The sequence below is a fragment of the Fundulus heteroclitus genome, chromosome 8 (genome assembly GCF_011125445.2).
Source record: "Fundulus heteroclitus isolate FHET01 chromosome 8, MU-UCD_Fhet_4.1, whole genome shotgun sequence".
NCBI classification, from domain to species: Eukaryota; Metazoa; Chordata; class Actinopteri; order Cyprinodontiformes; family Fundulidae; genus Fundulus; species Fundulus heteroclitus.
The window spans coordinates 2,276,093-2,416,486 of NC_046368.1; the positions used below are offsets into that span (position 1 = coordinate 2,276,093).

The 140,394-nt window shown below is 48.5% G+C and overlaps 7 protein-coding genes across 13 annotated transcripts in view; 2 read left to right on the forward strand and 5 right to left on the reverse strand.

Moving 5' to 3' along the window:
- Positions 1–3,066: 3,066 nt before the first annotated feature.
- LOC105924174 lies at positions 3,067–10,883 on the forward strand. 2 transcript variants are annotated; one of them, XM_036139879.1, is made up of 3 exons: positions 3,067–3,428; positions 6,817–8,355; positions 8,866–10,883. In XM_036139879.1, the coding sequence occupies exons 2-3, from the start codon at positions 6,848–6,850 to the stop codon at positions 9,998–10,000; spliced, it is 2,643 nt and encodes an 880-aa protein (XP_035995772.1). In that variant the 5' UTR covers positions 3,067–3,428; positions 6,817–6,847; the 3' UTR covers positions 10,001–10,883. The 2 variants fall into 2 exon arrangements, with proteins under 2 accessions (XP_035995772.1, XP_035995773.1); XM_036139880.1 differs by having other exon boundaries at positions 3,067–3,381.
- A 9,562-nt stretch (positions 10,884–20,445) lies between these two features.
- On the forward strand, positions 20,446–32,265 carry capslb (calcyphosine-like b). Its single transcript, XM_012862205.3, has 5 exons — positions 20,446–20,598; positions 22,762–22,900; positions 27,895–28,072; positions 28,183–28,392; positions 31,983–32,265. The coding sequence occupies exons 2-5, from the start codon at positions 22,764–22,766 to the stop codon at positions 32,082–32,084; spliced, it is 627 nt and encodes a 208-aa protein (XP_012717659.3). The 5' UTR covers positions 20,446–20,598; positions 22,762–22,763; the 3' UTR covers positions 32,085–32,265.
- Positions 32,199–37,833, reverse strand: LOC105925780 (tyrosine-protein phosphatase non-receptor type 23). The gene is made up of 9 exons (XM_036140689.1): positions 37,737–37,833; positions 36,457–36,577; positions 35,673–36,389; positions 35,445–35,599; positions 34,779–34,933; positions 34,530–34,686; positions 34,361–34,460; positions 34,208–34,280; positions 32,199–34,139 (listed from the first exon to the last, which is right to left on the reverse strand). Exons 1-9 carry the CDS (start codon positions 37,831–37,833, stop codon positions 33,750–33,752), a joined length of 1,965 nt encoding a protein of 654 aa, XP_035996582.1. The 3' UTR covers positions 32,199–33,749.
- Positions 37,834–48,634: 10,801 nt separating this feature from the next.
- On the reverse strand, positions 48,635–96,434 carry myo5b (myosin VB). Of its 6 annotated transcripts, none has more exons than XM_036139868.1 (40): positions 96,299–96,434; positions 83,368–83,478; positions 82,455–82,626; positions 82,096–82,240; positions 81,849–82,005; positions 81,629–81,772; positions 81,473–81,554; positions 81,287–81,394; positions 81,106–81,215; positions 80,767–81,032; positions 80,613–80,694; positions 80,400–80,540; positions 78,247–78,369; positions 75,012–75,095; positions 74,795–74,926; positions 74,628–74,725; positions 73,852–73,938; positions 73,659–73,770; positions 71,116–71,327; positions 70,886–71,042; positions 69,928–70,167; positions 67,830–68,066; positions 67,661–67,754; positions 67,425–67,555; positions 67,005–67,127; positions 66,789–66,923; positions 66,599–66,661; positions 59,868–60,107; positions 59,673–59,767; positions 59,240–59,317; positions 58,865–59,063; positions 58,693–58,786; positions 57,925–58,065; positions 57,598–57,749; positions 57,432–57,521; positions 57,207–57,357; positions 55,900–56,194; positions 55,580–55,754; positions 52,114–52,194; positions 48,635–49,579 (listed from the first exon to the last, which is right to left on the reverse strand). In XM_036139868.1, exons 1-40 carry the CDS (start codon positions 96,326–96,328, stop codon positions 49,427–49,429), a joined length of 5,520 nt encoding a protein of 1,839 aa, XP_035995761.1. In that variant the 5' UTR covers positions 96,329–96,434; the 3' UTR covers positions 48,635–49,426. The 6 variants fall into 6 exon arrangements, with proteins under 6 accessions (XP_035995761.1, XP_035995767.1, XP_035995768.1 ...); XM_036139875.1 differs by lacking the exon at positions 96,299–96,434 and adding an exon at positions 90,713–90,836 and having other exon boundaries at positions 48,648–49,579; positions 67,005–67,124; XM_036139869.1 differs by having other exon boundaries at positions 49,427–49,579; positions 67,005–67,124; positions 96,299–96,433.
- Positions 96,435–101,401: 4,967 nt separating this feature from the next.
- On the reverse strand, positions 101,402–110,378 carry cfap53 (cilia and flagella associated protein 53). The gene is made up of 8 exons (XM_012861768.3): positions 110,212–110,378; positions 108,647–108,876; positions 108,383–108,556; positions 103,922–104,225; positions 103,632–103,850; positions 103,343–103,559; positions 103,162–103,264; positions 101,402–102,108 (listed from the first exon to the last, which is right to left on the reverse strand). Exons 1-8 carry the CDS (start codon positions 110,278–110,280, stop codon positions 101,889–101,891), a joined length of 1,536 nt encoding a protein of 511 aa, XP_012717222.2. The 5' UTR covers positions 110,281–110,378; the 3' UTR covers positions 101,402–101,888.
- Positions 110,379–112,509: 2,131 nt separating this feature from the next.
- LOC110368488 lies at positions 112,510–118,619 on the reverse strand. The gene is made up of 7 exons (XM_036139909.1): positions 118,578–118,619; positions 117,714–117,803; positions 117,358–117,491; positions 117,133–117,268; positions 115,746–115,816; positions 115,405–115,665; positions 112,510–113,087 (listed from the first exon to the last, which is right to left on the reverse strand). Exons 2-6 carry the CDS (start codon positions 117,763–117,765, stop codon positions 115,438–115,440), a joined length of 621 nt encoding a protein of 206 aa, XP_035995802.1. The 5' UTR covers positions 117,766–117,803; positions 118,578–118,619; the 3' UTR covers positions 112,510–113,087; positions 115,405–115,437.
- A 20,397-nt stretch (positions 118,620–139,016) lies between these two features.
- The window catches only part of LOC105925755, a 10,119-nt gene continuing 8,741 nt past the window's right edge, over positions 139,017–140,394 (reverse strand). Inside the window, exons 11-12 of the mRNA XM_036139902.1 lie at positions 139,560–139,630; positions 139,017–139,485 (exon numbers count right to left, since the gene is read on the reverse strand). Of these exons, the coding sequence (XP_035995795.1) occupies positions 139,270–139,485; positions 139,560–139,630 (287 nt within the window). The 3' untranslated portion in view covers positions 139,017–139,269. The remainder of the gene's footprint in view (positions 139,486–139,559; positions 139,631–140,394) is intronic.

Below are 140,394 nucleotides of genomic sequence, written 5' to 3' on the forward strand. Positions count from 1 at the left end.
ACGGCGAAGTAGGAGAAATACGAAAAGAAAAACACTTTTCTCTGCGCTGCAGGTCAGGAACAACAGAGTTAGACTTTACTGTCATCCTGCTGCACATTAACAACAAATATTTGAGTTAAATTTCACTGATGACTGGAGCAGGCTGAGCGGGGGATGCAGGCAGAAACACCTTTCCTTTATACCAGGAGATATATATATATATATATATATATATATATATATATATATATATATATATATATATAGGTTTATATATACAGCATTTTCTCTCTTTAGTGACCTTTATAACGAACATTTCCAAATCAGTAGGCCATGGTTTAAGGAGAGTCCACTCTCTGTGGGACATCAGATAAATCTGTAAAAGTCAGTTAAAATCAAATGATTTTAGAATTTCCCTTTCAAACAAGTCATCATCCATCCATCCATCCATCTATTCATCCATCCATCCATCCATCCATCCATCCATTCATCCATCCATTCTCTGACCCGCTTAATCCCTCATGGGGTCGGGGGGGGGGGGTTGCTGGTTCTATCTCCAGCGTTCACTGGGTCAGAGGCGGGGTTCACCTGGACAGGTCGCCAGTCGGTCATAGGGCAACAAGTCATCAATAAAAATGAAATTCTTATCTTGTCAGCAGAAGGTAGGACACCTAGGCCAGGGCCTCGGGTCACTGGCTGGATCCATGGCTGCCGGCGGAGCCCACGGGCTGGTCCCCACGGGCTGGTCCCCACGGGCTGGTCCCCACGGGCTGGTCCCCACGGGCTGGTCCTCCACGGGCTGGTCCCCATGGGCTGGTCCCCACGGGCTGGTCCCCACGGGCTGGTCCTCCACGGGCTGGTCCTCCACGGGCTGGTCCCCACGGGCTGGTCCCCACGGGCTGGTCCTCCACGGGCTGGTCCTCCACGGGCTGGTCCCCACGGGCTGGTCCCCACGGGCTGGTCCCCACGGGCTGGTCCCCACGGGCTGGTCCCTGCAGCTCCTAAGGGCTTCAGCGTTGAGGCTGTTCGGGGGTTCCTGGGGGCTGATCTCTCCTCTTCCCTCAGGTGGGGGGGGGCAGCTTTCCCTGTGCTGGCCCCTCCTGGGCTCCTCTTCTCTGGGGGTCCATCTGGGCATCTGGGGTTCTGGTTCCCCAGCGTCTGCCTCGGTGCTCTGGAGGTCTTTGGTTCCTCACAACCACTGCTGAGCATTTTCCCCATGGATAAACCTCACAGACACACGTTCACTCTCACCAACACCTGCAGGTGGATCCAGGTTATTACCTTCTGTCACTTTCTACATGTCGTATTAATTAATCCTGTATATTCTTCAGTGATGGTATCAAGGTGTTGGTTGTTCCTGTAATACTTTATCAGCTGGTTCTGCTGTTCTTTATATCTCTCTCTGCAGGTGTAGAAGCAGACTCAGAGGATGTTATATCACTCTCTACCTTTCCTCTCCTCTATTTTGTCACCTTGCTCCCTTTCAGATTAATGCTGACTTCGCCCCTTGATGTGATGTATTTAAAGATTTATCAACGTCTGAATAATGATGCAGCTGCAAGTGAAAAGTCTTGGTTTGTTCAATGGTTTCACTAAATAAAGAACTAATCAGGCTGCATGAATCCTGCTGATCTAAAATGTTAAACATGGATAAACGTGTAATTTAGGATGAAATAAGGATCAAACTAGGTTTTTAGCGGAGGGATAGCAGTGGAAGAGATGGAGAAGTCAGACAGGAGCTCCAGAAAGCGGTCCGACTCTCTCTGATGGGTTTAAGAGGCGTCAGAGACGAAGCAGGGAACATTTTCACATTCTGCTGGAGTTTCACACGCATGGATGCTTTTGTGTGAAAAGGCGGTGAAGTTTACGTCGGTGTCTGAAAGAGTCACATGGTCAACGTGACTCATAGGAGAGGATTTTAACATGTTCACAGCGCAGTGGCAGAAACGTTGCTACGCCTCAGCAGAACGTAGAACAAACCAGTTTCAGTCCACACAATACAGCACGTTGTCTTTAACAGCCGCTACGCACGAGAAAGAGGAGCTGAAACACAGGAATGCTGGGATGTTGAAGCCTTGAGCTGAACGTTACCTGGAGCCACACCTGGAGGCCTGACCTGTCATCCTGTCACCCAGAACTACAGCTTTAAGTTTAAAAAAAATTATAATTTTCATGTTATGCCATTAAAGCCATGATGGGAAAAATGAAGTCAGATTGAATTCTGAACATGTGCCGTGAGTGAGGAATCAAATCAAAGCAGAGATTCTCACACAGCAGGGCTGCCCTGCTCCATTAATATGGAATATTAATGCTGGTTTAAATGTGTTTGTATGACTTTAGAAGTAACCTATATTAGCGACCCATCGCTACAGCGACCCCTAGCCTCCCGGAGGTATAATCACTTTAGTAAAATCAAGCATTCCTAAAGTTTACAGATTCTTACTAAGAATATCATTCTTTAAAATCTTATTTTAATCAAATAATGTTTTCTTTAACTGAGGATTTGCATTGTGAATAGGTTGAAACACATACCAAATGTTGTTCTGAATAAGTTAAACTAATTTAAGATCATTCCATGTTCTTTAATAGGAACTTTGGTTCTTTAACTCAGATCTGCAGTGAACCAGGATTCACTGAATTAATCTGATGATGGTTATCAACTTTATTTGTCTATTGTTTCTCTCATTGTGTATATAGTTCTATCTTAGTGTCTTTTTATCTTCATTTTGCTCAGTAGTTTTAGTTAGGTTTTGATTGAAATATAGTGTTAATTCAGATAAACTGCATTATATAGTGATGTTCTCTGGATGTTCATTTATTCCTGTTAATAAATTCTTGAACTTGAAGAGAAGTTGTCACTCCTTTAATCTATGTGTGTGCAGAGTTAAAAGATCGCCAGAGCTCAACTCATTCCTTTCATCTATTGTCCTGATATCAGCTGATTGGGCTGATATTCACCAGACAATACCTAACAGACAGAGAGTTATTTACTAAACATTAAATATTAAATAGGAGGTCAGGTAAGCAGACCTCCTTCACCTGCATCTAAACTCTATTTAATACGTTTCTGTTAACGCTGCTCCAGACTAAAGGGTCTGACAGGCCTTTGGTTCCTGAGTTCTAGTCATCTGGGCTCAGTTGGGTTCTGGTTTCTCTGCAGGTCCTCCTCTGCTCCTCCCCTCTGTGTCTCTGCCTTCATGGGCCTCAGCTTTCGTCTCCCACTCCTGCCCTGATTGTTGTTCTCAGCCAGGTGCTCACACTGAGCCCGGTCCGCTTCCTGAGTTTGCTGCCTGATCACGGAAGATTTCTTTCTCCCCATTAAACGCTGAAACCCGTTCTGCTCCAAACTAAAGGCCTGACAGGTGGAGACGGATCAGGAACCACTGGCTCCACCTGTTCCAGGTGAGGATTAAAAACTCGGACTCGCCGGGTCTCTCTCTGGCGTCCAGGTAAGGTCTGCTGCAGCAGAGAGCTCATGTTTAACGGAGCGTGGACTCCATGGCTTTTATTTTACAGCTACTGTCACCTGCAGAAAATGGCCATAAACTATTCTTTCCTTTTTATTATAGGAAACAGGAAATATTAACGTTGTTAAGAATCTGTAAAGTTCAGAGTTTTTCTAATTCCTCACACATTTGGACAGATGAGGACGAAGCTGATGTTTTTTTTACAGCCTGCCAGTTAAATCAGACGCAGGGCTAAAGGTTCTGAGTCTGAACGGGTCCGAGCTGCGGATCCGGTACGTCGGGACAGAAAGTCCTGTAGCAGAGATCCGTCTGGGGAACAAAAAGGTTCCCGACCAGGTCCAGAAAGGGAGGACTAGCACGGCTGGATGTACGATTAAATCATGGAAATCACAACAGTTTCCTGCCTGATCTGAGGAAAAGTCATTTTCTTTTATTAACAGCAGAAAACCACATGAACATTTTCTCTGTGCATGTTTTCTCATGTCAGCATTCCTCATCTGAGCAAATATGCATAAAGGTAACTACAGAAAGTGGTAAAACTAGTCAAAGCTGCCTCACAGGAACCCGTTTCTCTGCTCAGAACAATCAGAACCTGTTCCATGCAACAATTCCAACATGACTAATTTCTCCTGGTGAGGAAATCTGAAGACAAAGTTAGTTTAGGTGAATTCCTGATGAAATGAAAGACATTTAAATTATATTTATCAGTGTTTTGGTTCTATGGCAGGAAACAGATGCTGTGATTTTCTTTAGAGACGTATTTGTTGCTGGAAAAACATCAGAACATGTTATAAAAGCACATTTCTTTTTAAATGTAAAGAATATCGACCAATAAATGAGGAACAGTTTGAACATTAATAAACTAAATTAATAAACTGGTTGTGAAACATTTTAGTGCAATAATTACTTAATATCAGAAGTCAAGTCCAAGGAGGAAGGAGGAGGTCCAGTTTCTGGTTTGGGTCGGTCCGTTCCAGAACCACAAACCCAGTAAGAACCGTCTGGACTGATGCTGTCTTAAAGGGACTAATACAATTATTTTGAACTTAAACAGCAAACAAGTATAAAAATAAACCATTAGCAGAAAAATCATATTAATGTGATAATCTGCGTAAAATGTTCTGCAGGTTCCGGATGATGCCGTTAAACGCCTCTGAGTCTGTTCTACGTCTGTTTAACGCTAACGTTCATGTTCTCTGATATTCTCTGTCCAGGGCTCCGTTCTTCATACGTCGCTAACTCAGTTAGCTGGATCTGATTGTTGACGGTTTGGCATGATCTTGGATTGTTTGGTTCTTAGAAACTCATCCTGGACTTGTTGTCATAGCAACATATGCGCCAGCTTAAACCTGCTCGCTCTCAGGCTTATTTCATGTAAACAAGATTAGATCACGGCTGTATAAGCGGAGGAGATAGGGAAGTCTGCCGTATCCATGTCCATTTTTATGACAGCAACCTGTTGCGGAAGGTGCAAGAATAATTTGCAGAAATTTTTCAAATTAATCGCGTATTGCGCAATAGACAGGATCCTTTAGCGCAGCGCGACAGTGTAATTGTAGAGAGATTTTTCTTGGTGGCTGTTATAAACAGACAAACACATCATTTAACAGTGGCTTTTAAAGAGGAAAAAGTGGTGTTAGAGCCATAAATAGAAAATATTTAAGTTATTTGTATGATGGTTTGCTTTTTATTTTTATCATATTCAGTAATAAGATTTGTTCAGGCCATATTATTGTGAAGTTTAGTTTTACTTTGAAAGGCTTGCTTCCTGTCGAGCCGTATATTGTATTAGAAAAAAACTATGGACGGATTATCTAGCCACGGAGCAATACAGTTTTACCGTGTAAACTGTGGATGACTTGGAAAAGGAAGAACTTCATTTTTTATAGATAAATAATTTTGTGTTAAAATTCCCAGTTTGCACATTTCCTTTACTTCCAGTGTCTAAGGAATGACACTGAAATTTGGATCTCTTGACATAACAAGTGCCTTTTTAAAATGAAGTATAATAATTAAAGGCTGCCATTTTGTAGAATATTCTTGTATTTCACTTTTACTTGTCCCCATGTTCTAGTGGGTCCTGTGGAGGCTCTGACATAAAAGAACAAAGTAAATATGAAATTATTAAAATGCTAAAATTAATACTGTAGAAAGTGATAGAAACATCTACCATGGACAGTATTTACGCAATAATTTGTCTGCTGTTTTTTGCCGGCCCTCTCTCCTGGCTTTAACAGATTTTGAGGTGTTACCTGTTGTTTTAATTATTGACTCAAATTCGGCATAACCTCCATTAAAAGCTCGTGTTCTGCTTGGGAGAAAAACTGTGGGCGTTCTTTGTTCATGCTGAACAGCCAATAGCAGCGCTGCTGATCAATGTTTCTACTATCGATACATTTCCCCTTTTAAACAAACGCATGAACGCGCAGTTGTCTCAGATAACTCAATCCAGCCATACTAATCATAAACAACAGGTGTGTTTGAAGAACCCAATTAGCCGGATCAGGATTAGCCGGATGAAATCATCTTGGATGTCTCATTTGATCTTGGATGTTTTAAGCAACGTACGAAGAACGGACCCCAGATACCATCGGCTGTTTGAGCCAATCGGGAATGAGCTTGAGGCGTCACCATGGCAACACAGTGAGTATAAAGTCAGTGGTTCTGGTTCTGATGCCTTTTCTGGCATCAGAACCAGAACCGCTGGTCAAACGGAGGCAGACGTGTTAAAGCAGAGGAACCAGCAGCTCTGCAGAGGCGACAAAAGACGCAGTTTGAAAACTTCTGATTGCATTTGAACGCACCGCCGCAGCAGCGCTGCATGTGATGCATGGATGCATGTGTGGGGCGTCAGCAGCTGCTGCTGCGCTCAGTTCTGCTCCAATCAGCAGGACCTTCTCTTTACTTCCACCCAATTCTAAAGTCTCATCACCAACGCGCCGATCAGCCGCACCTTTCACATCATGTGCTGGTTCTGCCACCAGCTGCAGCACCTAGAGGAGCTTTCCTCCTGGGTCTGAGGTTCTGCCACCCAGGCTGCAGCTGGTGGCAGAACCTCAGACCCAGGAGCTTTCCTCCTGGCTGTGGAACCGTGGACCAGACCCTGGAGCTTCTCCCGTCTCCGTGGGTCTTGTAGATCCGGAGACGGCTCTCTGCTGCGTTCCCAGAGGAACCTTTCAGAACCGTGCCGTCCTTCTACGCCCGACCCAGACCTGTGTCTGCTACTTCGGCACAAAGCCAGGATGCCAGCGATTTGAACCTGATGTTCTGAGTTCTACTTTAATAACCCTGCAGTATAGGTTCCCCACTGAGGGACAATAAAGGACGTTTCTATTCTCTTCTACTGACTGGTTGGTTGTGTCTTCCACAGCTACACGACGACATCAGCAAAGCCTGCAGACATGATCTCCAGCAGCTCTCTGGTCCAGCCTGGACCTCCTGCCGTCCACCAGCTGAGGACCAGAACCACCAGAGTGGGGACTCTGACCAAAGTGACGGTCGGAGAGAACCACGGGAACCGACCCAACAAAACCATCGTGCTTGTTGGGGAGCCAGGAGGAGGAAAAGCTGCTCTGATCGAGGCTCTGGTCAACCACAGCATGGGCGTGAAGTTTGAGGACGGCGTCTGGTTCCAGGTGGAGGAGGAGGAGAGACGGCAGGACTCAGCCGTGGTCGTCTATCAGATCTTTGGGTCCAGCAGTCAGACCGTGCCCTTCACGCTGACCGTGGTCGACACTCCTGGGTACGGAGGCAGCAGAGGCGTCCGACACGACGACGAAGTCAGCCGGAGGTTGCTGAGCATGTTTCAGCCGAAGGATGAAGCTCAGGACCTTCACGCCGTGGGTCTGGTGATGAAGGCCAGCGATGAGCGAGTCGGCGACCGGCTGCGGTACGTCTTTAACTCTGTGGTCTCTCTGTTGGGAGCACAGAGCGCCGTGGTTCTGATCACCCACTCTGACGGGATGCCTCCACACGAAGCCCTCAGCGCTCTGGAGACGGCAGACATTCAGAGTTTGAAGGACAACCGGCAGGAGACGCTTCACTTCCTGTTCAACAACCGGCAGAGGACGCCCAGGACGCCGCAGAACCTCTTTGGCCTGCAGGCGGCGTGGAGAGTAGCGCAGACTGGACTCGCTGCCTTCACAAGGTTCCTGACAGCCAGCCAGCCCAAGAACCCGAGAGCGACGTTTGAGGTGCTGGTGGAACGGGCCGGGCTGGTCGCCTGCGTCCAGAACCTGCAGGACAGAATCAGGTTCACTGAACTAAAGCAGAGAGACGTCCGTCTGATTATGGAGCAGCTGAAGAACCACGTGGAGGAACAGAGGACGGGGCAGTTCACCGCTACGGTGGCTGAAGCCTTCAAAGACACAGAACCGATCAGAACCGGGCCTGCCGGGCCGGTCTCTGAAGCAGCCGTCTGCTGTCCCGTCTGTGAGGAAAACTGCCACCATCCTGGATGCACCATGGGCCTGGACCCTCAGCAGTGCGAGGTCATGAAGGCTGGAAGCTGCACCTCCTGCACCAACAGGTGTCCTGCATCGCATCACGTCAAAGACCACCTCAGGTATGTGATCAGAACCAGAAAGGTCCAGCTGACCGAGGCAGCACTGGCCCAGCGGTACGAGCTGGATCAGGGGACGGGTCCATTCCAGCTCCGCCTGAGGGCGAGCCTCTCCAGACAGACGGAGCAGCTGTCAGCGGAGAAGGAGCTGCTGCTGGAGCGGGCCTACCAGCTCCTGGTCAGACTGGACCGCATCGGGTCGCCGCCGCTCAACACCGCATCCACCCATGTTCTGCTGGACTTCCTGATCCACAAGATGAAGGAGAGAGGAGACAAAGCCATGGTGCAGAAGCTGGAGGAGATGGACGCCAAGATGGACGCCAGAACCAGAGCAGCACTGCTGGACAGGTGGGTCCGGGTCTGGATGTGGGTTTGGGTCTGGGTCCAGGTCTGGGTCCAGGTCTGGATGTGGGTCTGGGTCTGGGTCTAGGTCCGGGTCTGGGTTTGGGTTTGGGTCCGGGTCTGGATGTGGGTTTGGGTCTGGGTCCAGGTCTGGGTCCGGGTCTGGATGTGGGTCTGGGTAGCAGCAGCAGAAGGTATTGCTGGTCGGGGTAGATTCCTTCTGTTAGTCTCTGAGGTGGAGCAGGAAATGTCCTTTTGGTCGGGTTCTGTGGTTCCTGAAGGTGGAACCGGTTTTCTTCTCTCATTCTCACCGTGTCAGAAGCTGAGATCGTCTGTAAGCAGGAAACTCTTCTTCTATGGTGTCGGGGTCAATCTATGACGCTCCACCAGCCTGATGTTATTTGGCTGAAAGGACCCTCCTGACCTTCAGCGCTCTGATCTCCACATTAATAACCGTCAGCTGTGCCAAAGTGTGAAACATCTCTAGATGCGTCCTTCACCATCTGCTCTCTGCAGGGTGAGGACCATGGCGTCAGACCATGAGGAGAGGATCTCAGACAGCTTCCTGCTCCGTCCAGGACCTCCGGCTGTCTACCAGCTGAGGACGGAGAAGGAGGCGGTCGGCACGGTAACCAGAGTCCGTTTGGGTCGGAGAGACGGCGAGAAGCCAAAGAAAAGCGTCTTATTGGTCGGTGAGACAGGAGCAGGGAAGTCCACTGTGGTGGACGTGCTGCTCAACTACAGCCTGGGGGTGAAGTTTGAAGACCAGGTCTGGTTCCAGATGACGGAGGAGGAGCCAGAAACCTCGGCTGTGATCGTCTACCAGATCCCTGACGGCGACACTCTGCCGTTCTCGCTCAGCGTCATCGACACGCCCGGCTTTGGGAGCGGCGGCGGCATCGAGCGTGACGCCGTCGTCAGGGAGAGGCTGCTGGACCTGTTCCAGTCCCAGGAGGGAGTCCAGGAGCTCCACGCCGTGGTTCTGGTGACCAAAGCCAGCGAGAACCGGCTGACCGACCGGCTGCAGTACGTCTACGACGCAGTCATGTCTCTGCTGGGGAGGAACATGGACAAGAACACCGTGGTTCTGGTCACCCACTCAGACGGAACAACGCCTGCAAACCTTCTGCAGACCCTGGAGGCCGGAAGCATGAAATGTGCCAGAGACGGTCAGAACCAGCCGGTCCACTTCCTGCTGGGCGGGAACCAAAGCTCACGCAGAGACGCAGCAGAGACAGCAGCAGCTCTCAGGCTCTCCTGGGACTTCTCCTACAAACACATGGATCTTCTGAGCCGCTTCCTCTCCAGCTCCACACCGCAGACGCTGGTCTCCACTGTGGAGGTTCTGAGCGCCCGGGTCAAGCTGGCCGCCTGCGTCCAGAACCTCCAGGAGAGAATCCAGCAGATGGAGCTGAAACGCTCCCAGATCAGTCAGACCAAGGAGGCTTTGAAGAACCAGGAAGAAGAGCTGAAGAAGAACGCCAAGTTCACAATGGAAGTGGACGAGGTCTACCTGGGCCAGCGGCCCATCAGCGGGGGGATGTGGGGGGGGGGATCTTCTACAGCGCCGCCGTGTCCTGCCGTGGCTGCAGTAGGACCTGCCACTACCCCTGCACCATGGCCTGGTCTCCTGAAACCTGCAGCGTCATGAGAAACGGCCGCTGCTCCGTCTGTCACTGCTACGTCTCAGCTCACGTCAAGCAGGAGTGGGCCTACGAGTCCAAGACACGGAGGGTGCAGAAGACCCTGGAGGACGTGAAGAGGAGACACGACAGCATCAGAGCTGAGATGTGGAGCGGGTCGAGTCTCCTGCAGCGTCTGGAGGAGGAGAGCAGGCAGGTGTCTGCGGAGAAGGATCGGCTGACGGACGAGGCGTACTACCAGGTGGTCCGACTGGAGCAGATCTCCCTGAGCGAGGACGCCCTGTCCACCGCCGTCCTCCTGGACTTCCTGACCGAGCAGGTGAGGGAGAAGAAGGACAAGAGGAAGGTCCAGAAGCTGGAGGAGGTCAGAGGCAGGATGGATGAAAAGAGAAGACCAGGCCTGCGTTACGCCGCGTCTGCTTTCAGAGCGGGTCAGAACCACAACTGACCCGCTGAGTTTGACGAAGAGGCCGAGATCCAGAACCCGGTCAGAACCCGGTCAGAACCACAACTGACCCGCTGAGTTTGATGAAGAGGCCGAGATCCAGAACCCGGTCTGAACCGGGTCAGAACTGGGTCAGAACCGGGTCAGAACCCGGTCAGAACTGGGTCAGAACCCGGTCAGAACGTCTCCTCAGACACATCTGGCTCTTTGCTCCTGAGCTTCTTAATGGACATCTGTGAGGAGAAGCTGCAGAAGCCGGTTCTGTCCGGGTCAAACCGGACCAGCGCTGTGAACTCCAGCAGAACCGGTTCTGTTGATTTTCTTAAATGCTCGGTTCCTTTTCCTGTAATTAATCTGGTGACTGTTTGCTGTGGGGAATAATATTTGATCTTTTACTGTAAAAGACGCAGTTGTCTTCCAATAAAACATGCTCATCTTCATCATCACGTTCATCTCTTTATTCTGCTGCTAAAGAGGTCCAGAACCCTGGAACCGGTCCAGGACCTCTACTTGGGTTCAGGTACATTTCATGGAGTTTGTGACGTTAGGATGAAGAGGAGGGAGCGTGAGGAAGGTGGCAGAGGAGCAGTGATGAAGAGTTGTCCACGGGTCCGCCGTACCTGGGTCCAAGTCGGTTCCGAGTCTGAGCAAAGCAGCGTTGAGCTGATTCTGGATCAGTGCTGATGCTGCAGTGAACTCGCCTCCAGCACCGCCATCAGGACATCTGCACACCACGAGTCGCTTCGTCCAATCAGCTGCAGAGTTCTGCTGAATGTCCCTCCTTCCCCCGATCGGGTTGGATGGGAGCAGAACCAGAACCAGGAGGGCCAGGTGAGCACCGACCCACGACTAGAGTGACTTCACGCTGCTCCTGATGACGACTTTGTCCCCTCAGGGTATTATTGCACAGGTTATTGTGCAGTGTGTTAAATAGAATTGCACAGTAGTTATTGCACATAGGACACAGAGGCAGCATTAGTAGAGGACAGTGATGAGGAGAATCATCAGACAGGAACAGTCTGCAGGTGTTCCTGCACCGACAGGTGGAGTTATGACCATGTGGCCATAATAATGAAATTAATCAATTGTCTAGAAAGTAATATCCTCGGAAGAAATGTTTGTTTTGTTTAGTGTGTTAGTTTTTTAGTGTGATGGACTCACTTAAATATATAACTTAAAAACTAACTAACTAAATAATATATGTTAGTTTTATTTGTCTGAATCGAAAAGCCTAGAGGCCATTAATACAGCTAGAATTGATCATTACTATGGAGAGGCTGGTATTATTATTGTTATTATCATCATTTTAATGTCAGAATAACAGACTTTCACGCCTGTTTCATTATAGATATATCCCAGTTAAGACTAGAGCGGTCCAAGCAGCCACAACTAAAAATCTCCCCTCAAACCTGTCATGGAGACAGAAGAAGATGCTTTTCTAAAGACTGGTAAAACACGTATAAATGGCTTGAACTGAGTCTGGTAAAAAGAGTTGGAGACCATGGATCTTTGCTGAGAAGTTATTTTTGTAAAAGTAATTATTAGGGCCGAGCAGCGAAGCGCTATGAAGGCCTATTGTATCTGTAGTGTTAATTATTATTAATCTGCCACCCTAAAGAGGGGGAGGGGGCGCCGGCCACTAGGAGTCATTGGCTGGTGATCCTAAATGGCAAGGGGCTGTGGGGAGGGGTGGTAGGCCCAGCCATGGATGTTGGTTCTGGAGAACCAGGGGCTGCTCCATTGAAGTTCTTGCGGGACTAGGGTGCTCCTTTCCCGGGTGGAAAAGCTCCATGATTATCCCCTGGATAAATAGAATTGGAAGTTGAGTGTGTGGGGGAGGGGCGGCCTGCCACTGGAGGTCATTGGCTGGTGATCCTAAATGGCAATAGGTCCTTATGCTATTTTCCAAGTCTATGATTGCTGCTGGTCCATTGTGACTGTGTGGGGCAGGGGTGGCCTGTCACGAGGGATGGTTGGTTAGATGATCCTAATTGGCAATGGCCTAGTGTTTAAGTTGAGACCAGAACAAAGATTCGCACATGTGCCAATCTTTGTCCTGGTCTCATCCAGCCTGTCACTAGGGGTCATTGTAAGGTGATCCTAAATGGCAATGGGTATTCATGCTATTTTCTAAGTCTAAGTGCTGCTGGTCCATTGGGAGTGTGTGTGGGGGAGGGGCGGCCTGCCACTGGAGGTCATTGGATGGTGATCCTAAATGGCAATGGGTCTTTATGCTATTTTCTAAGTGTTTAAGTACTGGTGGTCCCTTGGGGTTGTGTGTGGGGGAGGGATGGGGGGCCCAGTTATGGATGTTGGTTCTGGAGAACCAGGGGCAGTTCCATAGAAGTCCCTGCGGGCCTAGGGTGCACATTTCCTGGGTAGGAAAGGTCCATGTGGCGCCCTGGTTCTGCTTACATCCATAAGGAGCACTAGACTACCGGAGCCATAAACTGCAACACACCTTTTGCCCATTGTTATGGGAGTTTTGGGTGGAATATTAAACAATAGTAACTGAGTTCCCATCTTTACCAAATGACGAGACGGTGGTATGACGTTCCAGCACTTTTATTGAGAAACAGAGCAGAGATTCACATAGATGGAAAGTAATCGCACCCCACGGTTCCGCTGCGGTCTCTGTCTGCCCTGTCTCTGCTTGCCTCGCTTTTCGGGCTTCCCCTAATACTGCACCGTGGCCTTCCAATGAGACAAAACAAAGACAGTCTATCGTAAACAAGCAGTATCCCTCAGCAGCTGCAGCATTTGGCCTTGCAATCAGAAAACAGTGGATCTTATACACAGACATCAGGTCTCCAGGCCTCCTCTGTCCGAGAGGTGTGAGGCCATAGTGACTTCAGAATAATAATTCTTATAACATTCCTCTCTTTTTTTTTTTTTTGATGATGATGGCATCGTCAGCATCAAGTCAAAACAAGATGACCCATCACTTGAAAACGTGAACAAAGCACAGAGGAACCATTTCTGTAAACTCGTAAAGTGGGACCCAAAGGGTTCCCGTGTTGGAACTGGGTAGTGCTGGAACTTTTAATACAGATCAACATGAATGCTTCATAGAGCTTTAACACACAAGATCAAAGATTTAGCTTTTGTCCACAATTTAGGATTCATCTAATAAGGTAAGGCCTGTTTTAGGTACCTATGCGCACATTATTTTGAAATTACATTAGACTAGATAAGCTAAAACCTGTTCAGTAACCAAGGTCGAATCCGTCTACTCTTCCCCACCCTGAATACCCTCCAACTCCTTTCTTCACTCACCCCTACGATGGACAATAATCCACCACTCCAAACTTACAACACCAGGAGCAAAGGCAGGAGAGGTTCAGTGCGGGCAGGGGAACCCCAGAAAAAGCTACCCCTAGGGGGCAGTAAAAACTGGCAAGGCCCCCCTCCCAGGGAGATCTGCTCTCAGCCAATCTGAGCCTGAAAACCCTGTATTGAATCTAAGTGTTAACATTACCAGCTAATATTAAAAGGATCTTTAGAGCCAATCCGATCCTGGTTCTTCCTATATCAAATCAAAAAGGTGCATAAACCATAGATCCTTGTGTGTCTGAAGCAAACAGTATCCATTTTTTACCCTAAAACCATATTGATCAACATGATGTAACATTAAAGTGTAGATCTCATAACACAAAAAAATCAAACATGTGAGTCAGTGGAACAGAGCAGTTAAACAAACAGCAACAGAATATGAGAAGAGTTCTAAAAGTCAAAAACGCAAAGTTAAGGAAGCCTTCAGGCCATTCAGGCACAAGGCAGAAAATAATCTAATCGCGCTTAGGGTCTCTTCAGGCAACTCCTCCCGTTGAAGAATAAGGAATCAGAGTTCTCTGGCTTCTTCATTCCCAGTCCTCTTCTTGGTTCCTCCTCGCAGGCTGGACGATTGAGCTGGATGGTAATAAGTGTTCAGTTCTGGATGGGCACTGAGCATTTTATTTTGCATTTTTCTCTAATAAAACACTTTGTGAAGATGGTCTGCAGACACGAGTCCTTGTTTCCACTGGAGAACAGAAACAAGGTGTAATCAGTGTTCTTATCAAAATCCCTTTCATGTGTCATTTATTAAAACATCCTCCAAGCACTTTCACATTCAAGATATTTCTGTGCACAATTATTTAGCTTTCAGAATTCTGCAATTTAATTATTAATTAAAATAGTAATCTTTAAGTTCAAATGTATATGCAGTAAATTCATAATAATTCTTAACAGAATGCTTTTAATGTGTGTCTTAACTGTTGTTGTCTGACAGTTGAAGTTCTCTGCAACATAATTTCATCAACATATTCGTTTCATGTCATTTCCCAATTATTTTGAAAACCCAACTGAGAAAAAGAAAGCCTTTCCATGTGAAAGCCTTTTCCCACTTTCTCTCTTTTTTTATGTGAGGTGCTGTTCTGCACAGAAAAGACAAAATATTTATACCATGCTGTTACTGTTCAAGGATGCCAAGGTTCTACAACACAAAACAAAGCAGAGAGCAGGAGAGAACAGGAGTTTTTTGAAAATGTTCCAACATTGTTAAACAACCAAAGCTACTTAAGCAAATCAGAATTAGTTCCCAATTTAATCCTAAAATAAAGGAAACCTTACATTGTGTACATTGTGATAATTTATTTATTTATCTTCTTAAACTGAGGATTAAGGACTTTGATTAAGAAGTTCTTGGATGAACGCGTCTCTGCGTTCCTATTTGTCTAGGCCTCTGCAATCTGATCTATGATCTATGTATTCTGAGTGCCTGGTCAGGAAGGGTTGAGGTTCTCCGAAGCTTTCTGTTTTCAGCAACCCTGAAAACCCAGAACCCTTTACAGTCAGTGTAAGGTGTCAGATGACATGTGGGACCACCTTGTCGTCCCTCTGGTTCCACCAGCTGTGTCAAGTCCACAGCAGCTCGTCCTGGGTGCCATGCCCCAGGGGTCTCCACACCCCCCTGTGTGGAACGTCTCTCATTGTAAGGATCTCACCTTACGTCCCGTTCAAGATGTTCTTTACACAACAGGAGTTCCAATGTGGGATGTATTTGCTGCTTTGATGTTCCTCAGAGAAAACCTTCATTCATTGATATCACCTTCAAGCTGTTACCCTTTTATCATCACAGCCCCCCAACCATCCTGACCAGATCCAAAATGTCCCCATAATCTAATCTAATTAAATTAATCTTACTTATTTTCTGTATGTAAGACGATAACCATTAAATTATCCTGATCTAAAAGCCCTCAGGTTAACGGGTTAACTGGTTAAAAAGACTTTTGAGTTATTTGTGTTCTAGTTGAAAGATATTAAATCTCCATAAATATTGTAACCATTGTACCTTGATGCTTTAATCCTAAATTTACCCATGTTAGTTAGTAGGATGTGTCATTATGCTAATTTTATTGCAACATTACCCATTTTAGCCAGTAATCTTTCTTTGCGTTTTATTGATGCCTGCCAGAGTAGCAGAAATCAGCTTACACTAAGATGTTCATTAAATGAAATGCTATTTAAAAGTTCACATTACTCTACTTATATAGTGAAAACTAATTAATTCATTTATTTATTTAACTGTTGATATAATACCCACTTAATTTATTAAGTTGCTCTATGATTCCATCAAGTTACTTCTTTAAAAGTTTTCCACCTTTACATAATCTTAATGTGTTTCGTAATGTGTGTTTTGTTTTAATTGTGTACAAGAAAATCTGAAGTGAAATGCATGAAGTCGTGTCTGCAGAACTCATCTGTGTTTTTTGTCGAAGGTTGTCCGATGCCTCAGTCATAGTCCTTCAATGTCCTTTTTCAGTCCAATGTCTGAGATCAGCAGCCAAACATTCTCCTTCTCATCAAGAGTCCATGCTCCAGTCCTCACGCCTGCAAACAGAATGAATTCTGCCAGCATTTTTTGCCAAAGAAAACGCTCCATAGGTTGAAAAGAAATTACAGCAAAACAGTCACAAACATTTTAACTACAGTGTTCCCTCTAACATGACAAACATAAAAGAAACAAAAGGATAAAAAAAAATCAAACTTTGTCTCTGACAAAATAAAACTCAAAACTGGATCAGGCTGAAGTCAATGACATCATCTTTAGTCCTTGTCCCAAGGATCAGCCCCCATGGCACTGCGGCACTGTTTCTGCATTCTCTCGCATCTGAGAATGTCTAAAATGAGACTAAATCTCTATGTTAGCACAATCCTATCATATTGACCAGGTTTCTTTGCAAAGAAAAAGAAGCAGAAAGATTGGGCTGTTAATAGCAGAAAGCAACAAACATCTTTAAGACGCCACCTTTCCTGCTGGAAGATCTGGCATAACTTGGTTAAAACTAAGTATAATTTAGTGTCCAAATCTGATTATTACTCCTTACCGCACTGCTAGCACTGTCTTTTCAGAGTCTTCTGTTGGCAGAAAGGTGGCGTCTCCTTTAATCTGAAAGCAATAACTCAGAGAAAAACAAGAGTGTTAATAGCATGCAGTTAAAACCCTGATCCCCTTAGTGTCCCTTTAACGTGATGTTGTTCTGCTTTTTCTTGCTGATCCTGGGAAGGTATCTATTCTTCACCCTTCCTTTGAAACTCTGTTCAAAACACCTCTAAATGAACAAAACAAAGAAATAACCGAAAAACAAAAAAACAAAAAAGCAAAACGCTCCCAAGGAGCACAATTATGTTTTTTCCCAATATGACAAAGATTATTGACTTATTATTACAAACTTTTGATTTCTTTCTGGTCCTTTGACCATGTGTATTTACTGTAGTAATACTTTATTCATATATAACTTTTCAATCTAAATTGGTCAAGGGTGAAACTTTAAAACAATGATTTTTTTCCCTTTTAGGTTTACTGAACTTCTAGTGTTTCTCTGTAAATGATAAGAAGCTGGCTTTATTTTATTTTTCCCCTCTGACATAGTTTTCGTGCCCCCAGGCCAGAACACACAGACCCAGCCTCGCCATAAACATTCAGATGTTTAAATCATGGTCAGATTTGTTTATCATATCTATTGTCCTTCTCAGGTTATACTGTCCCTCTGAGGATCGCCTCAGCTCAGCATAACTAATAACACCAGATGATTTTGTTACTGATGTCGCATGTAACCTGGCCTTCTGATATTTTGACACTTTTCAAAATTTCTCATTAGTTGCATTCAAATCCCAAGTAAAAAGAAATAAAATAAATTAATAGAGAACCCATAGAAAAGCAATTCATAGTTAGTTCCATACAGGTTTGTTCAAAGTACAGTTTTTTCTCATCTATTTAAATCAAAAATCTTGTATATCTAAACTTCTTTCAACTGGACTGGTTTGTGATGAATCATTGTTATTATAAGCAATGAGATCTCAGTAATTTTAAATTACTTTAGAGCCAAAAAACAAGTGATAGGATCTCAGCCTAAATTTGTAAAACAGTAAACTTAACAAGCTTATGTAAAGCTTATTACCAGTTCCAATTTCTAACAAAGCTGAAATATTTCCGTTCAAGCCATGTTAATCTCTCCGTGTATCAATTTAATTTGGTCCTGATATTCAATGTTAAAAAAACAAACTTTGTTATTTAAATCTCTCTTTTACTGTACCTCTATTGTTAACATAGTCCATGCTTAAAATGTCATTTGAATTACGGAGCTGCAGTTCTCCCAAAACAAATGAACATTCTGAAAGCACGAACATTACTTTTACCCCGAATTAATTCACACAGACGAACGTTTAGTTACATAGATACATACACACGTACGATTACATACAAACGATGACATTCAGACAGACAAACACGTGCAGGCCTGCTTTTTCACCATCTTAAATAGTTCTATGTTTTTCATAATTTTTAAACGCCAACGCCGAAAGATGTTTTCAACGCGTTAAGTTCCCGCTTAGTTTAAAAGGTGGAGAGCGTGCGCTGGTTACGACCCCCCGATGCTTCATCCACACGCGGTTTTACGCTTCAGTCCCGCAAGGATACAACTCTGTGTCTCGCAGACACTTGGACGTTGTACGTCGTTATTAGCAGTTCAGAACAGTTTTATCCACAACGGAAGTGCCTAATCGGTCCCCACGTAAACGCTTCCCCGGTGCAACGCCTTTTTAGTTTCGTTTCCGTTTTCTGTTTTTATTCATTTTATTCAATTTTCGCTTTTCTTTTTTCTCTTAATTTTATTTTTATTATTTAGTAGCAGTACTGCAATAAAATAAAATAATAGTAATAATAATAACCCCTATGTGAGAAATCTGCATGTTTAATCAAATCATTTCAAATCATTTATGCATGTCATGCTTCTGGGCCCCTACTTTTTTTCAGCATGAAATCGAACGTCTCACCCTGGGGCTAGGCTTGACCCTGAGAAACTCTGCCTTTTACCCATTACACGGACTCTTCTGCATCCAGACTTTTTTTTGTTTGTTTGTTTTTATTTATTTTATCCTTTTTTTGTGTTTTTATTGTTATTTTCTACTCGTCCTTAGCACGATCGACCAACTAAAATGAAAGGCCTCACATCTGATGGTCGGCTTTTTGGTATAATGGTCGGGGTCCCCACTTATCAAAGCTGCAAACGTCTTCGCAACAGTCAAGGACTTAAGCATCCCTGCCGCTTTCATCCACAACAGAAGTGGACAGCCTCTTGCACAAAACCAAGACAAGAGGGCTTTAATAGACCAGCTGCAAACTGCTCAGCCGGTCACCCGTTCTCCAGGTGAAAATCATTCTGCCCATCCTTCTCCCAGCATGAGAGTCCGCATTTCAGCTGAAAACGTATTTTAATTAAATTTTGAATTTTAGTTTAAAAGCTGAACGCTTTAGTCCGGTCCGGTGGCCCAATGCATTTTCATTATCCAACGGCTGTATCTCCTCGCTGCATCGACCGATCTTCACCAGATTTTTTGTGAGTCGTGGGGGAGCGCTGCCTAACGCGTTCGTGTGAATCGCCCGGTGGACGGGCGGGAAAAATGCGTTACAACTTCTGCGGTGGCTGGCGACCGGCGGTGCGCGAACCCCCACGGTGGCCAATAGGCCAGAGCGGCGCTTGGCTGCGAGGGCCGATCATCACCGCTTGCAGTTTTAATTATGCCTGTTTCAGACTAAGTAAAGGCATAACTGTTTTTACACATACAGTATAACCTTGTAGTCAAAACATGACTGTTGTTCCCTGTTTTCCCTGAAATTCCTGTTACATAAATAAAGATGTCGTTTCTGTTCTTGCTTTTATTTTTATCTGTCAGCTTTTCTCCAGTATTTTTTAGTTTTCAATAAATAAATAAATTTACACCCTATTCCTACATGATTACACAATACAAAGCAATTATTGTTCTACTCAAAATGTTAGCTGTACTGTAATTGCATATTACATGCAATATTGCATATTGCATATTACATTATATGCATATTAGATCATTAGTAACATTAAAAATCATACAATAAACCAAAATATATCAATAGATGTTTTACTACAAAAGTACAATAAAATCCTGAAATGATGGCTTTTAGTTTCAGTAACCCCCCCTCACCTACTGGTCTCCTTTTAATGAGGATAAAACGCTCGTTAGATGATCCACCTGTATTTCTAGGTTCTCAGCGCAGACTGATGCACATTTCCACCACAGTGGAACATTCTCAGCGTTGGTTCCATCACAGTGAGGCGTTACTCTGATTCTGCTTCTCTGATTTATTCCATAAAGCGCAAGGTGCTGAGAAAGCTTCAGCTTTGGCTTAAATAAAACACTCAGCAGTTTAATTTCAGTGACTTTCACCACTTTGTATTTTAGTTTATTGCGTTTAGTTAAACGTTGCGCCGCAGGTGCGCACGCAGCTTCGTACCTGAGGCCGCAGGTGTGAGCTGGCAGTTCTCCAGCTGAACGTTCTCCACAGAACAAACCTGCATCAACACCTGGAGGAGGAACTGTGACCCAGATGATCCAGGGATTCACCTCCGGGCTCAGCTTCAGGGACAACAGGACCTCCTGAGATGAGCCTCACCGCTGCTAGTATCCGGGATTTCATTGGTTCCTGTGTTTCCTCACAAACATCACGTCACTGCCGCCTACAGAGCAGCCAATCAGAGCAGAGAACAGCTGCTCTCCATGGTAACGGCGGACAGTTTGGGACCGAGTCGCGTTGGAGTGAAGCTGGGAGCAGACTGGTTGGACTGGGGCGTTGGAGCGACGCAGGTGAGTCCGCGCTGCTGCCCACCTGCAACAACACCTGTATGAACACCTGTATGAACACCTGCATCAACACCTGTGCACGTGTTCACCTACCTGTCTGCTTGGATCACTGCATGTTTGTTTGGGCTGCGCGCGGCGGCTGCGCGCGGCGGCTCTGCTGCTTCCTGTTTCTACAGGAAGGTTCGGTGGGTTTCTGGTTCGGTGGGTTTCTGGTTCGGTGGGTTTCTGGTTCGGTGGGTTTCTGATTCGGTGGGTTTCCGGTTCGGTGGGTTTCTGGCCTCTCGGCGCTGATCAGACCCGCAACAAAACTTCCCAATAAAAGCGAAATAAGAATCGGTCCGAGGAGCCGGTTCTGATTAGAACTCCTGATCCAGTGAAAAACCCAAAGACGCTTGATCCGACACACAGAACCGGTTCTGTACAGCAGAGGAAAAGTTCTGTTTCAGACAGAACCTCCACATCCCGTCCTCCTGCGGGGCAGGATTTAAGCCTGGATCTTCTGGGTTCCACCGTATCCTCACTAAATGGACCAGCAGAACATCCTGAGATCCTTCATTCATTAGTTCAAAGACCTCCAGAACTCTGCAGAACCGAGGATCCAGACCCTTAAACGAAAGTCTGGATGACAGGAAGAAAAACAGGAAAAAATGTAAAACTAACAGAATAATTTTTAGATTATTTTCCTGAAAACAATAAAAGTTTCTCTAATAAAGCGAAACATCAATTCTTTGGGACCAGAATCCTGTTCACTGTGTTCTAGCTGCAGGGTTCTCCGTTTCTATGATACAGAAGCGACAGCACATGATTCAGTCATGACTCGGATCCTTTCAGTCATGACTCGGATCCTTTCAGTTCCTGAACCTTTGGGTGGGGGCCCTTTCCATCTGTGGCCAGCAGGTGGCGCTGTGCGCCTTGTTGCAGTTCTGCTCCTCTATGAACATCTGATGAAACAGGAAACATATGATTTCTGTCAGTCTGGAGGTTCGGCTAAGATCCGATGGACCGTAGAACCCAGCTGATCTCCAGCTGAAGGAGATCCTGCAGGAGATCCTGGAGGAGATCCTCCTTGATGACCTGAGGAGGTTCTGATCTGCAGGCTGAAGGACCTGATGAGGTTCTGTGGTCCACTTTATCGCTGATCACATTAATGCTTTGACCTTTTTATTATTCATGCAGTAAAAGAATAAACTTGTGAATAAAAGGAGAACTGATCTCTGTTTAATAATTCACTGAATAATATGAAACATCAGCAACATAAACCAAAGAATAATAGCAGAACTCTGTGGGTTCCTCATTAAACGGGTCAGGAAGTGGCAGATTAACCGGGTCTCCATGAGAACTGGACCTTTAACAGTAGAACTTCATCAGAACGTGTTCTCCTGCAGAACCTCCACGGGTTCTGCAGGAGAAACCATCTCTGTGGTAGAGCTGCTGGGCTTCAGGACCTCAGCCTCTGAAGATCCGACTCCAGCGTAGACCTGAAGTCCACCCGGCGGCCCGTTGGGTCAGCGACACGCCGATGTGGACCGCCCAGGAAACACCGTCCCACCTAGAAGACATGGTGTCCTGCTCTACATGGACCCAGGAGAACCTCGGAGAACCTCCATCATGGACACAGGCAGCTGTTAGAGTCGCTCCTCCGTTGGTCTGGAGTCATTCTTTAATGATGGAGCGTCTGCAGGAGAAGCTTCTCCGAGGTGGAGCAGAGCACGCCTTCAGATGATTCAGGTAAGACGGTGAAGAGCAGCAGGACAACATCTGCAGAAGAAGACAAGAACGTCACACCTGAACCGGACGGGCAGAACCTCCCTGCAGAGGTCCATGCTGGTCTGAGGAGCACCATGCAGGCGTAGATGGTGGGATGGACCGACGCCAGCGCTGACCTGCACAGTAGCGCCGGGTTCTAAAGGGTTCTGGGGTTCTTAATGGTCCAGCCTGCGGGTCGGTTCTGTCTGGTTGGAGATGTTTCTGAAGCTCTACATTAGGTTCTGTTAGAACACTGAAGCTTGCTTTAAACAGACTGTTGCCTTTCAGCAGGTAGGTCCCTGGTTCAAATCCCAGCCTGGGTTCTCTCTGCAGCAGAACCTCCTGCTGCAGTTCTGCAGCGGTGCGGGTTCCACAGGCTCTGCCGTCAGAACCGACCCTCTGCCCTGTGTCTCATGTCAGCCATGGCAGGAACGTCCAGACACGACCGGGAGATGGCCATGAAGGCCAAGCAGCGGCTGCCGGATTGCGCGGACCCCGTGGAGCGGCTGCGGCTGCAGTGCCTGACCCGCGGCTCGTCAGGGATCAAAGGTCTGGGCAGGTAAGCCCCGCCCACGTCACACCTTCACCTGTCTGCCTAAACGCACCTGCAAACAGTCAGAATGTTGCTCTGCATGCCTGAAGAGCAACCAGAACCAGAACCAGAACCAGAACCTGTCCCTCAATGCTTTCATGTTCAACTCTGGAGACGCAGGATCCAAACTGCTGCAGAGTACATGTATCAGTACTTTAGTTCCTGTAGTACTCAGAGTACATGTATCAGTACTTTAGTTCCTGTAGTACTCAGAGTACATGTATCAGTACTTTAGTTCCTGTAGTACTCAGAGTACATGTATCAGTACTTTAGTTCCTGTAGTACTCAGAGTACATGTATCAGTACTTTACTTCCTGTAGTACTCAGAGTACATGTATCAGTACTTTAGTTCCTGTAGTACTCAGAGTACATGTATCAGTACTTTAGTTCCTGTAGTACTCAGAGTACGTGTATCAGTACTTTAGTTCCAGTAGTACTCAGAGTACATGTATCAGTACTTTAGTTCCTGTAGTACTCAGAGTACATGTATCAGTACTTTAGTTCCTGCAGTACTCAGAGTACATGTATCAATACTTTAGTTCCTGTAGTACTCAGAGTACATGTATCAGTACTTTAGTTCCCGCAGTACTCAGAGTACACGTATTCGTACTTTAGTTCCTGCAGTACTCAGAGTACATGTATCTGTACTTTAGTTCCTGCAGTACTGAGAGTACATGTATCAGTACTTTAGTTCCTGCAGTACTCAGAGTACACGTATTCGTACTTTAGTTTCTGCAGTACTGATAGTACATGTATCAGTATTTTAGTTCCTGCAGTACTGAGAGTACATGTATCAGTACTTTAGTTCCAGCAGTACTCAGAGTACATGTATCAGTACTTTAGTTCCTGTAGTACTCAGAGTACATGTATCAGTACTTTAGTTCCTGCAGTACTCAGAGTACATGTATCAGTACTTTAGTTCCTGTAGTACTCAGAGTACATGTATCAGTACTTTAGTTCCTGTAGTACTGAGAGTACATGTATCAGTACTTTAGTTCCTGCAGCACTCAGAGTACATGTATCAGTACTTTAGTTCCTGCAGTACTCAGAGTACATGTATCAGTACTTTAGTTCCTGCAGCACTCAGAGTACATGTATCAGTACTTTAGTTCCTGTAGTACTCTGAGAAGCTGTGCTGACTCGGCGGCGCTGCAGGATGTTGCTGTTTTCGTCGTCTTGTTGCTGCTGGTGGTTTTCAGCCACAGATCTCAGGTCTGTAGTACTCTGAGTAATGATATGCATACCCAGTAGTACTCTGAGTAATGATATGCATACCCTGTAGTACTCTGAGTAATGATATGCATACCCTGTAGTACTCTGATTCATGATATGTGCACCCTGTAGTACTCTGAGTAATAATATGCGTACCCTGTAGTACTCTGAGTAATGATATGTGCACCCTGTAGTACTCTGAGTAATAATATGCGTACCCTGTAGTACTCTGAGTAATGATATGCATAGCCAGTAGTACTCTATGTAATGATATGTATACCCTGTAGTACTCTCAGTAATGATATGTATACCCTGTAGTACTCTGAGTAATGATATGCATACCCTGTAGTACTCTGAGTAATGATATGCGTACCCTGTAGTACTCTGAGAAGCTGTGCTGACTCGGCGGCGCTGCAGGATGTTGTTGTTTTCGTCGTCTTGTTGCTGCTGGTGGTTTTCAGCCACAGATCTCAGGTCTGTAGTACTCTGAGTAATGATATGCATACCCAGTAGTACTCTGAGTAATGATATGCATACCCTGTAGTACTCTGAGTAATGATATGCGTACCCAGTAGTACTCTGAGTAATGATATGTGCACCCTGTAGTACTCTGAGTAATAATATGCGTACCCTGTAGTACTCTGAGTAATGATATGCGTAGCCAGTAGTACTCTATGTAATGATATGCATACCCAGTAGTACTGAGCAATGATATGCATATCCAGTAGTACTCTGAGTAATGATATGCATACCTTGTAGTACTCTAAGTAATGATATGCATACCCTGTAGTACTCTGATTCATGATATGCATACCCTGTAGTACTCTGAGTAATGATATGCGTACCCAGTAGGACTCTGAGTAATGATATGCATACCTTGTAGTACTCTGAGTAATGATATGCGTACCCTGTAGTACTCTGAGAAGCTGTGCTGACTCGGCGGCGCTGCAGGATGTTGTTGTTTTCGTCGTCTTGTTGCTGCTGGTGGTTTTCAGCCTCAGATCTCAGGTCTGTAGTACTCTGAGTAATGATATGCATACCCAGTAGTACTCTGAGTAATGATATGCATACCCAGTAGTACTCTGAGTAATGATATGCATACCCTGTAGTACTCTGATTCATGATATGCATACCCTGTAGTACTCTGAGTAATGATATGTATACCCTGTAGTACTCTGAGTAATGATATGCGTACCCTGTAGTACTCTGAGTAATGATATGTGCACCCTGTAGTACTCTATGTAATGATATGCATACCCAGTAGTACTGAGCAATGATATGCATATCCAGTAGTACTCTGAGTAATGATATGCATACCCTGTAGTACTCTGATTAATGATATGCATACCCTGTAGTACTCTGAGTAATGATATGCATACCCTGTAGTACTCTGATTAATGATATGCATACCCAGTAGTACTCTGAGTAATGATATGTGCACCCTGTAGTACTCTGAGTAATAATATGCGTACCCTGTAGTACTCTGAGTAATGATATGCATACCCAGTAGTACTCTGAGTAATGATATGCGTACCCTGTAGTACTCTGAGTAATGATATGCATACCTTGTAGTACTCTGAGTAATGATATGCATACCCTGTAGTACTCTGATTCATGATATGCATACCCAGTAGTACTCTGAGTAATGATATGTGCACCCTGTAGTACTCTGAGTAATAATATGCGTACCCTGTAGTACTCTGAGTAATGATATGCATACCCAGTAGTACTCTGAGTAATGATATGCGTACCCTGTAGTACTCTGAGTAATGATATGCGTACCCTGTAGTACTCTGAGAAGCTGTGCTGACTCGGCGGCGCTTCAGGATGTTGTTGTTTTCGTCGTCTTGTTGCTGCTGGTGGTTTTCAGCCACAGATCTCAGGTCTGTAGTACTCTGAGTAATGATATGCATACCCAGAAGTACTCTGAGTAATGATATGCATACCCTATAGTACTCTGATTCATGATATGCATACCCTGTAGTACTCTGAGTAATGATATGCATACCCAGTAGTACTCTGAGTAATGATATGCATATCCAGTAGTACTCTGAGTAATGATATGCGTACCCTGTAGTACTCTGATTAATGATATGCATACCCTGTAGTACTGAGCAATGATATGCATACCCTGTAGTACTCTGATTCATGATATGCATACCCAGTAGTACTCTGAGTAATGATATGCGTACCCTGTAGTACTCTGAGAAGCTGTGCTGACTCGGCGGCGCTTCAGGATGTTGTTGTTTTCGTCGTCTTGTTGCTGCTGGTGGTTTTCAGCCACAGATCTCAGGTCTGTAGTACTCTGAGTTCCTGCGGCTGCATCAGGTCAGCAGTTTACTGCAGCGATGTGTCGGTTGCAGTTATCGTCATAGCAGCTTCTAGCTGTGAATGTGACAGCATGGCTGAGAAGAAAAAGCCACAAACAGATACGTTATGTAGGAATGCAGCAATATTTAATATACCTGATAAAAGCAGTGATGTTTAAAAAGCTCCGTGTTCCAGTCTGCATCTATCAGAAACAAAGTTCTGTTGCAGTTTGAAGGTAGAGCAGTGGGTATTGTGTGACAGTTGTGGTAAGTTAGGAAAGTCCCTGAATGTTTACCAGCTTTAGAGGAGCTATAAGTCAGATATTTACTGTAAAATCAACCTAAATCATTCTGATTTGTCACCCAGGATGTTAGAAACATTCCTTAGAAACAATCTTCTCCATCAACAACATCTTAGTCACGCTTTTCTCCTTTCAAACCTGCAGGTACGGTCCAGAATGAGTTCAGAGTGTAGTCCGTGTTTACTTCCTGGTTCCTGAGCCAATCAGATGAGAGCTCCTAGGGTTCCCAGCATAGAGCAGCATTTGGTATTTTATGTTGGCTAAAGAGCAGCAGCCTGCAGACATGGAGGCCAGGAAGAGAATTGGACCAGAACCAGAACAAAACCAGAACCAGAACAGAACATCATCATAGACCCGACTTGTGGAGGTAGAAACTAGGGTCTCCCTGTGAAAGGCTGTGTGTCTGTGCTGTTCCGATTTTTACCACTAGGTGTCATTATTACTTACTTAAGGCTTCCAATAGGAAATGCTTTAATGGTTCCGTTCAACAGGGGGCGCTGCCTGTGGTTACTGGGATCTTTAATGAGAGGAGCTCACTTCCTATATATATATATATATATATATATATATATATATATATATATATATATAAATAAATAATAAAATGTGCTGAATCTGTTGGCCATTCCGTCCTAAATCGGCCGCTCTACGTAGACCGTCATGGCTGCTGGTTCTCCAGGATCACTCAGGCATGCATCAATCAAGCAGAACTTCACTTTGGACCTGGTTCTGGTGAAGGAACGACATTCTAGTTAAGAATTTAAAAAAGATGATTTTTGCAGGATTTATGTCTCTTAGACTTAGACAACTTTATTTGTCATTTTGTACAGAACAAAATTTCATTTGCATACAGCTTGAAAGTTACAGTGAATTGCAGTAGATTACAGGATAAAGTAAATTACAGGATAAAATTTACAGTAAAAGTAATACTTTAATTTAACAGTTTTTCAGTTGATTATTCATCAGTTAATGTTTGTGAAATAGTTCTGCTTAAGGAACCAACACCGATGGAGAATGAGCATTTCCTTTAAATCCTGAGAACGCTGCTCTAGCTCTCACGCCAGAGGCCATGTTTTACCAACATGTCAGGATTGTTCTGCTGTATCGTGGTCCAAACATAGTTTTTGTTTCTCTTCAGAACCTTTAAGATCATGGACGACAACGAGAACCGTTCCCTGGACTTCAAGGAGTTCCTGAAAGGTTTGACCGACTACGGGCTGCTGATCGAGAAGGACGAGGCCAGCGCCATGTTTCAGCGCTTCGACCGAGACGGGAGTGGAACCATCGACTTTGACGAGTTCCTCATCACTCTGAGGGTGAACCGGTCCTTCCAGAACCTTCAGTCACAAACACGTTTCAACCTTTTGATGTTTTTAGTGGAAAGTTTCCTGGTTTGGTTAATCAGCTCCTTCCTCTGTCCCATCAGCCCCCGATGTCCAAGGCCAGGATGGAGGTGATCATGCAGGCGTTCAGGAAGCTGGATAAAACTGGAGATGGAGTGATCACCATAGAGGACCTGAGGGGGGTTTACAACGCCAAGTACCACCCAAAGTACCAGAACGGGGAGTGGACGGAGGAGCAGGTCTTCAGAACGTTCCTGGACAGCTTTGATTCTCCGTACGACAAAGATGGAAAGGTGTGGGAATCCGTCTGTGGGTCTTTAAACGTTCCTCTCAGTTCTGGTCAACCTGCTGATTGTTAGGAGCCTTCAGGGTGAGAAGGTTGTGCTGTGGTCCTCTCTGAAGGAGGTTCTCAATTATTACGCGGGTGTGAGCGCCTCCATCGACACATCGTCTGCTTTATAGTGATGATGGCCAATGCCTGGAAGCTGTGAGTTGGTGGTTCTGGTGGTGGTTCTGGTGGTGGTTCTGGTGGTGGTTCTGGACCATCTGCAGTATGCTGTATGCTTTGGTCGGGTAAAATCAACAGCTGATTGGACTGGAACCATGCAGCATTCTCAGTTTGGTTCTGAAACAGTAGCGCTGGTGCTGGAGGTTCTGCCTCAGTTCTGCTAAATGACTTCACACGTTGATTCATTCTGCCTTCTCACCTCTTTCAGCTGCATTAGTCAACAGATTCTCTGACACTTTCTGGGCTTCACCTCATTGTTTCTGAGAACAACCTGACTGAACCTTTCTGATGAACGAGAGGATCCGTTTCCACATCCTGCCTGGAGGTTCTCCAGACGCTGCCATCGCTTCACCATTCAAAGCTCAGGCTTTTAAAGTAGCTGTTATTAAACCTTTACTTAAGAAACCTTCTCTTGATCAAGATGAGCTAGTAAATTACAGACCTATATCTAATCTTCTTTTCTTATCTAAAATTCTTGAGAAAGTAGTTGCTAATCAACTTTGTGAACATTTACAAAGTAATGACCTACTTGAGGAGTTTCAGTCAGGCTTCAGAGCTCATCATAGCACTGAAACAGCTCTGGTGAAGGTCACTAATGATATTCTCATGGCCTCAGATAATGGACTTGTGTCTATACTTGTCCTGTTAGATCTCAGTGCTGCGTTTGATACAGTTGATCACAATATTCTCCTACAAAGACTTGAGCATACTGTAGGGATTAAGGGGAAAGCATTAGGCTGGTTTAAATCTTATCTGTCAGACAGATTCCAGTTTGTTCATGTTAATAATAAATCTTCCTCAAACTCTAGGGTCACCTGTGGAGTACCACAGGGTTCAGTCCTTGGACCAATTCTATTTACTATATATATGCTTCCCATTGGCAAAATTATCAGACAGCATGGGATTAATTTCCACTGTTATGCTGATGATACTCAGCTATATTTATCCATAAATCCTGATGAATCCAATCAGTTACTTCGACTGCAGTCATGTCTTGATGACATCAAAAGCTGGATGACTTTAAATTTCCTGCATTTAATTCTGACAAGACAGAAGTTGTAATCTTTGGGCCAGAGTCTTTAAAAAATAAACTTCTTAATCAATCACTTAATCTGGATGGCATTAACTTGGCCTCTGGTAATAAAGTTAAAAATCTTGGTGTTATTTTTGACCAAGACATGTCATTTAAATCCCATATTAAACAGGTTTCCAGAGTTTCCTATTTTCACCTCAGGAATATCGCCAAAATTAGAAACATTCTGTCCAGGAGTGATGCTGAAAAACTAGTCCATGCATTTGTTACTTCAAGGCTGGACTATTGTAATTCTTTACTATCAGGAAGTCCACAAAATGCAGTTCAAAGCCTTCAGCTGATCCAAAATGCTGCAGCAAGAGTTCTGATGAAAATCAACCAGAGGGATCATATTTCTCCTGTTTTAGCTTCACTTCATTGGCTTCCTGTTAAATCAAGAATAGAATTTAAAATTCTCCTTCTAACGTATAAAGCCCTTAATAATCAAGCTCCATCATATATCAGAGCTCTGATTACCCCGTATGTTCCTAACAGAGCACTTCGCTCTCAGACTGTAGGTCTGCTGGTGGTTCCTAGAGTCTCTAAAAGTAGAATGGGAGGCAGATCCTTTAGCTATCAGGCTCCTCTCCTGTGGAACCAACTCCCAGTTTTGGTCCATGAGGCAGACACCCCGTCTACTTTTAAGACTAATCTTAAAACTTTCCTTTGTGACAAAGCTTCTAGTCAGAGTGGCTCATGTTACCCTGAGCTACCTCTATAGTTATGCTGCTATAGGCTTAGGCTGCTGGAGGACATCAGGGTCTATTTCTCTCTCTCTGCTGAGTTCTCCTACTGCTCTCCAATCTGCATTGTTTGTTGTTATTTCAGCTTTTAACTTTTTGTTCTCTGTCATTTTTCTCTTCATAGAAGGTACACCTGGTCTGGTGTTCTGTTAGTTGTGACATCATCAGGGGAGGCAGATCATCCTCTATTACCATCTAACATAGAAAGTACTCCTGGATCAATGTGAGCTTCTGGGCTTTCTGTGTCTCTGCTCTGTCTTCTCTAACATAGAAAGTACTCCTGGGTCAATGTGAGCTTCTGAGCTTTCTGTGTCTCTGCTCTGTCTTCTCTAAGCCCCAGTGGGTCGAGGCAGATGAGCGTTTACACTGAGCCTGGTTCTGGTTCTGCTGGAGGTTCTCCTCCCTGTTAAAGGGGAGTTTTCCTCTCCACTGTCGCTTCATGCATGCTCAGTATGAGGGATTGCTGCAAAGCCATCAACAATGCAGACGACTGTCCACTGTGGCTCTACGCTCTTTCAGGAGGAGTGAATGCTGCTTGGAGAGACTTGATGCAACCTGCTGGGTTTCCTTAGAGAGGAAACTTTCTCACCAACCTGGAGGATCTGATGGAGGCTGACTTTGGAAAGAACCTTGATGATGATATGAATTGATGCTATATAAAAAAAAATTTATTGAATCTTTTGATGTGAACAAGTTTCTTGGGAGTGTTCTGGATCGGTCCAGTTAGAGATCCAGGCCTGAATCAGTGGAGGGAGCTGAAGATTAGGGTGATGGTGAGGAGGTCCTCCAGCCTCACAGAGGTGGAGCTCATCTCCAAACATCAAACATCTAAAGCCCAGAGGAGATGGCAGAGGAAGGATCTGATTGGCTGATCCGGTTTCATTCAGGAGAAAGACCAGATTCAACCAATATGATGTAAATAATATTTTTTTTAAACCTTTTGAATATTTTAAAGCTGGTAGACTTTATGTTCCAGGAAGTAATCAATAATATTTAATAAACGCTGCAGCTGCTGAGATGAAGTGTTCAGATGTTTTATATAACTGTAGGTGTTCTGATGGATGGAGCTGCCAGACCTGCACAGACCTCTGAGGTCAACATGCAACAGCTTTTAGAACCTTTTATATATTTGGATGAAGGTTCAGGTTTATAATCATCAACATTTACATTCTACTATGAGAAAAATGATGTTTTGAACCTCAGGACCAAACCATAAACGTTTCAAACACACCAGCGAATAATTAAGCTTCCTGAATTATTGACATCTGGAGGTTTGAAGTTCTGAGGTTCTCTCCTGGTGGAACGGTGGAACGTGTCCTGCTCAGTTCATGGACAGGGCGGCCTGTGCGTCTCTGCAGCAGCAGACAGGTTTCACCGCGACGTTCTGCTGACTAAGACAATGATTGCAACAGAAAGCGTGTAAACCACAGACTGAGAGTAGAAACCAGAAGCAGAGACAGAACAGCGGTGAGATGTGAGTCACGGTGAGCCTTCAGCCTCTTCCTCCTCCTCCTCTTCCTCACCGCCCCACTCTCAGACACGTTCTCTTCTGACCCACAGGTGACCAAAGAGGAGTTTGTCAACTACTACAGCGGCGTGAGCGCCTCCATCGACAGCGACGTCTACTTCATCCTGATGATGAGGAACGCCTGGAGGCTCTGACACCTTCATCGTTAATAACCATGTTCAGCTGAACGCCCGGCTGCTGTTTCTGCTCCGGAACATTCTTTCTGCTCCGGAACATTCTTTCTGCTCCGGAACATTCAATAGCAGCCGTTCTCTTTCACGTCTCACTTTATTGAGCATAAACAGGTTAAATAAAGGCCGAGTGCTCCGACCTACAGCGTGTTTTCAGCGTTTAATGCCACCAAGCAGTCGTTCTGGGCTGGATGCTCCTAAAGTGTCCGGTCCGGTCCGGTCGGGTCCGGTCCAGTTTTACAGCAGCAGCGTCTTTGGGTTTCCGTGACGACGATCACAACAAGCAGGTCACCATAGCAACGGAAAGTCCCCTGCGTGATACGTTTCAGCGCCGTGGGACAAACGAGGTTCTCCGGGTCCAGGTGGGAGCAGCTGGTGTTTCTACAGGGAGCCAGAACAGAACCAGGAGACCAACAGAACCGGGCTGAACACCAGGAACCACTCAGGCGGTTCTGGAGGCTGAACATGAACAACTCAGACTGCCGTTACATTTTTACCTGTGATCACCTGAACCCGAGCGGGCCGGACCGCTTAGGACCGGCTTCAGTTTGGACTCCTGCAGCAGAACCGGGTCCGTTTGCCTCGTAAAGACGGCCTTCTGGGTTTCAGCTGAAAGTTTGACAAGGTTCTGGTGGCAGAAGAACCTTTGCCTTGGTCTACAGGGAAAAGGTTCTGGATTTTAAAAACCTTATCTGGTCTGGTCTTTTTAGTGATTTATTTGGATTTTCCTGGTTCTGGTACCATTGGGTTCTACTAAAGGTTTTGGGTTGTCCTGCCTGCTGGGTTAGACAGGTTAGTTTGCAGGTTCTGGTTCTGAAGAGACAACCAGATGCTGTAGTGAGAAGGCCAAATGGATCTGTAGGTGGTTCTAATTAGCAGTTATTAAGTGTAACGAGTGGTTCTGGTGGTTCTAGAGACTGCTGGGAAGGTTCTGGTGACAAGTGAGGGTGTTTGGGTCGGTCTTAGAACCCTGCCTGTGTTTACATAACAGAACCCAGGGATCTTTTAGTGGTTCTGGTCGCCCTTTCTTTTCTCTGCATGAAATCCTATTAAAGGTTCTGGTCAAGAAGAGGAAAGTTCTGGTTCTGTTTGGGTGATTTTCAGCTAAAACTGAGGAAACGGGTCGACCTGACTTCCTGCTGTGGCTCTGAACCGTGTTCAGCACAACCAACAGAACCGCTCGGGTTGAGACGCATCAGCAGAACCTTCTACATCCTCCTAGATTATGGTAACAAACAAAAGAACAGCTGTTGGTCCGGCCCAGAAGGTCCGGCTCAGCGGCCAGAACCGGCCCGACTGCTACATTCAGATCTATGAAGTTCATGGAGTCCAAGCGAGCCGGCGGCGCTGGGCTCTGATTGGCTGGGGTGGAGCATGTGACCGTGTTCCGGGTAGTGTGAGCAGGGAACCGGTTGTTCTCAGGGTTTGGGTCTAAAGCGGACCGGGAACCCTGAAAGGTTCTCCAGCCGGAGCGGAGCAGCAGCTCAGAGGACAGAGAAGGTTTAAAGTTCTGAGAGAGGCTGGCGCTGGTCTGGAGAGGAAGCTGGAAAGTTCTGGAAGGTCCAGGGAGACAACCGGGCCTGGGTCGGGTCCGTCAGTGCAGTTCTCACAAGTTTGAAGGTTCTGGTTCTATTTGATCTGATAGAAGCTGGACATGGTGACGTAGGCCTCCTCCGGCTGCTTCGGCCCAAACCCGTCTCCTGGGCCGGCGTGCTGGCGCTGAGGGTTCTGGGCCTCGGCGCCGGGCGGCGGCGTGTTGGCGGGGGACGGGCCGCCGCTCCGCCGGCTGTCCTCGCCGTCCGACGAGCTCCGGCCGAGCAGCGCCGACATCTCCAGCTCCTCGGTGCTGACGCTGGTGGTGCTCCTGCAGTCGGAGCTCTGGGTGGAGTCGGACCGGCAGTCGGACCGGCAGTCGTCTGCAGAACCCGCCGGCGGTTCCGCCTCCTCAGAGTGGGAGATCTCCAGCGGGTGGACCTTCAGGAAGCTGAAGACCTCAGGGTTGAGGTTGAGCAGCAGCCCCTGGAGGAACATCAGGAGGTGGTTAGGTGCTCCTCACCAACGAGGACCTGCGGGTTCCAGGAACTCACCTTGTCGGGTTTGCAGATCTGGACCAGCGTCTGCTTGGGGTGGGGGATGCTGGGCCACATGTAGGTGAAGATCCTGAGGAGCAGAGAGGAAACCGGTGAGCACCGAGTCATGCTGCTTCACCAACTCTGGGACGGAGAGCCACCATGTCCTACTTGTGTTTCCAGAAGACCACGGCGCTGAGGAGGACCACCAGGAGGAGGAGGCTGAGCACGACCGCGCACACGCTCATCTGCCACTCAGGCGTTTCTCCTCCTGGAGAAGATAATCTGGCTAGTTCAGCTGGCTGGAGCACCTGCTGGAGGTCTGGACCCATGTTCTCACCTGACCCCATGGAGAAGGTGACCACCGGGCTCCACTCGCTCCAGGTTCCCTGCAGACCCCCCTGAGGGATGGCCCGCACTCTCACCTGGTACTCAGCGTTCTTACGCAGGTGCTGCATGTCGATCTGGAGGAAGTCCTGCTTGGAGACGTTCTGGGTCTGCAGGAAGAAACCATTCATCTCAAACATCTCAGGAGGACAAACATTTTATGCCATTCTGGATTTCTGGATCAAAGTTAAAAGAGGAGTACAGTAACGTGGCTTCCTTTGGTCCACAGGTCCAGCTGGAAGAGCTGGTTCTCCAGAGTCAGGATGTCATTGCTGTAAGGGATCTGGAAGAAAACCCGGGTCCGGTGCAGCTCTGGTTCCGAGGTGACGTTCCAGACCTGCGGACTCATCGGTTTCACTGAAACAGCGCAGAAAGAACATGGAGTCTTTGGTTCTGCAGAACTGTCCACAGAAACAAACACATTCATGGTTCTTAACAATCTTTGGGTTCAGTCCCTCTGGGTCAGAACCCTTTAGAACCTCCTCCGGCTCTGAAGGTCTAAAGACTTTGATTCTTCTTTGCAAATCATCTCCAACTCAGATTGGATGGAGAACATCTGAGAACATTTGATTTGCACCAATTCTCAGGTCTGGACTTTGACTAGGCCGTTCTAACCCATCAATCTGCTCTGATCTAAGCCGTCCCATAATGCATCAGCCTGCAGCTCCATCTTCCCACAGCATGGTGCTGCCACCACCGTGCTCTCACCAGGAGTTTAGGAGCTCCACCCAAACGTCAGAGACAATAAACTAACGAGGGCTGCATGGAGATTTAGCTTCTTCTTCATTAAATGTTGAAAACCATGAAACCTGCTCCCTGTGGGAGAGAGAAGCTGGTTAAACCGGATCAGAACCAGCCTGGGGCTTACCTATCTTCTGCAGGACGAACGTGGATGAGAGCCGGCCTCCGCTCTTCAGCCGCACCGTCACGTTCACCTGATTCACGGGGTACAGCTTTGCCGACGACACCGTGTCTCCGACCGCGCTGAAGCATCTCTTCTTGTCTGCCTCACTGGAGTTCTGGCTGAGAGGAAGGAGCATAGAGGTCAGAGGTCAGCGAGCGGCGGCCCGGGGAGCAGCGGGGGGCTGAGGGGGGCTGTGGGGGCTGAGGGGGGCTGCGGGGGCTGAGGGGGCAGCGGGGGGCTGAGGGGGCTGAGGGGGGCTGAGGGAGGATGCGGGGGGCTGAGGGGGCAGCGGGGGGCTGAGGGGGCAGCGGGGGGCTGAGGGGGGCTGAGGGGGCAGCGGGGGGCTGAGGGGGGCTGGGGGGGGATGCGGGGGGCTGAGGGGGGATGCGGGGGGCTGGGGGGGGCTGAGGGGGCAGCGGGGGGCTGAGGGGGGAGGGGCAGGGGGGGCTGAGGGGGCTGGGGGGGCGGGGGGGGATGCGGGGGGCTGAGGGGGGATGGGGGGGGCTGGGGGGGGCTGAGGGGGGCTGAGGGGGGATGCGGGGGGCTGAGGGGGGATGCGGGGGGCTGGGGGGGGGCCGCGGGGGCTGAGGGGGGCTGCGGGGGCTGAGGGGGGAGGCGGGGGGCTGAGGGGGCTGAGGGGGGCTGAGGGGGGATGCGGGGGGCTGAGGGGGCAGCGGGGGGCTGAGGGGGCAGCGGGGGGCTGAGGGGGGCTGAGGGGGCAGCGGGGGGCTGAGGGGGGCTGAGGGGGCAGCGGGGGGCTGAGGGGGCTGAGGGGGGATGCGGGGGGCTGGGGGGGGCTGAGGGGGCAGCGGGGGGCTGAGGGGGGCTGAGGGGGGCTGAGGGGGGATGCGGGGGGCTGAGGGGGGATGCGGGGGGCTGGGGGGGCGGGGCTGAGGGGGCTGAGGGGGGCTGCGGGGGCTGAGGGGGGCTGAGGGGGCTGCGGGGGGCTGAGGGGGGCTGAGGGGGCGGGGCTTACCAGACGCGCATGCTCCTGATGCTCTCTCCTTCATCCTCGTCGTCGCCGCGGCGACCGAGCAGCCGGCAGGTCAGGTTGCAGCGGCTCAGGCTGATGTGGGAGCTGCAGCTGAGTCCCAGTTCTGCAGGAAACACAGGTCCGTTACACCGTGGTCCGGTCTGCAGGCGGACCGGTTCCCCCAGCCGGACCCACCTGTAACCCACTAGAACCCAGCTGTGCGGTTTTAGCTCCTCAGATGCAGACGGACCAGAACCGCCTTCTGATCCGTCTCATCCTGCAGCTTCAGGTTCTGTTTCAGGCTCTGCAGGGTCCAAAGGTTCTGGTGTCTTAACAGCAGAGTGACAACATGTGGTCATTAGGTTCTAGTGGACCCAGAACCGGGCCTGAACCTTCCTCCTGCCTCTCATCTTCATGAAACTGTTGCACTGTGATGGACATGGACACAGATCCTGGTTCTGGTTCTGGTCCAGTAGGGTCTGGGCTGTACTATTACAGATGTTCTGGAAACGGAGTATTTATCATAATCAGCAGCACCAGAGACCCGTCACGGTTCTGCTGGTGGTTCTGCTGCCGGAACGTCTCAGTTCTGGGTCAGAAACACTTTTTGGATTCTAGAACCTTCATTTCAGCCGTAAAGCTTCTGGTTCTGTGTTAAGGTCCAGGACCTCTTCAGGTTCTTGGACTCGCTGAGGTTTCAGAACCGGTCTAGAACGGGCCTAGAACCCGGCAGCAGCTGCAGCAGAGGTCTGACCCGGTTGAGTCTGAGGGAAGCTGGTTTGTGGAGAGCGCTGTGGCTTCAGCTCTGTGGGCCGACACGTTCCTGCAGAACGTTGTTCTCACGGCCCGGCCCAGCGGGCCGCTTTAATCAGCACCACTGCAACCGCTGGGTCCAAATCACCGCAGCCGTGTTCTTCAGAACCCTCTGCTGCTGGTCCAGGGCCCGGCTGAGGTTCTCCACCCCGGTTCTGCAGACAGAACCGGGGTGGAGAACCTCAGATCTGAGCGAATCAGCACCGGCTGAGGAGCGCGAGGCGCGGAGAGGTTCAGAAGCAGACAGGAACCGAGCTGCGGGCTGAAGCGGGTCGTGGGTTCAGGTTCTGAGCCGGTTCACCTCCAGCAGCTCCTCAGCTGATAACATCTCAGCAACATCTCTACATCTGTGGTCCTCCCCACCGGGTCAGAACCGCTGGGTCAGAACCACCGGGTCCTCCCCACCGGGTCAGAACCACCGGGTCCTCCCCACCGGGTCAGAACCGGACCCGGCAGCACCAGGGTCTCACCTGCGTCGGGGTCTGCGTCTCCGCTCTGGGCGCGGCTGCAGGCGGCCTCCAGCAGCAGCAGCAGCAGCGAGGCGGTGGTCCTCCAGCCAGGCAGCATCTTCTCAGCAGCTCTCCATGCAGATGATCTGAGCGCGCTCAGAACTACGCTGCAGCAGCAGCTGAGCGCCGCTGTTTTCAGCAGCGGGTGGAGGAGGGGGAGGGGCCTCCCTGCAGAGGAAGGAGGAGGTGGAGGAGGAGGAGGAGGAGGAGGTGCTGTCGGGTTCACTGAGGTTTCTGCTCACAGGATGTTGGTGGATCACAAACACGTCGATAAGCCGCTTTGCTTCTGCTCTGGGCTGACAGCTGATGCTCAGCAGGGAGGCCCAGAAGCTGGTTCTGGTTCTGGTTCTGGTTCTGGTTCTGGTTCTGGTAGGCAGCTGGAGCTTAGCTGGCAGCAGAAAGGAACATCACACATTTCACAAATCAACCAAAAACACGACTTCTGTCTGCTTCCTGTGTGCTGTGGAGCCTCCAGGAGTCCATCAGAACCAGGCCGCTACCAGAACCAGGCCGGTACCAGAACCAGGCCGCTACCAGAACCAGGCCCAGGGAGCAGCAGCTGTGGACCTTCACTGATCTCAGCTGAAAGCCTCTGGTCAGACGCTGGTGGACCTCCATGAGTTCCTTCATGAGTTCCTCCATGAGTTCCTCCATGTGTTCCTCCATGAGTTCCTTCAGACACCAGCTTCACTTTTTAGTTTCTACCAACGATCAGAGAGGGACTGAAGGCCCAGACCTTCAGCACCAGAACCATGGAGGCCCAGATCTACCTGAGCAGGTACGATCTCAGGTTCAGGCCATCCAGAGAAACCATCCAGCATCTCACAGCAGGTGGAGGATTCTGGCAGGGAAGGAACACATGGACCACCATAACCAAGCTGCTGGAACAGTGGACAGAAACATCTGAACAAGCACCAGAACCTGGAGGAACACCAGGAGCTCAGTCCAGAAGATCTGAGGAACAGCTGAGAACCCGATCTGGAGAGATGGAGAAATGGACAGAACCGTGATGGACAGAACCGTGATGGACAGAACCATGATGTGTTAACTTACTATCATTCAATGAAACTTTGTTAGTGCTTTTATTTGGTTATTTCTGTATTTATTGTCTTTGTGATCTATGAAAAAGTCCAACAGAACCGTGCCGTAGAACCGTGCGGTGGAACCAGACGTCCCGGGCTTCTTTCCTCACAGGCAGAGGGAACCCCAACGTCTGGAGACCTCCACCCAGCACGGTGGTGGAAGGATGAAGGTTGGGCTTCTAGCTGCTGCTCGGCTCCTGGATGGACCGCCATCTGGGCCGGACCGGGTCATCCACAGAACCAGTAGCACATGCAGAACCTGCAGTACATGCAGAACCAGCAGCACATGCAGAACCAGCAGCACATGCAGAACCAGCAGTACATGCAGAACCAGCAGTACCTGCAGAACCAGCAGTACATGCAGAACCAGCAGCACATGCAGAACCAGCAGCACAGGCAGAACCAGCAGCATCCAGATGAACTGGACCCAGGAGGTTCTGCTCCAGGAGGTTCTGCTCCAGGAGGTTCTGCTGATTAGTTTTATGTCTTGAGTGAATTGGCCCAAAAATAGCAGAAGTGCTCCTGCGGTCACATGATGCGATAATTAAAGGCGACCACAGCGCCGTGTAAAAATAAAAGTTATCTGCTACGCTGATCTGCGAGCAGAACCGAGCCGTGTGAGCAGGAACAGGTTCTGGGTCTAACCCTCACCTACTAACCACTTCCTGTCTGCGACACTGATCTGGTTTGTTGTTGAAATGAGGCCAGCATGTTCCGCTGATCTCTGCTCCCGCCGCAGAACAACCCGTCCGCCTGATAAACGGCACGTCACACACCTGGCCGCGCTCACCTGGCCGCGCTCACCTGGCCGCCTCACACCTGCCAGGGACGGGCTGCAGGTTCTGACCCGGTGGACCGGTTCTGCTCCAGCAGCTCGGCTCTGAGGCGCTGCTTCACGGCGGCCTCAGCGCGGTTAGCTCTGCTTCCTCTGCTCCGTCTCAGACGCTTTCATGGTGCGCAGCAAGGCATGCTGGGAAGGCTACGGTGCAGCAGCAGCTCTGTGCAGGAAGGCCAAAGGTGGAGCAGACCCGGCTTTGGTTCTGGATGGGTTCTGAGGCGCTGCAGCTCCTCACGGGAGAAGCAGGACGTTCATAGAAATGAGGTTCTGGGGAACCAGGTGAGGTCCAGGTGAGGTCCATCCAGGTGAGGTCCATCCAGGTGAGGTCCATCCAGGTGAGGTCCATCCAGGTGAGGTCCAGGTGGACCTGAAGGCCGGCAGAGACAGCATGAAGCGGTTCTGATGTCTGACACCATCACTGGCCCAGAAACACCATCAGCGCCGGTCCGGGTCGGTTCTGATGAGAACCTCCTGCTGCATCACGGCCCAAAGGTTCTGTTGGGCTGAGATGTGGTGAAGTTCAGTGGAAACAGATTCAGAATGAAAAGTTTTAAAACTTGATTAAAATAATGTGATCAGAGGGATTTTAAGATTCAGCAAATGTTTCTAAATGTGCCGCACGCTGCCGTCGTCTCCATCAGCAAAACATTTTTATTTTTCCTTTAATCAGAAACTCTGAGTCTCTTCATCTTTCACAGAACATTAGATAATAAATAGTTTAATTAGCAGCCCGCCCAGGCAGAGAACCGTGTCGTTTATATTTATTTAAACTAAAGCTGCTGGGTCCTGGACAGCATCTGGATCCAGACCCAGAACCGGTTCTGGGTCTGGACCCGTTCACTCATTATCATTATTCTCTGATTTAGCATCAATGACTTTTATTTCTATGTATGTCAGCATAAAATTGCTTTGAGAATTGTCTGAAAATATAATAAAACATTTTAAAGAACAGATTGTGAGCCATGAAGAATCTGCAGATGGAAAAATAAAAACCATGTGGAGTTATTTCCAGAGGAGAAACCGGGATTAAGCTTCTCAGCAGAAGTAATGAAAATAAAGAGAATAAAGAGAATAAAGACTAGAGTCTGTGTGAAGGGAGGAGAACCTGCTGGAGAACCTGCTGCTGCCTCCAGAACCAGGAAGCATGTTTGTAGGTCAGGTGATTTCCCACCTGCCTGACACCATCTGACAGAAACCAGGTGAGAGATAATGGGCCCCATACGGGACACGCTTAGCTTATTATTAGCATCATGACTTCACGGGTTCTGCTCACATGTTCAGATGCAGTTTGGGTCCACTGAGCCACATCAGAACCACAGGAAATGTTCTGATGGTAGCGATTTCAGCTAAATGTAGAATGTATGGCAGAACATTAGTGCAAAGGAAGAAATAGTTAGAATGTCACAATAAAGGAGATTTATCGGTATTTCCAGGTAAAAAGTGAATTTTTTGTATTTTATATTCATTCATTACACACAGAGACAGATTTAATGTTTATTTCTTTTAGTTTTGACGACTAATGAAAACACTAAATTCAGAATCTCAGAAAACTTCCTGGTAGACGGCTGACCTCAGAAAACCCAGTGGACCAGAACCAGAACCAGCACTCTGGACCTCAGCTCCATCTGCTGATACCATCCAGAGCTGCTGTCTGGGTTCGGTTCTGACCCGGTCACCTAGCTGGGCCCGGTCCAGATCAACCCTCAGACACACATAAACGTTCTCCAGTCAGAACCACCTGATGATTCCGGTCCGGTCCAGTCCAGGCAGGTCCCTGTAGAACCCATGGGTCGGTAGGTTCTGTTGGACCTGGCGCCTCCTCCTGAGGGTGACCCCGTGACCCCTGAGGACAGGAAGTCCACGGAGACGGCTCAGGATGGCAGTCTGGTCCCGGGCCGCCGTAGAACCCTGCGTGTTCTGCAGAGCGTGCCTGCAGGAGGTTCTGTGTGGTTCCTGTCGAAGCGAGTCAGTGGGAGGAACCAGGCTGGGGGGGGGGGGGGGGGGGGGGCGCTCCTGCCTGCGTGGGCGGTGCTGCGGTTCTGGTGCTGCGTTCACCGCTCAGCAGACGAAGGCAGAAAATCAGGGAACCGTGGATCCACTTCTGGAGGTCAGGGAGGTTCTAGCAGGTTCTGTTTCTGGTGAACTAAATGTCTGGATCAGACTCTGCTGCTTCTGCTGCAGCTCCCCCCCCACCACCCCCCCGCCCCGTCAACCACACGGCTGAGGTTCCTATCTCTGCACAGCATCAAAAAACATCTTCAGCTGCGGTTTGCAGCGTTGCCTCCCCTTCAGGTTCTGATGGGATTCTGATGAGACACCAGAACACAGAGATGTTCTTCTGGATCCTCCTGGGAGCAGAGGGCAGCGCAGCAGGCCGCTCGTTAACCTCGTTAACCTCGTTAACCTGGTTAACCGGGTTAACTAGCCTAAACTAGACAAACTGAACAGGTTTCGGTTCTGATTCTTCACTTAAACGTCTGAAGCTCTTCTGAACCGGCCCAGTTTCCTCCATCCAGCCAAAGAAGGAGGAACTCTTCAGGTTCTTCAGGTTCTTCAGGTTCTTGGCCTCCAGCGACGGCTCAGACCTGTGAGCAGAACACCGAGGCGTCAAAGAAGCAGAGCAGCTTTTAATCTGCAACAGGAGCAGAAATCTCTCTGAAGCTTTAAGCTTTCACTTTTATTTCACAGATCTTCTGCTCATATTTCACAGGCAGGAAAATCCCAGAGAAGTTCTGTTCAGGTCCAAAGCGGTTCTGCTGAAGGTGGAACCTGCAGGGAGGCCCAGATGTTTGTTCTGCCTCTCTATAATGAAATAAAGTTCCTAGCCTGCTTCCTGCAGCGTTTTTAATCAACAGCCTACTTTAGGCCTGAAATGGTTCCTTCTTAAAGGATGACGTGTGTTTTCTCATCAAACCGTGACTGTAGGAACGTTCAGAGCTCCAGAAGTAGAAAGCCAGACAGAAAGCAGCGTTTAGTTTGCCGTCAGCGTCTAACAGGCGGATACCAGAGCCGCAGCAGACGGCCGTTTCTGCAGGATGTCCCTCTCATCCTCACCTATGAACACATGAACGCAGCGAGACGCAGCTCTATTTCTGGCTCTGCACCTCCACCCGTAATGAAACCACAGAGTAAAATGTCCTGGAGCTGAAGCTGAGACAAGCCGCAGCAAACTTTGAAGCCGAGGCTTCAGCCGCCACATGAATGCTGCTCCGTTCAGCTTCCTGCTGCTCCTCCTCGTCTTCGCCAGCCTGCAGCTTCTAGGCCTGCTGGCGTTCTCAGCAGAGGTGATGCATGCCGTGCAAGCGGGGTTAGACTTGTTGAGAAATGACTCGTCACCACATCCTCTTCCTTGACTCAGAATTTAGCTCCATCCTCTGACAACAACAAGCCGCCAGCTGTACAGCACATGTTCCTGCACCGCTGCAGATCTCAGGAGGCCCAGCGGGCTGCAGGTGACCGCACCGACCTCCTGGTTCTGCCTGCCGGGTCCGGGACAGCGCCCCCTGCTGGCCGGACACGCACAGCGCCCCACACCAGCCCCAGAGCTCCTCTCTGAGCTGCGCAGGGTTCTGGATCGGTTCTGCACAGGTTCTGCAGAGGTGGTTCTGCAGAGGTTCTGATGGTCTCTAGTGCTTCTCCTGAGCTGCAGTCCAGCTCCTGAGTGTGATCCTGACAGCATGGTGATGAAATAAGGAATCCATGAAGTTTTGAATCATGTTCTCTGTAATTTCCCTTTGATTAATAAAGAGTTAATCATGGAGAGAAGGAGACCAGCGGTCCACAGAACCGCTTCCAGATCAGAGGTCCGACTGTGACGTGTCAATCCAAGTTTAGTTTCAGCTCTGAATCTTAATCTTTAATCTTTAATCTGGCCCGGTTCTGTCCTTCAGCTGGACAGAACCGGGCCGTCAGTCAGAACCAGCAGCACACAGTCACGTTTCCAGTATCAGAACCTCTCAGGCTGATGGTTTGATCTGAGGAACACAGTAGCTTAGTGCTGCCTCACCTGGTTCTGGTTCTGGTTCTGGCTCTGGGAACACTGAGTCAGCAGGTCTGTGAAGACCAGAACCGGCCCAGTAGTGTTCTGCAGCACATCTGGATAAATACAGCTCCATGTATTAATAAAGAGGAACAACTAAATTTCACAAATATCAAACTAAAATATATAAAGTCAATAACAATCAACAATAAATATTATGAAAACAACATAATTAAACCCAATGCTAAATCTTAAGTGTAACTCAATAAAAAATAATTTCCTAAACTTAAATATAACAGAAGCCAGTGGAGACAGAATAGAGTAGAAGAGAGATTTTCTCCATAAACTATGTGATATAAAATGTAAATGTGGCGAACATGAGAGCTACAGCGTAACGTCAGATCTATCTGGTTCACCTCTGTGTGTCGAGTTAAAAGCTCAGAATAAATATAAATATTTCTGATGATGAGCCTCTAAACCTGCGCAGATTCTCAGCAAACAGGCTGAAGTCAGAGGAGACCTTTAAACTTTAGCCTCTTTGCTGTCTAAACACAAACAGGGAGATAAATTATAATAATTCAAATTTCATTTAAATAAAAACAAAAATGGTCCGTTGGGTCTCAGCATCATATCTGCTTCCTCAGGCTGAAAGTGGAAGTTCAGGCTGGAGAACCTCTGGACCAACGGGCTTTCTATCAGAACAGCTCAGCTTGTGGTTCTGATCCGTTTCTCTGGAGCAATGTTCCCTGATCTCCAGAACCTCTTTGCCAGCTTGGTTCTGTGACCCGGATGGTTCAACCCATCTCTGAGGTCATCAGCGCCACCATCAGAGGTTTGGACTTTTCTCTGCCCACTGACTTTAGCTTCTTGTAGACTTCTTGTAGACTTGTAGATTCCTTCTCTGTGCTGGTACCACAGAACCCTGGTACCGCAGAACTCTGGCACTTCCCTGTAGTTCTACTGTTGTTGTGCTGAAGAACCAAACCACACATGGACCGACACACTGTGGGTTAAATGGTTGTTTATGATCATCTGCTGGGAAAACCGGTTCTGTTTCTTCATAAACCAGAACCTCTGTTCTGTAAACGGGTCCCAGAGAGCAGGAAGCTGCAGAACATCAGCAGACAGAACCAAGCAGCGGGTGTTGGCCGTGCTTCAGGCCTGATGACGACGCTCAGAGTTCATTAGTGGGCTCCCACAGGATGTTTGTTCTGCTCAGGAAGCTGAGAGGCACCTGGGCGACAGGTAAACCACAGCGGCTCACAGCTGCTCCAACTGCCACAGGCTGCTGTGGGAATCAGCTCGGCTGCTGGTTCACAGACCTGCTGCAGCGCCGGCAGGATCCGGCTTACCAGAACCCGGGCCTTCTGGGCCGCTCGCTGGGTGTCTGCTGCTCCTTTAGCCTCAGAACACGGAGGAAACCAGAGGAAAATGTTCCAGGTGGAGAAGCTGGGATCCAGAATTAAACGATAAAACTAAGGCTCAGTTTTCCAACATGGCGACGGCAGCAAAGCTGTTGATTTGTTCTTAGTACCTCTAATTAAACGACCTTTAAAGCCGTACTTTCCAGCTTCAAACACCACTTTTAATTTGTTGTAGCAGATTTTAGACGCACTCTAACAACCGTATAAATAAACAGGTTTTCAACTTCCTGTTGCTGATGTGAGGAGCGGCCATGTTGGATCCAACAATCAGCGTTTCTCAGCCTTTCTGAGCAGAAAGTCCGACTATAGCGGCCGTTACTGTCGTTTTTCTGACGTTAGAAACAACTCATTCATCCAGGAAGAAAACCTGTTAAACTAAAACTTCTTAAATATTAGAGGCAGGAACTTTAACCATCGTAATAAAGCTGCTCATAAATGAATTAAAACAAAACATTAACTGGTTAGAACAGTAAACCGAGTGATCCTAAAGAAATCCAGACAACTTTAGACATTTTTACTAAGTCTGAAAATATTCACTTTTAAATAAAGTTCATCTTGTAAATTAAACGAGGAACAGAAAAAGGTTCTGGATCTCACCAGCAGGTTCTGTGGCTGCTGGTGAGATCCAGCTGCTCTCAGAACCGACCTCTGGGTGTGACGAATGGTCCTCCAGAACCTTTGCAGAACCTTTGCTGCTCTTGGTGCCGAGTGATGAAGACCTTCTTCTGTTCTGGCCACCTTTGCACTTTCAGGTGATAAACTTGCTCACATTCATCTAGTCAGCACAAACACAGCTTACACTGCAAAAACAGATCTAAACATCAGTAAAACGTTCTTAAAGGGACAGAAAGAGGCTGAATAAGCTGGTGAGGAAGGCCACTTCTGTCCTGGGCTGCTCTCTGGACTCTGTGGAGGAAGTAGCTGAGAGGAAGGTGTTGTCCAAGTTCACATCCATCATGGACAACACCTTCCACCCGCTGCACCAGACTGTAGAGGAGCTGAGCAGCTCCTTTAGTGACAGGCTTAGACATCCTGTCTGTAAAAAGGAGCGCTACCGCAGGTCATTTATTCCTGCTGCTATCAGACTCTACAATGCTGCTCTATAAACTGCTGTAATAACACTGTAACTACTGTACAATAACTATTTGATATTTTTCCCATCCTCTATATATCTGGATGTACTGTATATGCACCTTTTCCTCCTCTGTGCACCTTCTGTTGCTTAGAACCGATGTCACAAGTAAATCTCTCCATTGTGAGATCAATAAAGTTTTATCTTATCTCGTATCTTAAAATTTGTGTTTTTGTTCTAGATTTGAGCAGGTAAATATTATATATATATATATATCTGCCAATGGAATGAGGATTTTGACCCTTAAAATAAGATAATTAGACATCCTGCGCTTGACATAAGAGGATGAAGATGAGTTGTTCCTATTTCAAGTGCAAAAATCTTATTCCATTGGCAGATCATCTTATTTACCTGCTCAAACCAAGGACAGAAAACATTATTTATTGTTTGTTCCATTTTTGCGGTGTATGTTATTATTATAGCTCCTAATCAGAATCAGTCACACTTTAATGATCCCAGGGAGAAATTACTTTTGTTACATGTTCCACAATACACACATTGTTTATATATATATATATATATATATATATATATATATATATATATATATATATTTACAACATTCCACACAAGGTATTACCATATCACAATAGTCACATCACTTCACTTTGGAAATCCAAGTGAAGTGATGGTGACGTTGTGCAAGAACAGTGCAGAGAATGCATAAATGTCAGTTACGGGGGGGGGGGGGGGGGGGTGTTATGATAACTGAGGAAAGCATTGTAGAGATCTTTGTCACGTTGAGCTGCAGATGGTTCAGCTCACTCCAGCTGCTGTTCTTAGCTCCTACTCTTAGCTCCTAGCTCCTATTCTTAGCTCCTAGCTCCTATTCTTAGCTCCTAGCTCCTGTTCTTAGCTCCTATTCTTAGCTCCTAGCTCCTGTTCTTAGCTCCTAGCTCCTATTCTTAGCTCCTAGCTCCTATTCTTAGCTCCTAGCTCCTATTCTTAGCTCCTAGCTCCTACTCTTAGCTCCTATTCTTAGCTCCTAGCTCCTGTTCTTAGCTCCTATTCTTAGCTCCTAGCTCCTGTTCTTAGCTCCTAGCTCCTATTCTTAGCTCCTAGCTCCTATTCTTAGCTCCTAGCTCCTATTCTTAGCTCCTAGCTCCTATTCTTAGCTCCTAGCTCCTACTCTTAGCTCCTATTCTTAGCTCATAGCTCCTGTTCCTAGCTCCTATTCTTTGCTCCTATTCTTTGCTCCTAGCTCCTGTTCTTAGCTCATAGCTCCTGTTCCTAGCTCCTGTTCCTAGCTCCTATTCTTTGCTCCTATTCTTTGCTCCTAGCTCCTGTTCTTAGCTCCTAGCTCCTACTCTTAGCTCCTAGCTCCTATTCTTAGCTCCTAGCTCCTGTTCCTAGCTCCTGTTCCTAGCTCCTAACAGTCAGAACTCTGTCAGGAGAGGAAAGGAGCTTCAGACTGCTGAGCTCTGAAGTCATCAGGCAAAGGAAACACACATGGATGATGGAGTCAGATCAGGGCCTACAGCCTTCAGGCAATTACCAAACCATGTTTTTTTAGAGTGAGATCTTCCTGCCCCCTGCAGGGAGCCATGTTGTCTACATGTTACACCTGAAAAAGTCCTGATGGTAGAACCATCTGGAGAGGCGTGAGCCGTCATAACGGGTTCTGCTGCCTCCTGTGAACAAGGAAACATCTTCAGCCCCCCCCCCCCCCCCAACAAAATGGGTCAAAGTTTTAACTTTTATCATTTTGTTTTAATGCAATAAAGCTTTTCTGAAGATTACCCAGAATCCCTTTTAAAACTAATAACATGTTTATAGAATGTTTCAGCATTGCCTCATTTTATAACTTTTAACTCATTTTGAACCTCAGATGGCAAAAGTTGCATCAAGTCATTAATTTTAAAGACAAACTTCAGACTGACATGGGAGTTAATTAATAATATTCATCATTCAGATCAGACAGCAGGGGGCGCTGCTGTCACACTCAGAAGGCCTGGACTGGCTGGTACTATATCTGGCCCATGTTGGACCTTCCCTGGTTCTGGATACGACCCGTGATGCTTTTGATAGAACCGAGTGTGCAACAGGGAGGAAGACCCCCCCACCCCACCGTGCTGAAGCTGAAGCTGCTGTGGATGTTCCTCTGAACCTTCAGCGCTGGAACGAGACACACGGCTTCACAGAACCGTGGCAGAACAGGCGTGTGGGTACAGAACAGAACCTTTACAGGATGGAGAACCAGAACCGATCAGTGAGAGCACAGCTGCAGTGCAGCCAATCTTATACGTCTGTTCTTCAGAACGACAGTTTTTCCTGTTAAATGATTTCCATCAGCACACAGGAGAAAACACGAAGCAGAACAAAGTTCAGTTCTGGAAGTTCTAAGCAGAACATCTACAGAACCGTGTGAGGAGCTGCAGCATTCTGACAAAACTCACAAAAACTATTTTACTCAGAAACAATATTTTAAAGCTCTGACAGAGAAATCTTTATTACAGAGGAAGAACCGATCTGCATGAAGCACAAAGTTCTGCAGCAGCTACGGGTCCGAAGAACCAGAACCGGATCCTTTATTGCTTTGGGGCACGCTGCAGACACAGAGGCGGTTCTGGCTGATAGAAAATACACCTGATTTCTATATTTTACACTTTAGTGTCACCACAAACTGGAGGAATCACACAGGAAGAAGATCCCAAACTTTCAAAATAAAAGCTGAACATGAAAGAAGTGTTGAGATTTAAAGTCGGTCCGTTTTCTCCTGATTACAGAGAAATCTGAGGATGACGAGTTCTGATTGGTTTAAAATCATAATTGGACTGAGGAGAACCTCGGCTTCAGGTCCTGATCCACATGGTTCTGGTCAGAGATCCAACATCTGCTCACAGCAACAGGATGAGACGTCTGGAGGCTCCACAGACACGACGCAGCTGTAGATGTTGCTCCTGCTGCTTCAGACTTGCTTCCTGGGGACATCTTCGTCCATCCTGCTCTCCACCTGCTGCTCTCCACCTGCTGCTCTCCTCCTGCTGCTCTCCACCTGCTGCTCTCCTCCTGCTGCTCTCCTCCTGCTGCTCTCCCTGAACCTCCTGGCTCACCTGCTCTGACCGTCTCTGGACCGCAGCCAGGAGCTAACCACCTGCACTGAGGAACGTCTCAGAGGTGCTGCAGACCAGACCAGGAGGAAACGGACGAACGAAGCAAAGGTTATACGTCAGAGTCTGTGGAGCTCTGAGAGACGTCACACCCTGATGAGGAAGTCCAGGCCCAGGGAGGCGGGGATGTGCATGCCCTCCAGGCTCAGAGCCGAGGGGGTGTAAGGGAAGAGGACGGGGAAGGTGTGCTTGGTGTCCATCAGGAGCTGCGGTGGGTCGTTCCTCTCCTGGAGGTTACTCTGCAGACACACAGGACAAACGGTCAGAGCTCTGCCTGCGGAGAAGATCTCAGTGGAGTCCGGCCGGGCACAGCGCCTGCAATACGCAGAGCTGCCACCAGAGGGCAGCCATGAGCCACGAGCTTCTCCTCCAACCAGGAAGCAAAGCACCGCTTTAAATCCACTGAAACCTGAAGGCAGCAACGTGCCGGCTAAACTGGACCAGGAACCAGAGAACTGGGTCAGGTACCAGAGAACTGGACCAGGAACCAGAGAACTGGGTCAGGAACCAGAGAACTGGACCAGGAACCAGAGAACTGGGTCAGGAACCAGAGAACTGGGTCAGGAACCAGAGAACTGGATCAGGAGCCAGAGAACTTGGTGACAAACCAGAGAACTGGACCAGGAAACAGAGAACTGGGTGACGAACCAGAGAACTGGACCAGGAACCAGAGAACTGGACCAGGAACCAGAGAACTGGGTGACGAACCAAACAACTGGACCAGGAACCAGAGAACTGGGTCAGGAACCAGAGAACTGGGTGACGAACCAAACAACTGGACCAGGAACCAGAGAACTGGGTCAGGAACCAGAGAACTGGATCAGGAGCCAGAGAACTTGGTGACAAACCAGAGAACTGGACCAGGAACCAGAGAACTGGGTGACAAACCAGAGAACTGGACCAGGAAACAGAGAACTGGGTGACGAACCAGAGAACTGGACCAGGAACCAGAGAACTGGGTGACAAACCAAAGAACTGGACCAGGAACCAGAGAACTGGGTGACAAACCAGAGAACTGGACCAGGAACCAGAGAACTGGGTGACAAACCAGAGAACTGGGTGACAAACCAGAGAACTGGACCAGGAACCAGAGAACTGGACCAGGAACCAGACAACTGGACCAGGAGCCAGAGAACTTGGTGACAAACCAGAGAACTGGACCAGGAACCAGAGAACTGGGTGACAAACCAGAGAACTGGACCAGGAAACAGAGAACTGGGTGACGAACCAGAGAACTGGACCAGGAACCAGAGAACTGGGTGACAAACCAAAGAACTGGACCAGGAACCAGAGAACTGGGTGACAAACCAGAGAACTGGACCAGGAACCAGAGAACTGGACCAGGAACCAGAGAACTGGGTGACAAACCAGAGAACTGGACCAGGAACCAGAGAACTGGGTGACAAACCAGAGAACTGGACCAGGAACCAGAGAACTGGGTGACAAACCAAAGAACTGGGTGACAAACCAGAGAACTGGACCAGGAACCAGAGAACTGGACCAGGAACCAGAGAACTGGACCAGGAACCAGACAACTGGACCAGGAACCAGACAACTGGACCAGGAACCAGAGAACTGGACCAGGAACCAGAGAACTGGGTGACAAACCAGAGAACTGGACCAGGAACCAGAGAACTGGACCAGGAACCAGAGAACTGGGTGACAAACCAGAGAACTGGACCAGGAGCCAGAGAACTGGGTGACGAACCAGGGAACTGGGTCAGGGACCAGAGAACTGGACCGGGAACCAGAGAACTGGGTCAGGAACCAGAGAACTGGACCAGGAACCAGAGAACTGGACCGGGAACCAGAGAACTGGGTCAGGAACCAGAGAACTGGGTGACGAACCAGAGAACTGGGTCAGAAACCAGGGATCAGAGAACAGGACCAGGAACCAGAGAACTGGGTGACGAACCAGAGAACTGGATCAGGAACCAGAGAACTGGACCAGGAACCAGAGAACTGGGTGACAAACCAGAGAACTGGACCAGGAGCCAGAGAACTGGGTGACGAACCAGAGAACTGGACCAGGAACCAGAGAACTGGACCAGGAGCCAGAGAACTGGGTGACGAACCAGGGAACTGGACCAGGAACCAGAGAACTGAGTCAGGAACCAGAGAACTGGATCAGGGACCAGGAACCAGAGAACTGGACCAGGAACCAGAGAACTGAGTCAGGAACCAGAGAACTGGATCAGGGACCAGGAACCAGAGAACTGGATCAGGGACCAGGAACCAGAGAACTGGATCAGGAACCAGAGAACTGGGTGACAAACCAGAGAACTGGACCAGGAGCCAGAGAACTGGGTGACGAACCAGGGAACTGGACCAGGAACCAGAGAACTGAGTCAGGAACCAGAGAACTGGATCGGGGACCAGGAACCAGAGAACTGGATCAGGAACCAGAGAACTGAGTCAGGAACCAGAGAACTGGATCAGGGACCAGGAACCAGAGAACTGGATCAGGAACCAGAGAACTGGACCAGGAACCAGGAACCTGCTCCAATAAACCTCAGCAGGTTCCTGCAAAACTTCAATAGATGAAGAACTTCAGGAGAGCAAAGAGGAAGAAGCTGAGGCTGAAAACCATCTGCCTCCACAGCGTTTCTACACCGTCTACTCAGACAGAACCAGACAGAACCGGACAGAACCGGACATCAGCAGTGCTGCTTCTGCACCGGTTCATCAGTCAAATGAAATGAAACGACACCATGTGACCCAATAAGCGACCCGGTTCTACCATAAAGGTTCTGATCATCAGGGGAGGACTGACCTGGATGTTTCTGATGAAGGACACGGTGACCCGCTCCTCGAACTCGTTCAGAGGCGTGTACAGGTTCAGGATCTTCACGATCTGCAGGAGTCAGACAGGAGGAGATCAGAACAATGGTTCTGTTCGGATCAGAACAACGTGTGGCTGTGGTTCTGTTGCTGAGGCTCCAGCATCAGGAAGAGCTGTTAGAACATAAACTGGGATTCTAGGTCAGCAGCGTGGAGGTCCACATGGTTCTGGTCTGGGCCCTGCCGCCTTTAACCTTCCTCCTTGGAACAGAACCAGAATGTAGACTAAAACAGAACCAGACTAATTAACTAAAACAGAACCAGACTGTTGGACTAAAACAGAACCAGACTAAAACAGAACCAGACTGTCTGACTAAAACAGAACCAGACTAAAACAGAACCAGACTGTCAGACTAAAACAGAACCAGACTAAAACAGAACCAAACTAAAACAGAACCAGACTAATGAACTAAAACAGAACCAGACCAAAACAGAACCAGACTGATGGACTAAAACAGAACCAAACTAAAACAGAACCTGACTAAAACACAACCTGACTAAAACACAACCAGACCGATTAACTAAAACAGAACCAGACTGATGGACTAAAACAGAACCAGACTAAAAAAGAACCAGACTAAACCAGAACCTGACTAAAACAGAACCAGACTGATTGACTAAAACAGAACCAGACTAAAACAGAACCAGACTGATGGACTAAAACAGAACCAAACTAAAACAGAACCTGACTTAAACAAAACCAGACTAAAACAGAACCAGACTAAAACAGAACCAGACTGTCTGACTAAAACAGAACCAGACTAAAACAGAACCAAACTGGTGGACTAAAACAGAACCAGACTAAAACAGAACCAGACTGTTGGACTAAAACTGAACCAGACTAATGAACTAAAACAGAACCTGACTAAAACAGAACCAGACTAAAACAGAACCAGACTGTCGGACTAAAACAGAACCAGACTGTCGGAATAAAACAGAACCAGACTGTCGGAATAAAACAGAACCAGACTGATGGACTAAAACAGAACCAGACTAAAACAGAACCAGACTAAAACAGAACCAGACTAAAACAGAACCAGACTAAAACAGAACCAGACTGTCAGACTAAAACAGAACCAGACTGATGGACTAAAACAGAACCAGACTAAAAAAGAACCAGACTAAACCAGAACCTGACTAAAACAGAACCAGACTGATGGACTAAAACAGAACCAAACTAAAACAGAACCTGACTTAAACAGAACCAGACTAAAACAGAACCAGACTGTCTGACTAAAACAGAACCAGACTAAAACAGAACCAGACTGGTGGACTAAAACAGAACCAGACTAAAACAGAACCAGACTGTTGGACTAAAACTGAACCAGACTAATGAACTAAAACAGAACCTGACTAAAACAGAACCAGACTAAAACAGAACCAGACTGTCTGACTAAAACAGAACCAGACTGTCGGAATAAAACAGAACCAGACTGATGGACTAAAACAGAACCAGACTAAAACAGAACCAGACTAAAACAGAACCAGACTGATGGACTAAAACAGAACCAGACTAAAACAGAACCAGATTAAAACAGAACCAGACTAATTAACTAAAACAGAACCAGACTAAAACAGAACCAGACTGTCTGACTAAAACAGAACCAGACTAAAACAGAACCAGACTGGTGGACTAAAACAGAACCAGACTAAAACAGAACCAGACTGTTGGACTAAAACTGAACCAGACTAATGAACTAAAACAGAACCTGACTAAAACAGAACCAGACTAAAACAGAACCAGACTGTCTGACTAAAACAGAACCAGACTGTCGGAATAAAACAGAACCAGACTGATGGACTAAAACAGAACCAGACTAAAACAGAACCAGACTAAAACAGAACCAGACTGTCAGACTAAAACAGAACCAGACTAAAACAGAACCAGACTGTCAGACTAAAACAGAACCAGACTAAAACAGAACCAGACTGTCAGACTAAAACAGAACCAGACTGATGGACTAAAACAGAACCAGACTAAAAAAGAACCAGACTAAACCAGAACCTGACTAAAACAGAACCAGACTGATGGACTAAAACAGAACCAAACTAAAACAGAACCAGACTAAAACAGAACCAGACTGGTGGACTAAAACTGAACCAGACTAATGAACTAAAACAGAACCTGACTAAAACAGAACCAGACTAAAACAGAACCAGACTGGTGGACTAAAACAGAACCAGACTAAAACAGAACCAGACTGTTGGACTAAAACTGAACCAGACTAATGAACTAAAACAGAACCTGACTAAAACAGAACCAGACTAAAACAGAACCAGACTGTCTGACTAAAACAGAACCAGACTGTCGGAATAAAACAGAACCAGACTGATGGACTAAAACAGAACCAGACTAAAACAGAACCAGACTAAAACAGAACCAGACTGTCAGACTAAAACAGAACCAGACTAAAACAGAACCAGACTGTCAGACTAAAACAGAACCAGACTGATGGACTAAAACAGAACCAGACTAAAAAAGAACCAGACTAAACCAGAACCTGACTAAAACAGAACCAGACTGATGGACTAAAACAGAACCAAACTAAAACAGAACCTGACTTAAACAGAACCAGACTAAAACAGAACCAGACTGTCTGACTAAAACAGAACCAGACTAAAACAGAACCAGACTGGTGGACTAAAACAGAACCAGACTAAAACAGAACCAGACTGTTGGACTAAAACTGAACCAGACTAATGAACTAAAACAGAACCTGACTAAAACAGAACCTGACTAAAACAGAACCAGACTAAAACAGAACCAGACTGTCTGACTAAAACAGAACCAGGCTGATGGACTAAAACAGAACCAGACTAAAACAGAACCAGACTAAAACAGAACCAGACTGTCTGACTAAAACAGAGCCAGACTAAAACAGAACCAGACTGATGGACTAAAACAGAACCTGACTAAAACAGAACCAGACTAAAACAGAACCAGACTAAAACAGAACCAGATTGTCTGACTAAAACTGAACCAGACTAAAACTGAACCAGACTGATGAACTAAAACAGAACCTGACTGATGGACTAAAACAGAACCAGACTGTCGGAATAAAACAGAACCAGACTGATGGACTAAACCAGAACCAGACTAAACCAGAACCAGACTAAACCAGAACCAGACTAAACCAGAACCAGACTGTCGGAATAAAACAGAACCTGACTGATGGACTAAAACAGAACCTGACTAAACCAGAACCAGACTAAACCAGAACCAGACTAAACCAGAACCAGACTGTCGGAATAAAACAGAACCAGACTGATGGACTAAAACAGAACCTGACTAAAACAGAACCAAACTTAAACAGAATCAGACTAAAACAGAACCAGACTGTCGGAATAAAACAGAACCAGACTGATGGACTAAAACAGAACCATACGGAACCACGGACCTGCTGCACGGTGAGCGCGGTGCAGAGCGAGCAGATGGCCTCGGCGTCCTGGGACGTCTTCTTCTTGACCTGCAGCAGCTGAGCGGCCTGGATGATGGGCTCCAGCGTGGCGGCGGCTTTGCTCTGGAACAGGTTGTTGGCCCGCAGCCACTCCTCCAGCTGGCTGGTGTTGTACCTGCACACACAGGCAGGGGGCAGCGTTTAACGCAGCTCACGCCTTCCGCTCGGCCCGCGGGCCGGACCGGGTAACGGAGGTCCGCCCCGCAGACCGCCCCGTCTAAAGCGGAGCTCTGGAGGTTCTGAAGGTTCTGACCCGGTACCTGAGCTGCATGCCGGTGCTCCAGGAGCAGACGTCTTTGCGCAGCAGGAGGTTGTTGAGCGTGACGGCGTTGATGAGGTGGAAGAGCTGGCGGACCACCTGGCCGGCGATCTCGGGGTCCATCCCGTGGTCCCGCATGGTGCCGTTGAACTGGGCCAGCTGCCGGATCAGGCCCTGCAGCGTGTAGCTGGTGGGCCCGTCCGCGTCCGTGTCCATGCTGGACGAGCGGTTCCGGTAGCCCATGGGTTTGACTCCGGCCAGGCTCGGGATGCTCTCGCTCTCCAACATGGCCGACACTGAGAGGGCGGAGACAGGCGAGGCGGGTCAGTACCGGCCGTCAGAACCCGGACCTCAGTAAAAACAAACCGTGATCAGGTAGAAAGCAGCAGGACTGGCAGCAGAACGTCTGCCGCCAAACCGCGGGTTAGATTCCCGTTTCTCATCCAGAGATCTGCATCAGACTGAGCTGGAGACCAGCAGCTGCTCACAAACCCCCTGATTGTCGTTTATTCACCGGCTGCCCGTTCATGCCTCCTTAGAGGAAGTCCACCTGGTAAAGATTCTGCAGCTCCCCCTGCTGGTGCCAGTGGGAAGTGAGCCGGGTCGATCCAGGCACACCGACCGGCACCAGACGTTTGGGTTCAGGGTTCTGGGCCCTGAGTGGAACACGGCACCGGGTGATGAGAGGAGGAACATCAGGGAAAAGTCATACGTCCCAAACCGGGTCGTCAGATGTTTTAAATCTGAGGAAAACCGGGCCGGATCCGGACAGGATGGACCCGGCTGACCGGTTCTGGCTCCGCTCTGCGTTCAGCTGCTGTCTCCAGAACAGAACCCAGCCCACTCCCTCCTGACCCGCCAGTACTGGACCCAGAACCGTCTCTCTGGGTCTGAACCTGGATCCAGACAGCTGAGTGGGCGGTACCGGATGAGTTCTAGTGAGACCAGCTGAAGTTCTGAGCGGAGCCCAGAGGCGGAGCCACGGTGAAGACAGGAAGTGTCGACCCACTTGACTCGGAACCAGAATTATTGGACCCACATTTTGGGTTTCTAGGACCCGGACCTCAGAAATGCGTCTGCAGCGACTGGAACTGAAACACGTCTGATGTTTGAAGTTCTGGTACCAAACCAGCTGAGCTGCCGGTTCTTCCGGACCTCGGCACCTTTCACTAACGATAAACGTCCAGAGAGGATCGGGTCAGAACCGGCCGGCAGGATGATGTCCTACAGGAAGGTCACTGGACTGACACTTGGTACCGGGATCTGTAGAAAACCCAGCAGAACCCAGCAGAACCCGGCAGAACTCACCGATCATGGGCTGGATGATGCCCTCGGCCACCTTGATGAGCTGCTGGTAGATCTGGATGGACAAGTCGCTCAGGATCTGCCGGTACTCGGCCAGGTCAAAGTTCTTCAGGCAGTGCTCGTTCTGTTTGGCCGTGTTCTGGGTCATGAAGGCCTGCGGCGGAACAGCACAGAACTCAGAACCGGGTCGGCAGGGCGTGCTCAGGTCCCCGGTTCTGCAGAACTCACCTCCTCTCCGCTGTACTGCTTCAGGCAGTGCAGCAGCCGGCTGGTGTTGGCCAGCCAGAACGACATCATCTCAAAGTCGTCGTTGTTCCTCTGCAGAACCAACAGGGAGACGGTCAGAACCGGGCCCGGCGCCTGAACGGACCGGCTGAGTGTGTGCGGCACAGACCTTGAGGACCTTCTTGATGGCGTTGATGGTGGAGGTGAGCAGCGACACCACCTTCTGGTCGTCGTTGACGTAGTCGGCGTGGCGGATGCACATGAAGAGGATGTAGGCGGGCAGGCAGGGGACGGTGGCCGACACAGAACCGGGTCGGATGTCTGCGGCGAGAACAGCGCCGGGTTAGAACTCAGAACAGGCCCAAAGCTACAGGGTTCTGGACCCTCAGCCTTTAGCCAGCAGCCAGGTCCAGTTTGGTTCTGAGGACCAAACGTGTAAAGCCCAGCTGATGGTGGCGGCTGTGGGTCAGAACCAGGAGGTCCAGTGAGGGCCCACCTGTGATGAGGGTCTTGATGAGCCGGGCCTCGTCCTCCTTCACGTACTCCAGCATCCCCTCAAAGTCCTTCTCCTTCCTCTGCAGCGTCACCTGCCGGGTCAGCTCGTGTTTGGTCCGGTTCTGGGTCGCAGCCAGGGAAGCTGGAACAGAACCAGAACCAGAACCACAGTAAGGAGGAGACCCGCATACATCATTTACATCCAGACCTGCTGGAGATGAAGAGGAACGAAGATTCTGGGCCACTTTGTTAAACCCAGAAAGAAGCAGAACCAGAACCAACGTGTTGGAGAGAAACCACCGGTAAAGAAAGACCTGAGGACCTCTGGAGACCTCCGTCTGGGAACCGGACCATGAGAGGTCCGCATGAGAACATCGGACCGTCTCTGGGCCTGATGGAGACTAGAAGAGCTCATGGACCTCCAGAGGAACGTGGACCTCCAGAGGAACATGGACCTCCAGAGGAACGTGGACCTCCAGAGGAACGTGGACCTCCAGATAAACGTGGACCTCCAGAGCAACGTGGACCTCCAGAGGAACATGGACCTCCAGAGGATCCAGGACCTCCAGAGGATCCAGGACCTCCAGAGGAACGTGGACCTCCAGAGGAACGTGGACCTCCAGATGATCCAGGACCTCCAGAGGAACGTGGACCTCCAGAGGATCCAGGACCTCCAGAGGAACATGGACCTCCAGAGGATCCAGGACCTCCAGAGGATCCAGGACCTCCAGAGGATAATGGACCACCAGAGTCTGGGCGGTCCTCCTACCTTCCAGCTCCTGGACCTTCTTCATGTAGATCCTCAGCTGCTTCTTCAGCTTCCTCTCGTTCTTCTCCAGTTTCTCCAGCAGCTCCTTGAGGTTCTGCGAGCAGAAAGGAACCGGTCAGGGTGGAGAACCTGGACCTGTGAAGCGTCTGTAGAACCTGCAGCGGTTCCTCACCAGGTTTTCGTTGGAGAGCCGGTTGAGCTCCTGCTGGACGGTGTACTCCACCCTGGCCTCTGGGGACAGGGAGGAGATGTTGTTCAGGTGCTCCTGCTTCTTCTCCAGGTCGTCCTTCAGCAGCTCGATCTGCGTGTTCAGCGCCTCCAGCTCGTCCCGGTGCCGCCGGGCCTGGTTCTGCAGCTGGGCCTCCAGCAGCCTGGTGGACCATCACACGTTAGACACCAGCAGGCTCCATCAGCAAGACACACTCAGGCTAACTGGACCTACTCAGGTTCTGGGTGGTTTCATCCCACGGATGACACCAGAACCAGAACCAGAGGTTCTGCACAGTCACAGGGAGTCTAGGGCTCAGAGGGAGCAGCTATCAGAGACCTGGACACTCGTTTCAGACCCTGGTAGGCCAGACCCAGCTCGCCGTCCTCGTTCAGCCGGGCCCAGTCCTGCAGCCCACTGGGTCGGGCGGCGCCGCAGCAGAGGGACACAGAGACAGAGAGAGACGTTCTTCATGAGGAGCATCAGGACCAGAGAACCTGCGGAGGAACCGCTGCAGCAGCAGGGTCTCTGGACCGGACCGGGCCGCTGTTCTGACCCGTAACACCAGAACTCAGTGATTCCTGAGCTGCTCTACTTTCTACTGCGGCCATGGTCCGCAGACATCAGAACCACTGGATCAGAACCAGAACTGTGGTTCTGATCCAGTGGTCCTCAGACATGAGAACCACTGGATCAGAACCAGAACCTTCAGCTTTCGGATCAAAGCTGGTAAACCCAGAACCAGAACCTTCTGGCCTCCAGCGGTACTTACTTCTTGGACTCGCTCAGGCCGTGGTACGCTTTGAGCGCCTCCTCTTTGTCCGCCGGCTCGGCGCCGCCATCCGGACCGCCGTCCGCCTCACCTTCCTGTTCAGACGGAGAGGAGAGAGCGTGAAGCGGGTCGTCCCTGTCAGAACCGTCTAGATCTAGAACCAGGATGGTGACCCGGTACCGGCGCCGTCCTCACCGTGCGCACGCTCTGCTCCTGCTGCTGCACGCTGCTCACGATCTGGGTCCTCAGGATCAGAACCTCCTCCTTGCGGGCGTCCAGCTCCTCGCCGGCCGCCTTCAGCTGACCGAGCAGCAGGTTGTAGCTGTCCTGCAGCTCGCCGGTGGCGCCGTCCTGCGTGGCGCGCTCAGCGATGGTCTTCCTCAGGTCGTTCAGGTCGTTCTTCAGCTTCTTGTTCTCTGATTCCAGCTCCTGCCTCTGCGGAGGAACATCCACAGACGTTCAGACGGTTCTGCCATTAAACCGAGTATTTCTACACCATCAGCGCGCTCAGGACGGCTGCTTGACATCCGCTGCCACACCTGGCTGCTTCTACCTGGCTGCAGACAGCCAGGTAGAAGCAGCCAGGTGGAGCTCCTGGCTGCTTCTACCTGGCTGCAGACAGCCAGGTAGAAGCAGCCAGGTGGAGCTCCTGGACCCTTCTGCTCCACTGACGCGTCACAAAAAGGAAAGATAACTGGTCAACCTTTAGCTTTATTCAAAACACCTGAATCTAAAGCTGGAATTATAGCAGGAGGCTTTGGTGATTCTTCAGAGACGGTTTGATGGTCAATAAAGAGAGAGAGTCCCTGGTCCTCCTCAGGGTGAGCAGAACCTGGTTTGGGTCGGTGAAGTCGACTGGACTGCGTTTAAAACAAGCGCTCCTCTGCCTACAGCTAAGTCTCACCCTCAGTAGAGGCTGTCAGGTAGGGAGGCCCAGACGTCCCTCTCCCCGGCCACTGGGGCCAGCTCCTCAGGAGGAATCCCAAGGCGTTCCCAGCCGGGAGACATAGTCCCTCCAGCGTGTCCTGGGTCTTCCCCTGGGCCTCCTCCCGGTGGGACGTGCCCGGAACACCTCACCAGGGAGGCGTCCAGGAGGCATCCTGACCAGATGCCCAAGCCACCTCAACTGGCTCCTCTGGACGTGGAGGAGCAGCGGCTCTACTCTGAGTCCTCCCCGGATGACTGAGCTCCTCACCCTATCTCTAAGGGAGAGCCCAGACACACTACGGAGAAAACTCATTTCAGCCGCTTGTATCCGGGATCTCGTTCTTTCGGTCACGACCCAAAGCTCGTGACCATAGATGAGGGTAGGAACGTAGATCGACCGGTAAATTGAGAGCTTCGCCTTTTGGCTCAGCTCTCTCTTCACCACAACGGATCGGTACAGCGCCCACTTCACAGCAGACGCTGCACCAATCCGCCTGTCGATCTCGCGCTCTATCCTCCCCTGATTCGTGAACAAGACCCCAAGATACTTGAACTCCTCCACTAGGGGCAGCACATCCTCCCCAACCCGGAGAAGGCACTCTACCCTTTTCCGGTTCAAGACCATGGTCTCGGATTTGGAGGCACTGATTTTCATCCCGGCCGCTTCGCACTTGGCTGCGAACCGCTCCAGTGAGAGCTGTAGATCACGCCCTGATTAAGCCAATAGGACCACGTCGTCCGCGAATAGCAGAGACGCAATCCTAAGGCCACCAAAACGGATCCCCTCAACACCTTGGCTGCGCCTAGAAATTCTGTCCATAAAAGTTATGAACAGAATCGGTGACAAAGGGCAACCTTGGCGGAGTCCAACTCTCACCGGAAAAGAGTCCGACTTACTGCCGGCAATGCGGACCAGACTCTGACACCGGTCGTACAGAGACCTGACAGCCCTTATTAAAGGGTCCGGTATTCCATACTCCCGGAGTACCCCCCACATGATCCCTCGGGGGACACGGTCGAATGCCTTCTCCAGATCCACAAAGCACATGTAGACTGGTTGGGCAAACTCCCATGCCCCCTCAAGAATCCTGCTGAGGGTATAGAGCTGGTCCAGTGTTCCACGGCCAGGACCAAAACCACACTGCTCTTCCTGAATCCCAGATTCAACTATCGATGGACCCTCCTTTCCAGAACCCCTGAATAGACCTTACCAGGGAGGCTTAAGAGTGTGATTCCTCTGTAGTAGAAACACACCCTTTCAGGTCCTGGATCCTCTGGAATCCCAGATTCAACATCTAGAGGCTTAAGGTACTCAGGGCGAATCTCATCCACCCCCGGGGCCTTGCCACCGAGAAGTTTTTTAACAACCTCGGCAACCTCAGCAGCAGAGATGGGAGAACCCGACCCAGAGTCCTTAGGCTCTGCTTCCACAATGGAAGACGTGTTGGTGGGATTAAGGAGGTCTTCGAAGTATTCCGCCCACCGAAACACAACGTCCCGAGTCGAGGTCCGCAGCACACCACCCCCACTGTAAACAGTGTTGGTACTGCACTGCTTCCCCCTCCTAAGACGCCAGATAGTGGACCAGAATCGCTTCGAAGCCGTACGGAAGTCTTTCTCCATGGCCTCTCCCACTCTTCCCACGCCCGAGTTTTTGCCTCGGCGACCAGCAAAGCCGCCTGCCGCTTCGACTGCCGGTACACATCAGCTGCTTCCGGAGTCCCACAGGCCAAAAAAGCCCGGTAGGACTCCTTCTTCAGCTTGACGGCTTCCCTCACCACTGCCCTCGCAGCGGCCCTTGAAAGGTGCCATGTTAAGTCAATGGGCCTCCTAGGAGCCTCTGGGTAGCAGCGTTGTCATGTAGACTCACTGACAGCTGTGGCCCTCTCTGTCTGTAAAGGCAGAAGAACCCTGGCTAAGCAGAAGTTGATAGGACCTTCCTAAAGCTACTTCCGGTTAGCAAAATGCTAACCGTTAGCCGCTAGCATGGTTGTGTTCAGTATCACCGGGTGATTATACTCTGTCAGTTTGGTCCAAATCCTGTACTGGGAAGTGCCTCAAAAAGGGGTGCCAATACTTAATGTCACCAAACGTGACCAAAGTTCATGGGTCAGATTGGCCTCCTTTAGCAACTCAGCCTCACCACATCTGGGCCCAGAACTCAACATTTGACCAAAATGGTGTGTAGCGCCATTTCCCTCAGGTGGGTGGTGCTGTATTGGCCAATTGGGTCATGTCTGGTTATCATGCCAGGTCCTGTTGGAAGCAAAGGCCCAATAGGAAAGCATGTGAAATCCAAAATGCGACAGAAAAGTGACACATGGCTGAAAGTCACATGAAATTTTTAAAATGTCAAGAGGAAGTGACTGTGCGAATTTCAGATTTCTACATTAATCACAGCAACTGCAGTGAGCGTCGAAAGTTGCCATTCTATCTCAATGGAGCCTCTCCCTCTGGCCCTCAGAGTTCTGTCGTCATGGAAACTCACTCACACAGCTGCAGCGGGCCGTCTACAGAAGTGCAGACACTTTGGTCAGACTCTGCCTCATTGGATTATAATGGAGAACTTTGCCTCAAACAACGCTCCATATCTCCTTATCCGTAAATGGTAGAGACGTAATTTTTTTCTGCGTTTAGTTCGTAACGGATAGGGGAAGAAGACAAGCTATCGTTTTTTGCTGGAAAAAGTTTAATAAAGGCGTAAAAAATTATGATATAAGGGGGATTTTTATGGAATTTCAGAAATCCTCTTAAAACGGTCCCAAACAAATCGCTGTAGCTCAAAAAGTATAAGAGATATCAAAATAATTCTTTCACCGTAAGTAACAGCAGGCTTTTGAGGACTATGGTGCTCATTTTTATGTTTGTACAAGAATCGGTGTAGGCACAGCGACGATGTAAAAAAGTGGTTGATGTGGGAAAATGAAGCTCCAAAGCGTTTTTAGGATTTTGCACAGTCGCTACTCCCGAACAAATTGTTCCTGCGGAAAAACCGTAACAGTTATCCACAAAATTCCTTTTTTGTGAGTGCCAGAAGGGTTGGGACATTCATGTGTGAAAGTCTCATGTCTGTACATAAAACGGTTTAGGAGTAGCGACGATGCGAAAACATGTGATGTTTTGGATTTTTAGACGTCATTTTTCAAAACCGCTCCATAGGAAATGAATGGGGGAGGTTTCGGGTTTGTGTCAGTCTGAGGTGATTTGCGAAAAATCTATAAATGCCACACCAATGAGGGTTATATTTCCGAATCCTGACAAAAATACCTACGTTTTGATGTATAATTTGTCTACGTAGAGTGAAAATTGAGCAAGTAAGGTCAAGTTGTTCGGAGTTTTGAAATCTTTAAAAAAGCTAGAGTGGGCCACTCTGGCGGTTGGAGAATTCTGTCATTGACTTTCATTGTAAACGATGATTTCGCTGATTTTTGGACATGAGCTTTGAGGAGTAACTGTGAAGAGACGATAAAAGATATCCACATCCCGTTTTCATTTCTGAGTAGGTCACAGATATATCTACAAACTGGAAGTTAAACGGTGTTCGTGGGTGAAAGCATGACGACACAGTACACCATTGAAATTGGTCATTTGGAGGCTTTTTTTAGGCTTTCTCTCTACCCGACGCCATTCATTCCTATGGGATTTTTTGGGGGTGGTTTTACGTTAATTATGTTGCCATGGTAACTTGAAACCTCAATAAAAGTAGTAGCACACATCTCGTGATCGAGCCGCACGTTTTGATAACTATATTGTGGGGGTGTACGCTATGGTTCGGGCTGCATTAATCGTGACGGAAGAATAATTTAAGAAGTTTAATAAAGAGTCCGTTTAGAGGTGAATAGTAATAGGCCCTGCCCATGCATGTGCAATGAGGAGGCACTGCTGAAAAATCTCTAAAGAAATTTTACAAGGCGCCTGCCTCTTGGTGCGTACCGTACCATCAAAAATACTAACAGGAAGCAACACTGCGAATTTCAGGAGGTGGGAGTGAAAGCTCCGCCTCACAGGGGACTCTGCCAGACGTTCCCAGCAAACCCTCACAATACGTTTGGGCCTGCCCGGTCGGACCGGCTTCCTCCCCCACCATCGGAGCCAGCTCACCACCAGGTAGTGGTCGGTGGAGAGCTCCGCCCCTCTCTTCACCCGAGTGTCCAGGACATGCGGCTGCAGGTCAGATGAAACGACAACAAAGTCGATCATTGAACTGCGACCTAGGGTGTCCTGGTGCCAAGAGCACATATGCCAAGAGTTTGTGATGGACAATCCATGACGAGCACAGAAGTCCAACAACAGAACACCACTCAAGTTCAGGTCAGGTGGGCCATTCCTCCCAACCACGCCCTTCCAGGTCCCACTGTCATTGCCCACATGAGCGTTGAAGTCCCCCAGCAAAACGAGGGAGTCCCCAGGAGGGGCACTCTCCAGTACCCCTTCCAAGGACTCCAAAAAGGGTGGGTAATCTGAACTGCTGTTTGGCGCATAAGCACAAACAACAGTCAGAACCCGTCCCCCCACACGAATGCGGAGGGAGGCCACCCTCTCGTTCACCGGGGAGAACCCCAACGTATAGACACCGAGATGAGGGGCAACAAGTATGCCCACCCCAGCTCGGCGCCTCTCACCATGGGCAACTCCAGAGTGGAAGAATGTCCAGCCCCTCTCAAGGAGACTGGTTTCAGAGCCAGAGCGGTGCGTCGAGGTGAGTCCGACTATCTCTAGTCGGAACCTCTCAACCTCGCACACAAGCTCAGGGTCCTTCCCCACCAGAGAGGTGACATTCCACGTCCCAAGAGCCAGCTTCTGCAGCCGAGGATCGGAACGCCAAGGTCCCTGCCCTCTACTGCCCACCATTGCACAACGCACCCGACCCCTTTGGCCCCTCCGACAGGTGGTGAGCCCGTCAGAAGGGGGACACATGTCGCCTCTTTGGGCTGAGCCCGGCCGGGCTCCATGGGCAAAAGCCCGGCCACCAGACGCTCACCAACGTGCCCCACCTCCAGGCCTGGCTCTAGAGTGGGGCCCCGGTGACCCGCGTCCCGGCGAGGGAACACGAGGTCCAATAATCGTACTCATCATAAGGGGCTTTTTGGGCTGCGCTTTGTCTGGTCCCTCACCTAGGACCTGTCTGCCTTGGGTGACCCTACTAGGGGCATAAAGCCCCTGATAGCATAGCTCCTAGGATCATTGGGACACTCAAACCCCTCCACCACGGTAAGGTGGCAGCCCAGGGAGGGGCTGCCACCTTACTGTTAAAGTGGTGACTCGGCAATTTTAACTAATTATCAGCCGACATCAGACCATCAGGTGCAGGAAAATCTGATTTGTATCAATATTATCTCATCATAGAACCATGATAGCTGGTTGAAGGTGGTTAATATTAATGAAGCATTAGTTTTTAGTTTTTAGTTAGTTTTTAGGAACAGCTGCTGCCTGGTTGGACTCTGATGATGAGGAGCGCCGCAGGGCTCCATATTAGGCCCTGCTCTGCTCTTCATTTACATAAATGAATGGGACAGAATGTAAACCATGCAGATTTGCATTTTTATGCAGATGACTGGATCCACTGCTACCGGGGAACAGGAAGCATCTGCTGCTGATTTTTAAGTGGAACGTGTTCCTAATGCAGAGGAAACTAAAATGATCCAGGAGGAACCAGAGGTGTTCTGGAGGAAATTAAAGATCTGAGCGTCTCACGTTTACTGAGTAAAGCCTTAAAGTTGCTGCTAAAAGGCAACTTGTTGCAGCAACTTCCTCTCCTCTACATGTCTGCTGGGTCAGGATGTCTCCAGACGCTCGTTTCTGAAGCAGAACTTTCTGTCTCTGCTCGGACCGAGCTGGACCAGAACTCCTCAGAACTAAAGGACTCTCTGACTATCTATCTCTCTGACCTTCTGCCTCGTTAGTCTGAAGGAAACTAGATCAACTGTCCTGAAGCTCAGGCGGTACCGGTCCGTTCCTGACAGCGACCCGTTGTCCCCGACCAGAACCAGCTCAGGTACCTTCAGGTTGTTGTAGGCCAGATCCGCGTTCTCCACGTCAGACGTTCTCCTGGCGTCAGAACCCTTCAGGGAGAGAGAATGAGGATCACTGTGAGACCGGGTCTAGTACCGGGTCCAGCACCGGATCCAGCACCGGGTCCGGCACCGGGCCCAGTACCAGGTCCAGTCCAGACCGGCAGGTGGTTCTGACCTTGCGCTTGGCCAGCTCCTCCATCTTGTCCAGGTTGAGCTGCAGCCTCTTCCTCTCCGTCTCCAGCTCTCTGACCCGTTTCTGCAGCTTCATGAACAGACTGATGTCCATGGCCGCCTTCTCCAGGCCCATCTCCTGCAACCCAGCAGCGCCGCAGAACTCAGAACCCGCAGCAGAACCCACCCCCACACAAAGCAGAACCGCCCCCCCACTCACGTCCACCTGCTGGATGGAGTCCTCGGTGTCTCCCACCTCAGAGGTGGACACAGACGGGTAGTTGGAGTCCGACTCCAGGCTGCTCTGGTTGGACGGGTTCCGGTGGTGACCCGGGTGGAACTGCTGGCAGAAACAGAACCAGGCTGAGAGCTCAGAACCTCGGTTCTGTCCGGCTGTAGGCCCCCAGGACCGCACAACCAGCTAAAGTCCAAACGCTCAGTACCAGAACCGACACGGAGAACATGAGAAGGTCCACAACACCAGACCGAAAGGAGCCGACCCGGTTCCTGTGAACGGGCCGGGCTCGGCTCTGAGACCCGGTTCCCTGGCAGGAACCGGGTCTCAGAGCCGAGCCTCAGATTCTGCTCGGCCGTCCGGGTTCTCCACAGGGCGGTTCTGCGGGCCCGAGGCCCGGCTCACCTTGTTCAGAGACATCTCCTCCTTCAGGTTGTCGTAGCGCTGCTCCAGCCTGGAGAACTCCTTCAGGAGGTTCTGGTACCGTTCCCGCTCCTGGTCCAGCTCGGTCTGCAGCGAGGCGCTGCTCGCCTCCTCTGAAACACAAACAGAACCGCTTCAGGAGGAGAACCTGGACCCGGTTACCCCGCGGCCCGGATCGGACGGAACCGCCTGCCGGTTCTGCTGCGGCCCGGACCCACCTGCGGAGTTCTTGGCCTGCTGCTGGATCCGGCGGTTCAGCTCGTCCTTCTCCGTCTTCAGAACCGCGTTCTCCTTCTCCAGCTCCTCCACCCTCTGCAGAACAACAGAACCTCAGACCCTGGGCCCGGCAGAACCGGGCTCAGAGCAGAACCCGCAGAGTGTGCTGACCTGGGCGAGGCTCAGCTTCTCGCTGCCGTGCTCCTCCTCCATCCTCTTCCTCTGGGCCTGCGCCTCCTGCAGCGCCTCCTGCAGCGCCTCCACCTCCTGCTGCAGCGCCACCACCTGGCCTCCGTCAGGCTTGTGGCTCCGCATCACCTGCAGCTCCTTCTGCAGCTTGGCCACCTCCGAGCCCAGGGCGCTGTTGGTGCTCAGCAGCTGCTCGTTCTGGCTTCGGTACTCCTTGGACTGGAGGGAGAGCGGGTCAGAACCGGCGGGTCGGAACCAGCGGATCGGAACCAGCGGGTCAGAACCGGCGGGTCAGAACCGGCGGGTCAGAACCAGCGGGTCGGAACCAGCGGGTCGGAACCAGTGGGTCGGAACCGGCGGGTCGGAACCAGCGGCTCAGAACCAGCGGTTCGGAACCAGCAGGTCGGAATCGCCGGCTCAGAACCAGCGGGTCAGAACCGGCGGGTCAGAACCGGCGGGTCAGAACCGGCGGGTCAGAACCAGCGGGTCGGAACCAGCGGGTCGGAACCAGTGGGTCGGAACCGGCGGGTCAGAACCAGCGGCTCAGAACCAGCGGTTCGGAACCAGCAGGTCGGAATCGGCGGCTCAGAACCAGCGGGTCAGAACCGGCGGGGCAGAACCGGCGGGTCAGAACCAGCGGGTCGGAACCGGCGGGTCGGAACCGGCGGGTCGGAACCGGCGGGTCAGAACCGGCGGGTCGGAACCGGCGGGTCGGAACCGGCGGGTCGGAACCAGTTGGTCAGAACCAGCGGGTCAGAACCGGCGGGTCGGAACCAGCGGGTCAGAACCAGTTGGTCAGAACCAGCGGGTCAGGACCGGCGGGTCGGAACCAGAGGGTCAGAACCAGTGGGTCAGAACCGGCGGGTCGGAACCAGCGGGTCAGAACCGGCGGGTCAGAACCAGCGGGTCGGAACCGGCGGGTCAGAACCGGCGGGTCGGAACCAGTTGGTCAGAACCAGCGGGTCAGAACCGGCGGGTCGGAACCAGCGGGTCAGAACCAGTTGGTCAGAACCAGCGGGTCAGGACCGGCGGGTCGGAACCAGAGGGTCAGAACCAGTGGGTCAGAACCGGCGGGTCGGAACCAGCGGGTCAGAACCGGCGGGTCAGAACCAGCGGGTCGGAACCGGCGGGTCAGAACCGGTGGGTCGGAACCGGCGGGTCGGAACCGGCGGGTCAGAACCAGTGGGTCAGAACCAGCGGGTCAGAACCAGCGAGTCGGAACCAGCTGGTCAGAACCGGCAGTTCGGAACCAGCGGGTCAGAACCAGCGGGTCGGAACCGGCGGGTCAGAACCGGTGGGTCAGAACCGGCTGGTCGGAACCGGCGGGTCAGAACCGGCGGGTCAGAACCGGCTGTTCGGAACCAGCGGGTCAGAACCAGCAGGTCGGAACCGCCGGGTCAGAACCGGTGGGTCAGAACCGGCTGGTCGGAACCAGCGGGTCAGAACCGGCGGGTCGGAACCAGCGGGTCAGAACCAGTTGGTCAGAACCGGCGGGTCAGAACCGGCGGGTCGGAACCAGAGGGTCAGAACCAGTGGGTCAGAACCGGCGGGTCGGAACCAGCGGGTCAGAACCGGCGGGTCAGAACCAGCGGGTCGGAACCGGCGGGTCAGAACCGGTGGGTCGGAACCAGCGGGTCGGAACCGGCGGGTCAGAACCGGTGGGTCGGAACCGGCGGGTCAGAACCAGTGGGTCAGAACCAGCGGGTCAGAACCAGCGAGTCGGAACCAGCTGGTCAGAACCGGCAGTTCGGAACCAGCGGGTCAGAACCAGCGGGTCGGAACCAGAGGGTCAGAACCGGTGGGTCAGAACCGGCTGGTCGGAACCGGCGGGTCAGAACCGGCGGGTCAGAACCGGCAGTTCGGAACCAGCGGGTCAGAACCAGCAGGTCGGAACCGGCGGGTCAGAACCGGTGGGTCAGAACCGGCTGGTCGGAACCAGCGGGTCGGAACCGGCGGGTCGGAACCAGCGGGTCAGAACCGGCGGTTCGGAACCAGAGGGTCGGAACCAGCGGGTCAAAACCGGCAGGTCAGAACCAGCGGGTCAGAACCAGCAGAACCAGAACCTGAGGGCGTGGCCTACCTGCTCGTCCATCTTCCTCTGCAGCTGCACGATCTTGTTCTCCATGCCCGTGTTGAGGTTCTTCAGATGTTCTGCGGACCGCGCCTCGATCTTCAGCTGCTTCAGCTGCCGCTTGGCCTGCGTCCTCCTGAAGGCGCACTGGATGGTGACGGCGGCGTCGCGCTGCCGCCGGTACCGGGTCCGCTGCAGCCAGCCGCGCACGTGCTTCTGGATCACCATGGCCTTGTGGTGCAGCAGGAACTGCAGAGGAACCAGAGCCAAAGGTCAGAGGTCAGCCTGGAGCAGCTGGAGCAGAACGGCGGTTCAAACCTGGACCTTCAAAATAAAAGCTGCAAAGAACCATTTAGGTTCCTGGACCACAGCTGCCCTTCAAAATAAGAGTCTCTGACCTCAGTCTGGAACACTATCATGGTGGGGGGGGGGGGGGGATCTACACAATAAAAGCCTGAATGACACAAACCCAGAGAGGAAGTGAACCTTTCAGAATAAAAGTCAGCGTTCTCCCACTGGGACGCACCGGTTCTGTTGCGGCCCGGTCCGGTAGTCCTCACTGACGGTTTTCTACTCCCCCAAAAAACTAACCAGGCTGGTCCAGGTTCATCCCCTCCAGAACCAGAACCAAGAGGTCCGGCAGCTCACGGTCTGACCAAGCTTCAAGCAGAAGAACCCGGATCATTCAGCCCGTCCTGCATTAACTTAGACCTCGCCCGACGTCCCGGAGAACATCTGACCTCTCAGGAGAAACGCAGCTTCTAACCGGGCCTGGAGGCAGAACCTGGACCTCAGCCTGAGGAACCGTGACCAGAGCGTCTGCAGAGCTCCACTACCTGAAGTTCTGATCCGATCTGTTCTACAGAACATCTGCTGGGTCATATCATCCTCTGATCAGAGCTGAATAACGTCAGCGTGCCGGACCAGAACCGCTCGGCTCGGCCCGGCTGCGGCGCCGGTTCTGTACCTCCCAGTAGATCCGGCGGGTGAACATTCCTCGGGTGAAGGCCTGGATGGTGACCACGGCCCGTCTGGTCCTCAGGTACCGCCTCCGTTCTCGGACCATGCGGTACTGCTTCTGACAGATGAGGGCGGCTCGGTTCTGACGCAGCAGCTCGGCGTACCTGAACGACACCAGAAGGTTCTGTAACACCAGAACCCGCGGGGACCAATCAGAGGCCGAGGAGCGCGGCTCACCTGCGGGCCAGGTATCCTCGGCCGTATCGCTGCAGGCCGACGGCGGCGGCGCGGATCTTGCGGTACCGGATCCGCTGCAGCCAGCCCCGCACCGTCTTCTGGATCTTGATGCAGGCCGAGCGGAACCGGTCGGTCCGCAGCTTCTCCAGGTACGCCACCTGTCCGGCCCGGAAGAAGATCTTGGTCTTCCCAAACTGGAACATGTCGGGTTCCTGGTGGGAGAAGAGAACACGTCAGCCCGCAGAACCGGGAACCCAACCTTCAGGTTCCGCGTCGCTGAGGAGAACCAGGCGAGGAACGTGAGAAGCTGTCCACCGCCATGCCCCCGGTCCGGTTCTAGTATTCAGCGGTTCTGATGAAGGTTCTTTGGTTCCCCAGCGAGTGAAGAACACGATGATGAGAACAACCAGAACCTCTGAGCTTCTCATTTAATCTCAAGGTTCCTTCAACCTGAACCTGCAGCTGGGGTGTTTCTGCATGTTCTCCCTGTGCATGTATGGTTTCTGTCCTGGTCTTCCTCCCACAGTCCAGAACCAGAACCAGAACCGGTCCAGTCAGGTAACTGTCTAATGTGCTGCTGGGTGTCCGTCTGCGTGCCGTCCTCATCGATGTCCGGGTTATTTTCCAGAAGGTGTCACTCAACGCGTTTCCATTCACCAACAAATTATAATTATGAAAATTAATTTGTTTAATGGAAACACGCAATTTAAAAAATCCTCCTAAAATACAAATTGGAATATTTACAGTTTTTACGCGTCACACGAATCGTTACCACGGCTGGAACAGACGAAGAAGACAGGAAGTCATTTTTACATTTAGTTTGTGACGCAGTCTTATGATTTATCAGATTAATAACAGCAGAAAGGAGAGAATTTATCAGATTAATAACAGGAAGTGGCTCCACACCGCGGCGGTAAATCTTACGTTAAAAATGGAAAAGCTGGTGGAGAAGAGAAAGCTCAGCAAAAATGGCGGCGCTGGAAAAGACCAAATTAATTTGAAACAGTTCTCCCTCATGGACGAGGTACTGAGTATTAACATATTAACGTATATTAATACGTTTAATTTTAATTGCATCTCTTTAATGGAAACACTGCTACTGTGAAAATGTGTTTTATGGAAATTAGCAGAATATCATCCATGTTTTACGCACATTTGTAATGAAAGGCAGACTGAGGCCGCTGAGTTAACTCCTACAAACATCTCAGCCTCAGCCATGACGGTGCTTAGAAAATCTGCTGAGAACCAAGAATGGAACCAAGAATAGAACCAAGAATAGAACCAAGAATAGAACCAAGAATAGAACCAAGAATAGAACCGAGAATAGAACCAAGAATGAAACCAAGAATAGAACCAAGAATAGAACCGAGAATAGAACCAAGAATAGAACCAAGAATAGAACCAAGAATGGACCAGGAGACGTCCTCCGTCCTCCTCCAGGACCTGAAGATCTCGTCACACTCAGAACAGAAGACCCGTCTGGAGGCTCTGCTGTTTGGTCCTGGTCTTCAGAAGAACTTAGTGGTGGACTGGATTATAGTTCTAGTTTGATAGTTTTATTGTTCTGGTTTTATAGTTTTATTGTTTTATTGATGTTTTTATAGCTGCTAATTTAACCTTTAAATTAAGGATTCAGTCAAAATGAGACAAACTTCTCTGTCCTGATCAGTTTGTTCTCAGTTCTGCTGTTCCTGGGTTCTGGTTCCTGGGTTCTGGTTCCTGGGTTCTGGTTCCTGGGTTCTGGTTCCTGGGTTCTGGACTGTTTAGAACACAGGTACTCTCTCTCTGTGTCCCACACTGCAAACAGGAAACTAAAACTCTTTGATCTGATCAGTTTAATGAAAAAGATTTCTGCCCTAAAACAGGATCAACTCCTTAGTTCAGGGTTTTAGTTTTTAGGGCTAAAATAACTGATCTACTTATTAGTTATTAGATTTATTTTAGTTTTTAGGGTTAAAATAACTGATCTACTTATTAGTTATTAGATTTATTTTAGTTTTTAGGGTTAAAATAACTGATCTAGTTATTATTTATTAGATTTATTTTAGTTTTTAGGGCTAAAATAACTGATCTAGTTATTAGTTATTAGATTTATTTTAGTTTTTAGGGTTAAAATAACTGATCTACTTATTAGTTATTAGATTTATTTTAGTTTTTAGGGTTAAAATAACTGATCTAGTTATTAGTTATTAGATTTATTTTAGTTTTTAGGGTTAAAATAACTGATCTAGTTATTATTTATTAGATTTATTTTAGTTTTTAGGGTTAAAATAACTGATCTAGTTATTAGTTATTAGATTTATTTTAGTTTTTAGGGTTAAAATAACTGATCTAGTTATTATTTATTAGATTTATTTTAGTTTTTAGGGTTAAAATAACTGATCTAGTTATTAGTTATTAGATTTATTTTAGTTTTTAGGGTTAAAATAACTGATCCCACTGGACCTTATTTATCTGACATTAAAGGACAAAACCCTTCATTTCACTCTTAGCTCCCTGCGGTCCGGTCCGGTCCAGACGGATCAGAACCAGCTGCTCCTCACCTTTACCAGCGTCTCCAGCAGGTTCCTGCACACCTGCTTCTTATCTGCTGACGTGAAGTCGGACTTCTTCATCAGAACCCGGTACCGGCTGAAGAAGTCTGGGTAGGTCCACCTGCACACACAGCGGGTTACCCACGGCTCCCAGCAGACCCGGTTGGACCTCTACGGAACCAGAACCATCGAGGTTCCTCACCTGGACGGATAGCCGGCGGCGCTGATCCGGATGGTCTCCAGAACCCCGCAGGCCCGGAGCTGCTGCACGGCCCGCCGCGAGTCGAACCTGCAGAGACAGAAACGGGTTAACAGAACCGCCTGGTCAGTGCCGGGCCGGGTCAGAACTTTAGGTTCACCTCATCCTCTTGTTGGACATCAGGACAAACTGCAGCAGCTGCAACCAGCCGAGCGACTGCTGAGGGTTCTGCCCGACCAGAACATGTGACCCAAATTAGATTTGTTCTGACGCACAGAGCGCATTCCTGCATGTTTATCTGCTGCAGAGGCGGACCGGGCCAGAACCGCAGAGCTGCTTAACCGCTGGATGACCAGAACCGCTGGATGACCAGAACCGCTGGATGACCAGGACCTCAGAGTCCAGAACCTCTCAGTCCAGAACCTCTCAGTTCAGAACCGCTGGATGACCAGAACCTCAGAGTCCAGAACCTCTCAGTTCAGAACCTCTGGAAGTCCAGAACCATTATTCCTGAGGTTCTGGACTTGGTTCTGAACATTTCTGGACTTGGTTCTGAACATTTCTCAGACAGATGAGTCCAGTCTGAGCCTCAGGAACTCAAAGGTTCTGCTGTAAAGTTCTGGGTTCTGTTGGACCCCCTGACATCTGCAGCATGGAGGAACCGGCTGGTACCGGTACCTAAACACATGATCGCAGGGCAGGATCTGAACAGAACCATGCTCCTGGTTCTGGATCTGAACAGAACCATGCTCCTGGTTCTGGAGAGGAAACGGACTCACGAGAAGGCCTCCTTGAAGTCGTTGGGCTTGATGCAGCGCACGTAGTGAGGCGTGGTGGCGTTCAGGGTGTCCATCAGGAGGTGCAGCGACGAGCGGAACTGAAACAGAACCAGAGCTCAGAACCAGAACCAGAGCCTGGGAGGCTGGTTCTGCAGAACCAAACTCACCTGGTGGCCCACGGTCTTCCTGTGCTCCTTGTTGGGGACTTTGGGGACCGTCTTCAGGGCCCGGACGTTCACCTTGGAGGGTTTGGAGGCGGCGCCGTCTTTGTCCTGGAAGAGATCAGCGACCAGCGGGAACTGGGAGGAGACAGGAGAACAAGGGTTATGGTCAGAACCGGGCTCAGAACCGGGCTCAGAACCGGGCTCTGGTTCTGGGTCCTACCTGGCTGGCCTTCAGGATGTTGATCTGCTCCTCATAGACGGTGTCTCTGTTCTTCTCCAGGAAGCCTTCGCACTGGTACTCCACCTGCAGGAGTCAGCCAATCAGAAACTGGGTCAGAGCTCTGAGCCGGACCTTCAGGACCGCAGTCACACGCTGCCCCCTGCTGGAGACACGTGGTAAAAGGGCCCCATGTCTGGCCCTGGTAATATTAATAATAATAATAATAATAACAATCATAACGATAATAATAATAATAATAATAATAAGAGTAATAATAATAATGGTAATAATAATAATAATAATAATAATAATAAATAATAATTATAATAATAATAATAATAATAATAAGAGTAATAATGGTAAAACCTGGTGCCGACCCGATCAACTTCAACAACCTCCGTCCTATCTCCAATTTACCCTTCATTTCCAAAATTCTTGAAAAAACAGTTGCCTCCCAGCTCCATACTCACCTATCTGCCAACAGCCTGTATGAAGAATTTCAGTCTGGTTTCCGGCCACTCCATAGCACTGAAACAGCACTCATCAAAATCACCAATGACCTCCTCATGGCATCTGATTCTGGACTTCTCACCATCCTCATCCTCCTCGACCTGAGTGCAGCCTTTGACACCATCTGTCACACCACTCTCCTCAGAAGGCTTTCTTCCATTGGCATCACTAACACTCCGTTGGACTGGTTTATTTCCTACTTCTCTGACCGCACTCAGTACATTCAACTGAAGACCCTCAAATCCACCCCCTCCCCCCTCACCTCAGGCGTGCCCCAGGGCTCTGTACTCAGGCCCCTCCTCTTCATCATCTACCTCCTTCCGCTTGGCAATATCTTCCGCAAATTTAACATCCAATTCCATTGCTATGCTGATGACACCCAGCTCTACCTCTCCACACAACCATCGTCCTCTCTTCCCCCCACCTCCCTCACAAATTGCATCTGTGAAATAAAAGCCTGGTTCACCAAAAACTTCCTTCAATTAAACAGTAGTAAAACTGAGGTTCTCCTCATCGGCACCAAATCAACTCTTTCCAAAACTGACAGTTTCCCACTTGTTATTGACAGTTCCTCCATCTCCCCCTCCCCCCAGGTTAAGAGTCTGGGTGTCATCCTCAATAGCACCCTATCTTTTCAATCCCATATCAATAACATTACCCGGTCTGCCTACTTTCACTTAAGAAACATCAACCGCCTCCGTCCCTCCCTTACCCCACACACTGCTGCCATACTTGTGCACAGCCTTGTCACCTCCCGACTGGATTACTGCAACTCTCTCCTCTTTGGCCTTCCTCAGAAATCACTCCATAAACTACAACTGGTCCAGAACTCAGCTGCTCGCATCATAACAAGAACTCCCTCTATCCACCACATCACCCCGGTCCTCCGACAGCTTCATTGGCTCCCCGTGCAGTTCCGCATTCAATATAAAATTCTCATGGTGACATTCAAGGCCCTTCACCACCTTGCCCCCCCTTATCTGTCAGGCCTCCTGCACATTCCCACCCCCTCCCGTGCTCTTAGATCCTCATCTGCTTTACACCTGTCTGTCCCTTCCGCCCGTCTCACCACCATGGGGAGCAGAGCATTCAGCCGCTCTGCCCCCCGCCTCTGGAACTCTCTACCACCCCTACTTAGAAACACGGACTCACTTCAAAATTTTAAATCACAACTCAAAACTCATCTGTTTAAGACCGCCTATTCTCTTTAATTATCAATTTCCCTGTCCCAGCCTCGGTATTTATTTATTTTTATTTATTTTTTAAATGTTTTTTGTTTTGATTCTGTTCCTGACATTCTGTTTTTTACCCTTCTGTACGGCGACCTTGAGTGTCTAGAAAGGCGCCTTTTAAATAAAATGTATTATTATTATTATTAATAATAATAATAATAATAATAATTATAATAATAATAATAATAAGAGTAATAATGGTAATAATAATAATAATAATAATAATAATAATAATAATAATAATAATAATAATAATAATAATAATGGACCCGCTGGCTGCAGTCACATGGTGCAGCGGTTGCCGTGGCGTCCACTGCACCATGTGACTGAAGCAGGAAGTGCTGATCCAGAACTCTGTGATGATGCTGCTGCTTCATTTGTCCAACCAAACATACCGCTGGTTGTTCTGGACGTCACACAGAACCAGAACCAGAACCACGGCCGGTCGGATCATTTTTCTCTATTTTCTCGTGACGTTGATGATTCTGACAAAGACTGAAACCCAAAATTCTGCGAAAATCAGAACATGGTACTGGAAACCCCTGGAGTCCCGGCCCGATTCGCTGGTGAAGTCCAGACACCTGCAGAGGTTTCCTGAGCCTCTCTGGTCGCCATGATGGGACGGTGCTGACTGGACAGAAGGTCCAGAAGGTCCAGAAGGTCCTGAAGGTCCAGAACCCCCAGAAGGTTCTGCTGAAGAAGCCGGTTGGTCATGGAAGGTTCAGTGGAAGGAAGAACTCGGGGAGGGAAAGGTCCTCCTGCCTGGAGTGGGCCGTGATCTATTCTAGAACCAGGAGTGGACCGGGTCAGAACCTCTGGAGCGTTCCTCCACATGGACTACAAGCCTCTTACCTGGACTGAGGAGAACCAGAACCGGGCTGCTGTCCCCAGCCCCATTTTCAGATGAAGGTAAATTCTGATTTATAAAGAATTCTTCCGGGACGGAACCGGGCCCACCAGGTGTTTTCATTAAAGGTCCAGATTCTGGAGGAAAGGTCCAGAATCCACGGTGCTGAGGTCCAGAGTTACACGGTGCCGTGTCATCTGCTGGTTCTGGTCCACTGGGCTTTCTGGACTGCAGCCATCCACCAGAACATTCTAGAACTCCTCAGGCTTCCCTGGTACCGACCCGACCCACACTGCCGGGTCAGTTCTGTGGCACAGAGGCAGCCAGCGGCGAGAAGGGAGGACCGGTTCTGATGGGGTTTCTGTGGACCGGGTTATAGACGAGCGGCATGGTTCTGAAAGGCCCGACTGAGCCCAGCATGCAGAGGTCTCCAGGTTCTGTTTGATGACCCGACGTAGCTGAAGGTTCTGCATAACACCGCTGACCCGGTGGTGGAACTAGAACCATGGAACCAGATTCTGGGTTTTGTTTCTGTGCAGACAGAACTTTTTCCCTCCCGCCGTATAATCTGTGAACTTCTGAGATGTTCTGACCCACTCTGTAACCGGTTCTGTTTGGACCGGACAGCGCGTCTGGTTCCGCTCACCTTGTCAGCAAAGTGGATGATGATGAAGGAGGTGTTGGACATTCTGGGCTTCTGGAAGTGAGCGCTGCTGGAGTTCTGCTTGTAGAGCTTCTGGGCCCAGTTCTGATCCGTTCCCTTTGGAACCTGAAAAACAGAGTTCAGTTAGAGACCCGCAGGAACCAGAACCCAGCAGGAACCAGAACTCAGCAGGAACCAGAACCCTGCAGGAACCAGAACTCAGCAGGAACCAGAACCCTGCAGGAACCAGAACCCTGCAGGAACTAGAACCCTGCAGGAACTAGAACCCTGCAGAAGGAGGTCCGGGAACCAGACCCTGCAGGAACCAGAACCCTGCAGGAACTAGAACCCTGCAGGAACCAGAACCCAGCAGGAACCAGAACCCTGCAGGAGGAAGTCCGGGAACCAGACCCTGCAGGAACCAGAACCCTGCAGGAACCAGAACCCTGCAAGAAGAGGTCCGGGAACCAGACCCTGCAGGAACCAGAACCCTGCAGGAACCAGAACCCAGCAGGAACCACAACCCTGCAGGAACCACAACCCTGCAGGAACCACAACCCTGCAGGAACCAGAATCCTGCAGGAGGAGGCCCGGGAACCAGAACCCTGCAGGAACCAGAACCCTGCAGGAACCAGAACCCTGCAGGAACTAGAACCCTGCAGGAGGAGGTCCGGGAACCAGAACTCAGCAGGAACCAGAACCCTGCAGAGGACAAGAGGCTCCACCGTCTCCTGATAACCCAGAGCAACCAGAACCAGCAGGGTTCTGCTGATCAGGGTTCTGATCAGGGTTCTGGTCCGTGGAGACGGACCTGCTGTCACAACCACAACCCTGCAGGAGCCAGAACCCTACAGGAACCAGAACCCTGCAGGAGGAGGTCCGGGAACCAGACCCTGCAGGAGCCAGAACCCTGCAGGAACTAGAACCCTGCAGGAACTAGAACCCTGCAGGAGGAGGTCCGGGAACCAGACCCTGCAGGAACCAGAACCCAGCAGGAACCAGAACCCTACAGGAACCAGAACCCTGCAGGAGGAGGTCCGGGAACCAGACCCTGCAGGAACTAGAACCCAGCAGGAACCAGAACCCAGCAGGAACCAGAACCCAGCAGGAACCAGACCCTGCAGGAACCAGAACCCTGCAGGAACTAGAACCCTGCAGGAGGAGGTCCGGGAACCAGACCCTGCAGGAGCCAGAACCCTGCAGGAACCAGAACCCAGCAGGAACCAGAACCCAGCAAGAGGAGGTCAAGGAACCAGACCCTGCAGGAACCAGAACCCAGCAGGAACCAGAACCCTGCAGGAACTAGAACCCTGCAGGAGGAGGTCCGGGAACCAGACCCTGCAGGAGCCAGAACCCTGCAGGAACTAGAACCCTGCAGGAACTAGAACCCTGCAGGAGGAGGTCCGGGAACCAGACCCTGCAGGAACCAGAACCCAGCAGGAACCAGAACCCTACAGGAACCAGAACCCTGCAGGAGGAGGTCCGGGAACCAGACCCTGCAGGAACTAGAACCCAGCAGGAACCAGAACCCAGCAGGAACCAGAACCCAGCAGGAACCAGACCCTGCAGGAACCAGAACCCTGCAGGAACTAGAACCCTGCAGGAGGAGGTCCGGGAACCAGACCCTGCAGGAGCCAGAACCCTGCAGGAACCAGAACCCAGCAGGAACCAGAACCCAGCAAGAGGAGGTCAAGGAACCAGACCCTGCAGGAACCAGAACCCAGCAGGAACCAGAACCCTGCAGGAACTAGAACCCTGCAGGAGGAGGTCCGGGAACCAGAACCCAGCAGGAACCAGAACCCAGCAGGAACCAGAACCCAGCAGAGGACAAGAGGCTCCACTGTCTCCTGATAACCCAGAACAACCAGAACCAGCAGGGTTCTGCTGATCAGGGTTCTGTGGTTCTGATCCGTGGAGACGGACCTGCTGTCACTGTGGTGTGACAGCAGGTCCTCTCTGCACACGGATCAGAACCACGGCCCAGAACCACGGATCAGAACCACGGATCAGAACCACGGATCAGAACCACGGCCCAGAACCACGGATCAGAACCACGGATCAGAACCACGGTCCAGAACCACGGATCAGAACCACGGATCAGAACCACGGTCCAGAACCACGGATCAGAACCACGGTCCAGAACGGGCTTTGCTGACCTTGCACTCCTCGTCCAGCAGGTCCAGGATGCCGAGCCGGGCCTCGATCAGGTCGATGCAGGGCTGGTTGTCGTAGAAGTCGATGCGGGTCCAGCAGATCTCCTCCTTCATGTACTCGTCCTGCTCCAGCTTGAAGACGTGCTGCGGAGGCGGAACCAGAAGGTGAGAACGCAGCCGGACCTGTGGGGGGGGGCCCGGTTCTGCAGAACTCACCGAGTTGAACTGCTGCTGCAGCTTCTCGTTGGCGTAGTTGATGCAGAACTGCTCGAAGCTGTTCACCTCGAAGGTCTCGAAGCTGCGGAGCACAGAGAGCGTTTAGCCGAGCGGAAGCGACCAGCAGGGGGCGCCGTGGCCGCCGGCCTCGTACCCGTAGATGTCCAGAACCCCGATGAAGGAGTGCTGCTTGGCGGAGGTCTGCAGCGCCCTGTTGATGTGCTCCACGATCCAGTCGAAGAGGCGGGCGTAGATGTGCTTGGCCAGCGCGTCGCGGGCGTTCTGCGCCTGCTGCGAGGACATCTTCTTCAGGTAGGTCTCCGAGGCCGTGGCCAGCTTCCTGTGGCACAGCCAGTGCTCCACCTGCTTCAGCTCCACGCCCAGCAGCCTGCAGAAGTGCTCCAGGTGCACGTCCTTCCTCTGCAGGACCAACAGAACCGGGTCAGAACACAGACACACACCCAGAACCCGTCTGACCCGCCGGAGGACCTACAGCCACGTGGCAGGACTCCCCGTCACGCTCAGAGATGATCTCCACGTTGCCCAGGTGGAGGATGGAGGCCACGATCTTGAAGATGCTGCTCTGACTGCTCTCCTTTATACCTGCACACAGCCGCAGCGTTAGAGTCTCACAGGCCCACAGAAGGCCTCCAGAAGGTGAGCAGATGTTCTACCCAGCAGCGTGAAGGCCTCCCTGGTCCTTCTAAGGTCCTCGGCGTCATTCACTCCCTCGATGAAGATGTTCTCTCCCAAAGACGTGTAGGTGAAGTCCTCGGCGCTCGCTGAGAGAGAAGGTCAGAGAAGTCAGCATGTGGGAACATCTCCTGAGGACCAAGGCGCTCCACCAGGAGGTCACTCACCCAGGCTCAGGTCTTCAAACTCTGGTAGGCTGGCTGAGGCGCACAGCTGGTAGAAGATGTGGTAGTTCCTCTCATCTTCAGCCTGGAACAGAGGACCACCTTCAGCTCAGACCGCCGCTGACAGCAGGGGGCGCCACCGCCGCGGACAGAACTCACCTGGAAGACGACGCGGGACTTCTCCAGCAGGTAGGTCCTCATGTTGGCGCCGATGATGTGGTAGTGTTTGCTGAAGACGATCTGGATGTACTTCCCGAAGCGGCTGCTGTTGTCGTTCCGCGTGGTTTTGGCGTTCCCGATGGCCTGCAGAGAACGTTTGGTTCCACGGCTTTAGAGGAAAGATGGCGGCGGCTCGGAGCTGCGATCTCAACGCTCTCACCTCCATGATGGGGTTGGAGGCCAGGACCTTCTCCTCCACGTTGGCGTCGCTGGAGGAGCCGCCCACCGTGGCGAAGTACCTCATGGCGTACTTTGCTGACACCGTCTTCCCGGCGCCGGACTCTCCGCTCACGATGATGGACTGGTTCTTCTCGTCTCTGAGGTCACAGCAGATCAGCGCCGTCATTTTACCTGTTAGCGTCTAAAACCAGCCAGAGCGGCGTGCTGCCGGCGGCGCCCAGGCGTACCTGGCCATCTGCTTGTACGCCTCCTCGGCCACGGCGAAGATGTGGGGGTCCATGTCGCCCATGTTCTGCCCGCTGTAGGCGGTGATCACCTCCTCCCCGTAGATCTGCAGCTGCTCGTACGGGTTGATGGCCACCAGCACGATACCTGCGGACCAGACAGGTGAGGTGAGGGAGGGGGCGGAGCCTCAGCGGCATGTGATCAGGAAGTGTTACACCAGGGAATTAAACCGCCGTCAGAGCTCTTAAATGTTTTAAAAGTAAAATTTAGATAAATCAAAGTGACCCAGAGTGTGGTTCTGGTGGAGGTTCTGGTGGAGGTTCTGGTGGAGGTTCTGGAGGAGGTTCTGCGCGGCACTCACCACAGTAGGTGTAGATGTTGTTGGACTCCAGGAAGCGGACCCTCAGGTTGTGCAGCACGGCGGGTTCATGCAGGTAGCTCAGCGCCGTCAGGTCGTTCTCGCCCACCAGGATGTCGGGGTTCTTCAGGAACGGCAGCGCGTTGGACTTCGGACCCACCTGGTACTCCAGGGGCTGGACCAGAACACAGAACGCAGTCAGAACCCGTCTGAGAACATTCTGCCTCAGGGTTAAACGGATCAGAGACGTGGGCCGGACCAGAACCAGCAGGGAGGACAGAACCTAAGACTAATGTAGAACCAGGCTGGGTTCCGTCTGCAGCTCAGCTCTGAAAACCTTTACTGGGAAAACATTTACTGGGATAAATGATGAATAATTTTCTGATGATGTTTAGGAAGGAGGAGCATCGAGTCACGAGCTCAGATACATGAATCTAAACGGACAATTATCTGCAGGTAATAATCAATTATCTGCCGATAATTATCAATTATCAGCAGATAATTACCTGATTCAGATGTTTCAGATGTAGCAGCTCAGATGGATCCTTAGAGAAATCATCCCAAACTTTTAGGATGATGTAAACGAGGCTATAAACCAGATTTCAGGAGTTTAACGGTCACAGTACGGTATTATTGGTGTTGGGCTGCAGGAACAATCCGGATCATAAAAGTTCTTCTACGGCGGTTCTGAAAAGCAGGAAGTGGAAGCAGCCAGAGTTCCTGCAGCTGATTGGTCCCAGAAATAAGGAACATTATCTACTTCACACTGTAAAAACTTCATTATGTTGTATGCTGTGGATTTTCTCTGTTTTAGAATCAATAACATTTAAGTTCTAAATAAAACCCCCTTCCTGCCAGAGAGTTCTGAATTAACCGGGCTCGGGTCTGAAGACGGACCGGTACCAGAACCACTCACCGTGCCATCCTCCAGCTGCAGGTGGAGAACCGGTTCTCCCTCCTTGTAGTCTCTGGTGATCTCCGCAGCCTTCCACACCTCGTCCGGGTCCGGGATCCAGACCCGCGTGAACTGAAACAGAACCGCACACAGATCAGGCTGTGGAACCGGAACCAGAACCAGGAAGTGGAGCACAGCTCTGAGCTGCTGTGGCGTTTAACTGCAGGTACGCCGTGCTGTGCCGTCACACCGTGACTAAATCGTGGAAATGTTAAACACATGGGAAGGATTTCAGGCTGAGAACGCCTCTCTTCTCTGCAGGGTCCATGCTCTAACCCCCCCCCCCCCCACACACACACAGACAACAGGTCAGAGCACTTCAGACCTGACTCTCAGACAACGACCACTGTTCTCCTGGAGGGGGGGTGGGCTGCCTGAGAGAGACAAAAGAGGAGGGAGGCTGGTCTGAGCCGTGAGGCCTCGCCAGGCCAGAAAAGCCCACAAGCTGGGGGGGGGGGGGGGATTCTCTGAATCCTCTGAATCTGGAGAATCATCGACCCGACCGAAGCTAAGTTGCACTCTGACTTCTGCACAACCAGCTGCGAAGTGTGAATACGAACACAGCTTTTGTGTATTTTTGTCAGCTGTTGCAGGAACTGCTTCCTCACTGGACAAGCTGAGAGATCAGGGACTGCAGAGCCCGACCAGGCCGGTCCGTTAGCTGCTGCTAAGCCAGTGGCCCGCTGCTGAAAGGATCAACGCTTTCACTGGACCGCTGCTTTTCTTAGACGGCTGAAGTGGACCGAACCCGAGGCACCGACAGATTAGACAGAGAAACCGCAGAGAAAGGTTACACGGTCATTGGGAGATGGTGGTGAAATGCGTTTACATGGTGTTTTTAACACAAAGGGCTAACGGAAGTAGCTCATGCTAGCATCCTGTATCAGGTCATTAAATTTATGGTTATAAGCAACGTTATCTCCACCGGGGTTTATTACACTGGTGGTATATTCACTTGTTATGACCAAAAATGAAACTGAAGTATTTGAAGTTGCCGCCGAAAGTCTGCTAGCCAAAATGCTATTAGCCGGTAACCTCCGATTTATTGTTATTCAACACTAGCAGCATAAATCTTGCTATGAGCCTTATTCTCGCATTAATATGGAATATTAATGTTGATTTAAAGGCGTTTTGGTTACTTTAGGAGTAACCGGTTTTAGCAACAAATAGTTAGAGCACCCCCTAGCTCCCGGAGGTAAAATTGCATTAATAAAATCAGCCTTCCCTAAAATAATGATCTTACTGAGCAAATCATTCTTTAAAATGTTATTTTCTCTGGATTTGCATTGTGAATGGGTTGAAACATATTAAATGTTCTGAAATAGTGAGGCTAATTTAACTCCATTCCTTGCTCTTAAAATCAGATCTGCAGTGAACAGAATTCAATGAATTTTTCTGATGATCAACCACTTTTGTTTGTCTTTTGTTTGTTTTGCATGTAAATAGTTCCTTAGCTTAGTTTCTTTTTATCGTAATTTTGCTTAGTAGTTTAGTTAAGTTTCACTAGCCTAGTAGAGAGGATTTGATGAATTCAGGTAAACAGCATTACATAGTGATGTTCTCTTGATGTTCATTTTATTTCTGTTATTAAATTCTTGAAGTTGTCACTCCTTTATTCTATGTGTGTGCAGAGTTTTGCTGTTAAAAGATCTCTAGTGCTTAAATTCATTCCTTTCAGCCGTTGTCCTGATATCAGCTGTTAGGGCTGATTATCACCAGACAATAACAGAGAGTTATTTAGGAAACATTAAATAACTTTAAACGGCGTATAATTGCACAACAGCGGTTCCTGCTGGCATCAGGTAAACGGCACACCAGAGCAGCGCCGTGTGACCCGGTGCTGACCCGGTTCTGACCCGGTTCTGACCCGGTGCTGACCCGGTTCAGGAGAAACCAAAGCCCTGATGGTTGCAGAACTCTGCGGTAAAACTCTGTGGTTTCCTCCTCCTCCTCCTCGGAGTTGGTTCTGGCAGACCCGGTCCGACCCGGATCATTTCCTCCTCCTCCGGGTCCAAACATGGATAAAGTTCCTGATGATGATGATGATGATGATGATGATGATGATGATGATGATGATGATGGTCCAGGAGGCCGTGTGACCCGATGTGTTCTGGTGCTGCTCCTTCATGCTCCACCTGCCTTCCTCACAACCGGGTCAGAACCGATGAAAGACCTGACCCGGTAAACAGCACTGATCCGGTCTCAGACCGTTGGAGCCGACCCGGAGTTCTGCCTTTACGTGAGGTTCTGATCCATGATAGCTGGAGCTGAAACCCGGGTCTTTGGTTCTGGAAGTTAAAAGGCTTGGACCTGACCCAGAGCCCGCTCCATGTTCATATTTACACAGAAGGTTCTGATCCAACACGTCATCAACACGTGTTTTCCAGCCTGACCCGCTGCTCAGCCGAGCCGAGCCCAACAGAACCGGCAGCTTCCAGTCTGCAGACAGCAGGCGCCTCTGGGACCGGATCAGAACATCGGGCTGATTCTGAGCGTCAGCATCTTCTGATCCAGGTCACCAGATAAGACCCGGCCCGGGTCCCGGCGCCGCCCGCTCAGCCGCTATCAGAACCTCGGCGCTGATGAGTTTCCAGAGCGGATCAAGGAGCTCATTAACTGATAAGCAGCCAGAACACCGCAGCAAGCAGGACGGGTCCGAAAGTTTGGAAAGTTCTGACCGTCACCTCCAGCTGAAGGTCCAGAGGCCAGAGCGTACGGAACCACAGAGACTACGTATCCCAGAATGCATCAGCAGCTCCTCCTGCTGAGCTCGGTTCATAACCGGTTCTGAGGAAATCCTTCTTCTCACCGGCGCTGAAGACTGGACCTGATCCAGAACCATGTGGTCCAGAACAGCTGAATCTGCCTCTGCCTCTCAGATCGGTACCGATCAGCAGAACCGGGTCGACATGTTTACCATTTATTTGGGTCATTTTGGTTATCGGCCCAAATGTACAGAACCATCCTGTCTTTCACGGGCCGCCCAGAACCGTCTGAACCAGAACAATCTGTCCCAGATCCAGCTGATCACGACCCGTTTGATGCAGAATCATCTGGTACAGAACCATCCGCCTGGAACCATGTGATCAGGAACATTTTCTTTAGACCCGTCTGATCCAGAACCAAGCTTCCAAGATCCAGAACCTTATTCAGAACCGCCAGGGTTCTGGTCTTTCCTGAAAGCCGGGTCTGAGCTCCAGATTTAAACACTTGCTAGTTGGACATCCCAGCCAGAACACAGCCTGAATTCTGGTCCAGTTCTGGTCCAGAACCGAGAGCATCAGCGCGGGAACAGAACCTTTTACAGGAATGGACCACAGGAACACGTCTGTGGTTCTGGGAGGAGCAGAAACCATCAGAACCACAATGCATCCAACACAGTCCTGACCCGATGCAGGCTGCAAACCGGGTCAGTACCGGAGAATAAGGGTGAGACTGGTCTGTGGGGAACACGGTTCTGCAGAACCCGGGCTGGGCCTGGGTTCTGACCCGGTTCCTGCCTTCCCGGCACCACAGAGAGCGACGTCAGCAGCTTCTCCCTCTTCCATGTAAATGTGCTGACCAGAAGGCTGCGGCTCATTTTCATGCTGTTTACATGCAGGTGAGTCACCTGAAGCCACCTGACCCCCGCCAGCCAATCACAGCCGGCGCCAGAGCTCAGCAGCAGGGTGAAGGTCCGACTCCCTGCCAGCCTCGGCTGTTACGGCCAGAACAGAACCTCTCTGTGTTCTGTGTCTGAGCAGCAGACACGTGTGTGGTACCAGGCCCGGTTCTGCTCCCTGACGGTTCTGGTTCTGCTCCCTGATCCAGAGCGGAGACGGTTCTGGTCCTGGTTCTGGTCCTGCTGGGCCGTCAGCGGGACCAGAAAGTTCTCCCAGCGCTGCGCTGGGTCACGCTGTGGCTCAGCCAATCAGAGGAGGCCTGGGGACAATGTAGGGCCTGTTTATCTGGGACAGCAGGGAGCAGCAGCCAATGGCTGCGCAGCAGGCCGCGCGCACACACACACACAATTACACACACACACACACACAGTAACACACACACACACACACACCACACACACACAATAACACAATAACACACACACACACACACAGTAACACAGACACACAAACTTCCTCCTGGAGGGAAAGGCTGGATGGTAAACATGGCTGTTACCCTCGTTACCAGCTGTGTGTACGGCTCATTTGTCTTGTTTTGTGTGTGTGTGTGTTATTGTGTGTTTGTGTGTGTGTGTGTGTGTGTGTGGGGGGGGGGGGTTATTTAACTCACTGCTTTGCAAAAGTATTCACACCCTTGGAAACTTGAAACTTTTCCCCATTCTGACCCGTTTGGACCAGAGACTTTAGGGAGAACTGGATGAAAATGGTTCTGTTAGAACAAACGGCCTAGTTAAAGCCCGGAGCAGACCGATGTTCCCAGATGTTCTCCCTCCACCCTGACGGAACCTCAGGTGTTCTGGAAGGACAGAACCACGTCTGCAGACGTTTGGAGGAACCCTGAGGAGAACCTGCAGCGGATCTAAGCAGGTGAATATAAAAGCACTCCACACTTTTCAGATCTGAAACCTTCAGCTTCCCGGTTCTGTCCGCAGAACTGGACCGATCCGGTTCTGAATCACAGCCAGAACTCCTGGTTTGGTCCCGGTTCTCCAGCTGAAGCTCAGAACGAGCCGTCAGATGATGGTTCTGATGGGTCGGAACTGCTGTGATTCTCTGCTGGAGACCTTCAGAACCGGACCGGTACCGCAAGATCTGGACCGCATGAGGGGTGCTGCCTGGACCAGGAGTTCTGGACCAGACCAGAAGGTTCTGCTCAGAGTCGGGCTGAACATCAAACTGGGTCTCCTGGTGGTTAAAACCCGACAGCCGGGACCAGGTGCTGGTTCTGTTGGGCTGGGAACGGGTCAGAACCGTCCCACCTGTCAGCCTCAGGTGTTCAGCTGCTGGCAGGAGACGTTCTGCAGGTTCTGGCTGAAACCCAAACGGGTCAGCTGGACGTGTTCCCACTCAGGACGCGTTCCCTGAGGGCAGCACGCCCAGGTGAGGCGGCCCAGGTGAGCCGGCCCAGGTGAGGCAGCCCAGGTGAGGCTCCGCCCCTCTGCGGCAGCACGGTGACATCATCGGGGCGAGCTCTGGGCGCGGCGGCCGCCTGTCGAGGAACTTTGATCTGAGCAGCGGAGGCGGAGCCTGAGCCGCCTCACCTGAGGACAGGTGTGCCTCTGACCCGCGATCAGCTGCTGCTCCACATGTCAGAACCACAGCTGATCAGAACCGGCAGAACCGGGTCGTCCCCCTGGTCCTCAGAACCCTGCAGGTCGGCGCCACGGGAGTTCTGGGTCGTCAGGTTCTGATCCCGTCTGACTGCGACCCAAACCCGGGAGGAAGCTGGAGTCACCAGAACCAGAGAGGTCCGGTGGAGGAAGCTGGTGTCACCAGAACCAGAGAGGTCCGGTGGAGGAAGCTGGTAAAAGGCAATAAAGCCATCAGCGCCGACCCAGAGGAAGTTCTAGTCATCTGGACCCGGATGTTCTGTTCTGCTGTTCAGAACCATAAAACATCACTTCCTGTCAACAGAACCAACGGCAGAACTCAGAAGATCCAGTAAGGCTCTGCTCAGCGTAGAACAGAACCATCAGAGCCCAGATGGTTCTGATACCTGCCGGTTAGGCCCAGGTGAGCCGGTCCGGTCCAAACCCGGCACCAAGCTCTCAGCAGAATCAGAGAAGTTCTGATGAGAAGATTCTGCAGAACCTGGGTCCAGTTCACTGTGACCGAGAGGAAACCAGAACCTCTGATTCATTACTGAATGTGGTTCTGGGAAGTTCTGATCGAACTGGACCCAACAACACAAACAGATATTACAATCAGAACCGACCCAGTTCAGCCTCTGGGGGGTTCAGGATAATCCTGCAGAACCAGAACCAGAACAACCAGCTGCAGGCTGGGTTCTGGTTCTGATGAAGATGCAACAGAACCACGAGGCCCGGAAAGCTCTGGTCTCAGCAGCTGAGAGTTGTTTCTGCTGATGTTCTGACCCGATATGGACCGGGTCAGCCTGAAGGAGGATCTCATCACTGATGTCCTGTTATCAGAACCAGAACCTCAGCGGGCCGGGCCTGAACAGATGGAGCAGCAGGGCTGGACCCCCTCAGAGCAGATTAGGCGCTGATTAGGAGGCTGCCAGACAGTCTGGCCTCTGACTCAACCCGACCAGAACCAGAACCAGACAGTCTGGCCTCTGACTCAACCAGACCAGAACCAGGACCAGAACCAGAACCAGACAGTCTGGCCTCTGACTCAACCCGACCAGAACCAGAACCAGACAGTCTGGCCTCTGACTCAACCAGACCAGAACCAGGACCAGAACCAGAACCAGACAATCTGGCCTCTGACTCAACCCGACCAGAACCAGGACCAGAACCAGACAGTCTGGCCTCTGACGCAGAACTCAACCCGACCAGAACCAGAACCATCTGATCACAGCGCTCCGGCATCCTCAGAGCCCAGCCTTTGATGGAGGCTCAGAACCTCCTGAATGATGAAGTTCTGGTTCTGGTTCTGCTCTACCCCTCAGATGATCCAGGGTCCGCTCCCTCCAGCAAACTGTGGTTCTGGAGCCACCAGTGACCCGTTGGGTCTCCACACTGGTTCCTAATAACAGCAGCTAAGCGGGTTCTGATTCATCTGAGGAGGAAACAGAAATGGACCCGACAGAATCAGAACCTTGAGTAGAATCAGCCTTTGGGTCGGTTCTGGTGAACCTTCATGAACTCAGTGACGTCAGAAACTGTCAGATTTACAGCAGCAGCTGAACTTTGGAGACAATCATCATCAGAACTTCATCAGAACCAGAACCAGAACCATTTCCCAGCATGACAACACCAACCCTCACCAGCAGGACCGGTTCTGGTTCTGGTTCTGGTTCTGCTCCCAAACAAGCAAACAGTCAGAAGTCCCTCCGGAAACAGCTGAATCTTCACCGAACCGGAGACAGACTCAATCTGATTCACCTGGAAACACCGAACCCAGCAGAACTTTTCTGACCCGGTTCCTAAACTCGTCTGGTCCAAAAACCCCCTCAGGACTCATGCCCCCCCCCTCTCTCTCTCTCTCTCTCTCTGCCAGCTACAGGTGATCCAAGCTCTTAAATCCGACCGAAACAAGACGAGGTTCGGGTCGACCGGACCGGACCGGACCGGACCTCCTGTGGGCGGCACGGTTCTAGCAGCACGGTTCGGTGAGAGTGGGTCGGAAGCGAAGGGCGGTTCTGAGCGGCAGGTGTTGCTCAGGTAAGCGGGACTCACCTTGGTGAACAGCTCGTTCACAGACATTCTTCCTCCGCGGCCCACAAACCGTCTAAGAAAGTCTCCCGGTGCCCATCACAGGTCCATCTGGGTCCGCTCTGACCCGGTTCGGTTCCGGTCCCGCTCCCGGGCTCCCGGGTCCGCTGCGGTCCGCGGCAGCAGGTGTCCGCCGGAGTTTCGCTCACTTTGTTGGGATCCGCTCCCGGCAGGTGCTCCCTACTTCCGGTCGGTACCGCCTCCCTCTGCGGGTCCGACTGTCTGACCAGCGCAGGTGGACCGGAACCGAGCCGCCTGTAGAACCAGCACCTCCGGCAAGTGTTGAACCGACGCCGTCCGGACCGGTTCTTCCTGACCGCCGTGTTTTCCGCCTGCAGCCTTCCGATTGGCTGCTTCCTGGATCCCGGTTTCTGCTGGACGCGCGCGCACACACACGCACGCGCAGGAACATGGAACAGTGGGTGAAGCGGAGGCTCGCGGACCCGCAGAGGCCCGCGGGGTGAGAGTGAGGGGCCAGAGGTCCAGAGCAGCAGGAGGAAGCCCTGTTCTACTGGTTTGGTGCTCATAAACTGTTCCTGCTGTCATAAAACATTATTTACTGTACAAAGCTTTAGCAAAACTCCTAAAATAAATGTTCACCAAAGCATTTGGCTGAAACATTTCACTAAATACATAAATAAAAATCCATGTAATATTAACACTACATGGAGAACAAAGTTCATTTAAACTGAAGAGAAAAACATGATTAATATTAACAAATAAATAACTCATAAAATAATATTTATTGCAGAACTTAAAGAGGATGTGAATGTTATAGCTGTTAAATCTGTTAGTGGCGGATTTTTATCATGAAATGAACATTATTTAAGGAGGCATGTGATCACAAACATTTAGAGAAATTATAGTTTTCCTCTAATTTCCTGCATTGTTTACATTTCAATTGTTTTTTATAGTGTATTTTAAACCTATGTTTACTTTAAATCTCTGCTGCACCTAAAACTGTAATCTAATTTTTACTGAAATTTACAAGCTGTATGCAACGAAATTTCGTTCTGTACGCACTCTATGAATACAAAATGACAAATAAAGTTGTCTAAGTCTAATTTGTCACCAGTGTTGGTTTATGGAGGTTATGTTGGTGTAAACAAAGTAACTTTGAATCATATATTCCAAGTTTTTGTTTAACAAATATGTTTCATACCAGGATTAATAAAGGATATACTAATAATTGCTGTGAACTGTCTGTTGTTTTATCATGGAATAACGCAGTTATGTTATATAATAATGACTCAGTAGGAAACACTGTGCAGCCGAACAATTATCAAGTAAAATATATGATGATGAAAATATTTTGAATATTAAAATCAGCTGAAGCTGTTTCTTAAAAAGGATCAGTTGTGTACTTTTAAATGATTCATTCACACATTGTTTTTCAAATTTGCTGTTTTTTTTGTTTTGTTTTTTTTACTGTTGGTTCTAAATGAGTCTGAAGTTTCTACTCAGGTTTAAATTTTAAAAATGTTTCTTTGTTCTACTGGAACAAAAAGCCGACTGGGAGCAAAAGTTGCAGAACATCTGGAGCGGCTGACCCTGATCCCTACAATAAAGGGAACGAGGAAAAGAAGCCAGCAGCTTTCATTAAACGCTTCTGTTCAAAAAAAAAATGTTAGAAACTATAAATTTGAGGAAAATGTATCAATGAAAACATAAAAAAGACATTGGCCCTGGCAGTGAGGGGACAAAGACTCCTGGATGATAAATCTTCCTCAAACTCTAGGGTCACCTGTGGAGTACCACAGGGTTCAGTCCTTGGACCAATTCTCTTTACTATATATATGCTTCCCATTGGCAAAATTATCAGACAGCATGGGATTAATTTCCACTGTTATGCTGATGACACTCAGCTATATTTATCCATAAATCCTGATGAATCCAATCAGTTACTTCGACTGCAGTCATGTCTTGATGACATCAAAAGCTGGGTGACTTTAAATTTCCTGCATCTAAATTCTGACAAGACAGAAGTTGTAATCTTTGGACCAGAGTCCTCAAAAAATAAACTTCTTAACCAATCACTTAATCTGGGTGGCATTAATCTGGCCTCTGGTAATAAAGTTAAAAATCTTGGTGTTGTTTTCGACCAAGACATGTCATTTAAATCCCATATTAAACAGGTTTCCAGAGTTTCCTTTTTTCACCTCCGGAAAATCGCCAAAATTAGAAACATTCTGTCCAGGAGTGATGCTGAAAAACTGGTCCATGCATTTGTTACTTCAAGGCTGGACTATTGTAATTCTTTACTATCAGGAAGTCCACAAAATGCAGTTCGAAGTCTTCAGCTGATTCAAAATGCTGCAGCAAGAGTTCTGATGAAAATCAACAAGAGGAATCATATTTCTCCTGTTTTAGCTTCCCTTCATTGGCTTCCTGTTAAATCAAGAATAGAATTTAAAATTCTCCTTCTAACGTATAAAGCCCTTAATAATCAAGCTCCATCATATATCAGAGCTCTGATTACCCCGTATGTTCCTAACAGAGCACTTCGCTCTCAGACTGCAGGTCTGCTGGTGGTTCCTAGAGTCTCTAAAAGTAGAATGGGAGGCAGATCCTTTAGCTATCAGGCTCCTCTCCTGTGGAACCAACTCCCAGTTTTGGTCCGTGAGGCAGACACCCCGTCTACTTTTAAGACTAGGCTTAAAACTTTCCTTTGTGACAAAGCTTATAGTTAGAGTGGCTCATACCCTGAGCTATCTCTATAGTTATGCTGCTATAGGCTTAGGCTGCTGGAGGACATCAGGGTCTATTTCTCTCTCTCTGCTGAGTTCTCCTACTGCTCTCCAATCTGCATTGCTTGTTGTTATTTCAGCTTTTAACTTTTTGTTCTCTGTCATTTTTCTCTTCATAGAAGGTACACCTGGTCTGGCGTTCTGTTAGCTGTGACATCATCAGGGGAGGCAGATCATCCTCTATTACCATCTAACATAGAAAGTACTCCTGGGTCAATGTGAGCTTCTGAGCTTTCTGTGTCTCTGCTCTGTCTTCTCTACCATAGAAAGTACTCCTGGGTCAATGTGAGCTTCTGTGCTTTCTGTGTCTCTGCTCTGTCTTCTCTAAGCCCCAGTGGGTGGAGGCAGATGAGTGTTCACACTGAGCCTGGTTCTGGTTCTGCTGGAGGTTCTCCTCCCTGTTAAAGGGGAGTTTTCCTCTCCACTGTCGCTTCATGCATGCTCAGTATGAGGGATTGCTGCAAAGCCATCAACAATGCAGACGACTGTCCACTGTGGCTCTACGCTCTTTCAGGAGGAGTGAATGCTGCTTGGAGAGACTTGATGCAACCTGCTGGGTTTCCTTAGAGAGGAAACTTTCTCACCAACCTGGAGGATCTGATGGAAGCTGACTTTAGAAAGAGCCTTAAGATGATATGATGTTAATTAGAGCTATATGAATAAAATTCAATTGAACTGAATTAGGAGGACTCAGCGAGGGCCCCTGGCAGCGAGGGCCCCCGGCAGCGAGGGCCCCCTGGCAGCGAGGGCCCCCGGCAGCGAGGGCCCCCGGCAGCGAGGGCCCCTGGCAGCGAGGGCCCCCGGCAGCGAGGGCCCCTGGCAGCGAGGGCCCCTGGCAGCAGTCTCTAGTCTCTTACAGGACGCCATGATGAAAGGTGCAGTCAGGTAGATCACCTGCTGTCTCTCCTCTGCATCTGCGGTTAAATTAACAATTAGAGCAGAGGAATGTGACGGAACCGGTTCCTCCGTGGGAAAGCAGACGCAGCGAGGTAACTTCCTGCAGACAGACGGGTGAAGACGTTTCACCTCCTTCTGTTGATCATTTCCAGGTTAGAAAGCGTCGTTAGTCAGCAGTTCAAACCAGGAGTTAAACCGGACCTGGAGGACCGGCGCCGGACGCCTCTGTTCTAAAAGAACACCCGTAACTTCTCTGGTCTCTCCTGAAAGTTAACAGGAAGGACTCTAGATGTTCCTGGCAGAACCATCTGGGTGGTTCTAGCCAGCAGCTGGACCTGACCCGGGTCAGAACACCCAGCCAGACCACTTGTTGGATTGCTGGAACCGATGTCCATCAGAACTGAACCACTTTTGTGATAATTCAGACAGCGAGGCGTTCTGGGTCGGTATCTTTGACGGGTTCTGGTGTGACCCGGCTGTGGTACCGTTCTGGTTTCTCCTTTTAAAGGAGTTCAGCTGCAGCATCGTCTGCTTTGCTTCAGATTCCATCAGAACCGACCCTATAAAGACATGAGTGGTACCCTGCTCCTACCAGCGGACCAGCAGCGCACAGCAACAGGTGGGGGAGGGGGGGGCGTCCCATTAAGAGGACTAGAACCCGTAGGAACGGTTACATGGGAACATTCTGTGGTTCCTGAAGGGGAACTTTGTAAATTAGGCTTGACCTTCTCACCAGGAACCGCCTCATGGCTTAAGTCCGGTTCTGACCTCACAGCTCGGTCCAGGAGGCACCTACCCCCCCCCCCCCAGCAGCCACAGGGGGAGTAACAGAACCGAGTCAGTAGGCGGGACGCCACAATCAGTGACTGGTTCCGATCCAACGGGTCGAGTCATGAAGGGCTGAAGCAGCCTGGAGACGGATTAAACTCAGCAACGTTCTATGAGGAACTCCTAAAACCTGAGTCAGAACATCTGAATAAAAGCCCAGAACCCCTGGAGCGGTCCACTTAAAATGCTCCCAAAGTTCTGATGGTTCCGCCCAAACATCAACAGCATTTTTAAAACATGAAACATAGTGAACTGATTAATCTGCCAACTGTAACCAAACCTATCTCCTGCAGGAACACTAGAGGTCCGCAGAGTCCGGTAGACCCAACTCCACCAGAACCTCTGAGCTGCTGGAAGTTCCTCGGCCCGTTTGGTCCTTCAGACACAAAGATCACTGCACAGCAACTTATACCCTGATGTCATCCAGTCCGGCACCAGCAACACAGTTCTATGTCTAATTCATGAAGATCCTGACTGGAGGTCTGACTCTAGAACTGGACCCAGAATCCAGAACAGAACATTTCTGCCCAGAACTTCTGGTTCCCCACATCCGGCTGAATACAATGACTTTCAAATATCAGGAGAAACCTGTCTGATTACAGCTATCAGACCTGAAACCAATCAGTTTGTGTCACATAGGTTAACACTGTCCTGTTGCATTCTGGGAAACGTAGGCACCACTGATCTTTGACCTGAGCTCCACTTTCTGCGCTGACTGAACGTCTAAAATCCAAAAAATAAACCCAGAACCTGAAACTCTGCGTCTCTGCTTCAGCCAAACACCCAGAGCGACATCCCAGTCACACGAACCGCAGGATTTACTCAGTCATGAGGTCGTTTGATGTTTTCTACCTGCGATCAGAACCAATCAGAACAGGTAAATACACCTGAACCGGTCCAGTCAGAGCAAACGTTAGGCACACTCAGGGCCAGGAGCAGCTAGGTTCTGCTAGAACCTCTCAGAACTCCACAGTTTAGCCGACCCGGCTGTTATCAGACTGCTGGGGTAGAGCGATAACAGGTGACCTTTGACCCCCCTCCCCCCTCAGCCAGCGGCCCCGGCGGCTCGGCTCCTTACCTTACAGTAGGGGTTATATTCAGAGGCCATCCTGCCGGCCCACCAGAACCTCCTCAGTGCTGCATTCAGGTGTGAGCCGGGCTCAGAGTCAGACCTGTCTGAGCACAGCTCGGCTTCTTACATCAGCCAGGTGAGTCCACTCCCAACCACTCCTGCCGCAGGTATGAGCCCTCACCTGCTGGCCCGCCCACTGCACCTTTATCTCCACGCACACTCTGCTGGCTGTGCACAGCCAGGCCTTCCTCAGGGATGCTACACAGAACCCGGCCCGTCTGGGTCAGGTTCTGGCTGCAGGTGCGGAGGCAGCAGGTGAACGGCACACCTTTAGGAAGAACAGGTGAACCAGCGAGGAACGTGATGGAGAGATAATCTCAGAGAGGGAGGTTCTGACTGACGGACCAGAAGAGCCGCAGAACCAAATGTTTCCATGAAGAGCTCAAACGCACCAAGACCCAGAAAACCTGAACCGGTACCGGTACCGGTCCCCCGGTGGAGCACGGTGGTGCTGTTACTGGAAACGGGCCCATGGACCCTGGGGTTCTTCAGCCTCTTCATGGTAATTTTCCAGAACCATCCAGGATATCAGCGGTTCTGACAGACTTCAGGTCGGTCCAAACTACAAAGAAGCTTCAGCTCATCAGATAAACCTGAAACCTGATCTGTGTCCAGGACCAGAACTCCTTCAGCACCAGCCTCAGGTACCAGACATGTGACCCGGTCCGGCCGCCACCACAACAGCCGACCCGGGTCTGCAGACTGTGTGGCTTCAGGTTCTGTGTGGAAACCAGAACCTGGTTAATCTCCTCTTTTTTCTCCTTTTTTCCTCTTCAACCTGTTTCTGTGTCCATAGAACATGAAATATTCCCAGAATAAATTATAATAAAGCTTCTAGCATTTATAAACCAGCAGAGCTCTAAAGCAGAAATGCTCCACTGGTGAAAATAAAATCTATTTACTTTTACTTTTTAGCACTAAGAACAATTATTAACGCTGCACTGTCAGACAGGACCAACACACAACAGAATATGATTCACTTCTAAATATGATTCACTTCTAAATATGATTCACTTCTAAATATGATTCACCTCTAAATATGATTCACTTCTAAATATGATTCACTTCTAACCCGACTCCCAGATCTTCACTTCTCCTTTACTGGTCTTGTATAAAAGTATTACTGGTTCTGATTCTGATCAGACCCTGGTTCTGGTTCTGATTCTAACCCGACTCCCAGCAGACGTCTTCTGTGTTCATACTGAAACGTTTCAGATCATCAAACTAATTTAATGCAGAAATCCTAACAGAACCGGTTCAGACCAGGATTTCATTCATTAAGGCAAACAGCTCAAACCCAGTCTGCCTTCTGGTTCTGATCAGATCCTGGTTCTGATCATACTGGTTCAGGTTCTGATCAAACTGGTTCTGGTTCTGATCAAACTGGTTCTGATCAGACTGGTTCTGGTTCTGATCAGACCCTGGTTCTGGTTCTGGTCAGACCCTGGTTATGGTTCTGGTCAGACTGGTTCTGGTTCTGATCAAACTGGTTCTGCTGCAGGTGAGCAGGATGGATGAACAGCTCTGCCCTACAAGCTCCGATCAGCTGATCTGACATCACGGCTCTTTCACAATAAAAGCCTCAGAGTGATGTCCTCACCTTAAACATTAGCCAACAGTCGGTCTGGAGCAGGTAAGTCACCTGTCTGGGCTGCTGACTCACCTGCGCTGCCTCCAGGTGTGCAGGTCTGGGCCTAAATGACCCGGTCAGCCCACAGACCTGCTGTGGTGGAGGAACTGATCCCAGAGCAGCAGGAAGTCTGGTCTGTCTGGTCTGCAGACTCTCCAGCGACACCTAGTGGTCACGCTGGAGACGACAGCCACCTGGATGTTCCTGATGCAGCGCAGATCACACCTGAACAGCTGAGCAGTAACCCTACAGGACCAGCAGCTCCAGCCCTTACCTGTCAGGTAACATCCCCTGAACACCTGAGGGCGGCTCACAGATTTAAACACCTTGTCTTCTCTCTGCCGGTTAAAACAGATTCTCGGCTCTAATTTAGAGCTTCAAGCTCCTCTCTCTGCTGATTTATTCATAATTAGGCAGATGGAAACAAACAGGGAGGAATAAAATGAACACATGGCTAAAATACTAATGACCATATATGGAAATATTTAGTTTTTCAGCACACAGGGGCTTTTTGATCAGAAAGCACTACTGTATTTGAGTTTTGTTGAGACACTGAACCATTTACTGCTGAGTTCAGGAGAACATTAATGAGGAACAGGAACGGATCAGGATACAGCTCCCAGTCTCATTTCAGCTCAGAGGCGACATCTGCTGGTCTGAAATCTCCATCACATCTGCACATAATCCATCGTACTATGCTTGGAGCAAACATTAGGGGGCGACACTGAGCTGCATTAGCAGGAAAAGCAGCGCTGTACGCTAAACCGCACGGCTACCAGCTGCTATGCTGTTTAAAATCTCTTCCTTCAGGTTTATCACCCGATACAAAGAAGGACAAAATCACTGGCTGACCCAGGAAAGGTCAGGAAGACAGGCGCTAGGAGGTATGAGATAGGAGCTACTAGGAACTAGGAGGTATGAGGTAGGAGCTAGCATAGACATAATATAAGAGTAGACGCGTCATTGGGCGGGTTCTGCCTATGCTGCGATGCGTCAGAGCGTCCGCCATCTTAAATGTGGCAAATCTGCAGTTACTCAGTCACTTAAACAGTATCAGAGGGACTTTAATCTCTGAATATACTTTGTATTCGTAATATTTTTGTTTTTGTAATATTACAAGTTTATTTTCGTATCCCTTTAGCTTCATTCTCCTGAATTTATTCTCCTAAAGAACAAAAATATTTAAAATAATCTAACCTGGTCCTATTACTCCAGGAGTGAAATAATTTTGCAAACTGTGATTATTCTGGAAATGTTCCCTCTTAATTCTCATAATATGATGTTTTTATCATAACATTATCACTTTTGTGTTTGTTTGTTTATTTTTACTTTATTGACCTAGGACTTTTTTTTCCTCATATTATTAATTTTACCTCTTTAATACTCACCCAAAAAGTCTGTTCCTAAAGGTTCACATGTGACACGGTTTTATGAAATAATGAAGACCACAATGTTTAGATTTAACAAATTGATCCTTATATTCATAACACATACACACACACACACACACACACATATATATATATATATATATATATATATATATAATATATATATGTGTGTGTGTGTGTGTGTGTATTTATTGCAGCACAGGAATGAGGCATCTTCTCTGATCCTTGTTCACAATAGCAGAACTCAACTTTTTTCTGCCACATACAATATGGCGGTGACGTTGACGTGCGAACCTGCGCCCTGACGCATCTACGTATATATGTCTGTGGGAGCTAGGAGGTAGGAGCTGTTATTATGGGTGTTCTGATGGAGCCTTTTCAGCTCATTTCCTGTTCTGTAGTCATAAATGTCAGAGTTCAGGAGGCAGCTGCTGCTATATGGGACCACTGGGACTCAGTTAGCTTTGCTGCCATTAGCCTGCATTGTTAAAATGATCGATTAAAGGAGCAATAAGCAACAGTGACACCTAGTGGCTCAAATCGGTACAACAGCCTGCCAGCGACAGTCTGTTATGAAACTCCGCTGAGGTTCTACCTCCACAGGACGGGTCTATGATGATGTTCTGTTCTGGTTCTGGTCACAGACTACACTCTGAGCCAAAGTAGTTCTGGACGGTAGCTCTGGGTTTAAAGGAGAGAAATGTGACGTTGTTGATGGAGACTGATTGTAGGGAACGTTACTAACATCCTGGGAGACAAATCAGAATTATTTAGGTTCGTTTTACAGTAAATAATGGACTTATAGCTCCTTTAAAATGATAATAATGTGTCCATGAATAAAAAGACCACAGAGAGTGAATTTCTCTGATGTCTCTCATCATAACAGCCAACATTACATTAACACCGGTCTGGTCTGGGTCAGCAGGAGGTCGGCTGCTCGGTCAGCTTAATCCTCCCACTGCTTTAGCTCATAAACCTCATATTTCCATATCTTTGGTGTCAGAATCTCACTCTAAGACTGTTTTCTGTTTAGCTTCTCAGGAATCATTGTTGGTGAATTCAACATTTATCTGAATATGATGATTATCTATGAATAATTGTAAAGTATTTCCCTTCTGATACGTCTCTGTGCTGCTGTACAGCTTAACTTTAAACGTAGCTGTTTTCATGCTGTGCTTGTTCTTAGTTGTGCCATGAACATCTTGTCCTGTCTGAGTTATATGTGTCTCACCAAAATGTCATTCTGGCTGAGTAATAAAGACTTTAAGAGACTTTATCAGACTAAAGACTAACAGAGACCTGATTGTTGAGTAGCGGCTGTTTTCCCGTCATTCTTCCAGCCGGCTGCTGCTTTTCTCTGTCAGCTTGAATCAACAGTCTGCTTGTCTTCATGTGACCGTAACAACGTTTAGGTTCACATGTGACACAGACACAAGTTTAACTTCCTGGGAGCTGAAGCGCTCCTCAGCAGCTCATGAGATTTAAACACAGACAGCAGTCAGTTTACCCCACGGTGTGAAAATAGTCTGAAACTCCATGAATGTATTAGAAGCACATTTTATTTTCACTTATTGTTTAATTGCACTATATGTTTTCCCTTCCTGCTCTGCTCAACAGCTTAACTTTAAAATGAAGTTCTTTATCATTATTTAATCTTGTCTGGAGTCTTCTGTCTGCTATTCTATTCTATTTGGTTCTATTCTGTTCGGTTCAATTCAATTCTATTTGGTTCTATTCTATTCTATTATCAGACCATTTATACATCAGACATTAAAAAGATCCACACACTGGTGAGTTAAACACTGACTTTATTTTCAATCATTTTATTTTTAAAACACTGTTTTTATTTATGGATTTATTTCTATTTAGTTTTTTTGTACTTTGTCTTTATTTTTTAGGAGCTGGTATGTTTTTATTAGCAGATCTCGGTGACAGAGCAGATGACAATAACAGGCGGATCAGCATGGGGGGGGGGCGCTCAGCGGGGCCCCAGGAAGCTCCTGGAAGCCCCCTGCCCCCCCCCCCCCCCCCCTGTGAGCCCGCCTGCAGAGAGGCACATGGGACCAGGCCAATGGAAACTGGGGGCAGGTGAGGGCAGGTGAGGGCGGGGCCTGGTCAGATAATCCCAGGATAATCCCTGACTGCCATACCCTGGTGTCGCTGATGAGGGAGCAGCCAGAGCTGCTCTGGGAGCTGCAGCCCTGATTTTCTGATTTTCTCTCCAGAACCAAACCGCTGACTGACCCTAAATGAAGCTCAGAACTACCCAGATGTTCTGTTTCATATCTAACCCACAGCAGTGAGAGGTGGAGGAACATTTAGATCTTCATGGACCAGCAGAACCACGGAGTCATAAAAGGCTGCAGATGAATGGCGCTGGAGAGCAAATCATTCGGGTCGCTGATGTTCTGCGCTGCAGACTGAAACATGTTGCAGATCAGAACCTGTAGAAGTCAGCTGGACTCAGAACGGACTCGTTAAAGGATTTATTGTTACGGGGAGGTTGTGGAGCGGCTCAGTCGGTGTCTGCGGACCTCAGCGCTCTGCTGAGAGGGTGGCAGCTGGAGTCCATGTGGTCCAGGACCTGCTGCTTCCTGCGGCTGTAGAGCTGCTCCAGGACCAGGCCGTGGTGATGCTCTGTGAGAACCTGAGCCTGCTGCTCGCTGCGCAGCTGCTGCTGGTGCTGCATCTGAGCCTGCAGGTCGGCCCGCTGCACCGCTGCGGCCTGCCGGCGGCTGCAGAGAGAGACACAGAGAGTCAGGAGCTGCATGCTGCTTCTGCTGTTCCTCACCGGTTCCTCACCTGTTCCTCACCTGTTCCTCACCGGTTCCTCACCGGTTCCTCACCGGTTCCTCACCTGATGTTACCTGCTGCTCTGCAGGATCCATGCCTGGCTCTATAGCCCCTCACCTTTATACGCATTATGCTTAATGCTTTGGTTTTACCTGATAAATTAACTTTTCTTCAGATTACGAGATATTACTGGTAATTCATATTCATGTTGGGACCTTGTATATTTAGCTGTTGTGGTTATTTAGTTATTATCTTCATTACTTCTTTGGTTTTTAGGGATGATGCATCATGGGAGTTTTTGCTGAGTGAAGCCAAATGTTTTTTGACCTCTGTCGCTCTTTTTTCTATCTGCTCACTAAACGTTTAAATGCATGAACGTCTGACATGCAGGAGGTCTGAAGCGCTGATGCTTCACTGCAGAGCAGAGAAAGTGTCTGACATGCAGATTATTTACTGACAAATGTTTTAAAACCTCACAATAAACAGCTTCATTCCTACATTTATTCTGATCAAACATCATTTTCCTGTGGGAACAGGGTTAAATCTGCAGAGGTTTCATTCACCTGTGTCTGGTTTCATCCTATTTAAGGACAGCATTTAAATAAATTAAATTAATAGCTGTCGTCAGCGCTGAGGAGGCGTAACTAAGATCCAAAGGTTTATCAGCAGTTTCCTCTCATGCATCCTAATGAGGGACGGGTTGTTTTTAAATGATCTTATTTTACATTTAGTAGAATCGGCACCTTTTATGTTTCAGACTTAGTCTCCATGTGATTATTGCTCATCTTTCTGGGCTGATAACCTGGATTTCCTCAGTGAGACGCAGTAAATCTCATATTTATTCTAAATAACTGAATAAATTCTAAAAACTGACGGATCTCTTTGTCTCCATTATTTCAGTATTTTAAACTTCCGACCCTCCAGGATGGAGGAAACGAGCCTGAAGATAAACCAACAGCTGATTATTTCAACATGGCCGCCCGTCCCCCTCCTACCTCCTCCTCTCCTGCTCCTCCTGCAGAGCGGCCTCCTCTGCAGCTCTCCTCAGCTCCTCCTGCTCCTGCTGCAGCTCCTCCTGTTTCTGCAGGTTTGCAGCCACTGGTGGAACAGGAAGGTTCTGGATCAACACGTTCTGGTTCTGATCATCTGGACTCTGAGCGGCGCAGCGGCTCTCACGTTTGCTCTGGATCTGAAGGCGGCGCGCCTCCATCACCTCCTCCATCAGCCGGTCTCTGGCCGCTCTCCTCAGCCGGCTCTGCTCCTCCCGCTTCAGCCACGCCTCCTTCAGCTTCTCCTCCAGCAGCAGCTCCGTCTCCTCCTCCTCTCTCCTCTGCTTCTGCAGCTCCTCGGCCAGATACTGCCGGTACCTCTGCTGCTCCTCCCGCAGCTCCACCTGGACGCAGACAGGAACCTCCTGCAGCTCGGGTGGGCGGGGTCAAAGGTCGCGGTGCGGCGTGCAGCTTACCTTCCTCTGCGCCGCCTCCTCTCTCTGCTCCGTCTCCTGCTGGCTCATCTGCTGCAGGAGGTTCATGTCCAGCTGCAGCTCCTCCTGCTGCTCGCGGGCCAGACGCCTCATCTTCAGCCGCAGGTTCTGGTCCAGCTGCCGGCGCCGGTTCTGCTGCTGCTGCCGCTTCAGCTGCTGCTGCCGCTGCTGCTGCAGGAGCTGCACCTGCTGCTGCTGCCGCTGCACAGGGTCAGAGGTCAGAGGTCAGACACGGTTTACGCCCTGAGGAGGCCAGGCGGTTCTGAGCTCACCAGCAGCCGGGCCTCCTCCTCCTGCAGCTCCTTCTCCTGCCGCCTCCTGCTCTCTGCCGCCTCCATCTGCTCCTTCAGCCCCCGCTGCTGCTCCCCGTCTCTCTGCTGCCGCTGCAGCCTCTGCCGCTCCTCCTGCTCCTCCTTGGCCCGCCGGTCGGCCTCCCACAGCTCGTGGAAGAGCCGCTCCTCCTCCTGCAGCCGCCGCCGCTCCTCCTGCTGCCTCCTCACCTGGGCGGCCCGGTCCCGACTCACCTGCTGCTCGCGGCGCTGGCTCTGGATCCTGCGCGGCTCCTCGCATTGCTCCCTGGGGACGAACGCAGCAGGTCACACGCCGACGGGCCGGGCTGGTTCTGAGCCACAGAACCGGGACCACAGCTGGAGCCGGGTCCAAACCGGGTCAAAGCCCGCCCACGCTAGCGTGTGCACTAAGTACGTCATTAAGCGGTTAGCTAGCTTGTTGTGAACTACTGAAGCATCCATCTAGTTTCTGAGAGCTGCTACGTCATGAATGTGATGTTTAAACAACTGTGAGATGAACTAACCTCTTATTTTAATCCATGTTTGACTTGTTTATTTTCCTTTATTTTCTTTTGCATGTTTATTTTAGTAATGAGTAGAGTTTCCTAGGTTATTGAACTAGAATAACTACTAAGTCCGTCCGTCCGTCCATCCTCCTCATCTTATCCTGGGTCGGGTGGGGGGGGGGGGGGGGTAGCAGCTTCAGTAGGGAGGCCCAGACGTCCCTCTCTCCAGCCACTTGGACCAGCTCCTCAGGAGGAATCCCAAGGCGTTCCCAGCAGAGAGACATCGTCTCCGGCGGCGCCCCCCTGAGGCCGCGGCTACGCGTACAGCTCCGACCAATTCTCGACATTTTTTCACAAAAAATGCCGCCAAACTCGCTAGAAATCTCTCGTCTACCCAGCTGATCAGTACTTGACGGCGAGCGCCTGTTGGAGTTATGGTCATGTGGTGTTTTTGGACTTTTAAATACCACGCTCGACTGTTTACGTGGCTTCAGCGTACTACTGGTACCAGTCCCGGAGGCCTGTGAGGCGGCGGACTCGACGAGCAGCTCACGCCGGAGGAGAGCGAAGCGGAAGCGGTGTAGCCGGCTGAAGAAGCGCGGCTGCCGCGGAGGGTTAGCAGCTAAGCTAAAGGCTAACCCGTTCAGATCGCCGCTCCCATCCATCTGGCTCTCCAACGTCCGTTCACTGGACAACAAAATAGACCATTTACAACTCAAACTCTCTGCTAAGAGGGAGTTCAGGGACTGCTGCGCTCTGATCCTGACGAAGACATGGCTCAACCTATCAACAATCCCAGACCAAGCCTGGAGGAGCTAGCTACTTTCCGCTCCGACAGGAGCAAAGAACTCAGCGGTAAGACGAGGAGGTGGACTCTGCGTCTACATCAATTACTCCTGGTGTAAAAATGCTAGAATAGTCACAAGTCTCTGCTCTCCGGACATTGAGCTTATGATTATTAGCTGCAGACCTTTTTATCTGCTTAGAAAGTTTACTGTTGTTATCATCGCAGCGGTTTACGTCCCTCCCAGCGCTAATACAAAAGATGCTACGAGTGTTCTCTATCGGACTATCTCTGAGCTGCAATCTGCACACAGAGGGGGTTTTCATCATTGCTGGGGATTTTAACCAGGCAAATATGAAAACTGTTCTCCCTCAGTTCTACCAACATGTGGATTTTGCAACTTGGGGAAAGAACACTCTAGAGGCAGTTTATACAAATATTAAAGGCGCATTCAGGGCAGCCCCCCCCCCCGCCCTCACCTGGGCTCTTCAGACCATCTCTCTGTGATGCATACAGGCCCCTGCTGATCAGAGCAAAACCAACAGCGAGGCAGGTGAGGGTGTGGACTGAGGGAGCAATGGAGGCGCTCCAGGACTGTTTTGAGTGCTCTGACTGGAACATGTTCAAAGCTGCAGCAACTTATGAGGACAAGATCAACATTGATGAGTACGCCATGACTGTGTCAGCCTACATCAACAAATGCATTGAGGACGTCAGCACCACCAAGACCATCATCACCCGAGCAAACCTACGACCCTGGATCACTGAGGAGGTCTGTCGAGTGCTAAAAGCACGGAACTCAGCCTTCAAGTCTGGAGACAAGGAGGCACTGAGGACAGCGAGAGTCAACCTGAACCGTGCCATCAGGCTAGCAAAGCGGAACCACAGTCAGAAAATCCAGGAGCTTTTCCACGATGCCAGCAACACCAGGAGCATGTGGAAAGGCATCCGGGCGATCACTGAATAAAACATGCCCCACGTGTGGAAGACTCTGAGGAGAGTCAACCCGCGGAAGGCCCCAGGTCCCGACAACATACCTGGGCGGGTGCTCAAGGAGTGTGTAGGTCAGCTGGCTGGTGTCCTCACAGACATTTTTAACACCTCGATGGACCAAGCCACAGTGCCAGCATGCTTTAAGTCTGCCTCCATCATTCCGGTGCCAAAGAAACCTCAAGTCACCTGTTTCAACGACTACCGGCCTGTTGCACTGACTCCCATCATGATGAAGTGCTTTGAAAGGCTGATAAAGGAACATATCGTCTCCAGTCTCCCCCTGCTGTTCACCCTGATGACACATGACTGCGTCCCCAGGTTCACCACCAATCACATCGTGAAGTTTGCTGACGACACAACGGTGGTGGGCCTGATCAGAGACGACAACGACCAGGACTACAGAGAGGAGGTGGAGCAGCTGGTGGGCTGGTGCAGAGACAACAGCCTGATCCTGAACGTGGAGAAGACGAAGGAGATCATCGTCGACTTCAGGAAGAACCAGCCTCACCACGCTCCACTGCTCATCAACAGCTCAGCTGTGGAGGTGGTCAGCAGCACCAAGTTCCTGGGGGAGCACATCACGAACAACCTCACCTGGTCTGTAAAAACACCACGTCACTGGTGAAGAGGGCAGAGAAACGACTGTACTTCCTGAGGAGGATGAGGAGAGCCCGCCTGCCCCCGCCCATCCTCACGACCTTCTACAGAAGCACCATAGAGAGCATTCTGACCAGCTGTCTCTCTGTGTGGTGTGGAGGCTGCAGCGCCTCCGACTGGAAGAACGTGAGGAGAGTGGTGAGGACAGCAGAAGGGATCATCGGGGCTCCTCTTCCCTCCATCAAGGACATTTCATCTTAGCGCTGCGTGTCCCGTAACATCATCAGGGACCCCTCACCCCCCCCCCCCCCCACCATGGACTGTTCTCCCTGCTGCCCTCTGGGAAGAGGTTCCAGGTCCACCAGGTTCTGCAAAAGCTTTTTCCCTGCTGCCATCAGACTGTTGAAGTGCTGAATTATAACCACAAACTTTGCACAACATTCACATATTTGCACATTTTGCATCATTGCATCTCCATCTAGCATTATAAATGCTGCCGAACTCTTAGTTTTTAAATGCATGCTTGCACAAAAATTCTGCACATACAAATGGTTTTTAAAAAATACTCACCTGTACACTGCGACTTCTCCTGCATTGTCTACATTTAAGTTGTTTACTTTTTAAATCACTGCTGCACCATATACTGTAAATTAAATTCTTCTGCAATTTTTACAAGCTGTATTCAACGAAATTTCGTTCTGTACGCACTCTGTGCATACAAAATGACAAATAAAGTTGTCTAAGTCTCTAAGTCTCTAAGTCTAGTCCCTCCAGCGTGTCCTGGGTCTTCCCCTGGGCCTCCTCCCAGTGGGACGTGCCCGGAACACCTCACCAGGGAGGCGTCCAGGAGGCATCCTGACCAGATGCCCGAGCCACCTCAACTGGCTCCTCTGGACGTGGAGGAGCAGCGGCTCTACTCTGAGTCCTCCCCGGATGACTGAGCTCCTCACCCTATCTCTAAGGGAGAGCCCAGACACACTACGGAGAAAACTCATTTCAGCCGCTTGTATCCGGGATCTCGTTCTTTCGGTCACGACCCAAAGCTCGTGACCATAGATGAGGGTAGGAACGTAGATCGACCAAACTGGACCGGACCAAACTGGACCAGACTGGACCGGACCGGACCGGACTGGACCAAACTGGACCGGATCGGACCAGACCGGACCGGACTGGATCGGACCGGACTAAACTGGACCGGACCAGACCAGACCGGACCGGACTGGACCAGACTGAATCGGACCGGACCAGACCGGACCGGACTGGACCAGACTGGATCGGACCAGACTGGACTGGACCGGACCGTACCGGACCGGACTGGACTTGACCGGACCAGACTGGACCTGACTGGACCGGACTAGACTGGACCGGACCGGACTCGACCAGACTGGACTGGACCGGACCAAACTGGACCTGACTGGACCGGACTAGACTGGACCGGACCGGACTCGACCAGACTGGACTGGACTGGACCAAACTGGACCGGACCGGACCAAACTGGACCTGACCGGACCGTACCGGACCGGACCAGACTTGACCGGGCCGAGGTTCTGCAGCAGTTCTCACCTGAACAGCTGGTCCAGTTTCTCTGCCACCAGCTGCAGCCTCTCGCTCTCTCTCCTCTCCTTCAGGGCTTTAGCTCGCTCCCTCATCCTGGCCTGTCTCTCCACCGCCGTCTCCTTCACCTCCTCCAGCTCCTGCAGGAGCTGCGCCTCCTCCGCCTCCAGCAGCTCCCTGAGCCTGCGGGCCAAACAGCAGCATCACAGCAGACACCAAGCAGACAGCGCCGCCTCCTGCAGAGGAGCCGGGAGCCGGGTCCAGATCTCTGACCTGCGCCTCCTCTCGGTGATGTGGGCCTCCTGCTCCTGCAGCTCCGCCTGCACCCGCCTCTCCACGTCTCCTTGGACGAAGCGGCGCTCGCCGCTCTGCAGCCAGGAGGCCTTGACGCTGCAGCTCTGCAGGTCTCTGCTGAACTCCCGGACCTGGTCCTGGGCCTCCTCCCGTCTCTGGTTCTGCCGGATCAGGTGGTCTCTGGACCTCAGCGGGGGCGGCTTGGCTACCTGAGACCCACACAGGAAGTTAGCGCCTCCCCGCTCACTGTTCATGGAGCGGAACATGCAGATATGATGACGGATGGACGGGCTCTGCATATTCATATTAATGTTCCATAAACCTGTTTTATGCTTCTGAAGCAGATATTTTCTTATCTGGAGGGTTTCTGCATATTTATATATTTTATTAATGTTCCATAAACCTGTTTTTATGCTTCTGAAGCAGATATTTTCTCATTTGAAGTTTGCTGCAGCATCCCTGAAGCAGCCTGATTATCACAGGAGGACAAACCCTGGTCATAATGTTGTGCCTGGAAACCAGAAGGTCTGAGAACTCTGGGCGGCCATAGATGTAGTTTATGGCGCCTGTTTCCTGATTGGATGGTTCCGTTAGGGATCGACATATATCGACCAATCAGCTGAGAGGAAGACAAAATTCATCTAAATTGTGACTAACAGCAGTTTCACTTTCTGTAATAAAACCTTAATAAATTTACTTAACTTAATAAATACTTAATAAACTTTATAAAGTTTACAGTTTGTGTCGATAGATTAGAAAAATACTAATAATTTATAATCAGAAAATATCATCTACGGCGCTCAGAGACCAAAGCTCAGACTTTTATTTACAACAATCTGGTTTACAGACACAGAATATGTTACTGGACTTTAGCTTTAGGTTTAGGATCGACCAGAACCAGAACCAGAACCAGAGACGGTCCCTGTAGACAGCAACAGATTGTTCCTAAGGTCCTGCAGTGCTGCTCCGCTAGGAACTACTGGACTCTGAAAACCCAAACCAGCGGTTCTGACAGCAGATTCTGTAATCTGACCCAAACCCAGCGGTTCTGACAGCAGATTCTGTAATCTAACCCAAACCCAGCGGTTCTGACAGAAGATTCTGTAAACTGACCCAAACCCAGCGGTTCTGACAGCAGATTCTGTAATCTAACCCAAACCCAGCGGTTCTGACAGAAGATTCTGTAAACTGACCCAAACCCAGCGGTTCTGACAGCAGATTCTGTAATCTGACCCAAACCCAGCGGTTCTGACAGCAGATTCTACAGAAAGCTGACCCGAACCAGCGGTTCTGACAGCAGATTCTGTAAACTGACCCGAACCAGCGGTTCTGACAGCAGATTCTGTAAACTGACCCGAACCCAGCGGTTCTGACAGCAGATTCTGTAAACTGACCCGAACCCAGCGGTTCTGACAGCAGATTCTGTAAACTGACCCGAACCAGCGGTTCTGACAGCAGATTCTGTAAACTGACCCGAACCAGCGGTTCTGACAGCAGATTCTGTAAACTGACCCGAACCAGCGGTTCTGACAGCGGTTTCTCACCACAGCCACTGAATGCGGCGTCGGACCGGTGAACTCCCGGCATCTGGGCCTCCTCTCGCCGAGCAGCATCTTTTTATTTCTCTCCAACTGGACCTCTCGGAACCAGAACAGTCCAAACTCAACCGTCTCTGCAGCGGACCGAGCTTCTGTTACCGTGGTAACGGGTAAACAGGAGCGAGGTGACGTCAGATGTTGTGGGTCTGGCTCCAGAAACTCAATCATTAATTAAATCAACTAAACGAACCAGAAATGGTCAGATTATTAAATCCAGCTGCGGAAAAATAAATATAATTAATACAAAAAAAGTTCTAAAGAAATAAGCAGAAATCATTTTCATATTTTTTAAAAATCACACAGACCTAAAATAAAAATAACTAACCTGTCTTCTCAGACTCCACCACCAGGGGTCCTCGTTGAGTTACTGAATCACGTCCTCTCTATTATACACTGGAGTGCTGATTGGCCCGAAAAACTGAAGTCACCAGCCGCCATCTTGCTACTCCCTACTCTCACAGAACCCCATAGGATTTTGGACAAAGCAGTTATATATATATATAAAGATTGTTGAAAACGATTAATGGGGAAAGAGTTGAAAGTTTATCAGTAATGATAGAAATTCAACAAAATATACTTCCAGAAAGGATTAAGATAGGATCCATTAGTTTCCAGTTAGGCCTTACATCCCTGCCCCACTCAGGCGGGAGGGGGTTGTATAATATTTCTAAAAACTGGAATTCAATTTAGATTGTTAGCAAAAGGAGTTCAATTCGAATAACTGTAGAAGTTTGGAATAAGAAGGAAAGTGCTTTTTATAACTCTTGTAAAAAGATTCAGCATGAATTATTGGATGAAATGTGGTGGAACCCTGTACTGTGGTGATTTTAACGCACATCATTTGTTGTGGGGTACTAAATATGATTGAATAGTTATTGAAGAAATAATGGAGAATAAAAATCTTGTGTGTTTAAATGGTGGAAGTGGCGCAAGAGTTAATATGAAAACAGGTATAGGATCAGTAATACATCTTACAATACTGTCAAATTCGGTTGCAGGTGTAAGTTCATGGCAAATAATTCAAGTTACAACAATAGGAAGTGATCATTATCCCATAATAGCAGAAACAAACTTAGATATTGAAAAGTATAACATGGGGGGGTTTAAAGAAATGGTGTTTCAGTAGCGCCAACAGGGGAAAATGTAGACGTATAAGCCAGCAGGAACTGGGAAAAATTAATTTCATCTTGGAAGTTGATAGTTTAAATTTCTATGTTTGTGATGCCATTTTACACACCGCTAATCAATCCATACAGAATTAAAATTCTAAATAAAGTTTAACACACAGCCTGTAAGTTTGACGGACCTTAAAGCAAAATTAGAGACATTTCTTGACCCAGCTATCTGTAGCATTTTGATCAGGCAACCACGTGGCCACCTCTCTAGCGGACCCTTTTGTAGCAACTTGATCTGGGTTTGTTTCCCAGTTAAAACAAATAAATAAATGTATCCTTGTCAAATGCGTTCCCCAGTAAAGAAACACTGAAGATATAACTCACGTTCATCCAGAGTCCCAAACAAAATCAATTAACTAATCAAATTACTAAAAAATAAATGTATTCTAAACAACAACATTTAAACAAAAATCCTGAAACAACAATCAAGCAAATACATAAAAATGAAGTAATTAATCTAAATTCTAAAACTTAACAAAAATAGAGAAATAGCTCCTACATTATGATTTGTCTCTGGTTTGGATAGATGAACAGAAACAACGGCACAGCAGCAGATTCTGGTTTTATTAGATTTGATCCTTTTGTGAACAAATGTGGATTCCTTCCTAAACATATTATACACTTAATAGGATCTAAGACAAACAGCTGAGTGGAGATGTTAGGCTACATGAGCTTTTAACCACGCAGCCACACTAATGAGAACTTCGTGGACAACATGAGGATTCCCAGCTGGGATCTGGTGACTCAGGATTTCAGTGGAATTATAGATTAACAGAACAGAAACAGGATACACCTTCTTTATTGTGAAATCTTTTTTTCTAAGACATGCTGGTCACAAAAGGCAGATACTGTGTGGCTCCATTAAAACTATATTTGGAAACGTGAAATTTCCATAGTTCTGTTTTTTAATGTGAGCTGAACGGTGTAGGTAGCAGATCAGGATGTGTCTCAGGTTGATCTTGTGATCAGCGGCACGGTTCCCAAAGCGAGATGTTTGCCACTGAATGCTGCTCTGGAATATTCAGATATTTGAAACATATTATTTCCAAGTGGCAACATCAATGTGTTCAATAAACTGGATTTCTAACATTTAAGAAACGGTTTTGTGACATTGATTGTATTTTTAAACAGGCATCGACGCAGCCACCTGCCCTTTAGACCCATGTGCGTTTTCCAGCTGCTACCACTAGTTGATCAATCACATCTGTCCAGTGTTTTTTTTATTTTTTTATTTATTACTATTCCAAGTAGAATAAACATCTTACAGACAATATGAGGCAAATAATGTTAATACAGCATAACTGTTACACCGGGCTCATGTATCATGATTTATGTTGAATGATTCCACATAAATAGCAGAACCACTGGTGTTGTTATTTATGGCCTAAAATGTATGATGGGATGGTTATGGCGGCCCGGTTAAATGTTGATTGGAACGCTGGAATTTAGTTTAGTGATGGAAATTACTACATTTGAACTGTTGCTGAATCACTGAATTATGAGGCTGATCATAGAAGGACAGAAATTGCAGGATTATTTTACTGTGTATAAATTTCTTTGTTAAGGAAATATGCTGTAATTCTACTGTTTATGACATGTTCATGTCTCACACTGAGGTGATTCTAATGAACGTTGATGCACAGAGTTGTTTGTATAAGGTGACCAGATTTCTAAAATCAAATCTGGGGACATTTCTTGCTCGTGGATAAAAATCAATACATCTAATCAAGATGAAATTAGGAAACGGGGACAGTAATGGTTTCATTTATTTTTACATGTTTATTAATATTTAAACAATACAAATCAAGTGTAAAAGACAGGAATGTGCCTCTCCAGACCTTTAGTGCATCCTAAGATTAATAAAATCAATAAATAGTGTTATTAATAGAAACTAGAACTGTGTCTCTAGGTTCGGGCAAAGTGGTGGGAGTGGGAGTGGAGGGGTCCAGATTGGTTAGCAGGGTTTTCCAATTTTGTGGGACTCTGCCACCCCCTAAGGGGAAAGTGACATGAGGAAAAGAAAAACCAGTAAATACAAACATTTAGCCTGTGGCTGTCTGTGGAGACAGAGCCCCCCAAATTTCAAAAAAGTGCAACAAATACTCATTCTGTTCACGTCTACATACCTATGAGAAATAGGTTTTTCTGCGTTAACATCAAAAAGTAGCAGTCAAGCCCGCTGGTAAAGGATGATATGTGTTTCTTACTGTCAACTGACCACATAAGGGTTCTGTGCATCACAAAGCAGATTAATTTCTCCCATAATGGGCTATAAGCACATAGAGCACATAGTGCATAGAGCCTGTTTGGGACAAGACATTGTCCAATGGATTGTGGTGATGTGAGGTAAAACAAAGGCACAGACTTGTTATCCCCTTGACATGAATGCAAGTGATTTTGTGTGTAGTGCAGCATGAGCATGTATAAACTTACATTAAGTGTGTATAACTACATTATGTGTATGTGTATGGTAGTAGCTGATGTTTGAGTATATTGTTTGATCCTTTAAGGTGAGTTAACTCCGGTCAGGGAGTCGCTAACATGAGATCATCTCTGGTTTCTTCAAGGCGTTTTGTGTCTGAAGAGCCATCAGCCACGGTATCCAGAGGTCTGGATAAAATAAGAGGAGAAGAGGATATATTATGTGCAGAACTGAAATTTTTAAAACACAAGAAAAAAACAACAACTAAACTGCCTCTTTATTGTGCCACAGCTAGGGAAGAGCAGTGGAACTCATGTTCAGTGCAGAGACTCAGAAAGAGGTTATATCCTCAGACAATTGGGCTTCTCAACTCAAACCTGAGTATATCATATCAGAGCTTTATCACTTGAACTTTATTAATACTCTAAGTAAATATTTCTCACTTCTCGTCAATCATTCTTTACATCAATATTCCTATTTTCCTCCACTCTCATTTAATCTCCTTACTGTCTTCCTATTCTCTTCCTTTCACCTCTTGTATCAATCTTACATTATTCTAAAACAGAGACATTATATATTTAAAATCACTTCCAAAAACATTAGATTGTACAACATGAAAACGTCCTCTTATTATTATTATTATTATTATTATTTCCTCTGATTAAATACAAAAAATGCTAATTACCACAATACTAGGAGCTACAAGCAAAAACAACATAATAAATTAACCTTAAACAGGCAGTTATCTCTTCCTCCATCGTTCTCAGATCATGTAAATATTTTCTCATTCAGTTCTCCTGTTACTGACTCCTATTTTTTCATGAGGAACTTTCATAAATCCAAACTGAGCAGTAGAAAAGGTAAACCTAAGCCTGGAAATCTATGCTCATAAATCCCAACCATAAATCAGCAAAAAAAACTTGTAATAACTCTACTAATAACTAACTATCTGAAATATAAACTAAAGGTCACCAATCAGTTCTAAAACATCTTTAGAGGAACCCTTGTTGATCCCTGGAGAACCAGCGTACCAGTTTAGCGCCTTACAAAGAGTTTTCAATCATTCTGTTACATTTTATCTGAGTGTCTTTTACTCATGTGAGCAGCAACTCGTGGTCTTGTCTTACTTTTTATTGATTATTTTTTTAACCTGGAAAAAAAAAAAAATTTCTCACAGGATCAGCTTGATCCAAATAAGATGAATCGATTAACACACTTACCATAACACAGCAGCTCCCCATCAGTTGCCACCAGTTGACGACTTTTCACTTCTTCTTCTTCTGTTTTAAAAGTGGTGCGCTCGTCTTCTTCTTCTTCTTCCTCTTCTTGTTTTAATGGCATCTGACATCCAAAAGGATCATTACCGCCATCTAGTGGTGCGCTCTGTTCCTCGTCTTTATATTATCAGCAGCGCAACCAGCTACCGCAACACATTTTCCCCTTCGGTAAAATCGGGGACATTTCCGGGGACAGCTTTAGCCGGGGACAGGTGGTCCAAAACGGGGACAGTCCCCGGAAAACGGGGACGTCTGGTCACCCTATGTTTGTAACGTCAGGGATAAAACAGGAGATGCTTTATGAGCTGACTCCAGCCTGCATCCTGCTCAGTCCGTCCACACTGGTGTAGAGCAGCTCCACCAAGCCCTCTGGACTGATCTCCATATCACCCCATTTCTTCTTCAGATGCTCCAGATCATTGGCTGCAATGAGGAACTTGGCCACCCAGTGGAGCTCCCCTTCCTCCTGCAGGGGCAGCGGTGGAGACTCTGGAAGTCTGGCCTGACCATCCTGCACACCGTCAACCTGGGCAGACACAGCGTGGAGATCAGCGTCCTGGAGGGAAGAATGTTTGTGGAACGTTTTCCTGGAGGGAGTGAACTCACCATCTGAAGGATGCAGTTCAGGGTTTCAGAACCACTTTTAGCCAGAAGAGCTGCAGTATTGTCTGGTAACTCTACAGAGAAACAACACCAGAGACGTTAGCATTAATATGGGTACCAGAGAGAACCAGGGCAGGCTGATGATGAGAGCTAACGTCTTAGTTTTCACTCTCAGAGGTTTAGATACTAGCAGTTCACATAAACTATGCACAATAAATAACTGTGTGTAACTGTGTCTGCAGCATGAAGAGTCACTATAAGGCAGGAAGAAGTTTACACTTTGACTGCATTAAATATAAATTAGAAATATGATGGTAGATGAGGCCTGATTGTGCTTAGCAGCTGTGTTCTGTTCAAATAACCAAGATGGTAGTAAAAAACTTGGTTGCACATTAGCTACAACAATGCTAAAGAGCTTCTATTTACTGCAAACCAGGACCGTTCACATTTATTGCTCTTCACAGGACTGTTACAGCTTTTAAATATTTCAAAAGTGAAATGATCCATCAAATGATTCCACAGGCAATCCAGTCAATCCAGTAATTAAATATAGTTATTATGCTGCACCGGCTTCTTTAACTAAATTAGGTGACCATCATGGTCGTAAATCATGGTGTGCATGAAGATAAAACCTTTAGTTCATCCTCAGAAAGTTCTGCTGTAACAGTTTAAAGACTATTTGCTCACCGTGCCTGGGCTCAACAAGGTTCCTGTTGATCAACCAGAAGAATTCATCTGGGCTCTTTATGTTCTGTCCAGTAAAGACTAACCCAAGTACCAGACCAAGTCCTCACAGTGTAATGATGGTTAAAGCAGGATGCATTATTCCAGACACACATCTATACTGGTTCTGGATCATGAAGATGGTTCTGGATCATGAAGATGGTTCTGGTTCTTCATGATGGTTCTGGATCATGAAGATGGTTCTGGATCATGGAGATGGTTCTGGATCATGAAGATGGTTCTGGTTCTTCATGATGGTTCTGGATCATGGAGATGGTTCTGGATCATGAAGATGGTTCTGGTTCTTAATGATGGTTCAGGACACTGCACCTGCCTGCTGCTCCTCTGACTCTAACGGTTCTAGAGGGTGTTGAGTTCTCCTCTCTTTGATAGAGAGTTTGCTCTAACGGTTTCTCTTCCTCCTCTATCTCGCTCATTTGTGATCAAACCAGCGTGTGCAACATCAAAAACCTTCCCCCTGAAACACCTGACAGGTGAAAACCACATGACCACTACACAGTAAGCAGCAGTCTGCAGACCAAAGGCTCCAGTTGAGTTTTTGCTCCAAGGATTTATCTGAATGAGTTTATACAACAATCCAAGGAATCATTGAATTTCTTACTTTGAACAATTTAATAGGAATAATTAATGTAAATGTGATATTTACCATGTAATGCACAGACCAGCACATGAACAGCTTTTGTCGAATCACTGGAAGCTTTGGAAACATCCAGGACATCCAAGAAGGAGGCAACAGCTTCAGACTGTGGACGCTGACGTTTTCCATGCCTGTACTCATACAGCTGATGGCAGGAAATGGAGGATTTTATAACGTACATGTCATTTTTTTCATTACCATCTCATGAAGGTCTGTTTAGGGGTTATCTCTTACTGCATCGTCCAGCACAGCCAGAGGTTCCCTCTCACTTTCCATCATCAATCTCCAGAACTTTCTCAGCAGGTCCATACGGGCTGACCCAGGGACATCTGCAAGGGCCTCCAGAACCTTTGCTTCTCTTTTTATTTCTGCAGGGAAAAAATGACTAGTTATCTTTTTATCAGCTAATCAGTAAAAGTCTTTCTGGTGTAAGAAAAGTATTGTAAGCATCCAGAACCACATGTGTGACTGACTGCAGTGTAAAGCACTGGGACTTCATTAAGCACAAGCCATTTATCATTTCTAGCTATCGCTGAAAAACATTTATTATGTTCCACAAACAAGTCATGAGATCATTTACAGGGACTTACTGTTCACCATCATTCTGCCAAGGCTATTTGCTACTTGGGGGGGATGCATCATGAACAGCTTGGGTTTTGCGGAGACAACATTGGATCCACCTGTGTATAAATAAAGTTTGCATCAGAATGTGTCTCTTTTGTTTGAAGATAAGATAACAGAATAAAGTGGACAGACTCATTAAATTCCAACAAAGCATCTTAGTGTTACACATCTGATAGAGTACACTGCTGAGGCCCCAGTCACTGGATTTAACCATCAGACATAATGTAGAACTCTAATTAAGCCAGCCTCGTATTAATCTAACATAACCCTGGTTATGTTAGATTAATAAGAAGACATATAACTGAACTAACTGCAGCTTCCATAATTTATGCTTCCTTAACTGAAGTGAAACTGTGCTGACTGAGACCAACGGGTCAAAATCTGACGTCAGAACCTTGTCAGAGCCGGCAGGAGACAGCAACTACAAAATGATTTCTATTATTCTGGAGAAGCACACAATCCTGTTTCATGTTCTATGAAGCTAGCTAGCAGCAAGAAGCTAAACCATGCTAACATTCTCCTGAACGCCCAAACAACTCTAAACTTTCCACCACAACTCAGAATATCTGAATGTTTCTGGTAACTTTGGTTATTGATAAGTCATTTTTATGTCCTATTATTAATTGATTATGAAGTGCTAGTAGCCAAATCATCACAAACTCCTAGACTAATTTAAATATATATATTTGTTATGATTTTGGTTTGGGTTCCAAAATATTAATCATGACTTTTAATTAGAATTTCCAATAATTATAATTAAAACCATAATTGCACAACAATTAGAAAGAAACAACATTTTGTAAATTAGACAGGTCTGATAAGGGAAATACCTGATGGGTCCCTTGGCAAGTCCTCAATAGTAATTTTATGCATTAGAGCTATAAAAATAAATAGAAAAAAGATGTTAATAAAGAATCAGCAGACGAAGGCCTGGTTACCAACAACTTTCCTTTATAATTAAAGAAGGAACTTACTTTGTTCCACTATCCTATACTCTGGTGAGATCTCTAAACAGACAAGACAAAAAGTTATGACATTGTGATTATATAAGATTATCTTTAATCAGATTAGACAGATGTAATGTTTGGTTCTCACTCAGGTAACCATCCTCCAAGGTAATCTCCTTAAGAGCGAAGGCAAAGATGTTTCCTTTTGGCACAGTGAGGGTCGTTACCTCGGTCTTCTCACCCTGGTGAAGGAAGAAGACAGAGAATCTGAGATCTCTGGTGAGAACTAGCATGTAGATCTCTCTGCTCATCTCTGAAGGGTTCATTGTTTCAGGTGTGAGTTCAGAACGTTTTTCCTGCACCTCAGACACTTCCTGTGTTCACCAGGTGCCTCCATCTGACATTATGATGCATAACAAGTTTAAACTAAAGAAAGCAGTTTATATTCTGTTATAATGTGCAGCTAAATGACGCTGTTGGCTTTTTTAGGGCTTCTGTTATGGTGCATCCTGACCTCTGGCTAGGTGGAACATCTGGACCCCCTCAGACTTGTAGCTTCTCCTCCTCCTCATGATCTTCATCCTCTACTGGGGCTACACTTAATGACTATTTTCATACATTTTAAATCTAGTTCTTCCATGTTTTTTATTGATGTTAAAGGAGCAATAAGTAGCCTAATCACACCTATGGAGCAACACGTACACAACACCTTCATGGAGAACAGCCGTTTCCTCAGCGTTCCGTTGAAGCTGTGAGGTTCTACCTCCACAGGACGGGTCCATGATGATGTTCTGTTCTGGTTCTGGTCCAATTCTCTTCCTGGTCTCCATGTCTGCAGGCTGCTGCTCTTTAGCCAACATAAAATACCAAATGCTGCTCTATGCTGGGGACCCTGGGAACTCTCCTGTGATTGGCTGAGGAACCAGGAAGTAAATACGACCTACACTCTGGACTAAAGTGGTTCTGGACCGTCCCTCTGGGTTTGAAATGAGAAAAATGTGACATTGATGGAGAAGAACGATCGTTTCTAAAGAATGTTACTAACATCCTGGTGGAAAAATAAGAATGATTTAGGTTGAATCTGCATAAATATCTGACTTATAGCTTCTTTAAGTTAAACATTTTTAAAGATGTAGGAACAAAGTCTGATTTAGGAGACTTTTGACTGTCCTGGTCACATCTTCCAGAAGCCATTAGTTTGACTTTGAGAAGTGATGGACTGAAGGGCCTAGTGGCGTTCTGAGGAAACAGAACTGCTTCTAAAACTCAACAGATTGAATGATGGAGTTAAAATCTGGTGTTTTAACAGCTTACCTTTGAACACCCAGTGATGATGCTGAAAATCTCTGCTATAAGGGACCAATTCATGGAGGTCTTGCTCTTCACTTTTACATCAGTAGTGTTGTAAACTATCTCACTCACAAAAGCCAGTTTCTCTCCCTGCAGCAGGTTGAGGTTTTCCTCAGCACCCGCCTTTAATTTGCTGCAAACATAAAACATGTTATGGAAAATAAGGAGGAACTCCTGAGTCCAGGAAGTCACCCTCAGAGATTTCATCTTCTCTCCCAAAGCCATAAAATGATAATCTTCAGGGTCGGCTACATGGTGACACCACCTACATTTTTTTGGGTCTCGTAAAGAGATCTGCCAGGTCCTGCTGTCTGATGGCCTCACTCATCAGGGTCACAGGAGAGGCAGAACCCACGTTCTGTACCGATGCTTCAGCTTGAAAATCAACAGGCTCCACTCGTCCTCCTGCTTCTATGCTGAAATTCTCAAGTTTGAAATTCTGAAAATCTTTCACCAGAACCTCCCTGTCGGACCCTAACAGGAGATAAATAGAGGTTTAGACTTCTGGATCAGCAGGTTCAGACTGAACAAACTCAGGTGTAACGTGTGGACACCAGGGGGAGGAGGTCTCCAGCTGAAATGGATGATAAGTTCTTTTGAATAGGTGATTTTATTAAGTGATCAATATTCAACATTAATATTTGGATTCATAACATTTTTTAAAGCAGTTTGGCAATAAGCTGAATCTGAAATTGTGTATCTGAGTGTTACAAACCAAAGCAGATGGGTTCATCAGTGATGTCATCCAGTGTCAGAACAAGTGGTTTGGGACGGGGATGATGGTAGCTGAACATGCCCTTCTTTTCAATCTTGAACAGAGTCAGCATCTTCCATTTTCTGTTGAGAGCATTGTTACTGATGAGGTAGCCGCTAGTCCCCAGCTTTCTCACAACCTCCTTGGTAAAATGTGGAAAAATATCCTATAAGCAAGAAACACAGAAACTCAGTCAGTCAATGTCTTTTTTTAACGGCGTGCAGTTTAAGTAGTACCAAACATTCAATAAACATTTTTTAATTATCAACATTATTACCTTTAATTTCACCAAGAAATATTTTATGGATAATTTAAACAAAACTTTAAATAATTAGTGAATTTCTTTGTATCAAACCCCCAGTCTGAGCAGAAAGGCTCTGAATGGACCTTGCCAGATGCCAAAAGTCACTGAGCATAAAACCTCTGAGCTCTTCCCGCGCTAACATGATAAAAAATTCTCTTTAAACATTTTGAAAATGCCAAAGTGTTGCCAGGTTCTGTGCATAACATGTAGATTTGGTAAAGTTGACAATATCTTTCAAACAGGAAGTTCTCCTACCTCACTCATGTTTGCTGCTGGCGAGGACGATGCAGATTAAAGCTTCAGCTGCTGATGTTGAAGAAAGTGTGAGGTTCAGATTCTCCTCTGGAGTCCTTTTTATGTCACCAACACGGCCCGTCCAGATTCTGAGGAAAAAATGTTGCCCCACATGTTCCTGCTTCAACACGCAGGAGAAACAGCTTTACTTCACTGGAACTGAACAAAACACCTATCAGACATGTTACACAACTCATCCGTTACTATCAATCAATCAATCAATCAATTTTATTAGTCAACTGCAATTTGCATCACAATCGAAATTTCAGTTCTATGAACTATGAACAATTTCTCTGATTTATACAGTCACTGGTTGGGTTTAAAAAACACTTTAGTCACAGCAAGCAGCTAAACTGAAAACTCCTTAATGACAAATTCACCCAGACAGCATATTTTCATGTCTCAAACTAAGATAGTTAAATCTAACTGAGTTAAGATCAAACTAGATCAAACACAAGCTAGATTTATGGCAATAAAATATCTGTGATCTACAAGAATGAGTCCTTCAGAGCTGTTGCTAAAATGAAAAGCAATGGTTACAGAACTGGGCTTTATTCAAGGTAAGGTAAGTTTATCTCTTAAGCATTTTTCCGTAATAAGGTTATTCAGAGTGCGGAACATGAGCAGAAAAAAATGCACAGGAAAATATTACATAGGGAAATAAAACCTCACTAGCCTTCTTTAGTTTCATTGTAAATAACAAGCATAACATTACAAAGATCAGAATCAGAATCAAGTTTAATCGCCAAGTAGGTTTGCACTTAAAGGAATTTGACTTGGTGTTGATGGTGCAGACAAAAAATAAGAATACAGTAAAATAAGAAGTAAAAGGATATATATACAGAAGCTGTATACACTCAGTAAACTGTGCCTTAATGTAACGCAGAAGCTTGTAGTCCTGAACAGGGGAGAGAGAGACAGTGTCCAGAGTCACAGGCGGCTCTTGGCCTTGTTCATCAGGCTGATAGCTGATGGAAAAAACTGTTGTTGTGGCGTGAGGTTCTGGTCCTGATGGAGCGCAGCCTGTTCTGGTTCTGGTTCTGATGGAGCACAGCCTGTTCTGGTTCTGATGGAGCGGAGCCTGTTCTGGTTCTGGTCCTGATGGAGCGCAGCCTGTTCTGGTTCTGGTTCTGGTTCTGAAATAGTCTGTGACTGGGGTGAAGGGATCAGCCACAATCTTCCTGCAGCCTCAGAGTCCTGGAGGCGTACAGGTCCTGGAGAGATGGAAGATTGCAGCCAATCAGCTTCTCTGCAGGACCTGATGACACGCTGCAGTCTGCTCTGGTCCTTAGCGGTGGCACCAGCGTACCAGATGGTGATGGAGGAGGTGAGGATGGACTCAATGATGGAGGAACTGCACCATCATTGTCCTTGGATGGAGGAGAAAGAACACTCAAGATTTAATCATTGGGGATTAATGGTCTAATGTAGTTTTGCCCAATTTTTCTAAGAGAGACAACTAACGATAAAGCAGACTTGTTTCTATTCATAGACTTCTTTTATTTCATTGCAATAAAAATAAACTAGGATAATCCTTAAAGCTACAGCCTAGAATATTTGTGGTCATTCTGCCAGAGTCCAGCTTTCTCCCAGATCGTTTCCATCCTGCCAGCAAGTTCAGAAACCACAGCTGGCCTGCAGTTCTGCTGACACAGCATTTCAGTCTGAGTGATGGTAGCGGACCCTAACCCTATGGGCTGAAACAGCTGCCAACGTTTTCACAATTTCTCCATACTCTAGGTAACCGCCAGCTCCAAAAAGCAGAAATCCTGTTATAAATTCTGAACACATTTTTAACATCCTCGACTGACAAAATGGACAAACACGCGATCCTCATCCCACCGTGGGTCCAGCTGCACATGTCCCGTCAGGCACAGGAGTCTCTCCTTCACCCAGTCTTCTCGTTGAGAAAATTTGATGAATTGTGTTTAGAGTGCAGCTGACCAGATCCATAATTTATAGTTTGGAGGATATGTTAAAAGAGGCTCAGTCTAAATCCAAAAAGATTTACACAGGAAAAAGATCACATACAGGTCAGATGGGGAGGGAGAGGAGAAGCAAAAGTGTTTGCCTTCATTGAGAGCAAGAAGAAAACCTTTAAACCATGACTGGACAGCACTCAGCCTGGAAACCTTTTATGTTGAAAGACCACTAGGTGCTTGTCATTCTGCGAGAGCCTCTAAGCATCTCAGTAGTGCAATCATCTCCTGGGGGCTAATCAGCACATTAGGAATCAATGGTTCAAAAGGTCAGACATTTCTAATTCAACATGTTGTTCTTAAGTTTTGCTTTTCCTTCTGACTTACATTGGGAACCTCTTGTTTGAACACTGTAGCAGCTCCCCAGTACTTTAATTATTCAGCCGGTCTCGACGGGTGATTTTAGCGTTTTATTTTCTTTGATGAAGATCCATCACAGTCACCAAAGGTAAACAGTCTCTCAGTCACCAAAGTCACCGTGAAAACTAAAACATATACAAATATTAGAATACAAAACAAACTTACCAAACAACAAAATACAAACAAACAAAAACGTACCTCGCTGCTTTCACTGGGGAATACTATGTTGATTTCTTGGTTATACATTTGACAGTTCAAGCCATTCATTGGCACAATGATTGTACCAGCTTTTATAGAGCCCGCCCTAATTATCTACAGAAGCCCGTGAGGTACACACAAAACACTCAAAAACATTACAAATTGCAAACATTAAACAAACATAAACCACAACAATGCTAATCAAAACAGACAAACATCCAAAAACAATATGCAACATTCTTAATTCATAAAATTCACTTTGAATAATTTATTTGATAGTTTACAAAAATATTAATTAGGCAATTTATTTTAAATAGCTCACCATCCATTACAAACACAGAGCAACTTATTATTTGTGTTTAAAGCATATTTGGTCTCTTTTTAAACTCCTCAAACAAACCCTTGTTCTGAAACATCTATAATCACACTTGGCTGTCTCACATGGTCTCACTGCTTTATCTGTAGTCCTATTTTACCACACCTCAACTGGGCAGATATTCATGAACTGACAGAGTTATGGTGTATTACTACAGGACACTGACTATCTTAAGGGAAAGCTCATCACTAGCAAGACTCATGTGACCAATTATGTTTTCCACTCTCCCCTGGGGAACTGCCCCCATCACAGCGGGCTGCACTGCAACAAGGTTAGGCTCTCCCATTTTCCCCATAAGGACTGGTCCACACAGGGATACAAAGCCACCGGTGTCTGAATGGAGTTCGGAGACCCACCACATATGCAGCCAGTATCCAAGATGAGTACATTCCACTCCTCTGTTGTGCCATTATTATGCAAGTAATTTTAAGTAATCTAATGTTTAATACACAACTCTCTGTCTGTTAGGTATTGAATATCAGCTCTAGAACTGATATCAGGACAATAGCCGAATCAGAATCAGAAATACTTTAATAATCCCAAAGGGAAATTACTGTTTCAGTACAACCACCATCACATACATCACAAACATTTCAGGGGGAGACAATTTACTGAGGCCATGCTGCCAAGGTTACCGCTTACACGGTGCCCACATGGTGCTGCCCTTGAATCTGTGGAAAGATAGGGGCCACGATGGGAAGGGGGAGGGAAAAACCCATATTTCACACTTTATCCTAATAATAGCTAACAGTTTGAGATATCAAAAACTTCGGCACGAGAAGCACAAATAAGACGAACCACATAAAAGGAGAAAGGCAAACTGAGACCAGTCGCGTGTAAGTTCATCTGTTGAAGTGAAGTGTTTATATTTCCGTGAACACTCTCCAGAGGCCATTGTCCTTGATCAGAATCAGAATCAGAATCAGAATCAGACATACTTTAATAATCCCAGGGGGAAATTGTTGTTTCAGTACAATCTGTCAAGAATCCAGAGACAGAAGGACCCAGTATTCAGGCCGGACAAGCAGATGAGTGAAAAAACAGGTTTAATGGAGGCGATCTTGACAATACAGGGAAAGGCAGGCTCAATGGTCAGTATGTTAGTCCAAAAATCAGTACACAAAAAGCAGTCCAAAAACAGGCAGGAGTACATACAGGGATAAGGCAAGCTCAGATAATCCTAAGGCGGATTCGGGTCGGTAAAACGGGTAAGCAGTCAGACAGGGCAGAAAAATCAGGTTCAGGATACAGGCTTGCTCAGATGTAAAAAAAGAGGCAATTGGGTAACGTCGACAGAAAGACACAAAGGGACTGCTGGACAAAACTCACCAAGGGCTCGTAAAGACAATGATCTGGCAGAGTGCAGGAGACAGAGGCTGGTATAAGTAGAGGAGTGAGCAGGTGAATTGAGTAGAAACTAATTACAGGAAAACAGGTGGAACTAATCAGAGGCAAGGATGTGACTGACAGAAGCGAATTGATAGGTTGGTGACTGCTGACAGGGGAGTGACAAACTGATTGGTTGAAAACAGGGAGGTAATTTTGAGGAAAGTCCTCTGAAAAAAGAAATAGTTTACATGGTTTTTACTGCTTTATGCATCGCAAAGAAAACTATCCTCATGAATTGGAAAAGTAAACAAAATCTCAGTATCAATCAGTATAGAGATCTTTTGTTGGATCATATTAATCTAGAGACAGCATCTGCTTCCACATCTGATTGGTCTTTTTGGGCTCCTCTGATCAACACCATCACTTAGTGGAATAGGGGGCGGTGGGTTGCTTCCTGCAGGGCGCAGTGGCTGGATGGAGGGGTTCCTGGGGCCCTGGGGGCACTTGGAGTAGGGTGCCTGGTGGATCCGGCTCCGGGGTCTGTTGCCCCCATCTGGGAGGAGTTTGGGAGGCCTACGGGTGGCCTACAGCAGCCGCTTGCGGCGCTCTTTGGGAGCTGCGTGTTGACGGACGTGGGTTACTGACCTGGTAGCTGTGCTGCCGCTGGGTGGGGCCGGGGTGGGTCTGGGGGTCTGGGGTCCCTGGGGCGCGCCGCCCTCGGGCGCGGGCCCCGGCGGGGCCTCGGGGGTTCCGGTTCCGGGGGGTGTGCCGCTTTTGGTGTGGGCCGGCGCGCGCCCGGGTGTCCGCCCGGGCTCGGAGCCTCTGGTGCGCTGGGGGGCCTCGGGGCCCGTTGAGCTGGTAGGGGGGCATGGTCATTAACACCTCTGGGCAGATGCTCTTCTCCTTTATTGGAAAGGCACTCTGCCAGTGGGGGGAGGGGGAAAGGAGGGGGAGTAGGGATCTACCCAGCCTGGATGTCTACTGTCGAATGTATGGTGAGTTGTTTGAACGTTAGTGTTGGGGAGGGATTAAATCCACGGGTGGGGGGGGGGGGGGGTTGGGGGGGGTTGACGTTCTGGTGGGCTTGTGTCCGGCCCCCTGTCCCGGTCCTGGTCCGTGTCGTCTTCCGGTGCGGGTTTCACCTGGGGGGTGGGGTTGGGGTGGCTCGTGCGGGCCGGCTGGCCAGGGTCCCCCCCTCTTATTATTATTATTATTATTATTATTATTATTATTATTTATTTATTTATTTATTTATTTATTTAGTTTAAGTAGGCTTGGTGGGTGGGCTGGGGGGGGCTTAGGTGTTGGTCCTGGTGGGTGGTTGGCTGGCGGGCCCTGCGGCCTCTCCCTGGCCCCCGGGCTACGGTGGTGCCGCTGGCGAGGCCCCCTTCTCTAGGTGGGGCTTTCGGGGAGCGGGGGTGCCTATTGGAGTCAGTAGGGGAGCTGGCTCCCTGGGTTGGCTTCCCAGTCACTTGCTCCCCATCCCCGGACTCCTCCCTCTGCCTGCTCCATCACGCCGCCACACATGCAGGTCATGAGGGAGGGGGCGTTACTGGAGGTTGCCACTTTCTGGTGACGCCCCTCTCCCCAATTTTATTTTGCATCTTAGACACTTTCACTTCAAACATTTTTCACATCACACACTCATATAGGCCATGGTAGGGGGGGGGGGGTGGGGGGAAGACGTCTGGGAGGGGGCTTATGTTGTGTGGGTATTTAGGACCCACCGTGTAGGACACCGCCTACACGGTGCCCGCCTGGCGCTGCCATTTCTCTGTGAAAAGATAGAGGCCACAAAAAAAAGGAAGGTGAGAGGGTAAAAAACATAACTCAAACTTTAACAGGATACAGTTTGAGATATCAAAAAACCTCTAGCACAGAAAGCACAAATAAGACTAGACACATATGGCAAAAGGATAACATTGTAGATTTGTCGTGTAATAAGTTCATCAGTATTATGAGCATCAGTTATGTGTGACTGTTTGGGTGAAAGTGTTTATATTTCCGTGAACACTCTCCAGAGGCCATTGTCCTTGATGTTATCAGCCAGCCAACAGTTCAGAAAGCATTCACCGGTGTCAGCGGGGGAGGAGGGAGCGGGGGAGTTCTGAGCTCTACGGCATAACAAATTTAGTGTGAGATACCGATAGGGGAGGCTTAATCCAAAGGGATGATTCGAGCACTGCACACATTTAGAAGAAATGAGTGACAATTTCTCTTCAAGTTCAAGAATTTAATAAATTTAAATAAATGAACATCCAAAGAGCATCACTATAGATGTTTATCTGAATTAACACAATATTTCAATCAGTAAATCCTCTCTGCTAGGCTAGTGTGGTTTAACTAAACTACTAAGCAAAATGAAAATAAAATAAGCTAAGGAACTATTTACACACAACAGAAACAAAAGACAAAAAAATGGTTGACCATCATCAGAATGATTCAGTGAATCCTGGTTCATTGCAGATCTGAACTAAAGAACCAAAGTTCATCTTAAAGAACGTGGAATTTGTCATGATGCAGCCTGAAGGCTGCATTCTGAACATTTCTGACTCTGTCTCCAGTGGAGCCCTGATTGGGAACACCTGTCAGGCTGCAATCAACCTTGGACTCATTCCACCTGCTCACACCACTATAAGAACTCACCTCAGTTTGTCCATAGTCACCGGTTCGTCTGCAGTCCTCTGACCATCATGCCTGTCCTGTTCCCGTCTGCTAGTTCCTGTACCCCTGCAACCTCTGTCTGGTAAAATGACTCTGGCTGTCATCGTCCACTTCCTGCTGCTTCAATAAACTCTGGAAACCAGCTCTCTCTGTGTGTGTGCTGTGTTCTGGGTTCATCCAAGACAAAATCATGACAGAATTAAGTTAAATTAGTTTAACTAATTCAGAACATTTGGTATGTGTTTCAACCATTCACAATGCAAAGCCTGAGTTAAACAAACATTACTTGATAAAATAACATTTTATAGAATGATTTGCTCAGTAAAATCAGTAAACATTACAACTCTTGATTTTAATAATGCCGTTATTTCTCCAGGAAATAATTAAGATTTGGTAATTTAGGAAACCAGAGAGCGCTGTAGGGGTCAACCGATAATTAGCTTGATGGATTAATCCTAAAGTTACACAAACACCTTTAAATGGACATTGCTCTTCCCTAATAATGTTGTACTTGTATCACTATTGGACGATGGTGGAGTGAGACAAAAACCAGCATTAAGTTTAAGTGCCTCAGCTTATCAGAAGTGTCTGTTTTTCTGAGTGGAGCAGGCTGCTCATGTAGGAGATGTAGGCAGAAATCAGGGCTTGGTTGGAATCATGGTCTAAACCAGGGGTGTCAAACATATGGCCCGCGGGCCGGTTCCAGCCCGCCGAACTATTTAGTTGGGCCTGGTGGCTAAATGCATTATCATTATTCAACAATGATTTTTCTTTTCCAGTGTCCTGTCTGGCAATGTGGCAATAAGAATTGTTGTCTTATTGCCAAAAAGAGCTCATCAGATTTGACTTTCACAAGTGGAGCAGTGCTGCTTTTGCCATAGTGCTTCGCTTGATTTATGAATGTGAATAGTTTTATTATGATTCATGCGGGGAATATCTCAAATGATATGGACACTACAATGGGAAAGTAGGAAAGGAATGGAAGAACAAGAAGAAAAAAGAAAAGAGGAGATAAAAGGAAGAGAATGATAAAACAATTATTGAAAAAAACATGTACTTCGTTTAATTGAAAATCTACAGTTCCTACATTGTCCACGAGGGGCGCTGTGCTTTAATCAGCAGATGGTAGCACTGAGCTTCAGATGTGGAAAATTGATTTCAAATAATTTCTTATTTTTTATCTGTTTGATGTATTTTGTCATATTCCAAAAAATTTGAATAAATGTTTTTCAACATTGTACAATCACTGTGATCCGTTCTTATGCATAATGCACACGTAAATGTAATGTTCTGTTGTGGTTTAGGTTATTTGTTCAGTTTAGTTATCTTTTCTGTCTTAGGATTTATTTCTGTTTCTTGTTTTAGATTTTGCTTGGCCTGTTTTTGTTATCTGGTCTTTGTTGTTAGTTTTTATTTCAGCCCGTGTCTGTTTAGTCTTATTCCTTACCTTAGGTTTTTGTTTATCAATCTTATGCTCCCTTTATCACCTCCACCTGTTTTTGTTAATTAGCCCCGCCCTGCTCTCCTGTTCTGTTGCCTATTTAAGCCCGTCTTCGTTTTCGGTTAGTTGCCGGAATATCTCCTCTTGTCCCTGTCCGCTACCTCCTGGTAAGAGCCTTGCAGCCTCCGTTTAATTTCTCTGTCTGTTGCCGTGCATGATCTGTCCTGTTTTTGAGTCTGTCCCAGCCTTTGCCTATTTTGTCAACCTGGAGGATCCATCATCTATGTCAATAAAGACCGTTTTTAGCATCAGCTCCGTGTTTGGCTAAACTTTGGATTCACCACAAGCTAATCATTACAGTATATTCCGGCCTCATGAATCCAAAGCCAACACGTTCTCTCCGTTCCGGAGGAGCTATGCTTGTCCAGACCTGCGCTCAATTCACCTCTCGCAGCCACTCGCCAGATTTCTCCAGTCAGTCCCCTTCACCGCCGTTCATGCCGGATCCGGACTGTTTTCTGGAGGTTGACGCGGAGGTGATCCGGGAGCTCCGTCCGGACCTTTTTCTGAAGTCGGTCCCATTTCCTTCTCTTGGCGATGAGGCGCATGAATCGCCGCTGGCGTCGGCGGTCCCTTCCCGTCAGGAGGAATCGGTTTCCCCGCCAAGCCCGCCATCCCGCCGCCGGAGGAGAAGACGGCGGCTTGTTGACCACTCCTCCAGCCGTTCTAAGCAGCGATCAGCCAAGCCAGTTCAGCCTCGAACGGTCGTTGCTACTCAGCCATTGCCGGCTGCCTCGTCATCTTCCTCCGCTGTTTCCTGTTCAGCAGACCGGGGTCCTCCACTTCCCTGTCTGAATCCGCCCACAGCTCCTCCTAGTGGCGCTGCAGAAGCTGTACACAAGGATTTGGAAGACAAAATAAGGACATTTGCACCCCTCATTAAACGCCTCAGGGAGGCACTCTTCAGTCATTATTCAGAGGAGCTGGAGAAAAAATTAAAGGAGGTTGAGGGACACTATAGATCAGCCCTCCAGGCTTTCTACTGCCGACCTGAGTCTGTCCCCGAGGGTCTGGCCGACGCCTCGGCTCCTGAGTCTGTCCCCGAGGGTCTGGACGACGCCTCGGATCCTGAGTCTGTCCCCGAGGGTCTGGCCGACGCCTCGGCTCCTGAGTCTGTCCCCGAGGGTCCGGCCGACACCTCGGCTCCCGTCAAGCCCAACGAGGGGGTCCGGGAGGACCTGCCTCCGCCCAAGTCACGAGAGGGGGTCCGGGAGGACCTGCCCCCGCCCAAGTCCGGTGAGGGGGGTCAGGAGGTCCTGCCCCCGCCAACACGTGACGTGGGAACCCAGAGGGATCTGTCACCGACCTGCGATGTGGGAACCCAGAGGGGTCCGTCGCCAACATGCGACGTGGGAACCCAGAGGGGTCCGTCACCGACCTGCGACGTTGGAACCCAGGGGGGTCCGTCGCCGACATGTGACGTGGGAACCAAGAGGGGTCCGTCACCGACCTGCGACGTTGGAACCCAGGGGGGTCCTTCGTTCTTCGGGCACCCTGGGCCTCCGAAGAGGATGCAGCAACTGTGGTCTCCTGGAGAATTGAGCCTCTCGGAGTTGTGTGCAAGTCTAGACCCCTTATTGCCCTCATGGACAGTCAACTCTGGGAGAGACTGTATTGGATGTCGCTTTCTGAGACCCTCCAAAAGCTGGTCCTGAGGCTTCTGGTCGCTAAGGGTCTGACTTTGGCCTCCTGAAGCCTGTAGCCCGGGGCCTCCTGAAGCCTGTAGCCCGGGGCCTCCTGAAGCCTGTAGCCCGGGGCCTCCTGAAGCCTGTAGCCCGGGGCCTCCTGAAGCCTGTAGCCCAGGGCCTCCAGTAGCCTGTAGTCAGGCTCCCACCTTAGCAGCCTGTAGTCAGGCTCCCACCTTAGCAGCCTGTAGTCAGGCTCCCAGCTTAGTAGCCTGTAGCCAGGCTCCCCCTTCAGTCGCCTGTAGCCAGGCTCCCCCTTCAGTCACCTGTAGCCAGGCTTCCCCTTCAGTCGCCTGTAGCCAGGCTTCCCCTTCAGTCGCCTGTAGCCAGGCTTCCCCTTCAGTCGCCTGTAGCCAGGTTTCCCCTTCAGTCGAATGTAGCCAGGCTCCCCCTTCAGTCGCCTGTAGCCAGGCTCCCTCTTCAGTCGCCTGTAGCCAGGCTCCCCCTTCAGTCGCCTGTAGCCAGGCTCCCCCTTCAGTCGCCTGTAGCCAGGCTCCCCCTTCAGTCGCCTGTAGCCAGGCTCCCTCTTTAGTCGCCTGTAGCCAGGCTCCCTCTTCAGTCGCCTGTAGCCAGGCTCCCCCTTCAGTCGCCTGTAGCCAGGCTCCCCCTTCAGTCGCCTGTAGCCAGGTTCCCCCTTCAGTCGCCTGTAGCCAGGCTCCCTCTTTAGTTCCCTGTAGCCAGGCTCCTTCTTTAGTCGCCTGTAGCCAGGCTCCTTCTTCAGTCGCCTGTAGCCAGGCTCCTTCTTTAGTCGCCTGTAGCCAGGCTCCCGCACCGGTAGCCAGCGACCAGGCGCCGCCGCCTGTAGCCAGTAACCAGGCGCCGCCGCCTGTAGCCAGTAACCAGGCGCCGCCGCCTGTAGTCAGTAACCAGGCGGTGCCTCCCCGAGCCGGTAGTCCGGAGCTCTCCTCAGCCTGTAATCCACGCCTCCCTTAGTCTGTAGTCCGGCGCCACCTCTCTTAGCCTGTAGTCCGGCGCCACCTCTCTTAGCCTGTAGTCCGGCGCCACCTCTCTTAGCCTGTAGTCCGGCGTCTCCCTTAGCCTGTAGTCCGGCGCCTCCCTTAGCCTGTAGTCCGGCGCCTCCCTTAGTCTGTAGTCCGGCGCCACCTCTCTTAGCCTGTAGTCCGGCGTCTCCCTTAGCCTGTAGTCCGGCGCCTCCCTTAGCCTGTAGTCCGGCGCCTCCCTTAGCCTGTAGTCCGGCGCCTCCCTTAGCCTGTAGTCCGGCGCCTCCCTTAGTCTGTAGTCCGGCGCCACCTCTCTTAGCCTGTAGTCCGGCGCCTCCCTTAGCCTGTAGTCCGGCGTCTCCCTTAGCCTGTAGTCCGGCGTCTCCCTTAGCCTGTAGTCCGGAGTCTCCCTTAGCCTGTAGTCCGGCGCCTCCCTTAGCCTGTAGTCCGGCGCCAGGGTCTACTTTCTCTCTCTCCAGACCCCGCCAAGGGTTTCCGAGGTTCCTGCTCCGCCGACGGTCTCCTGTCACCCTGATCCGCCGACGGCCTCCTGGACGCCCGCCAGACATCCTGTCTCGCCGGGGCCGTCCGCCGGGGCCGTCCGCCAGGACGACCGCCGGAGATCCTGCCTCGCCTGGACCGTCCGCCGGAGATCCTAACTCGCCTGGACCGTCCTCCGGGACGTCCGCCAGACATCCTGCCACTTTAGGACTCTGCTGTGCTTGGGACTTTGAATTGTTGGGGTTCGCCCTTCTGAGGGTGGTTTTTTTGTTTTGGACTTTGGTTTTGGCTGTTTTCTTTTCTTTTTCAGATTCTGACCCTCCAGCCTGTAGCCCCCTCCACCCGCACGGTCTGATTTTTATGTTGTTTTCTTTCAGAGACGTTTAGGGCGTCTGGAATCCGCCCTTGAGGGAGGGGCTCTGTAATGTTCTGTTGTGGTTTAGGTTATTTGTTCAGTTTAGTTATCTTTTCTGTTTTAGGATTTATTTCTGTTTCTTGTTTTGGATTTATGCTTAGCCTGTTTTTGTTATCTGGCCTTTGTTGTTAGTTTTTATTTCAGCCCGTGTCCGTTTAGTCTTATTCCTTACCTTAGGTTTTTGTTTATCAATCTTATGCTCCCTTTATCACCTCCACCTGTTTTTGTTAATTAGCCCCGCCCTGCTCTCCTGTTCTGTTGCCTATTTAAGCCCTTCTTCATTTTCGGTTAGTTGCCGGAATATCTCCTCTTGTCCCTGTCCGCTACCTCCTGGTAAGAGCCTTGCAGCCTCCGTTTAATTTCTCTGTCTGTTGCCGTGCATGATCTGTCCTGTTTTTGAGTCTGTCCCAGCCTTTGCCTTTTTTGTCAACCTGGAGGATCCATCATCTATGTCAATAAAGACCGTTTTTAGCATCAGCTCCGTGTTTGGCTAAACTTTGGATTCACCACAAGCTAATCATTACAGTAAATGTTTAACTGAGTAAAAGTATTGTTGAAATTGCACATACTTTTCTTAAAAACGTTGAGGTTATTCTTAATATATTGTGTAAAAGTGAAATTAATTTAATATAAAAATCAACAACAAATCCACTTTTATTAGTTCTATTTAATCTTGCAATGAGTTTACTCGTGTGGCCCTCTTTAGATCAGATTAAGCTGAATGCGGCCCCTCAACCAAAATGAGTTTGACACCCCTGTTCTAAACAGTCCAAAGTCATGTCCAGAACAGAGAGCCGATGGGGTATTCAGTGTCCAGCAAGGCCAAGGCAGACAGGGAAAGTCAAAAACAATTCAAACTTGGTCCAAAACAAACGCTGGAAGGTTTACTCACACAATGGCTTTCTGACGATCTGGCATAGAATATGGCAAGATATGTAGAACATAAGTTGCAAGAAAAACATTAATATAAATCGAAACCATAACCAGACACCTTAAACTCATGACAAAATGTTTTTTATGCACGGGGATTTTGCACACGTCTGTAACGTAGAACCCTGCATCCATATCAATGGTATAAACGTAACTGTATCACATGTTTGTAAGAATGGACTAAAATTTTCTGCGAAACTAAGAAATGAAAGATTGTCTACCTTCTCTGAATGAAGATAATGAAAATGTTATGCATACTTCTCACTAGAAATGTCATCAAGACTCCCAGTTTTGGTGCGTGAGGCAGACACCCCGTCTACTTTTAAGACTAATCTTAAAACTTCCTTTGTGACAAAGCTTCTAGTCAGAGTGGCTCATGTTACCCTGTGCTACCTCTATAGTTATGCTGCTATAGGCTTAGGCTGCTGGAGGACATCAGGGTCTATTTCTCTCACTCTGCTGAGTTCTCCTACTGCTCTCCAATCTGCATTGTTTCTTGGAAACCTATAGGATTTGATGGAATCTGACTTTGGAAAGAGCCTTGAGATGATGTGCTGTGAATTGGAGATATAGAAATTAAATTGAATTGAAACTTTTAAATCTGTTTGAATGGCCCAGTCTAATAATAATAATAATAATAATAATAATAATAATAATAATAATAATAATAATAATAATAATAATTGAACTTTATTGATCTCACAATGGAGAAGTTCACTTCTACATCATAACCCATCCCCTTGGGGAGCAGTGGGCTGCCATGTGCGGCGCCTGGGGAGCAATCTGGGGTTAAGGGTCTTGCTCAGGGGCCCAGAGTGCAGGCAGTGGGGATTGAACCGGGTACTTGCATCCTTCTGTGAGTGCAAGCGTGCTGCTTTAACCACTAGGCCACCACTCCCCCAAAGTCCAGACCTCAGTCCAATTAATAATCTGTGATTAGACTTAAAATTTTTAAAATGATCACCTAACTACCTTTGCTTGTCATGACTTGTGAGGCGGGTGCAGGACCAAAGTGCAGACGAGAGCTTGGGAGCCGCATGATGAGACAATTAATGAATAAAATAAACTACTTACATAAAGGAACTACAAACTAAATCCATGGGTAAAACACCAGCATCATGACACTCCTGCCTAAAATGACAAAACCACAAATGACTTGGTTTCAAGAGAAAAAGCTTAAGGCGGAGGGGAGTTAATGTTCCTCAGAACCGTCCAACAGTTTACCTGGGAAGTAATTAAGAAACCGGCCTTTCTGGGTCTCACCTGCTGCAGTTGGACAGCAATAAGAGACCCAAACATGACAAAACTTGTTCAGCTGACAGCATACATCACAGAAATCTACATTTGCATTGCACAAGTAGGGCTGCAGCAGGAAACGACATGTGCATCTCCATCAGCAGAACAGCTTTTCTGGTTTTCTGCAGAAAAAGGTTAGAAAACAAGACTGAATGGATTTAGGTCCAGTGGGCGTTTTAGTGATTCACAGGTCAGGCTTAAGTGGGTAAAATATCCAAAATCAAAGAGAAACACTGAAAAAAGTAAAAAAACAAAACATGGAAAACTCTTCAAGACTGCCTTAAAATATTCCAACAGATTCTGGACTTTGTGGAGGATTTCCGACCTTCAAGGTAGACAGTAGGTCACAGCACACTATGCATAAATATATGTGACACTAGAACATGGGTTAAAGTTCTACGCCGCTCCAACAGATTTCCGTTGTTTTCCGTGGAAAATGAGAGCAAAAAATGGTTCCACTTGGTTCTGTTTAGACTTTTTATTCAAGGTTTTAAACTGAAGCTGCTCTCAGCCAATGAAACCTGTCAGAGCCGGGACATTAGCCAATCAGAAAGAGCGCAGGACGGGTCTTTGCTAATCTTCTAGTCTGAGGTTTGTCTGTGTTCTTTCATTTTAACTTTTAAAAGAACATGTCAAACTGACCACAGAATGAAAGTAGTGGAAAGGTTTGGATTTACGACAACCAGTAAATCAGGAAGTTCAGCGGATTCAACAGCTGACAACAACTTGTTGGTCCATGTAGTCGTTAAATTATTGAGTTATTTCCACCAGTGGTCATGTCACCTGTTAACATTTATTGATTTAATCATGCAGAACTAAAGGCTGTGTTCCCCAAGTTCTATAAATCCATACAAAGCTGCTGCGGCTCCTCACTTTGGTTCATCAGATCACATCTCAGTGGACCTGATTCCTGCCTACAAGCCTCTGACCTGCAGAACCAGACTGTGATAAAAACCGTTCAGGTCTGGACAGAAGAGCCTGCTCAGCTCTACAGGACTGTTTAGGAATCACTGACTGGGATTTATTTAAAGAGGGCGCTGACTTAGAAAGCTACACATCATCTCTGCTTTCCTATCTCCAAAGGAAGATAGGTCTTTGTGTCCTCCCCACAAAGACAATCCTGACCAGAACCATGGGTGGACAGCTGAAGGCCCAGGATGCAGCGTTCACATCTGAGCACAGACTGGCCTGCAGCAGGACCAGGAGTGAATTTAAAAGCATCCAGGAGGCCAAAGGTAGAAGCAGCACATGGAGGACCACCTGAGGACCTGAGGATCACCTCAGCAGCAATGATCCAGGTAACATGTGGAGAGGATCAGAAACATCACAGATTAAAAGCTCAGCCAGCTCCAAACAGTGCAGAAATATCAAATATATACAGAACAAACATTAAGAGTCAAGGTGGACAGTCTTGGGTGTTATGTGCAGAAATAAACTAAATTGTTAAATATATGTGTAAATATTTCACATTGTAAGGTAGAAGCTGTAATTATTGTACATTGTCAGAATTGCACAGTAGTGAGTATGTAGGAGTTCAGGGTGCTTATGGCCTGAGGAAAGAAGCTGTTCTGGAGTCTGCTTCATCTGGTCCTGATGCACCTGTAGCGCCCCCCTGAGGGCAACAGGTGCATCAGTCAGAAGATGTCCATCAGGGAGAGCGCAGCCTAGGATCTTCTGGGCTGACTCTCTGGAGCCTCTCCCTGCCTGCAGCAGTGCAGCTGCTGGACCAAACTGTGACAATACGTCAGCAGGCTCTCCATGGACGCAGTCTGGTTTGTGCTTTCTGAGGACTCTCAGGCCTTCTTGGTGACTGCTGCAGTGTTCTCTGACCAGGAGATGTCAGAGGAGACGGGGACACTAAGAAACCTGAAGGTGTGGACGCTCCTCACACGCTCACCTGTAGGCATGGTCCCATCGGCTGGTAATGGCCGCTCACAGCAGGGCTCCGCTCACCTCCCAGTGTTTCAGGAGCAGCTCTTTCAGGGTCGGTCCGCACCCTGTCGGCGGTGAAACCCCCTTAGTGGACCCAGCCTGTTTGACCTTCAGGCGACCTACACTTAACGATTACTTTATTAGTAAGACTCACGAAACAGTAAAGTATATTTCAACTTATTTAATCTACCAAAGTCAGAGAAACAGTTACAGACACATCAGCGCTGATGGGCTCTTGATCGACAATAAGCCCCGATTGCTCATCACAAAAAACATTATAAAGGGATTTAGGTAAACAGCCATGCAGGGGCCGTATGCATCCTAACTGCGTCAGTAGAGAAACTGTGTATCTGATAGATATGTGCCAATCTTTGTGTTGGTGCCATCTAAGAGTGCCATGCATCTGCTACGTCAAGCTGCTCGCTCCACTGACCCAGTTTACATCTTAACACCACAAAGAAATGTAAGACTTTTACAGGCACCAATAAACTGACACACAAACAACCGGTGGCAGCAGCTGTCTGGAGGGACTACCTTAACTTTAACTGGACTCTGCATAACGAGCAAACTCATATTGCTCACATGATAGCTTAATCATGTCCCTGTGAAGAAACAGAAGAGACTCTGTTTCTTCGCTTTCTGAAACAAGAAGACTCAGCTACAAGATTATGTGCTGACTGGACGTGATTACTCAGCTGTGTATCTTTGTTGACAACTGAGGCTGTAACTCTATCTGTTCCTCCACCCTTCAGTACAGCCTCAGTCCTGTAACTAGGGAAACGCCCCAAACTTAATAAAACTGAGGAGAACGCTGAGACCGGCAGAGTGGGTTGGAGATTGTAACTACATGGTCTCTTCCTACTCTCCTCGAGAATGAAACCAAACTAATTGTCTTTGTGTCTTTCTTTCCCTGTTTGTATGATGTTCTAGGTGCTTAGACCTGACAGTTCACCTTTGGTAAAGAAAGCAGTCAGCTGCCTCTCATCTTACTGCATCATTTCTTTTTCTCTCCTCTCTTTCTTCCTTTGATGTCTTTCTGCATAATTCATTTTCTCCACCGGTTTTCCAAATCTGGCTGTAGCCAATCAGAGTGGATCAACCAGGTAGAGCGGCTTTTTATTACCACTACCAGCTGTTTTACTGAGGGACATTTAGCCAGACAGAACGACGACAGGATGTTATTTTTACTGACATTCTTTGGAGAATTTACACGTGTATCAATATCAACCACATTAAACGATTCATCTGTTGATGTCAGGAAGTTCATGTTATTATTTCCTGTTTTAAACGTTTCTGTGTTTTAGTACATCTTGTTGTTCTGAAGAAGCTCTTTAATTTGTGCTACAGGTAAGAGAAGTCCAGGAGACTGAACCATAACAGTTTAATTAGAACCTGGACCAGAACCAGCGAGCCTCATGCTGGTACGGATCAAACATTCAGTTAAGGTGTTTTTGATACAGATTTTAATTTAGTTGAATAAAGAAAGAGACATTAGACACATAGAGGAGCCAGATTTTATTGAGTATCATATTTTTGTTCCATTTCATAGTAATCTACCGTAGGAACCAGAACAGAAGAATCAGGAAGGGAGGGAGAACACTGGAACCTTTAATAATTAAAGAACCAGGACTGGAGAAACATCTCTGACATCTGATTATCGTTTTCATCGTTGTTTTCCTCTCTGGCTGTGTTTTAGGTAAACGCTGTTCAGGTTTCCTGGTTTCTGAACCATAACCAGAAAGAAAAGACACGATTCAGTGATCCGTTTACGAGCAGACGGGGGACTGCATCAGGCTGAGTCCTCGGACGCCGACGTACAGCAGCTCCAGCAGAGCTTCAGGAGAGAAATCTGGAAAGTTCTCCCTCAGATCTCTGAAGTCTTTGGCTGAGTGGAGGAGCCTCACCAGCCGGTGGAGCTCCTTGTCCTCCTGCAGGGGGCGCTCCAGAGGAGGTGGGACCTGACCATACAGCAGACAGTCCATCTGGAGACCAACGGGGGAAATTATTTACCTGAACAGGTGAGCACCAGACAAAGTGAAGGTGGGAGGGAACCAACCATGTGGATGATGCAGCTCAGGGTTCCTGGGTCACATCTGGCCAACAGAGCTGGAAGGTCGCCGGGCAGAGCTGCACAGACAGGAGCCGCTACGTCACCGTCAGTAACACCTCACCTTCTTTGGACCAGAGTCCCCAAAAAATAAACTTCTTAATCAATCACTTAATCTGGATGGCATTAACTTGGCCTCTGGTAATAAAGTTAAAAAATCTTGGTGTTATTTTTGACCAAGACATGTCATTTAAATCCCATATTAAACAGGTTTCCAGAGTTTCCTTTTTTCACCTCAGGAATATCGCCAAAATTAGAAACATTCTGTCCAGGAGTGATGCTGAAAAACTAGTCCATGCATTTGTTACTTCAAGGCTGGACTATTGTAATTCTTTACTATCAGGAAGTCCACAAAATGCAGTTCAAAGCCTTCAGCTGATCCAAAATGCTGCAGCAAGAGTTCTGATGAAAATCAACCAGAGGGATCATATTTCTCCAATTTTAGCTTCCTTTCATTGGCTTCCTGTTAAATCAAGAATAGAATTTAAAATTCTTTTTCTAACGTATAAAGCCCTTAATAATCAAGCTCCATCATATATCAGAGCTCTGATTACCCCGTATGTTCCTAACAGAGCACTTCGCTCTCAGACTGCAGGTCTGCTGGTGGTTCCTAGAGTCTCTAAAAGTAGAATGGGAGGCAGATCCTTTAGCTATCAGGCTCCTCTCCTGTGGAACCAACTCCCAGTTTTGGTCCGTGAGGCAGACACCCCGTCTACTTTTAAGACTAATCTTAAAACTTTCCTTTGTGACAAAGCTTCTAGTCAGAGTGGCTCATGTTACCCTG

Excerpts from the sequence above, each read along its gene's own strand:
- LOC105924174 (XM_036139879.1), top strand. The coding sequence starts at position 6,848 with ATGATCTCCAGCAGCTCTCTGGTCCAGCCTGGACCTCCTGCCGTCCAC. Across the intron at positions 8,356-8,865 it reads AGAGCAGCACTGCTGGACAG|GGTGAGGACCATGGCGTCAG; the intron begins GTGGGTCCGGGT and ends TGCTCTCTGCAG.
- LOC110368488 (XM_036139909.1), bottom strand. The coding sequence starts at position 117,765 with ATGATGCATCCCCCCCAAGTAGCAAATAGCCTTGGCAGAATGATGGTG. Across the intron at positions 117,492-117,713 it reads TGGCAGAATGATGGTGAACA|AAATAAAAAGAGAAGCAAAG; the intron begins GTAAGTCCCTGT and ends TTTTCCCTGCAG. Across the intron at positions 115,666-115,745 it reads TGAACTGCATCCTTCAGATG|GTTGACGGTGTGCAGGATGG; the intron begins GTGAGTTCACTC and ends GTGTCTGCCCAG.
- capslb (XM_012862205.3), top strand. The coding sequence starts at position 22,764 with ATGGCAGGAACGTCCAGACACGACCGGGAGATGGCCATGAAGGCCAAG. Across the intron at positions 22,901-27,894 it reads GGGATCAAAGGTCTGGGCAG|AACCTTTAAGATCATGGACG; the intron begins GTAAGCCCCGCC and ends GTTTCTCTTCAG. Across the intron at positions 28,073-28,182 it reads AGTTCCTCATCACTCTGAGG|CCCCCGATGTCCAAGGCCAG; the intron begins GTGAACCGGTCC and ends CTGTCCCATCAG.
- cfap53 (XM_012861768.3), bottom strand. The coding sequence starts at position 110,280 with ATGCTGCTCGGCGAGAGGAGGCCCAGATGCCGGGAGTTCACCGGTCCG. Across the intron at positions 108,557-108,646 it reads ATCACCGAGAGGAGGCGCAG|GCTCAGGGAGCTGCTGGAGG; the intron begins GTCAGAGATCTG and ends TTTGGCCCGCAG. Across the intron at positions 103,851-103,921 it reads AGGAGGAGGCCCGGCTGCTG|CGGCAGCAGCAGCAGGTGCA; the intron begins GTGAGCTCAGAA and ends GACCCTGTGCAG.
- myo5b (XM_036139868.1), bottom strand. The coding sequence starts at position 96,328 with ATGGCCTCTGAATATAACCCCTACTGTAAG. Across the intron at positions 81,555-81,628 it reads AGTCCCGCGTCGTCTTCCAG|GCTGAAGATGAGAGGAACTA; the intron begins GTGAGTTCTGTC and ends CCTCTGTTCCAG. Across the intron at positions 81,395-81,472 it reads GTTTGAAGACCTGAGCCTGG|CGAGCGCCGAGGACTTCACC; the intron begins GTGAGTGACCTC and ends CTTCTCTCTCAG.
- LOC105925780 (XM_036140689.1), bottom strand. The coding sequence starts at position 37,833 with ATGCTGCCTGGCTGGAGGACCACCGCCTCGCTGCTGCTGCTGCTGCTG. Across the intron at positions 36,578-37,736 it reads AGACGCAGACCCCGACGCAG|AACTGGGACTCAGCTGCAGC; the intron begins GTGAGACCCTGG and ends TGTTTCCTGCAG. Across the intron at positions 34,140-34,207 it reads AGATCTGCAAACCCGACAAG|GGGCTGCTGCTCAACCTCAA; the intron begins GTGAGTTCCTGG and ends ATGTTCCTCCAG.